Source organism: Condylostylus longicornis, unplaced genomic scaffold (genome assembly GCF_029603195.1).
Source record: "Condylostylus longicornis isolate FDR11 unplaced genomic scaffold, ASM2960319v2 ptg000100l, whole genome shotgun sequence".
Taxonomy (NCBI): Eukaryota; Metazoa; Arthropoda; class Insecta; order Diptera; family Dolichopodidae; genus Condylostylus; species Condylostylus longicornis.
Window position 1 is genome coordinate 1,583,253 of NW_026578068.1, and position 144,179 is coordinate 1,727,431.

At 24.5% G+C, this 144,179-nt stretch overlaps 3 protein-coding genes and 1 non-coding gene across 4 annotated transcripts; 2 read left to right on the top strand and 2 right to left on the bottom strand.

Annotated features, from left to right (window-relative positions):
- Window positions 1–4,865: 4,865 nt before the first annotated feature.
- On the bottom strand, window positions 4,866–7,823 carry LOC129614073 (E3 ubiquitin-protein ligase HRD1). Its single transcript, XM_055528461.1, has 9 exons — window positions 7,608–7,823; window positions 7,442–7,541; window positions 7,246–7,302; window positions 6,990–7,178; window positions 6,433–6,812; window positions 6,255–6,380; window positions 5,941–6,194; window positions 5,588–5,886; window positions 4,866–5,530 (listed from the first exon to the last, which is right to left on the bottom strand). Exons 1-9 carry the CDS (start codon window positions 7,634–7,636, stop codon window positions 5,057–5,059), a joined length of 1,908 nt encoding a protein of 635 aa, XP_055384436.1. The 5' UTR covers window positions 7,637–7,823; the 3' UTR covers window positions 4,866–5,056.
- An 11,687-nt stretch (window positions 7,824–19,510) lies between these two features.
- Window positions 19,511–115,008, bottom strand: LOC129614077 (bromodomain-containing protein DDB_G0270170). Its single transcript, XM_055528464.1, has 7 exons — window positions 114,689–115,008; window positions 62,660–62,988; window positions 60,187–60,303; window positions 53,282–53,641; window positions 52,685–53,015; window positions 38,397–38,926; window positions 19,511–19,587 (listed from the first exon to the last, which is right to left on the bottom strand). The coding sequence occupies exons 1-6, from the start codon at window positions 114,707–114,709 to the stop codon at window positions 38,402–38,404; spliced, it is 1,683 nt and encodes a 560-aa protein (XP_055384439.1). The 5' UTR covers window positions 114,710–115,008; the 3' UTR covers window positions 19,511–19,587; window positions 38,397–38,401.
- LOC129614104 (U6atac minor spliceosomal RNA) lies at window positions 59,076–59,195 on the top strand. Its single transcript, XR_008697357.1, has one exon. It is a non-coding gene; the product is annotated as a U6atac minor spliceosomal RNA (small nuclear RNA).
- Window positions 115,009–138,703: 23,695 nt separating the features above from the next.
- On the top strand, window positions 138,704–143,127 carry LOC129614058 (uncharacterized). Its single transcript, XM_055528444.1, has 4 exons — window positions 138,704–140,172; window positions 140,431–141,392; window positions 141,807–141,935; window positions 142,793–143,127. The coding sequence occupies exons 1-4, from the start codon at window positions 138,704–138,706 to the stop codon at window positions 143,125–143,127; spliced, it is 2,895 nt and encodes a 964-aa protein (XP_055384419.1).
- The last annotated feature ends 1,052 nt before the right edge of the window (window positions 143,128–144,179 follow it).

Genomic DNA, 144,179 nt, shown 5'->3' on the forward strand with positions numbered 1-144,179 from the left:
CAATCAGACTTATATACCTAGTTGTATAATAGAAAAACCCCTAAACTATAAAGTGAATAAAAACATTCTTCCATTGTCTAAGAAAAAAAAATCATAAATTCTTCTGCATTTAAATATTTTAAATATTTTTAAAATTATTCAATATTATTAAAATTAGTTGAAAATTTCCAATTTTAAAAGCCAAATAAAATTCAAATTTATGATATACATATACAATTAGTTTGTAACTGTTGCTTTTCAAGCTTAACCAGGCATAATGATTAAATAATATAAAACAACCACCAACTATAGCACATTATAATTTTTTAAATTCATCCGTTATTGCAACAATTGGAGAATAAAACTGAAAAAAAAGCACAATATGGTCCCTATAGGCTTATAAGAAAACAAAAACAAAAAAATTCGCTCTAATAAATATTTCATATTACAAAAAATTATAATGATCAATATTTCACTCGACAACGTCTATATATACACTATGTATATAAAACATAAAAGAACTGCACAAATATACATACATATTCAATAAACTTATAAACAAAAAACAATCAATTTTTAAACTTACATACTAAATACGTGCATGCATTATGCACATAAACAATACAGTAAATAACCAAAAAATTATCATTAATAATATCTCCTTATATATGTGTGTATAGAAATGAAAATTGGCCATATCTATTCATGGGTACTCTACATTACAAATATACATTCATATGTGTGTACATAATATTTTCCTTCATAACATACATATAAAAAAAATAATATCATAATTTAAAATTCTAATAATTTTATAACTATTAAATTTAAATTTTTAAGTACATATACTCAACTTAAAATTGTGCACTAATAAAATATTTACCATATACTTCTATGTACATAATATTGCATTTATATGACTATAATTAGATAGTGCTATAATTTAAAATATATAATTTCATTTTTACAATTTTATGGATTATAATTTGTTTTAAAATTTTACTATACTTGTCCATTCGAAGAATATTTTCAAATTGAACATAATAATTTACGTAACGTTTTGAATAGAATTAACAAATTTTTATTGCATCTTTTAGCCTAACATAATATGTATGCAGGGTGTTTCACAAAATGACAAATAATATCAGGGATGAATCTCTGATCGATTTTCAGTAAAAAATTGTAAGGGTTGGGGAAGAAATCATCCCCGAAATTATTTGCCACTTTATGCGAAACATTCTGTTTATAACATATACGTACAAAAGCTCGTTCTCAAAATTTTTTTAATAGGTTTCACATAAAATTTTTAAACACCCACAAAAATTAAATGTAGGACTTCATTTAAAAAATTAAAAAAATAATAATAATTTAACAAAAAATACTTTCACATTGTACAAAATCATGATATCATGCTTAATAACATTCAATCATAACTATTTATAGTATGGTGTTTACCACTTTTCTAAAATTACATTTATTAATGTTTCATAATACGTTCATATCTGCATATGTACGTAAGCGTGTGTTATGTGTTATTAGCAAATAATAATCTACATGACAGTGAATGCAAATATTTAGTTAGAGATTTATTCAATTTTTTAACTTCAAAACCTTTCAATTTAATTAGCATGACTCCAAAATCTATTTTCGCAAACTTTTACAATATTTAAAAAAAAAATAATAGAATGTTTATAGAATTTTACTTGCTTTGAGAGCACTTAAAGCTCTAATTGGTGTATTGGGGCATTATTTTGTGATACCAGTTTGCAGAATTTTCAAAGAGAAAATATACCATGATTCATCTCGAAATTGTATTAATGTCTTACAAAAAAAAAAAACAATTTTCTTACACATATTCGGTATAACTATAGTAAAATTATGATATATTAATGAAAAATCAAAACAATTTACTTAAAATGCCATTTTATATTTGCATTTTGTTAAATTTTTAATAAATGTATAATAACTCAATTGATTTATATTATAAAACTTTTCATAACTTTAAAATTGTTTAAATATCGCTTTTATTTATTTAATTTTAATACGAAGAAATCACGCGAACCTGTTGAAAACATAAATTACCCACCTACATATACAGAATAGTGCAAAACATGTATACTAATGTACATACTAATGTTGTAAATATGTACATACATAATAGGTCAATAAAAAAATTTTCATTTTTTAGTATACCATCTTAATAGAATACATACATAAATCAAAAATTTTATAGTATATTGCTGTTGGTGTTTTATATAAAAAATACAGTGAAGTATTAAATTTTTTTAAAGTTTTTTAATAGAATTTTATTGCATTTAAAATGATTTCGTGATTATTAGAACTTGGTCTCTCCCTCTAGAAAAAAATATACAGGTACATAGTTACATAAACACATTATTATAGTCACGAAAAATTTATGAATTTAAGGTTGGTTGTGTGTGTATGTTTACGATTATGTAGATGCACCTACATCTGTAGTATAAATGAAATGGTAGTATAATGGCAATACGTATAAGTTTATATTTTATAATAATGTTAAAAATAAAAGTAAATAATATGTAAATACGAGTATGCATATAATTTTATATAATTTTGTGTCTAAATTGATTTTTATGATAACTTATAAAGTAAGACACAAAAGCATTTACGCTTACATTTTTGTATTTTTCAAAATTATAGTAACTAATTGACTATAATTTAAAAATATGTAAATTTTCTGAGATATTTTCCAACTGGCCAAACACACTAAGTATAAGTTCTATACCGTTATTAATTTTTGTATTAGACCATGTAACAGTTTAGGTCGATTTATAACATATTTATTCGACGTTTTTTCACCTAACTGTTATTATTTGAATTTATTAAACCTAACTAATTACTTATACAGATTATGTTATATTCATTAATCAATAAATGATTAGATTGATTATAAGCATACAACATTAATCTAAAGCCGTTTTGCTAACATCATTTCTTTTTTATTTTAAGTTTAGTCTTGAATAATTTCAAATACTTTCAAAGGGAAAATAACAGAAATTTTGTTAACGTTATTTGCTTAACATAATCCTATCATTTTTTAAATTCATAATATCATTTTGTCCCTCTTAGATTATTCAACAGCTTTATTTGAATATACATAAGATTTATTAAAAAAATCTCTACGCTTCTCAAGTGTAATAAGTCTTTTTGGTTTTACATTAAAATTAATTAATGAATTACTAAAAGTTATTAATATATGGTACATATTTATATTAACTTAATTTAATATGATTTGTGCGTATACATACATATGTACATATTAGAAAAAATAAATAAATAAATGAAAAAAATGAAAAATATTTATACTAAACATACTTACATAGGGGATTTTCGATTATTCAGATCTGCACTTAAATTTCTAAATTAAATCTTAAAAATCTTTTTTTTTTTTGCATCATTGAAGATCCGCAGGAACTAATTAATTTACTTTTCCAGATTTTTAATATCTTACATTTTTTATGTGATTATTTGTAAATTTAAGTTTTCATAATTTTCGAGCGTGCCTCTTTTTTAGTAAAGATTTTATATCGAACATGCCACATTTTAATTTGAATTTACATTTTGGATTTGAAAAATGCTCGTAAATTTGAAGATAAACATCTACCAGCAAAAAAAATAACCTTTATTTATAAGTATTTGGGGCAATAATGATTTTAGCTAACTAATAAAAATAGTATTAAAACTTTTTCAATAAATATACATATTTAGATATTTTCGTTCTCTTCACTCTACAAGATAGAAATAGCTCGGATGCTATTGTTACTGCTATTTTCATATTAATTCTAACCTATAGCTTTAATAAGTTGAACACAAATTCATAATGTATTTCTGCATAAAATATAAACTTACAAAAAAAAAATGTACACGATTCAACTCACAACAAAATTATCGATAACACTTCTCTTTTATTTTCCAAGCTACATTTTACAGCTTTTTAATATGTATTTTGATTCCTAAACGTTTCCTTCGTCCGAATTTCGACCATATTCTGAAACTTACTAGTGTACTCTTGATCTCATAACATGGTGGGATATTTTACTTTCAGGATTTGTTTTTTTGGAGAAAAAACCTTTCATTGTCAGTTTTATACAATGGGTATGTATTTTAACTTTTAATTATGATTATAATATGTTAAAAGCAGCTTTCAGTTTTTGTTGAGTTTATCAGGGATATTAACCCTTGTAAATTTTCATTTCGTTTTTTTATCTGGTATAGTTTAATTTTATCTTCCAAAACTGATACCTTTATATATTTTTTTCAGTATGTTATTCCAAGACTCTTTGTCTTTTACAATTTTAGAATTCTTTCCACTTAAATTTAAAAGTAGGTAGACATAATATGAAAAATATTTTCATATAGGAGTATGCGAATTTACTAAATGAATAAAAAACTCAAAACAACGTACATACATATTATATTTATTTAAGATTTCTGCTGAATAACACATGCAGCGGAAAAATAAATTATCAAACTGCATTATCAATCAAATTTTTATACATGTACGTTCCTAAATTTAATTCAAATATTGAAAATCTTCCCTTTCACACTCTGTAGTTTAATTTTCTTAAAAAATTTAATTTTTTTCATATGATTCAGCGTTTAACTGGAAACGTTGATTGTTTAACTGGAAATTATTTTGCCAATTTGTTAATTTGACAAAAATAAAATATACTTTTGAAACAGTATAATTGATTTAGAATTTAATTTTTACAGCATAAATTAATTTTCTACAAAGAATGTAACTTAAAAGGTTACAAGGTCTTCATGAATATTTTTAATATTCTTGCTTTTTAAATTTTTGACTATTCTTGAAAAACTGTTTTCTTTTTTAAAAAAATGTAAATAATACAATCACTTATGTTTTTATTTCTCCAAATAAATAATGGTTTTTTAGCAATTATTGTAATAAAGTATTAGAAGTAAAACAATTAATTTTAATTTTTTTTTTGTTTTTTTTTTCAATCTGTAAATTTTAACTTATTTAATATGGTTTGAATTAATAAATTTAATTGTTTTTTTTATTGCAATTTATTAAATATTAGTTGTTATCATTTCTTTCCTCGTTTAAAAATTTTTGCAATCTTCGTCGACGTATTTCATTCAGTTCAGAATTTTCATTTTCATTTGATATACTCGTACCGTTTGTTTTACCTTTCGTTTCATTATTTACACTATTAAGTAAATTTACATCCTTACTTAAATCCTTACTTAAATCAATCTTTTCTTCACTTCCAATATCCTCAATCTTTACATCGCTAGATGATTTTGATGTTCCTGGTAAGTCTTTTTCATTAATTTGCGGAAAGTTAAAACCACTTGAATTCGCAGTTACAGTTTCACAATTCTCTTGCGTTGGCCCAGACGCATTAGAACTTGAACTGGCTTGACTTGTTGAGCTTGGAGCAGCTGTAGTGGGGGGAATAGGAATGGGTGCTAAATGAGCAGTCACGGCTGAATATTGGTTCATTAAAGCAACGGATGCATCCAATAACAATTGGATATTACGCAAAAGCTAAAATGATAATTCTTAATAAATATATTTTGGATACATTCAATTTAAATATTCTACTTTAATTCTTTCCTCCACATGTTTTCTTTCATTACCCTCTATAGCTCTTAATTCTTCATCAGTTAATGTATCCAAACCTGGTGGCATTGGTGGTGGAGGCATTGCAAAAGGCGCAATAAATGGAAAAGGCGGCAAAACAAATGGCGGAACAGTGCTGCCAGTTGCGCCAGTTGTTGTTGTAGTAGTTGCAGTATTGTTTGCTGAAATATTATTTGCGGAAGATGTTGGAGCAGCCCCAGCTGCAAAATTGTTAATGTTACCCAAATTTTGTGCAAAAATATGAGCAAAAGGATTCTGGTCTAAAATAATTTTTTATAAATAAAGTATATAAAAATTTAAACATGTTTACCTACTTTGCAAATTATTATTAAACCCAGGAACTTGATTTTGATTAGCTGCATTACCAATACCCGCCGCTTGAGCCTGTGGAGCAACATTTGCATTTCCGTCCTGTCTTGGCAATTGTGATGAATTTGTGTGATGCGTTCTTAAAATGTTGAGACGACAAGTTGGGCAAGTTTGCTGACGCTGAAACCAAGATCGCAAACAAGATGTATGAAATATGTGGCCACATGGTAGCTTCTTTGAATTATTAATCATATCCTCTCTGAGGAATAAATATATTTTTATAATACAAGTCCTTTATTTCTGGTTACGATAAATATACCTGCATATAATGCAAATGTTGTCTGATTGTTCCAATTCTTCAGGTGTAGCATCTGGATACAACGTATTCATATTACGAATAGCTCTTCTTGACATTATCACATCATTTAACGCTTTTTTGAAATTTCTAAAAACATAATGTGATAAAAAATTATCTAAACAAACTATGAAAATCTTACCTCATGGTATAAAACATTGGTCGGAATACAAACATTGGCAACGCATAAATTTTGGCCATAATTACAACAAAAAGTACATACAAAATAACTTTTATTAAACCAATAATTAATTCGGTGTAAAGTAAAAAAACAGCTTTATTCTCCCACGGGGCATCAGCACGCATTTCTGCTGCGTGCAAAACATACTTAATAGTTGTATTTGCGACCATTATTATTAAAATCGCATATTCGAAACCAAAAACCAACTGTACTGTTGGTCCTTTAGTTATTGTTGAGGTGTAAGCGTGCAAAATCATTAAATAATCTAAAAATCCTAAAATAGATAGCAAACTAGTAACTCTGATATGAAATAGCCAGCCGATCATAGGACTTCGTTCCATCTGTAATAAGGAGTACATGAATTTTAAAAATTTAGCACTTTTACCTTAAAATATAGTTTATGCACAAATTCAAAATTTTTCACTTTGAATTATTAATTAGGTCAAAACGTATAAGCCCACGCATACGTGTCCTTTTTAATTTAAAATAGTTACAGAAAAAAAAAAATGGAAACTTACATAGTCCACGCGCTCCTCAGCCAACCAATGGAATGATTTTAAAAATAATAACACTGTAAATAGTGCAACAAACCGTGGATTGAAATCATCCCGAAATACAGTAAATGCTAAACATGTTTCGGTTAAAGCATACCAAAATCTCTCCATATAATGCTCAAATTCAGCTGCTCTTAATGTTCCTAAAAAAATCTAACACAAAAACATGGAATGAATGATCAGTTTTTCTTCATTTTGGCTACAGTAAGGGTTTTCTTACTTTTCTTAAAAGCTTGCCTAGCATCAAAACAATAACAAAAAATTGAATGTATATTACCTAAAATCACAATGAAAATATTTAAATCATGCATTTTTTAAATATGTGTTTATATAATTGAAAGAAGTTATCTTTCATAAGTTCATTAACAAGCCTAATATTTTGTAATTCTGAAATAATTTTATATGTAAATACTCACAGCCATCGATGGATTCGATTTTGTAATATAAACCACAGAAGGATAAAATTGTTTTTTATGGTAATATGCGTTTCCTATAACTATGCCCGTAAGGACAAAGCTAAAATTGAAATTAAAATTTTTTTTAACTTTTTTAATAAAATTTTATGATATTTCAATTTATTACCTTAAAGCTGATAAGCCTAAAGATCTCATTTTAATAATATAGCCAGATATCTGGCTTATTGATTCAAAAAATATATTAATTTTTATAGAAAAAGTTTATTTACTCGATAAAAAAGCATTGAAAACTATTAAATGTTAACTAAAAACCACTTAATTTGTTATAAAAAGAAATACTTATTTGGAAAAATGACCAAACTATTCCCGTTGAAAATATGAAAATTACACGTATATTTCAAGTGTCTGATTTTGGCATTTTGTATTTTTATTCTTATGGTATGACGTTTATTTATGTACATATTATAATGTTGGAAATGCCAAATGATTTGGAAATTCTTTAAAAATATCTTTGCAAAAAGATTTTTTAAACAAATGACACTTCTGTACTATACTCTTTTCGTCGTTTTTTTCTTATATATGTCATGTTTTCTACCTACGTACACATTTGCATTTCGAGTTTTTTGTTGAGGAAATTGTCTAAAAGTTGGAAGTATTTTTACAAAATTAAAACCTAAAATTTTATAACATAAATGAAAAGAACATTGAATTCAGACATTGACATTGAAAAGAATTCAAACATTGAAAAGAATTCAAACATTGAATTGGAATTTCTATATTATTTCTTTAAATATATTTTTCAGTTTTGCGTACACATGTTTGAACAGCTCTTGTTATGCAGTAAAACTGAATTTATTGGTTCTTTCAATTTGCGACGAACTATTGTATTATATATGAAATTTAAGTTTTATTTAATTTTTTGCAGCCTTTTTTCTCTCTCAAAAACTTGATCAAATTAAATTTTAAGTTAAAAACAGAACAAGAACGCTTTTCTACAACGAAATATCAGAATTCGTATAAAATACACACATTTAAAGGGGAATGCCCAAAAACAGGCCAAATTACAGTCGCGAGTTTAAGCGTCTATTGTAAAATAGCCCTAGTTGCTATTTTTCCGCTGACGTTTTTTGATATTTTATGTTGGCATGTGTGTGCGGTTTTATATGCAAAATACTGATACAAGATTTTGCCGGTCTGCTGTTTTCCTGGGCTTACAACAGAAATCGCCCGTCGTTGTCGTTCACCGCTTTGGTTTAGACTTATATGGAATATTATGTGCATATGATGAGTTTTTTGCTCCAATAAAAATGCGCTTTTGTAAAGGTGCTAGAGGAAAACAATATGCAGAACTGCAAAAAGTTTGTAAAATTTTGGTTCATGTTCATTTCAAATTATTACTCATTGATTTGATTACTGCTGGTATATGGATTCAATATTATATATCTTGCAAGTCAACGACTTACGAGTATTACCCAGCGTTTACACGTACAAGTTACTTGCAAGAAAGTTGCAATACATACAAAAATTTTACTAACACATTGAAATATTTCTACTTGCTTGTTTACTTGCAGTTCAACTTGCAAGAAAATTTTGCTGCCAGTAATTTGAGCAAGTAATTTGACATATTGAGAAATTCACAAAAAAAAATTTGTTGTTTTGATTTTTTTTTTTTTTTAATTTAAAATTTTTGAATTTTGTTTTGAAAAAATTAAACTTAGCAAACTTATGGTTTCTAAAATTTATAAACAATTATATATATTGCTAGTTGTTTTCTTCTCAAAGACATTTTCAAAAATTTAACTTGCTAAACGCCTACGTCATAATAGCAAGTAATTTGACATTTCGAAAAACTAATTGACAATTAATATTATACAAACTTGCTTGCAAGTAACTTGTATGTGTAAATGCTGGGTTACCTAATTAAATTTATAATTTTCTTTCTTTCAGTAAATTAAATGTTTATGTGCAAAATATTTTAGCTCAGCAAATTTAGATGGCTTTACAGCTAGTAGAGCCTAAATACCGAGAAGTTTGCCTCTGGCGCCCTCAAACATTCTAGGATGTAAATATTAAATTATTAACCAGATTATTTTTTTGCGGTTAAAAATTTAGCTGTGTACACATTTCACCTGGCGGCATATGAATAAAGTTACTGCGACACTAGAGGAAATACACGATACTTGCGAATAGAAAGGCTTAAAATATTCGTTGTTTTTGATAAAAGCACAAACACTTTAAAAAAAAAAAATAAAATACCGGGAAGTACCCTTTGAAAATGAATTTTTTGTTTCAACTCTGTCTATATGATGTATCTAAAAAATGTCGAAAGTTGAAGGAATATTGCTCAAGAAAAAAATTATATTTTCTATCTTGAAGCTTATTCTATTCCTCAAAAGGTGGCACTGACCACGATAAAATTATATATTTTCCAGTAATCAAATAATGAATACCGCGACATGACCTTTTTGTGTTGAGTTTTGACATGATTATCTATATTACCATAAATCACACAAAATTTAAAAAAAAAGTATGATAAACTGGGAAATAAAAGAATATAAAAGTAAATATCACCCAAATAAAAGCACAGTGCATCTGGTAAATTACAACCCGACACAAGTTAACACAATAGATTCATTCTTTCTTCTGCTACTGCCGTCAGCCTTATAAATTTCAAAAGGTTTTTATATTGTTGTACCTTAAATTTTAACAAGTTAATACAAAAAATTTTTTGAGAGATTAATTGATTTTGTAGGTGCCACAATCATACAATACAACTACCTTTTTTATTTTCGTTCCTTCCTTTACTCCCTAGCGCCCCTTAAAAAAAAATAGTTCGTTAGGTAATTGCAAAAAAATTGTCTTCTGTGTAGCCCTGTAAACTACACAGAATGGTAATTTGCTGGTAATATATAATTATAAAATGTTTACTAATATAATGAGCTGTTATAGCAATTCTGAAATGAAATAAAATTTTTGCAGAAAGTGGAACTAAAGAAAGTTAATGGTGAATCAGTATAGTGTATATTGAAAAAGAAAAACAACATGTTAGTCTCTCTTTATTTTGCCGAGAAAAAAATAATTTTATTGTCAAGAATTTTTATTTATTCTTTAAATATACAAGAATTTGAATTATATTATATTTTTTTTTCATATGTTATTTTATATATAAGTATACATAATATGTTATATTATATTATATTGATATAATATTTTGATTACATTATATGTAAATTTCTTTGTGATTACAAGTTTAAAGTTGTCGTCTAGACATACATATTTTATTCAGTAATCAAATGTGAATTGCTGAATAAAAAAAGTCAGAAGACATTAATTTCGCTTATGATCACAGTGTCCATCTACCTTTATATATTTTATATTCATATCGTAAATATTATTATATAATAATATAAATTGTATAATATGTAATTGTATTTTAATATAGGTATACAATTATAGGAATTACATATATATAAATGTGTCTTTTTTTTTGAAATTATTTATATAATGTGAAATTTTCAACTTTTACTACATTATTTCTTTTATTTCTCATATTATTAATTAACATATTCAATTCTTCTACATTTTGCAGAATTTTTTATACTATTTTTTACTTTTAATATAAATTAATATTTGTATAATGTTATATACATATATACATGCATAAAAGTATAAATGTATACAATATATTAATATAAATATATATAATAAATTATGTGTAGTTCTTTATTCTTTTTTGGTTATTAATTTAAAAACCACTTTTTTATTTTTTTTTTTTTTATTTTCATTGGAGTTTTCACTGTTATTTTCCGTTTTTTAGTGTATTTTTTTCTTGTTATGATATTGTTCTTTTTTTTTTATTTAAATCAAATATCTTCTTAAATTTAATGTCTAAATATGATAGTTTTCTATATGAATATGTGTTGTGTTTTTGTATATCAATAAATATATCAGTGAGATTGTTCTTTACATTGTTTCTAGTTATTGTAATTCTTTCTAATTTTTTTTTAATTTCTTTTTTTTTATTAAACGTTTATTATAAATATTTTGAATTCTTTATGTATAATAATTTATGTTTATTTTTATGTATAAGTATAGTATTATTGTCATTTCATATAGTTGTTTAAAAAATAAAAAATTAAAATATTCGTATAAAAGAAAAATCTTATAAATGTATAATTTTATATATACTTATATGTATAATAAAATCTTTTGAATATATTTAATATAGGTACATACATAATAATATAAATATTTCTTTTTTAATTTTTTTGTTTAGTAATAATGCAAAACATGATTTTCTTTTTTATTTTAATAAAGTAGTTCATAATTGTTTTTTCAAAACTGTTATAATATTATAACTGTTATAATGTGAATGTTATAACTGTTATAAAATCATTCATAGTTCAATAGAATGAATATATTTCAATTGGAATTGATTAAAATTAATTATAATCTAATAAAAGTAAGAAGTTATAAAAAATAAATCAAATTCATAGCTCTAGCAAACTCATCAAGTAAACTAAGATGATATATACCGTAAAATATAAGAAATTATTGTCAAAAATAACTTGTATTTGATTCGTGTCTTATAAATTTTTTACGGTACATATCGATTTAGTTAATATTATTTTATGTACATACTTCTGATAATATCCTAATACTTCTTTCAATCACTCTGCTGAAAACGAATAATAATATTTTCTCTGAGAATTAATATCGTTTTCATTCCAATTTGTATACGAAACAACGTAAAATATTACAAACGCAAACCAATATAATTCAGGTTTATGTATATAATAATTTTTCCATTGTTTTTACGATATAAGTATGTCATTTTATTTAAATTAATTTTTCATATAATGCAGTGCTGCCAATATATATAAAGTAATAAAAACCAGTTATTTTCGTTCATATATATTAAATTTTTGTATTTAAAAACGAACTTAAGTTTTTGAAATTTTTATCTTTTTTGTTAAATATAACTATGTATGTATGTATGTATTTATTAAGAAAACACGAAATATGCGAATAATTCTATTTCATATTTTCTTAATTAAATTGGGCTCATAATATTTTTTTCGTGTTCGTTTTTTTTTTTTTTTTGGGTTTTTAATTAATATGAAAACAAAATAAATTGTAAGTTAATACGAAACTTAAAATTGATATTTATGTATTTATACGAGTATATACAATATATATTGCAGTATATATCCATACATCTTATCTATCGATATATTATATATGTATATATATATAATATATAATATTATATATATATAACATATTTATATATTATATATATAACGTATATTATATATATATATATATATATATATATATATATATTTAAAGGAAATACATATGTATTATTTACTTTTCTTTTATATCTGCTTGGTTTCCAATTATTTATTTCTTCTACCTTTTTTACTGTTGAATTCAAGAATTTGATTTAATTGCAGTACATTGTGCACATACATAATAATATGTAGATATACAATGTGTGATTTATATGCAAATGTATGTATATGAATATTATATACATAGATTTGAATCAGAAATTATGAAAAGATTTACTTCAGGAATGAATTTTTTGAAAACATAATTTTTGGAGTTCTTGTTATTCTTAAAAGTTTAAAATATAATTTGTAAAAATTAAAAATATTAAAATAAATTTCATTATTTAAACTGGCGTTGTGTTCGTCAATTTATTTTTAAAATTGAACAAACATATATGATTTTATAAAATGAAAAAAGTGAACTGCTTTTGAAAAAATCCTCATTTACCTACACTCTTTTGTCTTAATTGTTTTGCTCTATTTTACGATTGAGTTATTTTTTGATTTAAAAATTTTTTCTACTTTTGTTTAGCATTATTAAAATAGTAAAGAAATTTGTTAGCGTTAAGAATTGTTAAAATGAAAATGTGCTTTTTTGCAAACCATTAATTTCCAACAAAGAAGCACATTTCATTTTTTACATGTACATATATTTTTAATTTAGACCATTTTTTTTTTCATAAAAATAAATTAATTATAATATTAGAATAATTTTTGTAACTATATATTTTAGGTTTAATTATTTTTTTTCTTAAATTACTAGAAAATAGCTGCAGTAATTTCAAAGCAAGAGTTTCAATAATTGTGTGGGGTATTCGAAATTTCTTGCTTTTTCTTTTGTAATGACATGTAAGTTTATTTTTATTTAGTTATTTTTTTTATAAACTAATACATTATAAATATAAATATATATATATATATATATATATAATATATGTATATTTATATACATATATTATATAAATATATATATATATATATATATATATATATATATATATATATATATATATATATATATATATATATATAATTGTTATTTTATAACAATTTTCTCATTGTTTTTGTAAGTAATGTAAAATTATTTGTAAAATTATTTTGCAATAGTTTTTAAAATGTTTTTTAAGCATAATGAATTTGCATAAAGCATAAAAGAATTAGCATAATAAAACTAATAAAAAAAAGGGGGTCAAATTATTATAGGTTTATATGTTTCTCTCAATTTACCTATGCGATCCTGGTGGGCATTTAAAATAATGTGCTTGTTATATTTAATATAGCATTAAAAAAGTTTATAAACAATTTCTAAATTGCAATTGAATAAAAATGTTGAGTTTACACTTAAATCTCAAATATAATATTATAAATTCAAAATAATAACATCAGCAAGACTTCAACGATTACACTGATTTTAAAATGTATTATTTAAATTAAATTTCATATGTAGTGTATGAATTTAAAAATATAAATTTTGCAAATTTTTTAATTATTAGTTATAAATATAAATGCTATTTATCTTAAAATAGCATCTGAATACGCCATTTGAATACTTTGGTATCCAAAATCCATAGGTTTGCTATGGCATATTGGAAACTTAAGTATTAAATAAGGCGGTATATATAAATATTATATAAATACAAGATAGGTTTATATAATAAAATATTATACACATTTTATATATACATATATATATATATAAAACAAAATTTAAAACATAATTTATTGTTACATATTTTAATATTTGACATAGTTTTATTTTCTATCTTTTATACATTCCTCACTTAATATTAAACTGGTTATATTTTAATAATAATAATAAAATATAATATTGATGATATGCTATAAAATGTCTGCTGATAAATTTTAAAATATTTTTTCTTTTAATATTAAATTTCTATATAAATTTTCTCAAAATAATTTTTATATACATATACATATATATACATATATATTTTTTTTACATACTTTTACGTATTTCTTTTTAATTTTAAAATTTATTTATATTTTATTTTATTTGAAGAATTTAAATGTATTAAATATTATTATCATTTTCTTTTTTTTTATGTAATTTTAATATTATAATAATTAGAAATTTAATTTGATATATGTTTGTATATTATATAATATAGTTTTTTTTAATTAGCTGCCTGTTAAGTCTTATAATAAGTTCAATAATAAGTTAAATTTTTATATTAAATAGTTGATGTGTTTTTTTTTCTATTTAATATTCAACAAGAATTAAAATGTAATGTGACTTACATAAATGTACATTATAAATTAATATAATTACATAATATGTACCTATATATAGAAACACAAAAAAAATAATGAAATATTTTTAAATTTGAAAATTATTTAACTAAATTTTTTGGCAGACAAAATTTATTCAAATTGATTTTGTTCCATTCAAGAATAAAGAAATGGACAAATAGTACCACAGAACACCTTTTAAGGGAATATGAATAATAAAATATTGAAGAGGAGAAATTTATGCACTTATATATATAAATGATTTTAGCGTATAACACTTTTAGTATTATAAAACATGAAAATGGATATGAATAAATTGTCACAGAACATTTTAATTTAATAAAATAAAAATAGGAAAGAGTATTTTATATTAAGTGTTATATATTAAAAGAAAATATAAAAAAAATATATATATTTTTTTAACTATATAAAATACTTTTTCTTTTTTAATTTTTTTGGTTTGTCATTAGTAATTGTCTTTTCACAATTCTTTCATATTATATAAGTAAATTTTATTTATAAAAATTTGGAAAAAAAGGAAAATAATAATTGTACATGTGTATGTGTATGCATTTATATTTCATATACTAAAAGAGGTAAAATTTTTGTTCTGATAGTTTTTTTTCCAATTTTTCAATTAAATTTCAATATATAATTATTATATTGCAATTTGTATTTTATGTTAGAATAAATATAAATACATATATATGTATATATATTACACATATAATATACATGTATATATATTATATATACATATATATATATATTATATATATATATATATATGCATATATGTATATATATAAATATATATAAATATATATATATATATACGTACATTTATATACATATATGCATATGTATATATATGTATATATGTACATATAAGATATATGCATCTGTTTATTTTTTTATTTTAATTGAGTTCGTGTTGGTATAATAGTTTTTTAATAACTATAATTCTACAGTATATACATATATATACTAAATATATATTCATATATACGGATATATTATAAACGTTTAAAAACACATACAATATAATCATAATATTATTATATAATAATTATTATTCAAATAAAATAATTTTATTAGTTAAGTAAAGTATATATAGTTTAAATATATATATATTTTTTTAAATTTTTAATGTATGTATAAATTATTATTATTTTTTTTTCTTAAATACATTCATAAGTTTTGCATTTTGCATGCTAATTATCCTATTATACAATATTTATTTAAATAAATAAACTCTTATAATTATTTTTATATGTATGTACTTATTAAAAAATAATTATATAATGAGTATATAAGTATGTGTATATCTTCAACATATATAATCTGATATATTTATAAGCATTTATAATGATAATTACATGTATTTGTTGAAAATGTTTGTTTCTATACAAAGAAGTGATTTTTATAAATTCAAGTTTTATTATTGTAAATGATTTTTTTTAGTATTGTTTTTATTGTAAACGTATACAATTTACATAAATAAATAATTTGATTAAAGCAAAAAAGAAAGGAAAAATAAAGTTATACAAAAAAAAAATTTGTTTGTCAAGGACTGGTTTAAGCAATATTCGTCTGTTGAAAATATGCGCATACAACTTAAAATTGTATAATAAAGTATTTAATTAAATATATTACAGGAGTCAGGCAAGACGTAACCGTTTTTGCAATTTCTAAAATTATATATACAAAGCAATGAATTTATGATTACACTTTTCAATATATTCAAGAATATTTTAATTTTCATAATTTTAGCAACACGCCGTATTAACTTATTCAACAGACGCTATTTTAGAATAAATTTAAAGAAAACAAAAGTATAACATTTTTCAATAACATAAATAATTATCTACAAATCAATTCATTTAAATTTAGATATATACATATATATATATATTTATTTTTACATTTACTAATATTGAATAAGCGTTTTATAATTATGATTTCCTATTTATTGTGTCTTTTTGTATGTCAGTTTGTTGTCAGTTCTTAATATTTTTAATTATTTTGTAATAATAAGTATTATTGTCATATTACATGCTCATGACATGACATTTATGACCTATGGTACATGACATTGTATAATATGCGTATATATACATAAGTATATTATTTAAAATATTTTATGCAAATAAATTTATTTTATAATATAGTAGTATATATCTATGTAGAAATTGAAACAAAAATTTTTTGACAAATTTTATTTTAAATTCTTATATATAATTTATATTTTTGTTATATTTTTGAAAATTATGTTTTTGTATTATACATATTATATATTTTTGAATATATATATATAATATTATGTAAGTAATTTTATTGTCAATGGTCAAGTTTGCATTGTAAATATTACATACTACCTCTATATTTTTTATGCCATAAATACAATGTATTTAAGTATATTATGCATATATTATTCAAAATTAATTGAAATTAATGTACATATATTTAAAGAATTTAAAGTATATTAAAGAATGATTTTGGTCTAGAACATTTTAAGTAAATTTAAAACTTGAATTCTTTTTCTTAAAACAATAAAACTGTAATTTAAATTGGATATTGTTCATTGGTTTCATTGTAAAATTTAGGATTTACATAAAGTTTTAAATTAATTTTAAGAAAGTATGGACGTGCAATAATTGAAATGCTTATTTATGCAGATATTGCATAAGTAAGAGCGCTAACTTCATTAATATTAAAGAAACTCACAAATATTGTAACTAAATGAAATTTTATCTTCACGTTGTGTAGTGAAGATCAGGTTCAATTTTGAAATCAAGTAAAAGGATGTCTAGAAAAGCAAGTATAGTAGAGTAATATGACATATTGAGCATATTTATTTTTAATATTATGAAGGTCAATATATTGACACACAAAATATAATTTTTTAATATCGAATAAAATAAAATATCATTAAATGATCCTTTTTATTTAAATCTTTTTTTTTTGTATATTTATATTATTAATAATTAATAATAATTTTTGTAATTTTATTGTCTTTATTGTCATATTGAAAACTTACGATATACGAGCACTTACGAAATCTCTGTATATTGTAGTAGTATGTATATGCATTAGACTTTAATTGTGAACAAATTTCTCTCATCATATACCTTATAGGTTCATTTAAAATATAAATATTTTGGATTTTGTTCATTAAATTTGTTTTTTTTAATTTTAATTTTTTGTTCTTTTTTTTTAGGTAATGATATTAAAAACAAAATCACATTGAATTTTTATTTAAATTTGTAATTATATTTTGAGTAAATTTAATTTATTTCAATCTTATGTACATTTTATAATTTTAATTGTAAAATTCATATTGTCAGGAAATAATAAGAGTATTTCTTTTTTATTCTTTGTGTTACACTATAATATTTTATATTCATGAGTTTGTTATTATATAAATTCTAACTGGAAAATTTAATTACAAAAAAAAAAATTTGGTTTGATATTTAACCCATTTATGAATATGTATTCAAAATTAATCGAACTATGAGAAAAAAAATTTGCTTTGAAGATTACATAGGGAAATCGGCTTAGAAATTGGATTTATGTAGTTGTCAGGTTCATCATTAGTATATCAGAAATAAATAGATTAAAGTGTTTAAAACAATAACAATGAATAATAATTTACGCGAATTTTTAATATAGTACAGAATTGAAAAATTTCAGAAAACGTAGCTTAGTTTTGAGTTTGAAACGTAAATTAAATCATTTTCGATTACATTTCATGATTTTTAGATTTGACTAAGGCTAAGCTTTTATTATAACCAGTTCGGTTCAACTCATAATAATAAACATTTGCAAAATGATAACTAATGTCAAACATAGCTTATAATAGACATTATGAAAAAAACATAAAACGATGGCAGGTCTGTTACTTTTTTTTAACATAACAATAATTTATAATTTAGTTTATTCATATATTATCCCCGGGATTATCATTAATTTTGTATTCTTTTAAATTGGATATTAATGTACTTGAATATATGTACGTAATAATGTGCATTATGATTTCATATTGCAGAAATGCTATGGTTTACATAATATTTATGTATGCATGCATGTATGCACATATTATGTTGTTTAGTGTTTTTTATTTTGAAATTTCTATATTTAAAACTGGTTCAGCCAATTAATTAATTTAAGTGTGTTTACTTCTTTATTATATTTTTTATTTTTTTTTAATTTATATACTTTAAATTTAATTAGGTATTATTTTTTTAATTTAAAAATTTATTTATAACAGCTTTTGTTTTTGATTTTTTTTTTTGTGTTTTAATAATAGTTTTATATATGTATATTAGTTATTTAATAATAGTATATATAATTTATATATAATAATAAATATAATTAAATTTTTTTTTTCTTTTTTAATTTATTTTAATATCAAATTTTATAATTTTTCATTTTTCCATTTAATTTTCATTTTATTAATTTTTATTGACTTTTGATAATAATTGATTATTGGTAATTTGATTTCCAAATAAGTTTTTATATTTATAATTTTATGTATGTTGCATCTACTTAGTGTTGAATCTGAAAATAATAAAATATTAATTGTTATATATTTTATTATATCATAAGTTATATAATAATAATTATATGTAATTAGAAATATAAAATTTGGAAATATTTATTATAAAAATATAGCTGGTATTTTGTTAGAATTTTTTATCTTAAAATGTAAATTTTAAGACAAACTTTCGCGAATTGTTTTTCTAGGTACGGGATTTAAAATATTGTATTAATATAAAATTTTATATATAATGTAAAAATTGTGTGTGTGTGCTTATTTATCCTCATAGCGCTATTGCATTCCGAAATATAGTAATCGCTCAAAAATGAGAAATTTTTATATTTTAAGAAAAAGTGCTGTAATATTATTATTTACCAATATCTATGAATATGTCTGTATATCGGTTATATAAAACAGAAAGTTTACTTTGACTAAATCAGTTTTAAAACAGTTTCATCAAGTAAGGAGTTCTTATTCTAAAAACTGTTCTTATTCTAAATTCTATAAGTGAGCTACTTAATCACTCATCAAAATACGTACTGTCATATTTTATAAATATAGCGTTTGTTGTTAAATTAATATTCCCATTCGATATAAGAATTTAAAATCTTGCTTCACTTACTTATATGTATATCGTATACTTTTTAATGAAGCTTTTTCTATAATACAAGAATAGTTTTATTATATTCATCATTACTTATAGAAAACAACATATATATATGTATGTGCATCCATAATAATAAAAGTGATAAGATTATCCTCTTTATATGATGAAGTGGAATAATAAAGTGATTTTTTAAAGCTATCCAATGTATTATTTCTTTAATATTTCTACAATATAATATAAACATATTGTGGTGACAATATTGGAAAACATATGGTGAATCAATAGCATATTAAATTGAGATGAAAAAAAAAAGAATGTACTTTGAATTGACTTGGCAAATATTGGAAAACCCATAAAGAATTCTTCTTTATTCAATGAAAAAGTGTAGTTTCCATATATGTATATAGTTTTTAAAGTTTATATACAATATTTCAATATAAATCATACTTTTTTTGACACACAGATGTATAACTTCAGTTCCATATCACTTGAATGGAATTTGACTTGACTTTTATTTTCGTGTTATATAATATGTTCTATTTATTGCATTAGGCAATAAATTCATAAAATTTAAAGATTACATTTTATATTGCAATTATAATAATTACATATTATATTGCAAATTTTTATAATAATTATGTAACAGAAGGGTTCTTAATAAAGATAACTTTGAAATTTCATACTAGAAACAATTTAAAAAATAATCTTCTGCTAATTTTTACAATTTCGAAATTAAATTCTTATCACAAAAATATCTAAACTAAAATCTATTATGCCAGATTTGTCACTGAAAAATCATGTATCGCAACAGTTATCATGAGTTCTCGCCTATATCCTCCCACCTAGTTAACGCAATAACTAACGAAACTGAATTATGATTCTATTATAATGATATCATTCAAAAGTCCTTTACGGCATTTGGAGGTGAAAAGGAAAAAAGCAAAAATTACAGGTAGATTTTTTGTATCACCGAATTTCGGCACAAAAAACTTTGTTCATTTGAGAATAATCCCCACTATTTGTGTCCCTTTTCGTATTTTTGTGTACATAATATTATGTACACATATTATATAAATTTTTACATATATTTATATCGAATTTATATTGAGTATTTTAATTAATTAATTTTCTGCGTTAATTCTTTGTTAATTCAAAAAAAAAAAATACTTTTTGTAAAGCTTATTTACTTTTTCTTTCTTTATAAAAAGCAATATATTTATTCTTTTTCAGCCTACACAATAAATTTTTAAATGTCTATAAAATTGGCAAAGTATTTTATGGATTTTTGATTGAAAAAAGAAAAAGCCAAACACGAAGTAAAAAAAATGTTTAAGAGATTATTAAAATTAATTTCTGAACGTTTTATTTTTTTCATAAATACCATGTTGAGCATCTGCTGTTTCATTTCGCATATTTAAAATAAATCAGAATTTACGACAAAATATTTAACGTTACATAAGTATATAAAGGTATAAAATTCTTGTGTATTATGAAAATAAGATAATTATTAAAAAATTATATGAGAGGTTAAAGCGAACTCTTTAGTAGCTTTGAATGGTTTAAGGTAGGTAGTGAAATATATAGTTGAATTTATTTATTCTACGGACGGCGAACCGTTTATCAAATATCCATCTTGACAGTTACATTTCAATGTTTTGCATACATAAGCATAAAATCAATCGATTTTGGGATGAATATAGTAATGATAGAAAATCGATAACTTGCAACGTGACAACGTCATTTAAGATTATTGACTTTGATCCTTTGATCATCGATTCTTTTACTTTTCATGTTTTCATATTACATATAAGAATTGTACATGTGTATGTGAATTTTGTTTTTCTATATGTTTAACCCTAATCTGTTGCTCGGGTCACCCATTCACCTATTTTATAAAAGTAAATTTTTTGCTTCAACAAAATTCTTTCTATTTATTTACAAGGTGAGAAAATTTTAAAAAAATATTGCCAGTTGAAAGTTTGAAATAAAATTTATTGCTAATTCGAAAGATTACGTGGCGGGTATTCTCGTGCAATTATCGTTGAGATGCTTTTCAATTTGATTTTTCTAAAACTATTGGAAAAATGATTGTTAAAAAATCTAGCCTGGAGGTTCGTCTGATAAATGGAAGAATTTGGAAATAAATTCACGATATTACAATGCAAATGTGTACTGGACTCTTAATTTTATCATTCTTATTCATATAGCAATATCAATAGAGATGTTAAATTTATTAGCTTCCAGAACTAGACCGGACTTTTATAATTTGATGATAAAAATGACAGAAACGAGCGTAGAACATACGACAAGCTTGCCTTTTTTTAAGCCTTATAAGTATGTTCAGTTTTTGAAATGTATATGAAACATGTTTGTAGTAAGCATAAAATTGAAACACATTACTGCATTAATTGCGATTCGTAAATGTTATATATAATTTACTTAAACATTTAAATGAATACAATGAAAAATAAAAACACAAAGAAAGTGAAAAAAAAGTTGGTGATTTTTTACCCATGAATATTATGTGTGATTATTTTTGAATAGCGTATGAGGGTTAAAATTTTATTATAGTTGAATATTGTATATAATCTGCAATATGACCGTATATATTTTAATGTTATATATATTATTCAGTTATTATGATGTTATTATTATGAAATCAAATTGAACTTATATAGGTATACATATTTATACATCCACACAAAAACGCAATCCTACATGCGAGTAATATAAGTACCTTATTTATGAACGGGCATCAAAGAGAATAAAATAAAAGTTTTGTAAGATTTTTTGGTTGTAAACGTTGTTATTAGTTCTAATATTATATAATGTATGGATTATAATAATAACCATTTATAAAAGTGCATATACACATAATATATTCATAATATTATAATGGTTAAATATTTTTGTATGTATATTGACTTGTATATATTTATATATATATCCAAAATTATGTAGGTGAGGATCAAAATCAGATTAGAAATTATTATTTTAATATGAATATTGTGTACGTTGTAATTCCATACTAGAGTGCATACATACATAAATATATATATATACTCATATATTTTTTGGAAAATGAAATAAAATATAAAATTTTTGCTTTTACAATTATTTTTTTTTTCTTAGTACTATCCTATATTCACTAAAATGTTTTAAGGATTTTATTGTTTTGAATTGCTTTTGTGTATTATTATACATAATTAAATGTACGTATACTAATACTGGAGTACTTGGATTTATGTACGTAATATGTATATTGGGAAGTCATAGCATAACATGTCAAAATAGCTACTTCATAAAAATTGATTAAGGTATGTTGAGCGGATTATCAAATTAAATGAAAAATTATCCTAGCATCCAAGTACAAATGTATGTCCTTCTCATTTTCTTATAGATATGCAGTTCAATACAACTTGAACTTATTACGCAATACGTAACAGGAAAAATTTTTTATTCTGATATAAAATTATTTACCGGCAATAAAACACATTTTAACAATAAGTAAAAGTTTTACAATTGAATACAAAAAATTGCATATATTTAGGTGCATTTTGTAAAAAATTGTACAAATTGAAATAAATTGAATTTTTTTATATCGCATTATATGACATTAAATGTAAAGCATTTCAAAGTTTTAAAAAATTTCAAATAAAATTTTATTTTCATTTTCAAGTTCATTGCTCATTTTTTATTTGTACTGGAGGATTTAATTTTTATAATGTCTTAAAATATAATTTTCTAGTAGTTAAACCTGTATAACAATTATTGTTTGAACTGCTACTGGTATTATTAAGAATTTCTAATTAAAATAAAATTTATCGTCTTTCTTTTATGGGCAATGAATAAATACGACTTCAATTTTGTATGCTAGGACAGAGTTTAATTATTTTTAAATTTATTATCGGATTTGTAAAATTTATATAAAATTTTAAGATAGCGTCGTCAATGCCATTGTGTTTCATATATATGGTCATGTTTCATATATATATCAGTAAGGTGAATCAGTATAATTAATGCTCTTCGCAAAAACTTTTAAATTACAATGTTCGTAGAAATTATCAAAAATATTCTTTAAGAATAAAAAAAATATAAGATATTTAATAAAATCGTAGTTATTATTTTTAAATAAAATTTCCATGAAAATCTTATTAATGATTTTTTTTTGTTCTGCCGCCCTGCCCTGAATTTTTAAATCGAATCGATTCCATTTTCACTATGAATTTAATTTTTATTTTATAATAAGAGTCTGTAAAATTAATTGTATTTTTAAAATTAAATCTTTTTATATTCTACATTTATAATGTTTAAGTACATTTGAATGGGTGTCGGTACGAATAACAATAATATTGCTCTTGAAAAGTTATATAACAAAGAAATTGTTCAAAAATTTTTAAAAGGGTGCCTTAATGAAACTATTTATTTTAAAAATTTTGTAAAAATCCTTTTAGTTTTAACGGGCTTCCCTTGAATCTTTTATACTACACTCAAATCTCAAATGTTTATGTACCTGTTTTTTTTAGCACTTTTCCAAAAATTTTTTGAAAAAAAGTGCTTATTAGTTTCACTCTGTCCGTCCGTCCGTCCGTCCGTCCGTCCGTCCGTCCGTCTGTCCGTGTGTCTGTTTACAAAACTTCTACATTCTCAAAGATAGAAAGCTGAAATTTAATACGTACATAGATCTTTACCAGAAACTTATTTTCGTAAAACAAAATTTTTACCTATCTCCCCCCCTATAGAAGTTGTACCCCCCTAAAGCACTAAAAATGGCCTATTTTAACTATTTGTTGCAATGAAGCAAATATAAGCATTTTTGAAATTTCGCAAACTCAGAAAGGCAGTGGCTTGCTTCCCCTACCGCGGTATACTATAGCTAAACTTTAGAAAAACAAAATGGCCGTTCAAATTTACCGTTATCTGCAGTCCTTTTTTTCCAAATTTTTAATGTCGTTTTTCTTCTAGACCTCAGCCTGTAGAAGCTTGAAATTTTAAGGGCTTTTAGACATTAACAAGTAGTTCATTTCGTTAGAAGAAAATTTTTTTCCATCTCCACCCCCTCTCAAGTTATGGCCTCTTGAAATTTGTAAAATTTGCATTTTTGACACCTTATATTTCTGAAACCACAAGCTTTTTCAAATTTCTATAAACGCAAAAAGTTAACGGTAAATTCCATGACACTAAAAAATATAATTATTTTTCTTAACTCACACAATTAACCCTTAAAATCGAGCATTATGTTAACTCCTGTTTATATTAATTTTTGCTTTACTTCAAAGACTGCATAAATGGTTCATCCTAAATATATGCAATCCTAGAAATAGTTTCGTTTATAAATGAAAATAAATTTTAATAGTGTGGTGGATATAAATAGACTATTTTTAAAAGCAGTATTTTCACTTGTTGAAGGGAAAAGTGCTACAATAAAAACCATTGGTTTGACCCAACTTTATTTTTTTTGTTATGTGTTCTAACAGGTAAATGAATGGTCGAACCCACGTCTTTAATGCTACTCATAAATTATCGTTATGTATTTCTTTTGTAAGAGTTCTTATAGTTAATATTAGCAATGAAAAGATAACTACCTATATATAAATATGTACATATATACATAAAAGAGATACTCAATGTTGCTATGGGAATTATTGTTAAACAAGTTAAATGTTTATACATTTTTCAAAAATATACCAGACCATATAAAATAATGGCAGTTTAGTTTTGCATTTTCTTTAAACAACTCATCAAATAATAAATCAAATGTGACCTTTTGAAATCTTTCTCTCTTCTTATCACTGTAATACATATATAGTACTTGCTTCAAGCAGTTTAAGTTTAATTTTATTTTCTTAAAACGGAAATTATTTAAACCGGGCAGATAAAAGCTAAATTATGTACATATTATATTTAGACTGAAAAAATAATAAATAAGAGTTTTATTTTTATGGTATCTTATTTTGGGGTTTTTATGAATTCAACATTTTTCTTCAAGATATAATGTTGTTGAAAAGTTAGGAATTTCCTGTTATCAAATAATTTAAAAAGAAAATTGAATAAGTTTTAAGATTTCTTTATAAGAATTTATAATAAAAATAGTTTGGAAAAAAAGAAATGATATTATAAGGAGAAACGTCATTTACGACATTGTTTCTTAACATTTCTATATTTTGCGGACAATCTAATATTTCATCGTCTCGTTATTTACGTAAAATAAATTTTAAAATAAAACATGAATAGATATAGTTGGCCGTGTCAACTCTGTGATACCCATATGCTTTTTATGTCTAGTAGTATTTTATGTCTAGTACATATATGGTAGTTACCATATAAATCAAAAGAGTTTTACTGAAAATGATGGTCACATCACCAAATTTATTTGTTCAAAATGTCTGCTTTGCAGCTTCAAGAATTTCTGAACTATGAATAAACTGTTTATGAAGGTGTATGGCAGTGACGACTAGCAGAGTTCGAATACCCGAACCCGTTGTATGGCCAGTTGTATGACAGCTACCCGAACCAGTACCTCGATTATATTCAATTCATATAGAGTTCTGGTATTTAATATAATAAATCATTTATGAAAATTTAATGAACTTAGCTCAATTGTTTTATAAGTCATCGTAGGGATGAGCGTATGTACAGACGGACAGACTTGGATAAATCGACTCAGAATTCGACGCTGATTAAAAACATATTCTTGAGTCTATATCTCAGACAAATACATTAATATAGTTAAAGACAAATTTAATATACCCTTCGAACATACGTTCGTATAAATATAAAAAGCTAAAGGAATTAATATTACGATATTATGTGGGCATTTCTTAGATATTCTACGTATATTATTTAAGTTGTATAAGTACCTGCACAATGAAAAATTTTCGTTTTAAATTACAAAAATAATTCAAGGAACCTAAATACTTTCAGTAATAGCACAATTTAATTTAGAAATTGTATAATTTCGTTTATTTTGTATAAAATCATTTAGTATAACATAAATTATATTAAATTATTAATTAAGTAGTTCCTGAAATTTGATTAAGTTCCTGAATATATAATTTAATTTTAATATTTTATTTAATATTTTTAATAATTATTGTTAATTATGCGTAAATAAAATGTTTATTAAAAATTTCATTAATTATTATTATTAATTTTCCGTTGAAATATAAAATAATCTACTATATAGAATATATAAAATATTTTATTTTTCTCATATTTCACTTCTAATTAAATTATTTGATTAAAGAAATAAAATATTAAAGTGATTTTTTCTCTTTTAGTTTCAACAGGTTTTTAACCTATATTTTAATTAATTTCAACTTGTTAAAAAAGTTTTATTATTAATTAAAAATTATGAAAAATATTCACCTTTCAAATTAATTTTTTTTTTCATCAAAATGACGGTATGATGGAATTCCATTTTGTTTTTATTGTAATTTCACCTGCTACTCGTATTTTACTTTTGATAGAGCTTTCATATTTTGAACTTATGTTAACTTATGTCATGTGGCATATATGACAATGTAATAACCGCGATTATGATATATGAAAGAAAATTTAATAAAAATAATACTACAAAATTTAGTAAAAATAATACTACTAAAAATTTTGAAATAAAGTTAAATGAATGAAATGTTTTTTGACTTAAAGTAATTTTTGGTTTTGGAAAAATTTTAAATAAAAGTAAATTTAAAGTTTGTTTTAGTCAAATCGAACCATGAAGCATCAAGAAATTTTTGATTTAAAATATTTCATTAATTTTGTTGAAAAATTCTCGCATTGAACTCGAATCTTATGTTAAGAGTTTTTTAGGAACAGAATCTATCGCAATTAAAATATTTTAATTTGATTTTCTTACGAAAAATAGTTCCATGTCGTAATCGCTAATGCATTATTCCAAAAAGTCTATTTTCGTTGATTTTTCTCATATGTACCTGCAAATAGGGTTTTACATAATTTTATTTTCAAAAAATTGCATTTTTGTTTTTATTTAATATTTCTATAGAATTTAAATTCATGTATTTTATCCGATTTCCCGGGAATGGAATGAGAAAAACGGTGGAGATTATTTTTCCCTTTAAATTGCCATTGCAAGTCTATTTTCGTAATTCGAATCTTCTGACATTGGTATTATTTCTGGAGGTTTTGGTGTAGAGTATTTCTGGAGTTTTTATAATGAATGTATTTTTTATAAAAACTCAGCTATAAGTTGAACATTATAAAAACTTGAACATTATATGATTGAAGATGGCAGAAACACAGCCACTATATAATTGGTAAAAAGATATTATTTTTCTGTAAGCGCTTTAAAAAACTGGCATACAAAAAATTGCACATATTGGAAATTTTATAACTATACATTCACTGATATCAATACTTTGAATTAATAAATAATTATGGACATTATAGTAAGGGAAGCGAATTTCTCTTTTCTAATTCGCTGTTCTCTGGATTACTGTTCTCTAATTAGCCTAAATGAGAGAATATGAGTAATTAATAAGAGAAATGTCAAAACTAGATGAATAGAAATTGTATGTGATCAGAAGTTTTTAAAACTTTGTTGTTATTTTGAATCAATAGTTTATATTTTTTTAAGGCTTAATGGAGGCTATGGTGAAAAAGGAGTAATACTAAGAATAATGCTTATATAACCGTTAATAAATGATGTGAGAGAGTAACTGCAAATGGGATTGCATACAAACTTTTATATACATTATTTTCTATATTGCAACCAAAACAAAAAATAATATTTTCAATTTATAGGGGAATTTATGTATGGAATTATATCTTAGGGTTGGAAGCCGTTCTTGATTATGAAAAGAAGATTTTATTTTAGTCCTTTTTTTGGTTTTTTTTTGTTTTATTATTGATTAATTATTTTTGTTATAAATAATATTTTGAACTCAAACAAAACACCATTCTATAAAGGTCTATAATAGGATAAATTAGGATTTTTTTTTAAAGAAGTACAATAAAAAAATTTTAATAAAGACAAAAGAAATTGAATTCGCCCATTGTGTATAATAAAAATATTATTTAGTTTTCAAGTGAATTTTGCAGAAGTTAATATAGTTAGAAGTTTCTATAAATATAGAAAAAAGTTATTATGTTCGTTTGTTTTGTTATAAACTTACGAGTTAGTGTAAGTGACACTGTTATATATAGTTAGGCAGTTTAAATTGTTTAATATCTATTTATTTGAGAAACCCAGCACAGTTTTATATTAAAGATTCAGATTGATTAGAACCAAAACATGTATAAATACATAATACATATTGTGTCTATACATATTCTTATACCCCCTATGTACATATAAAAAACTATTTTCCATTAATTTTTCCATTATTCACAAATATCATTTACTTAGGTATATAATTATTCTATCATTAGATATTTTCATATATGAATAATAATTAATGTGCTATTATCATATTATTAAGAAATATGTGATTATGATAAATGATTCCCATATATTTACAACCATTAAAATGCCAGTAAATTTATTCATTATTTTTTTTTTTTTTGATTTTAATAAATTATTTTAATAGATTATTGTTAAAGCGGCGGAAAGCAATAACGATAATTGTAAACATATAAAGTAAATGTGAAAATTTTCAACGCCCATAATAAATATGGGTTTTTTGGTTTTAAACATTGGTAAATATTTTAATTAAGTTTTAATATCACAGTAATTTGTAATTTGATGAATTGTATACATTAACTTAGCATGTCTGGGTAATATGAAAAAAAAAATATTGTTTAGTTTTATATGAAGTAAAATTTATAACGATATAAAGTCTATATCCTGTGTTATTCGTGGTCTATGTTACTACGTAATTGGACACATTACTACGTAATGTGTTCAACAATATTTTTATTTATGAATTGTCTAATAACTTAATTCAACGTCCGTAAAATTGAGCTTTAATCTATCGAAAAAAACAGAAAGTAGTTGATAATTATACAATTCCATATAAAAGGATACAAAAATTTTATATGATTTTTAGGGCTTAATCAATATACAGAATAAAGAATGTTAAATCTAAAAATAAAAATAAATTAAAATATTTTTGTTTTGTTCCAAAATTTAATTTTATTTTTTTCATAAATATGTAATTAGAAATTAAAATTTGATACTGTTAAAAAATTTCCATTACAATTCATTATACTTAGTTCAAATAAATTATATTTGATTCCCTTGAAATTTTCTAAATAAATTATAGAATTAAAGCAAATAGTGTTATGGTAATAATATGAACTATACAAATATTCTGGAAAACCGAAATCAGAAAGTAAATTCTTTACTGTTAAAACAAATTTTTTATTTTTGAAAATATTTTGAAGGTATTTTTTGCAATGATTTTGCTATAATCTCATAGTTAGATAAATTTGAATTCATTTATAGTGGGATCTGTTATACGTTTAGCACATTAGAATCTTTATATTATGAAATTTTTGCGAAAACTGTGGGTAATTTAATAAAGGTTTCGAATGTAAACCTATATGTTGTCGAAGGTCGTGTAAAATTTTAAAAAATTTTTCTTTTTTGACAAGCTAGGGGTCGTCCAACATTTTGAATAATTTTTTTGCGGGTGTTTTTTGGCAAAGTAGGGGTTCGCAAAAGTTTTTAAAAATTGAAGGGGGTCGTGAAAAATTTTAAAAAACTTTCCAAAAAATTTTTCTTTTTTTGGCACTTTCAAGACTCTATGTTTACTTATTTTGAAGAAAAACTCAGAGTCCTCGAAATATTTTTCATTAATTTTATCCTAAAATCCTTTGATATTTGCGATAGTGAAGTAATGTTCTTATGTTGTGTAAGATTAGTTCGGTCGATATTAGAATAAAAAAAATCACACTGTATCACTTTAAAAATCAAATATAATTTACATTGTTAAACATTACAATTCAGAATTGTAAGTTTAACAATACATTGTTAAACTTACAATTCAGAACAGCATTGGTATTCTTTTTTAGTTTGAACCAAAAATCGTATATAATCTTTATAATGATCATATGGTCTTCATTTGAACGTAATACCAGAATTTATTTTTTTCATAAAAATTTTACTTATTATATGGTGTTATGGATTATATTGTTCATTATTATGTATTTTATCCGGATTTTGAGGACATATAACATGACATAAAATAAATTGTGTTATTAAAAGAAAACAAAACGAGAATTTTGTCACCATTTATTTAAAAAAAGAAAATAAAAAAAAATAAAACATAATATGACTATCATTTCTTTTAATTCTTTTCCGCTTAACGGACAATGAATACTATAAATCTCTAATAAATAAAACAAAAACATACAAAAATATACTATATATAGAAGAATATGTTTGCACATACGGTACCTATATGTACAAAATAATCAAATAATTTACCTCCTTTTATTCTATAAACATATGTATTTGATTTCTAGACTTAAATATTTTGTTTTCCTCTATTTGTTTCACAAAAAAAAAACATGAATGTTTTCATCTGTCAAGTTCACAATATAAATTATTTTATATTATTATAAGTATTAATGAATAAATCTTGTATGTGGAAAATATTGTGTATATATATGTACGAATATACGACATGTAAACAATGTGGTAGGTATCTACTAGATAAATTAAGTTATTATGTCATGCAATACAATAAAATTTATTGAATGAAATAAAAATTTCAAGTAGATATACATTATATGAAAATATAAGAGATATTAATAATATTATTTATTATTTTTATTTCGTATATTTCAGTATAAATGAATTTTTTTAGTATCCTAGTGAAATATTGTTACCTTTAGAAAAACAAAAGGCCTTATATATTTGGAATGGTTTGAAAAGTAGCACTTTTTCCTTAAACAAGTGAAAATACTATTCTAACAGTCTACTACATCATTAAAATTATTTTCATTTGTATACCAAAATTTTTCATTTTATTGCATACATTTAGGATGAAGGAAAAAAAAATTTCAAAGAATCGTTAAAATTCTGTTTTGAATTGAACGACGCCTTTTATTTTCCCCTCAAATTTTGAGAGGTTGTACCTGGAGAGATGATTAATTTGGAAAAAAATTTGTTGTATCAAAATAACAACTTTAATAGTTTATTTTCCATCAGCGTCTAGTACGCTTGTAATACAAATTTATTAAATTTTATATAAATTCTCTAAGATTATTTCTTTTCTAAAATTCCTTTTGAAACGTGACTGGAATATGATGCGGACATTTTTTGTTATATAATATACTTGTAGTTTAAATTTTTTAATTAAAGAAAGTTTAGGTATCTATTTCATTAAAAACTTGTTAAAACTTAAACAATTCTATTAATCTTTGATGTCATAATATTCTAAAAATAAAAATGTATAACCATATTATATGAATAGACATACTATTAACACTGAAACCCAACATTTTTTTTTTTTTAACGGAAACCCTATCCTGGGTATCTCATACCATCTTGTTTCTAATATTTTATTGCCTTAAAATTTTAATGACTCATTTTAATTTATTGTACTTTTGTTATAATAACATTCAATTTAATTTATATAGTCATTGATAATTACTTCTTGTTCGTGGCTAATCTCCACTCCAAATATATAACACCTTCAACTTCTTTAATTCTATTTTTCTTTTAAAATTTGCTAAATATGTGAATCTTTTAAATTCTCACTCGCCAATGACCTTATGTCTTAAATATTTTTTTTTGCACAACTGCACTCATTGGTAATATGTAAGCAAACTAAACACCAATACAATAATTTATGCGAAAATAACGTATGACTTCGAAAACCCAATATTTTGACAGTAAAGAAAACTAGGGGAATAAGAAAATTTTTACTGGTGTATGTCTTACCCATGTGTAGTGTTTACGTGTTAATAATATCAACAATATCAAACTATTAAGCTATTATGTAAAACTTTTTAGAAATTTAAAAACTTTCATTTTTTTAATTATTTTATGTTGTAATAAACAACTAGATAACTAACATAAAATTAAAAAAAAAAACTTTCGATATTAGTTTTAAAATAAAATTTTTGAAATTTGCATTCTATTTATAGAATGAATTTTGGTATGCAAATAAGTGAATATAGAACCGCTATGAGGATAAAGTTTTTGATATAAATAACTTTCAAATTGCATAATTACAATGTCATATATTACTTTATATATTTTTAAAAGCATTTTATATGTTATATAGATGAGGCTATTGTGTCACATCATGAAGTTGATTCAATTATGTTACAATTACGACAAACTAATTTAACATTACATGTACATAAATATATATAAAGTTAAAATTTCTCAAAAATTTTTAGAGAAGGGATATAGCTGAATTAATTATGTCATAACAATGTTATAAAAAATTCGAATGTCTATTGTGCCATAATGATAGCTTATGCTACATAACTACCTTTCAAGTTTATAATATAATATGCATATAGATAGAAATTATGATGTGTACAGAAATAGCTCGCTCAAAATTTTATTTCTGCGACCGAAAATTTGCGACTTTAAGTGAAGCTCATACCTACATTTTTATATAAGAAAAATTAACTCTCCAATATTTTGGAATATTTATAAAGTAAAATGGGTTTTCGCTGGGTTTAAATTTCGTCGGTTAAAAGGCAGAAAGCACTAAGTGCATTTTTTGAGAATTCGGATTTCATAGATGAATTAAATCAGAATACGAGTAATATAATCTTTGTTGTGGCAAAAAATCATGCAAATCCAGAATATAGTTTATAAATCCAGAAATTAAAGAGACCAATTCCATTATACTAATTGATTAGTTTTACAATTTTACGATTTTTTCAAATTGAATTTATTCAAAACTCAGTTTCCTGACTTAATGCTTTCTGCTTCTTAACCGACGATTTATTGAATATTAAATAAATGAAATTATATTAAAAATTTTAGGAGACTTATATTGAATTGCTTATATTTGTGTACCTTTATGCGAAGCAATACTATGGTATAATATAATATTTATTTATACACAAATTATATTAGTTTTAAAGCATATGTACATAATTTAAACAAATGCAACATTTTCTACAGCTGATTTTGCTAAATTTCGCGTGAAATTTATTCGTAGTGCGTTGTTTATAACATAGGTTTGTTTTTGGGAGAATAAAAATTTATACTATTAAATATAGTTAATGATTATGCTTGCTTATATAAACATTAAATATTTATTTTTATAATAAACTGCAAAACTGTTTTTATTAAAGAATTTAAATACAATTTCGTTACGATATAACAAAAATACTTTATGTATGCAATGAATTTTCTGCTTCATCATAAATTATTTTTTTTTGCTTCATAATATCGTAAAGATACTAAGTTAAAGGTAAATTTGAAAATTTTTATAATTTCTATAATCTGTATGCCATTTGAGTTGAAAAGAAAACGCAGTTATTAAATTTATCAATAATATTGCGGGGTAAAAAATTTTGCACAAATCTACAGTGATTTGAAAAAAAAAAAAAAATAATATACTTTTAATGACATTAAGAATTAAGTAAAATCAATTCTTAATATTTGAAATGTTGCCAAATATATTTATATATGAGTACATATGTATATAGAATAATATAAAATTCGAATAATAATGAAGTGCATGAATTTTCTCAATGATTTGACATTAATTTATGTAAAATGCTGATACATACATACATGATATAAAATAAAAAAAAAATACAGCAATATTTATAATTCACTATTATTACTTTTTAAAATAAAAAAAAAATACATGCTATATTATAGGGACCTAAGTTTTTTTTTTCTCTCTTAAATAATCATTATTATTGTTGTTTATATAAAAATCCCACACAAAAATGATTATTTTATGTGTTTCTTCAATGAAAAACAAAAATTTACAAAATTCTTATAATATAATCTGCAGATAATTGAGAATTTCATTCACGTCATAATATCACATGAAAAATATAAAAAAAACATAAATAAAATAAAACAAAACAAAAAAAAGGGATATTATATATATCTACCACAAAAGTGAAAATCTGAAATTTCACAAAATTGAAATTTTAATATGAGATAGAGAACAGAGAAACGAAAAAAAAAAGGAAACGAAAAAATACCAAACAAAAAATCAAAATCCAAAATCAGTAACACGTCTATTTTTTTTAAACCCGATGATTTGATTCTATTCTTTCTGTATGTAAATATGTATATATATATTTATTATGTATACAATCAAACATCTAGAATATTTCATTAATATATTATTTTATGGTATATATATAACTATTGTATTATAATATTAATATTATATACCTACTACTATGTATGTACATATATGTGGAAAATTGATCAGAAATTTATTTTTTCTAACCACAATTTTAATACATTCATCGAATATCCTTAAAAATCTTTTACTATCATAAAACCCAACCAAATAAAAAACGAAAACCCCAAAAAAAGAGCAAAAATTATAAAAATCAATACATTGAACGTGACATTATTAAATAAACTCGTTAGAGTTGCCGCCATAAAATCAAAATATATAAATATAAAAATAGAAAAAGGAAAACTATTACAATAGTATAGATAGAACATTTAATAAATGAACAAAAGAGAAACAATACCAAAAAACAAAAAAAAAGATTATTTTAGAAATAAAATTGAAAGATTTTTGTACCATTATTTACGACCAAATTTATAACATTGTATACCACAAATAATATCTAAACCTTTTTTGTTATAACATAAAAATTTTTTACAATTTGGGTTATACCAATAATTTTATATGTATATTTGGAAAGATTTTGTTTTGACCAAAATTTCGAAATTACTGTACCGATAAATTTTTATCTACATATGTAGGTAGTTAGATTTATGGGCACCTCATTAAAGAGTGTATCAAAAGAATTGTGTTTACAATGAAAAATTTTGCTCTAAGCGCTATGACACTGATTGTAAACCCTTTGATATCGTGCCTCTTATATGTGTTTTATATTCTTCAAACGAATTTTGTAAAATCATAAAAAAATAATTTTAATTTTCACCAATATTTTGACGAAAGTTTACCAGAACAATTAAATAAGTTATAAATACTGTTTAATTTTGGTGAAATTATTTTGTCACTTCCAAATAACTTCAACATAATAATATAAGAAAATATTCAATAGCTTCAGTATTGAATATTGTACTGACTAAAACATAGATCATTTTTATAGTAGAGCCAATTCTTAAAAAAAGAAGTTGAAATGACATGAAGCCATATGGCAGTCTACAAGTAACTCTTGGAAACTCTTGGAAACGTTCACTCTGGCAAAGAGTTAAAACTGATATACTGAAGCTTATATCTATAAAAATAAAAAAATACGTACTCGTAAATACGAGCAAGCTTTGAAAATTATGGTTTTTTTCAATTTTATTTTTTAGCAAGCAGAATTACCAATTAGGTAATTAAGTTTTAATTAATTTCATTAGGTTCAAAACAAAATTATGCCTTCTAACACGAATAACTGTTATACGGAAATAAATTTGAATGGTCGGTAAGAACAACTACATATAATTCTATATAAAATTTTCTTATTTTAATTTTATGCGAATGATTTTGTATATTCTCTATTTTGTTTTTTCTTTTTTTTTTTGCTTTCTGTTTCACCAATATAAATTTTTATGTAACAAATTGACTGTACCAGCTTGACTTGTCAGTTTTTCCCTTGATACCGCATATATATCATAATATACTAGAATTTTTTGATATAAAATGATGATGCCACATACTCTATATTGTTATTTTTATGAATTATTTTGATCCTTTTTAAAGAGGAACAAGCAAAAATAAAAGAACAGAAAAAAAATAAGCTAAAGTTTACACATTTTTATAAATATGCCGTCATTGATATACGAACGATAGATCCAGATTATATATACCAATGAGCGTATGGCGTAGTAGTTTATCTTTTATTTTAAGAATGATGATGAATGATGATTTTTTTTTTATAAATAAGAACATAATATGAGCGTTTCGTATATGAATGTGTTGATATAAAAAAAAAATTTTTTTTTTTCCAGTGTATGGATAATTTTTCAAATTTTACTAACTACATATTAATATTTAGCGACAAAATGTCCATGACATTTTCAACGTATTTTTTTTTTAACCTGACCTTCATATCTTTTTAATCGACTATTAATTGTAAATATTTATCTTGTATTTTTTATAAAGTGATTTAAAAATTTATTCACTGTTAAATTTTTATAAATATTTTGTTTTTGTCTTAAGGTTATAAGAATTTAAAAACTGTCAAAAAATTAAAAACATGATTATGTGGCCAAGCTTTTATTAAGAGGTATTAAGAAAATACTAAACCGGAATACTGACACTGGCATCTGGTAGACTCCAACAGAATTTAATTTATTGATATCTCTTTCAAAGTTATTGTAGACGATTCGAGAAGTGTATGTAAATTTTCGTTTTTATTATTAGTCAAACGGTAAGCATCTTTTTACGAAAATACTCAAAAAATAGTCTTAAAGTCGCTTTGGGCTCTGAAGATCCCAGTGTAAGGCACTTCGATTTTAGTGCTTTTTTTTATTGGGAACTTATAGAACATTAATATAGAAAGATAAATAATTTTTTTCTCTCAAATTTGCTTTTTGTCTCAGGAGAGGAGAGGAAAACTTCCTTCTAGTGCCATTTGAAATTTACACAGAGCATCTTTTGTTCTGATAAATGAATTGTGTTTCATTTTTGTTCTGATAAATTATGAATGACTTTGTATTCTTGTGATTATAAATGACTTCGAATAAGAAATAGGATTGATATTGCAGGCATGGTTATATGGTTATTTCATATTTATAAAAATTTTTACGATATTACAAATTGGAGCATGGTAGACTCCAGTATGAGTAAATTGTTTTACAAAGATAAGCATCGTAGACCTATAGTCGTAGGTCTGTTTGTTTTTTTGCACCCGGGTTTTATATAAAAAAGGTGTATTGCTCAACAATAATTAGAGGTCTTGTGTCAAATATCCGAATGTGAAAGTAGATTTAGATGGTGATTTATATGGTGATCTTCAAAAATTTTATATACAAGTAGCTGTTGTGTATAATATGAAAATAAAAATCATTAACGCATTTATATCATAACCACATATTTCGTATTATTCATTTTAAGTTCAACATTTTGTTCAAGTTTCTAAAACAGTTGAAATAAAATATTGAAGAATTTAAATAATATCACTTACCTTAATTAATTATTATTTTTAAAATTAGGTTTATTAATTTTACGATTGTTGTTATAAAATAAACGATTTAAAAATTCTTTTGATATTTCTTTTTTATGTTGTTGTAGTAACTCTGTTAAATCACGAATTTGTTGTAATTCATCCATTCTTAATGATGCTCCTGTTGCTGCTGCTGCTGCTGCTACTGCTGCTTCTATTTCTGATAATGATTTTTGATTAAACTGATTTCCCTGATATTCATTACCCAAAATACTTAAGTCATAAGAATAGTTTGAATCATCAACATTATTATTATTATTGTTATTTATATAATTATCATCAGTATTAATTTTATTATTATCATCATTATTACTGTTATCTTCATCATCATTTTCATCAAAATTTAAATTATATAAACTATTTCTAATGGGATTTAAATCATAATTATTTTTATGTAAATTAAAATTTTGTTGATATGTTAAAGGATATGCTGACTTTGTTAGGAGAGGTGATCTTAAATCACGTTGATAAAAATCTGTTGGTGTACCAGCCTGTAATATTTATTAAAAAATAAAAATCACGTTAAATTATTGATACTTTTTGCTACAAAAAATTTATAAACGCTTAAATTTAGACGTTTTATTGAAAGATTGAAAACATTATTATTTAATGCGCAAATATGATGTAATTTCTTATTGATAAAAATTCCACTTATAAAAATTGATAATTTATGTTCTTCACCCTGACTTCACAAAATTGGAATGTATATATTGTTAAAGATATGACTATAATCACATAATTCTTTATAATACTATTTAAAAAATTTAATACTACTTCAGATTTATGTACTTAAATAAGTGATGAAATAAGGAAGTGTGCCTCAAAATATAAGGCGCGTTTGAGTCAGACTTTTAAAACAGTATTAGCACAGAAAGACTGAAACAAATAAAAAATCTCGCAGTTCAGTGAATTCCTTGACAAAATATAGACACAAAAACAAGATTGAGCAGAACTTACTGCTAGTTAGTTTGACTAGTTTAAGAAAGTTATAACCACCCAGGTGCGTTTTTGATTGAGTTAAAATTTTCCATTAATTATAGATCGAATGACAATTCGAGTCCATCTATCTTTGTCTCTCGATGTATTTACAAGATTTCGAATTAGAGACAACTTGTTCAAAACCCTCGTAGAATCTTGTAAATCATTTTTGAAAGCCCCAAATAACTGGGCAACTGCCTATATCCTAATTTTTTACTTGGTTTAACATCACCAATAAACCAATGTAATATAAAGTTCTTTATTCGTGGTCCTACCCTGTATTGTTTTTTTTCATATTTGCGAACAAATGCGTGTGTTAATATTATTATATACAAATAGTGCTTATGTGAGATAAAACAAATTTAGAATTTCCAGAAAATTATATTTTTTTTATGATTTTAAAGTAGGTATAAAATTTATAAATATAAGATATTTATTAAAATATTTACTTTTCTTAAATCTATAAAAATAGGAAGTTAAAATAAACTAAAATAACTGGTGTCATAACGTAAAAAAGTTTGCAATATAAATTTACAAAAAAAAAATGTTTTCTTTTTTTAGTTGATCCTTACACAAGAATTAATGTCTAAAAATAGAATGTTTCAGAAAAAAAAAAACATAAATTAGATAGAAGAACAAGTAGACAAATTTATGTTTGATATATAGCCTAACGCGTGGGATCGTAGATTTTATTAAATTTATATACAATAGTCAAACAAATCTCGTCAAATATGTAAATGTAAAAGCTTATGAGTTTGCAAAATAATATAGGAAATAATTCACTCAAACTCTATAGTATTTTTTTGCTTTGATGAGTTGATAAAAAGTGAAAGTTAAAATTGAATTATTTTCTGTGAAAATTTCGGGTTTTTCTACAAAATTTATTTGATTTAAATTGGCTAATTTCGGTGTTACAAAACGGAGGTAATATAAAAAAAGAGACAATTTATTCCAAATATTGCTATAATCCTTCTAATTATATCCTTCTTCCTTCATATATGCAGATTAGAAATTAAATTTATTTGACTTTTATAAACTTTTAATTTTATAACATTCACAGTTTATAAAAGAAACCTGATATATCCCAAAAGTTAATCAAACCGTCTCATTTTCGATATATGTTAATTTTTTTATTCTAGATACTCATCTGCACAGACAAGCAGACATTTTCTCTGTAAAAAGAGTTTGGTTACGTTCTTTTTTGGAAATTCGGCGTGCAATATTTATGGCATCATATAATTTCACTTAGTGTATGCTATGCGGTTGGTAAGAACGAAAAATATTAATAATAAAATAAAACTCAAATAATTTTTTATGTATTTTGGTATTCAATTTAAATTGGAAAAAACCTACAAGTTAAACAAATTCGGAAGTTAGGTAACTATAGGCTGTTCTCGCACTAAAAAATTTACGTAATCGGCAAATTTATATCGCATGTCATTGACAAATTTTATATTCAAACAAAATGCGAAATCAATTTTATATTCAAACAAAATGCGAAATTTACCGTTATTTTACATTAAAATTTTTCGAATTATTTTAGATGGCAAATTATAAAAATCTTAAATTTTAACAGTTTATAGAGATTATAACAAATACTTTTTCCCCTCACATATTATAATCTATTCCCGTAACTTATTTAATCGTGATTTCCAGCTGTTCCATATTTCATTAAATTCAAAAAAGATGCTTCCTTACAAAAGCTGTAATGTCCATCTTAACTGACTTAATATAGTTTCCCTAATTATGTTAATGCTTCGTTTTCAGTACTTTTCCAAAAAATCCGTTCAACCGCCCGTCCGGCCGTGTACATGTTTACAAAACATTTGCACTTTCTTGAAGATAGAAAGTTGAAATTATTTAAATAACTTCATTAATTAATGTATCCTAGAAGTATGCAATAACCAAATACATGTACTAAATATGTTATTAAAAGAGTAGTGGAAGAAAATGTTAACAAAAATAACGAAATTCAACTACAATATCATCTTCGATTACTCACATTTTAAATCAAGATAAAAAAATATTTGAAACCATTTTAAAATTATATATGTAGGTGTACTGTTTTTACGACAGGTTCTAAGCTTTCTGATAAATTTCATTTAGATTATACTGAGATATTACATGTAACTCGAAATAAATTGATCTTATTTTTCAAATGATAATATAAAATCATATTGGTATATTCAAATAGCAACTTGAGAAATTAATATATTATACGATATCTAGATAATATTATAAGTAATCTATATTTATTATAGAAATAATATTGTATATTCTGAACCGTCTATAATATATATTATTTATTTTGTTTCTTATCAATAGCATTATAGAAAAAAAATTATATTAGAAATACGAAATCCTAAATATGTAGAATTATCGTATGCATAGAATCAAGAAGTATTTCGAAGAATAATAATATATAGGATTTCAGTATCCTATATTACAATAAATATTAAATAAAATAAACATAAGAAAATTTGAAAAAAAAAAAAATAAATAAAATAAAATAAGAAAAATACGAAGGATAAAATAAAAATTCCTATTTTGATTTGCTTAGTTTCTTTTTTTTTTTTGTTTAAGATCCGAAAAGTTTATCTTAAGAATATCGAAATCAAGGTGAATGTTAAATAAAGGTGAAATTGTTTTCTATAATTGAGATAAAGAAAAAACTATGTGCTTATTTATGTATTTTTCACAACACACGCAATATTAAAGAAATATAGGGTGTAACGTTAAAATTGTAAAAATTGATGAAATATTAAAATAAAATTTTATATGGAAATTTCGTGTAGAACAAGATCCCCTTCACCTAATCCTTATCAAACAAAGATCCATGAAAAGAAAATTCACCTTTCTCTCTAACTTTTGTCTCGAATTGTAAATTTATATATTTTAAAAATTACTCAAAGAATGCACTGGATCGGTTGCAAAGAATGAACTAGAGCATATACATGAAACTCCAACTGTTATACTTAATAGATCAGCCATTGTGTTATCAATAATATGTAAAGTAATACTAAAATCGTTATTACTTTTATTTTTACAAATATATACCAAGACTGAAACCGTATGTTTACTTGAAATTTAACCCATACATTAACCTTTAAACATAAAATATATTAAGACATTATACTACTAAAGGTTTGTTTTTATGTATACAGTGCATATAATATGTAATTTACATAATATATAATGCATATATTAATATAACGTAAAATATTTGTAAAATATATGTTAAATATAATATGTAAAAGGATAAATTTTAAGGACAAGAAAAGCAGATGGTATAAACTTTCTTTTATGTTTATACACTTTTCAAAAAAAAGAATTTTCTTTTTTGTATTTTTTCATTATTTCTCGTCTTTTTTATTTATTTTTTTTGTTTTTTATTTGCCAGTTAACCTTCAGGATATTATGTGAATATTTTATTATTTGAAAAGAAAAACAGGGAACTGCTTTTTGTTTTTCGTATATTTGAGCATAAATAATATGTATTTTTTAAAATGGGTGTGTGTGGAATGAACACATAGCTGATTGGTGTGTAGGTACTGAATGAATTTTCTAAGAAAGTGCACATATGATTTGCTTTGAGCATAAATTATATTTTATTTCTTTTATTTTACTTTTTATAATTAAATTTTAAGTTAATTTATAATAAAAAATTAAATATTATTATAAATTGAATTTTTCCAAAATTTGAAATTAATTAGCACAGTTGTTTGAGAATAAAGCAATTAATAAATTTTATTAATTAAAAATTATTTTATACTTCACATTTGAATATCTTTTTCCTTTTGTTTTGGATTCAAATTAAATAATAATTTAATTAATTTTTTAATTTATTTCTGTTAATCTAAAATCAGAAAATAATATGAAAAATATTTGGAAAAATTCAACCATTTGAAATTGCATTTTTAAATTTGAGCGAGCTATAAAGGTTATGCAGGTACATTTGAATTGTTCTTTTATATTGTTCTACTAATTTTTTTTAATATAGTATCTCTCATATTTTATAAATTAATTGGAGAGATGTAAAAAAAAAGAATGTTTTTAAGTAAGATAAAATTTTAATACCGAACAATACCGAGGAGAGGAACAAAGAACGAAAAATTCGACTGTTTTACAATATCGCTTCAATAACATCGCTTTAATGATATCGCCGAATATCAAAAATCCTGGCTTGTGAAATATTGTATTATATGTGATTGTTTTACTAAAACCTTATGTATACTGTTAATAGTGATATACACAAGACAATATTTGTAATTACACAATATTTGTAATTACAATTTTTCAATTTAAATTTGAAAGCAACGCTACTCAAAAAAAGTAGTTCTTACTAAGTAAAAACTATAAAGTATATAATATAATATAGAATACAAACTGACATACTTAGAGTACGTCATTTACCTATTTTAATAAGTAGTTTCAAATTTTTCAATTAAAATTATAAGTATCCCAATTTTTAATCAAAAACGCAATTAGAATTTTTACTTTTACTCTACCTACACCTTCATAAAGAGAATATTAACTTTGGTATGGAGTTTGCATCTACTTAAAGGAGTTGTCCGCGGAATGGACATTATGTATATTCTTGCTCAGTGCAAAATTCGACGTTTATTTGGACGTTTGTCTGTCCCGTCTGTATGATTGCACGAAAACCCAAAAGCGAATAACGAAATCGGCACCAAAATTTTACAAGTTATTCCTTTTCTGCCAACGACGGCAGTTATTGTAATTGGACCAAAACGAGCGACAGGTTCGGGTAACTGCCATACAACTCAAAGAGGTTGTTTTAAATATTTTAAAAACTAACAGAGATTTTAATATCATACTTTGTAAGGGTGTGCTCAATTATATTCCCGTGATATTATGAAAATTTTAATGGAGTGGCTGCACAAGTTCGGATAATTCTCATACAATTTCAAAACGAATTTTAAATATTTGTTAGAATAATAAAGTTAGATTTATGCAAGTTGGCAGTTTTTAGTTCTTATTCTTATCAATATTTACAATCATTTTTACTGTGCACATCTTATGTATAGGTATTTAGTTTATGAACCTACCAACGCAAAACCTTTGCTCTTTTCATATTAAAATAAATATAAAATAAAATTTTAATGAGCAATCTCTTATTATTAATAAGAATTTTTATGGAATTTTTTAAAAAAAAAATATTTTGAATTTTTTATTTCACTGGAATTTTTTTTGCGAAAAGTTAAAAAAAAAACCCAAAAACCAATTCAAAATTATTACCTATAGCTATATTTTACTTCAAAACAAAAATATGTTAAGAAAAGACAAAATATTTGTACCATGATGAAAAATAATTTCCTGCAAAATGTAAGATTTCTACCATAAAATTTAGAAAAAAAACAAAAAAATACGAAAATCATCACGTTATTATCATCAATTCATAGCCAAGTAGCATTCGAAGTGCTTACTTTCATTTTTTTTTTGGTAACATTTTTCACATTATTGTTTTTCTATGCCATTACCAAATTTTTCAATACACCAAAATTCTTAATATCAGTAATTTTTTTTTGTACACTAATTTTTTGTTTTCGTTTTTTTTTTTTTTTTTAAATTACATTTATTTTCTGCCAAATATCCTATTAAGTATTCAAAACAGCATTGAACAAACATAAATACAAATAATCGCACAAGCAACAGATGCAAATATTTCACATCAATATTTAGTGTTATATTTTATATAGCTAGGTGCTATATTAGAAGAGTAAGTGAATAAGATAGAGAGATACTAGAAATGAAAAACAAAAATAAAGAAACAAAAAATTACAGAATAAATTAAATATATATATTATATACTTTTACAAATTACGTATGTGTATGTTAATGTAATAAAAGTGTAAAAATAAAGAAAGGATAAAAGAAACGTTGTGGTACAATATAAAATTTATGCGCGTTTCAAGAGCAATAATATACATACTTTTCTTTTATATTCATTTATATATGTATACTCGTATATTTATTACAAAAGTAAGCTGTAGAATGTTATTTTTATAGTTTTTACTTTATATACCATATATGTAATCTATGTACATATATATTGAATGTATATATAATCACAGACAGGACATAAAATTTAAGTTGATTGAGTGTCTTCTTTGATAAAGTGGATTGTTGAGTTTAAAAGTAGTATGTAGTATGTATAGTAACGAGTTTAATACTTCCATGTGATTAGTTTTTTTTTATTTTTTGTTATTCTTCTTGCTATTGCAACAATTTTATGTCCTCTTTTTAAAGTATCGTTTACATTGATTACGATATTCGTGCACTATACAAAATTGTATTATTATGTACATACTAACTAGCACATTTTTATCAAATTTCTAACAATATTACGAAAAACAGTCTACTTATTAGTTTAGTCTGCCATTTTCTACCTGGTCTGATTGTGTGCTCGTCCATAAAATTCCCATAATTTTTCATTACAGTTATTTATCTTAACTGAGATAATTAATTGTCGATTCCGAAGGTTATGTCAATGCTTTTTTTTTGCTAATTTTTGTTTTAATCCTGAAGATATGCAAAAATTATGGCTTCTTTTTGCATTTCAATTTTTTAAAAATGAATTTTGTTTTTTTTGAGCAAAATGAGCTTTATTGGTTAGATTCCAATTTATTGTCGCTTAATATGACATTTTATTGTAAACTTAACTATATGTATTTGTATGTATATGCAACGTATAAATTTGTTTCCACTTAGAATATTGTAATCAATCAGTTTTCTTAGAAGTTAAGATTATAGATTTCGGAAATTTTATAATTAAATTAAATGTCATTGCATAAATTGAATGGATAATGAATAACTTTGAATAGCTATATGCTAGCCCAACAAACAATAATAATAATTTTGAATTATTAAATTTTATTGCATATCGTTAGGATAAACATTACATGAATATTTTTGGAGAATGTGTCACATTTCTTTTGTTAATGTTTTAAAATGTAAATAGTAGAAATTTTATAAAATCACATTTTTCGTTTATGTAATAAATAATATTCAATATTACACAAAAATGGGTCTATATGCTTATAGTTGTGTGATTCGATTATTTATTGTACGTAATACAGGAACATATATGAGTTTAACTGGTTTTAATTGGTCTACTCTTGTCAATATTGAAGAATTGAATTATTTAAATAGTAAAAATCAAAGGGTTTAAAATTCTAAGCATTGTCAATTAAAAGCCCAGGAGCACCAAAAAATTTTGAACTTTCTGTCATAAAATTGTTGGTTGGGAAAATTATGTACATATATTATGCATATCATTCAGTTACAAAACTACTATATTAGTTTAAATGAACTTTTAACTCTTAATTGAACATAAAATAGCCATTAACGTAAAACTTATTTTTACAATAGCATTAACAAACAAAGTGATGAAAATAATTTAATAATCATGTAATTTAAGCATACTTGAATGTTGGAGTATTATAATAAGAAAGAATATTATACACATACATATACATACATTTACATGCGATTTTTTAAAACCATGAGATTTCATATGAATAAGTAATGAGTGTTTTTAGAACAACAATTTTCAGTACTTTGAAGATTATAAAAATTTTAGGGATTATAATATAAATTAGTTACTTTTAAATTTTTAAAAGCTTTTTTTGGTTTTCAGAATAATTTTACTTTAAATATTATTATAAAATAATATGATTTGTGAACTATACTTGAATTCATAACTATACAAAAATGTTAAAGGTTAATGTCTATTAATATTCATTTTTAAATTTATAATCGACTTAAAATTTTGTTGAATTGCGGTTGAATTATGTTTGAGGTGAGTCATTGGAATAATAATTATGAATTCTTAGTGATTTTAAACTATAAAAATTTTTAATATAAATGATAATTTCAGGAATTTATGAAAAGTTTTGAATAACTTCAATTATTTAAAATTTATGAAGGTGGAGAGCGAAATATATGAGCTAATGTTTAAACTACAAAATATGGCACCAGATAGAATCAAATTTTTCTGGTACATTTTTAAAATATTTAATAGGAAACAAAGCCACATATTAAACTTGCTTAATTGTTTTGAAACTAGTCAATTTTGTTAATGGGATTATAAAATTAATAAAATGTTAAATAACTCACCTTTTTGCTAATTTTTACAATATTAAATCTTAATATACAAAAGTGATATACATTATTAAATGCATCTTGTATAAAGTAATAATTCCATTTCAATAAAAACATAGGTGTGTACAATGTATTGATCATTGTATGCATATTTACGATTAAAAAGATAACAATACAATAAAAGTCTCCATTTATCCAAACAATAATATCGAACATCCTTTCAATAATATCGAAATAGTATGTAAAACAAAAATTATTGAATTAAAATTATTAAAAGTTAAATGTAGCGGCAAAAAGCTATCTTTGGAAAATGTTTTTTTTTTTGTTAAGCATTTAATTTAAGTACAAGTTATGTTCTTGTGGTCAATAGATCGATTAAATATTTTATACACAAGAATACAAGTTTATACTAAAAACAATAATGAAAATTTGTACAGAATAAAGACTATATGGCTGCATATACACACATAAGTATAATAATATTATTGTGTACGTGTACAATGCGTATATTTTTATTGTTCATTATTTTCCAAGGTACTTAAAAAAGTTCACTTTTGCTAGTATAGACTTAAAATCTTTGGTTGTAAAGAATTTTAAGTAAACAATTTTAATAACAAAATTATTTTCTATTAACAATATACCTAACATTCATGATATTGTTGTAAAAGACAAAAAAAAGGAGACAAATTCTGTTTAAAACAATTTTACTTTGAAATTTTTCTATTGAATTTTACAATTCTAAATTTTATTTTTCATTTGGAACAGTTAACCATTAAAAAATTTATTGAAGATAATTAAAATGAAAATTTGAACAGAATGTGGAACATTATAGACTACGATAAGTTTTTCTCATAAACATATCAAAATATTTTTCGCCAAAAAAAATGCAATAATTATTGTACAAAAAATATTGCATACTTTTTGGGGAAGAATAAAATTCATAAGAATCTTTAATGTAATAGTTGAATTCGAAGGTTATTTAATGAGTTGAGATAGCTTTTTGCTTTAATAGAGATTTGGCAATAATTTACTGATTTTGAGAGGCGGCAACTTTAAAGTGCATCCGGGAAGTGGAAAAGAATTTGGTTCTTGCGGAAGGATTTGTATTTATCATTGTCTGGAAGCTAATTAAATTTCGGATCCTAATTTGTATAGAATGTTTGTGCTAGAAGATGCGAGTCGCCGAGGTGTAGAACTATTTTCCCGTAAAGATCTATTTTTATGTAAAGTTCCAGCTTTCTATTTTAAAAGATATAGAAGTTTTCTGAAGAGAAAGAATGAAACTAATAAAAGCTTCTTTTTTTCAATTTTGAATTCCACTCACTTTGAAAATTACAGCTTTAATTAAAGCCTCTAAAACAATCTCTTGTTTTGTAATCAAAGAGCTTATATTTTTGGAACAGCTTATGGAATTCATACAAACTTTTACGCTTCCGTAGAAGTAATTCCGTTCATCTTTTATAAAGCATAAGACAGGTGCACCTTAAAATTAAGTAAAATTTTTCATTTTCTCATGTAATTCTTAATCATTAATTTTCTTTCAAATATATTATGGTACGTACCTTAAAATTATGCGAAAATATACCATTCGACTTTTTTTTTCTTTTTTGAAAACTTTTAAAGAAGAGCATGAACTATAGGAGACAAGAATAGATTCTTTCAAATAAACTATATCTAAGTAAATTGAACCAGAAAAATGGAAATATCAGAAAAATAAAACAAATGAAAAAAAAAAGAATAAAAAAATAAAACAAACAATCTCAGAAAAAGGATTATTGTGGCCTTTGGCTTTTATAGAACAAAAAAAGCCGTAACACAAAACTGAAAACGAAAACAAAACAAAGAAAAAAAAAAGAGAGAAAAACGTTTAAAGGCATCATCAGCATCATTTCACAGTATTAAAAGAGAAATGACAGAAAGGGAAAGATCTGAAATAAATGAGCTGTTGGTTGTTAGCACTAAAAAAATGAATATATAAAATATACACTTATAATAAAAGATATAATGAGTAGGTATGAATGCATATAACACTTGTATTCTACTACAGTTACTTCATTATAAAGTGAATCAGCTTTTACGCATATATTTTTTGTATACGTGTGTATAAAGAATTCAACAAAGAAATTTAAGAAGAAAAAAAAAGGATACAGTAGACTTTTATCTGTTTATGATAGAATCTATTTCTGTATTAATAAAAGAATGGAATTAAATAAAAAAAAAAACGAAAATAAAAAAAAAAATGAAATCCTGAAATTAAATTTTCTTTTCTATTCTTTTCAAATAGATTTTTTGCTTTAAGTTTTTGCTGACTTAAACAAATTGTAAACTAAGTTACCACATTTTCTTTTTGTTTGTTTTCTTTTAACATTTTATTTTTGCTTTGTGTTTAACCAACTCTTTTTAAATTGTACAGAAAATCGAAAAATTGTTGCGGCATTAAAACTAATTATTAAAAATTTTTCGAATTCGAATTTATTTTCATTCTAAGAAGTCTTTTATAAAAGTGTCTAAATTTGCATTTTTTATTTTGTTTTTTGTAATAAAGTGAAAATAGAATTGATACAAAATGAATGCCTTGGAGCCTCTTTAAATTATTTGGGGTGTAGTATGAAAATTTAATGAAATTATTGTTAGAAAATGTTTGTACAAAAATTGTACTAATATTTAGAGAAAAATGTAAAGCTTGAGAATAGATAATTCAATTGTTTGTTTATTAGAGTACTTGTTTTCCGTGATTTGGAAATTAAATACTAGATAATTGATTTAGTATTCTATGGAAAAAATTTCAAAGAGTTTATAGCATTAAGGTAAAATTTGAAACATTATTTTAATAAATAAATATTTTATATAAGTTCAGTTCGATTGCAAAGTACTCTCCAGTCTGCATCAGACTCCAAACTTGAAATTGAATTTTCAGATTATCATAATGTAAGAACTGAGAATAATCACAAGTATTTCTATATGCTTATTTTTCGGTGTATATATGCCATTTCTATAGTGGTTCTATGAGATTTTAAAACAATGCATTACTCTGTTTTATCTAATTCTTCTACAAATGTTACTTACTTCAGAGAAGAGTACTTTATTCCACCTACAATTTATTATACGTCAGATTTTTCTATTGCCAATGTTTCTCTTTAAATTTTTTCATATAGCTACCTATTAATCTTAAAAAATTTCTATATAATGAACATTTCATTTCAATCGTAATTCATTTAATCACATGACTTCAGCCTGAGCTATTTTGTTTTTTTTTCTTTGTTTCTAATTGAAAGAGTACGTCATAAGATTATGCAAAATTGAAATATAATTGAAGAAAATCTAGATTTCACCGCAAATTTTTCTAATTATTTTTTAAAACTGTATTTTTGTCTTAATACACAAATCTTAAATTTAAAATGTTTTTTTGAACATCAAATTCCACTTAAATTCTTATGAATCTTGGTTATCTCTTGAATTGTACACGTATACACGGTATGTGTTGAAATATTTAAGGCCACACTTAAAATTACAACAATAAATATATATATAATTGAATATATTATTTAATAATGTGCATAATACTTGAATATATTTACTTATATAAAATATTTTACATTATATAAATAATAAATAGTCACTTAAAATTTTAACTGAAATGAAAATACAAACCAAAAACCAAAAATATAAAAAAGAAATTATTTGAATTGAACAGAAACTAACAGACAAGACCTTTTCTTCTAATATGATGGTTTTATCTTTTTTATAGCATAATAATGGCAAGAGGAGAGCAAAAAAAAAAACAACAAAAAGAAAAAGCATAAATGAAAAACAAAAGTAGAAGATGTGATTCTGGTTTTGGAGCTTTTTTAAATGAAGTTGTTAAAGTTTTCATCCTTATTTTGAAAGTATGTACATATACCAAGAATTTTTATATTATATAATGAACACGTACTTAATATGTATAACATAACATATACAAAAACAAACACACACACACACCAAATTCATTTTTTTAAAGAAAAAGGATTTTTTTCTTTGTTTTTTCAAATGTCTTTTTAGTTATCAAAAATGAACATAGTTAGGAGTCAGCATTCTTAAATGATAATGTGAATTTCAACACATCGTTTTCTTATAGGACACAAAAAAAAAAACAGCAATTTCTGTGTACTTTTTTAGAGCATTATTTTTTATTGTCCTTTTTTATGTTTCTCTTTTTTTGTTGTCTTATTTTTAAAGGTTGTTGTAAGGTCTTATTCTTTTCGTTCAATTCTCAGATTGTAAATTATATTCTTTATAATTCCGCGCGTCTTTTAATAGAAAATTTTTACACCTACATGAAATTGAGGAAAGGCATAGAAAAATGAGCAGAATTGGTATATAAATAGTATTGGTATATTGGAGGAAAAATGGCAAGGGATAATAAAAAGTGAAAAGAATTTCATTGTTTATTTTTTTCGCTTCTTTAATCTTATTTTCAGTTTTACTGTTGCTGTTTTTTTTTCCAAATTAATTTAGTTTATTTGTCCTTTTTCTTTTATTTTTTTTCGGTTCATTTATTGTGTTTAATTTTTTGAGATATAAGTAAATGGGGATGTCTATATTTACGATATATATAGTAGTATATAATGAACAGAAGTAAATACTATTTTCTTAAAGATAAAACAAGTAAAAGGAAATTAAATGCTGCTCTTTATGATAAATATATGGATATACTTGGTGTACTTTGGGTATGCTTGTGTATATATGTATGTATGTATACATTCTTGAAATATATATGTATTGTATTAATTTTATTAGATAGAATTAAAAATGTAACTAATTCAATTTATTTTCTTTATATTTTTAAGTTGTTTCCTTTTAATTTCAAACTCGAAAATTAATGAAAAAAAATGATCAATTCAAAATTTATACTAGTCTTTTTTGGGAGATTTTCCATAGAATATCCTGATTAACTAAATTGTAAGGGAAAAATTTTCAATTATTGCGGATTCGTAGAACTCAGTTAGGGCTTCGCTGAGCCCTTAACAGCCAAAATATTTAGTATACTAACTCACAATACTGTATTTTGTTAAAACAATTTTTTAGTTTAAATCTTTAATTTAATTTCAATCGCGTTAGATATCTATATAAAATTTTCTTTTTTGTTTTTTCTCATATAAACTTACTTGTCTGAAGAGAGCTCTATTCCTTTCTCTAAAATGTGATGGCCATTTAGATCTTCCTGGTTGTGAAATTATACCAGTTTCGGGTAGTTCACTTCCACTTGCAACAATACCACGACTATTTGCCATACTTGGTATTAATACTCCACCACTACGCCCAGAATTTGAAGCTGGATTACCAGAGAATATTGTACGTGGTGCAAAACCAGTTGCACCATTATTTCCTTTACTTGTGCTATCATTATGATCTTCATCATCCTCTTGATCCGGGCTACGATTTTCAGCTGAAAATGGTGAACTTACATGATATGATGGTCTTTGCATATTAATAAATCTATAAAAAAGAAAAAAAATTATAAAAGTAATTGTAATTGTAAATTATTTATATATAAACTTATAAGGCAGCGTTTACACGTTAACGAATATTCATGAATTCTGTTTGATTTGATGACTTGATAAAAGTTGGATGATAAAAATTTACAATTATGAGAATTTGGAAAGTTAAAGAAGGCCATTCAATCCTTATTAAATAAACTCTAAACACAACGTTTCATGTGCAAATATTTACTAAATAATATTTAACATGAAATGCTTATATACCTTTGTCCATTTGCAATTTCTTTTAGAACAGCAGCTCTTGCTGCCATTTCTTCGTTACGACGTTGCTGTGCTAATTCTTTTGCTCGTTCAGTTAAAACAAGTTCTTTTAATTCTCTAAATTTTCCATGATGTGTTGTTAAATAATTACTTCCAGGTCCAACAGATGGTCCACCACCAGATCTAAATTGTCCTCGTCTACCTTGTATAGAAAATTCTGCATTTCTTTGATCACCATATATATGAGGTCGACTACGAACTGCACCTGAACCAAAACGTGTCATTTGATTTGTTAATGGTTCATTAACGACACGTCCAAAAACTGGTAAATTTGGATCACGGTATTTTGGTACCATTCTGGGCCTGTATAAAACATTAAATATTTATTAAATATTATTTACTTAAAAAAAAATAGTTTTTTGCAAATATCTTATAGTTACTTTCTCAAAAAACAAAGAATCTCCAATGTTTATTAAATTTATAATAGTCCGTAAAAGTCCGCCCAACCATAAATTCTTTTAAGTGATTATAAAAATATTAATTTAATTTTAAGGGAAAATAAATTATTTAAAATTGGACGAGAAGAATTTAAAAAAAAGATTTCATCAAAAATATTAAGTTTTCACCAATTTTGCCTCAAATCCAACAAATATATACGAAAAATTTCTTATATTTTTGCATATATATTATATTTTATCAAAAATTATAATATATTATTCACGTAAAAGATTAATTGAGAGAATTTAATTTTAAATATCCCTTAAAAATAGATGTTGTTGTTGAGTATATTTTAATCATCAAGGATTTAGGTGGAATTTTATAAGTTTCAAATCTATTTTTGATTTGAATTCATTTGGAGTTAATTAAACAACGTGCTTCATTTATGACCAATTATATGGCAGATTAAATTGCATATATTTTGATTATAAATCTGACATTCTGAACATTTATGACAAAAGCGACCCATCTTAATTTTCGAACAATTATTTTTTTTATGATTCATTAAAATCTATGAAATTAAATTTTAATCTATACGTTTTTCCAACAGCTTGCGAGATGAAAATTTCAAAAATTACTTTATTTAATATCTAAAAGAAAATATTTGAATAATAACTTTTAATTTATTTAATTTTTTTTTAATTTAAAATTGAAAGGATTGAAAGGATTGTTTGACTTTTTTTTTTCTGTTTTTTTTTTGTGAAAGTCATACATAAAAATAGCGCTTATATTTTTAAATTTTTTCTTCGATTAAAAATTAATTTCCAAGCACAACAAAAAAAAAGGATAATTTATAAAGTCAAACCCGTACCGTTAAGATCAATTCTTATAAACACCTAAAAGTAGGCATATTGTAAAATCTAATAAAAGAAAATAATCATTTATTAGTTTTTTTTTTTTTTTTGATTATTTTTTCCTAATAAATATTGGGTAGGAAAATATCTTTTCGGTAAAAAATTTAATTATATGAAAAAGAAAAATAAATAAAGAAAAAGACCCTTACACACAATATATATAATAGATATAAGAAAAACAAGAAATATGTAAGAAAGAGAAGATAAGTGGTAAAAACCAAATTAAGAAATTTTTCCTAATATTCTTCGAAAAAGATTTTCTAAATAACTTTTTAAATTAATCCTTTTAGTTTTCATCAAATATGCGTACACTTTATTCTTTTTTGATTTTCTGTTTTTTTTTTTATTATACTTTATATTTACATACATACATATATAAGTACACACATTTTTCTCATAATAATAATAATAACAAGTAAGAAAAAATAAAGAGAGAAAAAGGTTTATTAAGTTTATGTTTCATTTCTTGTGCCAATATAATGTGCTATACATATTATAATGGAATATATACCTATTTGTATATATATATATATAATGTATATATAACTGCATTTAGAATAAAAATACTTAATATATTCATTTATAATATGTTACAAATTTCCCTTTTCTTTTTCTTTATTATTATATAAAAGGATATTCTGAAGTGCTAATACCGGCATAATAGCTGAACAAATTTAATAGAGCTTTTCATAAAATATTTTTTTGATCCCTTATTTTTTTTTTTGTTTTGGAAATTATTATTTTCTATGTTCAGTTTTGTTATTTCTTATCATTATTATTATTTTTATTATTATTATTATATGTAATATATTTATTTTTCTATATTGTTATATTAAAAAAATTTCTTACGTGTATAAACTAAAACTGTGTTTACATTTTACCGAACATAAATGTTGAAAAATTTTTTAGATCAAATTTATATAATTTGTAAAATGGCACATTTCTCTTTAACAATTTTAATTTTGAACTTGTACTATTTGATAGTGTCTTAGAGCTTAGGAATTAAAATGCAATCTTAGGAAATATATTTTATTATCATATAATTTTGCATAAATTTAGGGGAAACTTTAAAGTAATGCTATTGTTTTTCAAAAATTTTATTCTAATGCAAAGTTTGACTTAGACTAGTAATTAATTTAGTTAAGGCAAAAGGGTATTTAACGCACGGATAAGAGAACGGTCCAGCTTCATTTTTCTTTATTTTTACAGAATTTGCTAAATTTTATAGAGACGAAAGCACAAAGATTTAAAAGAAAATATCCCGGAAAGTTACAAAGAAGTTTTGGTAAAAGAAATAATATAACGATATCTAAACATTGTTTAAAAATTTGAGACAAATTCGAGTTGTCGCGTAGCGTAAAACAAAAAACGCTCTGAAAATGATCGAAGAATCGGTTTGAAATAATGGTTAATATATATCGTCTGATGCTTAATAATAGCGCTTGATTGGTTCCAATAATTTATATTTCGGCCAATTTGCAGAACAATAAGCTTGAAGGAGAGGGGGAATATGAAAAAACTTCTTTTCTAAAGAAATTCACTGAAATCTAACAAGCTTCATCTTTTTATCCCAAAGTTTTGTAAAGAGACGGACAGAGTGCAATTAATGGGAATATTTTTTAAATTTTTTATTGGAAATGGGCCAGAACAAGATAAAAGTTTTAGTTTTTTTTTATGATTCAACTAGTTAATAAAATTTCCACTTGAAGTTGGTTTTTGTCTTTTTTTTTTGGCAAAGAGAATGTACAGTATTTTTGTTTTCATTATAACAAAAACTTACTTACATATATAAAATAATTTAAATATTTGGTATATTTTTTCAGACAAAATTCAAAACCCAAATTAAATTTTAACCTTAAAATCGTTAAGATGTTCAGTTGTATATTAAGGTTGATTTGTTTTTTGTTTTTTTTTACAACTGTTGGGATTAGTATTAGGATGAGTATATTTTGTTGAATTGTAAGAAGTTATACTAAGAATAATTAAATTTTTCGTACGTTGTTTATGACAGCTCTTAAAAATAAATTGACCCAGTTCGGTTTGCTATTTGACTGAAGGAGATAAATACTAGAAAAACGGTTTTAAGTAATTAAACCATCAGTGACATAAAAATTTTATATTTTGACAGATCGCAATTGAAGTTTGTAAAGAAGTATGTATATCAAAACTGGGATGATAAAATTCATCATTTTAATGTTCTCGATTCATAAAGGGTTTTATTAAATATGTACCAATATTATTTTAATAGTTCTGGAACGGAGCTCATGTGTAAAATTAAGATACATTGACGCATTTAGACCGACAGAAGGGCAGATGTTTTGCTATAAATTTCTGAGAAACAATTTTATAACTGTTGTTTGCCGTTGTGAACTAATTTAAAACAAGTGTATAATGATATCTGAAGAAAATATTATAAAAAAAATATTTTGAAATATGCTTTTGTCAAACCTTAAATTTCTGATATTTAACACGCACAATACACATACATAAATGCTCATTCTATATGTATAAAATACAGAATATTATAATGATGTAATTTATTCATATGTATAATTATATAATGTAAGTGCACTATAAAAGTAATTGAGGTTTTTATTACAACATTTTAAGTATATACTTCTAACATAACATTGTTATATATGTGTATGTATTTACGTACATTTACTTACAAAAAAACAATGTTATATGCTTGTATATATACACAATTTTATACAATATAAAATGTATAGCAAAGTATGTATGTAAATGTATAAAATAATATTACATAGCTATATTGAATATTATTATGAAAGATTTTTTTCAATATAGTTGTTGAATATTACTTATTTCAAATTGGTTACACACATATGTGTACATGTAATTATATGGTATACCTATGTGACTATATGGTATACCTTTAAACTATATATATATGTATGTATATGATTGTGTGTCCATCTGTATTATAGAACGGTATTATTTGTTTGAAAGTGCGTTAGTAAATAGGAAATTTTCAATGGCATAGCATAGCGAGCCGAGTAAAATACGGATCGGTTATTATACCAGCCCACAAATCGAGACAAACAGTACCCTTTTGGTGAAACGATAGTCCTTTTTAAAATATTCAATTCTAATCGAACTAAATTCGATTATTTTGATTATTTTTCAAAGGCTCGGTTTCTGAATATAATTGTTTGTTAAAATGATAGATTTTATGTTCTTTCACTAAAAACTCAGTGCAGTGGCACGTCTGCCGGTTTCAATTGCTATACGTGCTTTGTATCATACAATTAAAGGCAAGTTTCTGACGTTAAATTAGCCACGTGGTGGAAAAATAGCCTCAATAGTTGCGACCAGTGTCTTTAATAAAAATTTTCTTTTGTGTACAAGATCTTTTAGCTTAGTAGGACTTTAATCTAGTATATATAACGTATCAGAGGCGTCTTCACGACTAAGAAGGCAAGCTAATTAAATGTAATTGTAGTTGTGTATAGTTTTTTAATATTAACCTGGAGTTTCTCATAATTAGAAAACTCAACTTATTTTAACTAGTTTATATTTTATTAATTTATTTGTTTTGGAAGCCTCAATGAATAGCAGAGATATTTAACAATTGTACTTGTATATTGCTGTTCTTACATTCCAAAGGAACTTTTTTTTTATTGTTTTATAATGGAATTTTGTTCTTTCTTGTTCTCATATACTACATAGTTATGACAAAATTAAATAAATTTTTTTTCTTGTCTTTTCTTCTCTTTTGTGTATTTCAATAGATACTAAAATTGAAAGGAATGGCACAAAAATTAATGTAAAGGAAAGATTAAGTTAATTAACGTACTATTAAATTAATCGTAGATTATTATTAAAACTCTTAAAACATTGAGTTTTCTTTTATATTATATTTTTCCTTTTATCTTATAGATGACATAAAAAGGACTATATTATATTCTTGTACAGGTAAGCATTTTATATTTTATTTTTAAGGATTCATCAACATCTTATGTTAAGAAGAGTAAAAAGAAAAATGAGTATTGTTTAATTTTTTTCTTAAATTAAAGTTTATGGGTGTATTTAAATGCATTTAATACATAATTAATTAGGAAAGTGAAATTATTTTTAATTTAATAACAAAAGGTAGGCTTAAAGTTTGTCAAATAAGTTGAATAATGATTACCATTTTTTATTTAAAATAAATGTACTCATTAAACTAGATTGTACAAGTACCGAGGGTTGAAAAAGCCGTAATATTTTAAACATAATTTATTATAATAGGCGTAATAGATGTAATAGTTTAAATATAGTTTGTTGAAAGAAAATATGTGGACTAAGTGCAAAAACTATGCAACTCCGATTCCGGTTTTTTCTTTTGTAAATTATAAATTTTCTTCCTAACTAGGATTTAACTCCACGGTTTGGTATGGAAAATTTTTTTTATTTCAATTGACTCTGAAAATTTATAAAATTTTGTGTCGTTTGAAAGGAGAGCAGTTTGGACCTCCCTTTGGCAAGGATGGACACGTAAATGATCAGATAAGGCACAAAATTATAAAATTTTAGAGCTATTGAAATTCTGTTAATTTTTCTTTACAGAACTTGCTCAATTTATCAAAATTTAGTGAGGTATATGCACCCATGTATCTCAATTTCAGCTGATTTGAATATGATGAAAATTTGCATATAAGTTTACTTTGGCTTTGTTACAGCTGATCAAATTTTAGGATTTGTCCGGTTTCAGAAATTTTCTGTAGGCCAATTTTACCTTTTTGAATTTTTTTTCCCTTTTTCACTGTTACGAGGAGTTTTAAACTAGGTAGGTGACTAGCCTGCCGTAATTTTTTCTTTATATCAAATAATAAAGGTTATTTATATTTATTGTTTATTTTTCCTAGTTTTTTAATATTGTACATTGAGCTATAATATTGAATATTATTTCTATAGTGACCTGACCGGGGTTTAAAATCGAGATATTTAGGTTAAAGGACCGGTGCTATTACTACTACACTATTGGTTTTAAGAAAATATAAAAGATATTATATTGATATTTTATATATAAGTTTCGTCTGACAATATAACAAGTCACCTAACTTTTTGAGTTAATTCCTTTTTCAGCAATTGGGGCGAATTTACATATATGATCACATCAGATTTTCTTTTTCACATAATATATAATATTTCAAATCTTACATTATACACCTGTTCAATTTCTCATTAATTCGAATCATAATATTATATTGACAACCGAAATCAAATTTATTTTTTATTAATTGTACTGTAATATAAATGATAATTGAATTGTTACAAAGTTTAATAATGAAATATGTATGTACATGTTTACATATGTCTCGAATATTTAATTTTATATAAAAATTTTTGCTTAATATCGTCATTATTTTCTTAATTATACTTACAACATAATTAATTTTAAATAACACAATAATTAATTTTATTGTACAAATGAAATCGTAAAAATATATAAATAATCACCTCAAGGATATTAATAATCTCCAAATAAAATTCATATTGATGATAATAAAAAAAAAATTTTATATTCACACATAAACATATACACATACTTACCCAGCTAAGCTTCTAGTCGTAGGATAATATGGTAACCAAACATTATAAGTAAATGGATCTCGATATGTTGGTATTTCATTTGTTATTTCAGATGCTCTTGATTGACGTTTTGAAAACCTGTAATAATGCGATGATGTTAAATAAAAAGTAATATAAAAAGGTATGTGTACATTGTGTACGTATGTACGTACATATGTTAATCATATTACATTTTTGAAAATATACTTTATTTAAAAACTATGTATTTGAACTAAAATCAAAATGACAGATGATTTCTAATTAAAGTTGAAAAAGTTTTTAATTAACATTAAAAACAATAAATTTTCCTTTAATCAAATTAGGTCATTTAAAGAAAAAGAGGAATATGTAGAGTTGACTGTGTCAGCTCTGTGATACTCGTACGAATGAATGATTTTAAGTGATATTTGTTGATCACCACTCTGTTCCATACTTCTGATTTTTTATTCGTTTATGGAAAATTTCAGCTCTTTAGGTTGAACAGTTTCTTAGTTATGATCAAGAAACTTTTGTAGTTGTTTGAAGAACATGTGAACAGACATGTCTGAATCGACTCATGTTGAAATCGACACTGATTAAAAATATACACTTATGTCTCAGACCATTATTTCTTAACGTTACAAACGGTAAGGTAAATTTAGTTGTGTACTTTAATCGAATTTAATAAGCTTTATAAATTATTATTAGATTTCTGAATAGTCATTTAGAAAATGTGTGCTCTCATATAGATTATATCAGTTATTTTTAGATTTTTTGGAGTTTAATTTTGTATTAGTTTTTATTCATAACCTATTGAACAAAAATTGACACATTCGTAAGTTTTTCAACATTAAGTGATTTTAATTAAATAGCAGTTATGTAGCGTACCCAAAAGCTTGAACAAGAATTTATTTAAAAAATTCCCCATAATGTTTACATTGTATTTATATATGCATTGTATTTCACGGGATTATGTTATGATATTAAAATGCTAGAATATTTAAAATTTTATAAAAAATTAAATAGCAGTTTCAATAGCATTTAATATTTTAAATATATATGTATATTTTGAAATAACAAAAGGAATGTTTCAAAAATGGAATAATTTGGAATAAGTTAAATAATTTTTACACTACAATGCTAAAAATAAAGTTGTTTTAGGAAAAGTTTGGGTATTTGAAATTTGTTGTTAGCAAATTTATTGATTTAAATTTATGCTCGTACTTTAACATTTCCAACAGTCAACAGTCATTAAAGTACATTTTATGTCGAAGCAAAAAAAAAGAAACATATTTTGTCGAAAAAAGGATGAAAAAATTATAATATTATTAAGAAATAAATTTAAACGGTCCACAAAATTTTATTTCAGTTCCTCGTTTTTAATCAAAATGTATAAAAAAAAACTTTATTTTATCCCACACAGAAATCTGATTAAAAATAATTTCTCTTTATATTACATAATGTTTTTGACCCAAAATTCTTTTTAAAATATTTAAACAAGAAATATATGTATAAATATATTTGTAGATATGTATTAATAATTTTATAACTGGATATTGTACACGCTACTTTATTAAAATTTTCATAATTTGAAAAAAACAAAAATTATTTTATTCAAAGGTAAATTTGCAGAGTTAAAAATAAAGAGAACAGAAAATTGACGATCATGTTTTTGAATTAATTTTATGACTTTATTATATACAGATTAAAATTTATTTTGAGTTAATTTACTAAAATATTGCTATACTTATCCGATTATGAAATGATAAAATATGAAAGAAGTGCACAATTATGAAGAAATAAAGTTTTCTTGGTAAAATTTTCATAAAAGTCTACTTTGATAACTGCTTACTTTGAAACTATTAAATAATTTTTAATAGTTTTCAAACATTTATATATTTAAATCGTTAACACGTCTAGACATCCTGAATTTCATCTAAAATTTTAGTTTTTTATTCTTGCTATTTCTTATATGCTGTATAATCTTCAAAATAGCAAATACGAGTATATTTGATTGTAATAAATTGTTATATTAATTCTGTTAAAAATTTATCTAATTTAATTTTGTATTGCACGGTGAATGGACTATAATATTAATATCGTATTGAATTAAATTAATAACAGAAAAGTTGTATTGCTCAGTACTTCAAACTATACGGTATCTGTTTTGAATAAATGCAATAGTATAAATGTGAGAGGAATTTAATGAAATAAAAGTAATATGGAATGACTAGTTTTAATTTTGTTTCAACATATTATAACAGTTTAAAATTATATTTTATTTTCCTAATAAGGTTCCATAAGATAGACAAAAAACGGTTCGAACACTTATGCAGAAATAAAATTCTTTGAAAGAATTTTATTTTTATTGCTTTGTGTTGTTCTTATTTTTAACGTTCTATTTTTAAATAATATAAAATTATGTTATATAATTAGTCTTATTAATTAAAAAAAAAATAAATAATGAAATATTTACCTCCACATTGCTCTTAATTCTTCACATGTCGGTTCACCTATTAATGGTAAAGATCTAGGATTCATAACTTCACCACTTCCAGGACTATTACTACTACTGCTTCCACTTCCACCATTACTACTAGTTGATCCACCAGTTGAACCACCATTTGTAACAACACTGTTACCTTGTGCACCACCGCCACCACCACTACTACCACTACTACCATAACTTTGCATTTTACCAAGTGAAGAAAATTGACCATTTACTAAAATTTCACCATTATTTAATATGGTAGAAATTGTTAAAAATTTTATTATTAGATTGGTAGTGGTAATAAATTTCTTAAGCTGAAATATGAGAAAACAAGAAGAAAAAAAAATTCATTAAAATACTATTATACAAAAATAAGGAAGTAACTGTGTTTTTAATTTTTTACGATTGTATAATAGAAAAAGAAAATGTAACAAAAAAAACAATTTTTTCGTATTATTTACTTGTTATCCCTCGGAAGGTATTAATTTCTGTGATGGAAACGTATTATGAATTTTAATAACAAAATAAAAAAGAAAAACAAAATAAATAAAAGGGAAATTATTTTGTTAAAGGTGCCTGCCTGCCTGCCTTTTTTTATTTTGTCATTTTCCCTTTACGAGCGATATTATTCTCTTAGACCTTTTATTTTATTAAATAGCTTTAAGCTTTTACATAGTTATTTATTCAAATCATCTCTTTGAAAATTATTTTTCTTTTATAATAGAGTAAATTATGAGATTCCGCCATTTAAAATATGCTAAGGTTATTCCTTTTTGTTTATTCGTTTTTAGCACATCCTCAAGAAAACTGGAGAAAATGTGCTTATAAAATTGCAGAGTTTGTTGCAGTATTTTTGTAAAACATTTTAATAATTTTTTAGTTTAAAGAAATAGCCAATTAGAGTAATTATAACAAAATAGAATAGGAAATGAAGTAGAATAGAGTAGCTCAATCCGAATTTCTGGCCCCCCCTCCGTAAATCTAATCCGCCTGCCACTATTTTCAAGTTCAATTTTCGACTTCTCGTTTTTTTCAAAATCGTTAAAAAAATAATCAGCCGTCGAAGTCAACTGCTATGTTAACTCTTCTTTTAAGTTTTGATCTCATCCAAAAAGTATGCAATAATTATAAAATGGTATAATATTACAACAATTTTTATATAGAAATAGGAATAATTTAAGCAGATTGTGTTCTTTAAATTTTCCACGGTAAATGGAAAATTTAAAGAACACAATCTGCTACTTTTCAGATCATTGCTTTGATCCAAATATATTTGCGATTGCTTTCCTCTTTCATTTTAGATACTTATTTGCTATTTTGTTTTGTGATTTTTGCCTGTCTTTAATATTAGTCTGTTTTATATCTATATATATTAATTTTAATATAATTCAAGAACAAAGGCAGAACATACAAGCTCTGTTTTTGTTTTATTTACGTGTATAAATATAATATTAACATTAGCAAATGCCTAGCAATTAAGGACTAAATAACTATATTTTATTAGTTCTTAAATAAATACCATGTCAATACACAATTAATATCCGGTTTTAAAATTTTGAATGATGTGATTAAAGGATTAGTAGATAAATAGAAAAATAAAGTAGCAATTTGTAAATTTTATTTAATTAGATATTGAAATTATACTGTTAAAATGCCATACAGAATTGGTTTGATATTGAAAAGAATTAAGTGAATCTACTTCAAATGAATTCAAATTTTTTATGATTCTTTTAAGAGATTCAACCAAAACTTCTAATAAGAACAAAATAAAGTTGAGGGTTGTTCTTAAAGAACTTGTGTATAAATTATGTAAATCAAAATTAAATTAATACCCTTGACTTTATTGAAAAAAATTTTTATTTTTTTTTTTCTCTTCTTAGTGTTACGATACAAAAAATATGTTCGAGCAGAAATTATGGATTTTACCTAATAGAGAAATGCAAATGACCAGATTTAAATTATTTCCTACTCAACACATATAGAGCTTTTACATATAGAGCCATCTTCGGCTCCCACATTATGATTATCAAAATTTTTGTTTCCCAAATTTACTAAAATTCTTCCTATACTTTATACAATCATACCTGGAAGTCATACCGTGCTTAGATCTATATAAGTTTTAAATTTTATTTGACCCGTTTTTCTGGAGCTATAGACCACAGATTCAACTAAGTTGTAAAACAAATTTTATAGCACTCCAACTGTACTGAATCCAGAGTTATTCGAGCTCAAATTTTTCGGCGGTATATCACAAATAATTAATTATACAAGTTACTATTAAAAAAGCAAAAACTCATATCCTTGAAAATAGTAAATTGTAGTAAAAAAAAAATTCTTCGATTTGAAAATCAATCTATTTTTAATTTTCTTAAAAGCTCCAGCAAGGACTTTGTATTACATTTGGTCATCCATTAATTATTATTAAAAATATTATTTTATACATTCTATCACTTGGCAATAGTTCATCTACTATAATTTTGTTGCTTAGCTTTACTATAACTATACATCACTTTTAATCATCGCTTTGAAAAAAAAAAAGTAATAGTTTTGAAATTCTAATCACACTCAGTAGAAAATAATTACGAAAAAAAAATATAATAAAAATAGTAAAATATCAAAAGTAATTGAGGAAACTGTGAAACATTTAACAAGTCCTTAAGGACATAATATTATTTTTATTTTCTTGTTTTTATTTCTCAATAAAAAAGAAATTAAAAATAAAAAGTAAGAAATATAAAATTTATTTCCTCAATTAATTGAATAAAATAGAAATTGTTTTGAGGGTTTCTTTTCATTAATTTTGAAAGAAAGTGATAAAATTAAAATGTAGATTCACGTTATTTTTTACAATTGATAGAACTTTTCGTAATTATAAATTTTTATTATACTAAAATAATTAAATTTAAAAACTTAAATTTAATTATAATTTATAATTCTTCAAATGGTTTAATCTACTTTGGAATCAGTCAGAGTTTCTATGGTAACAAGATAAAATTTTAATATTTTTTTAAATTCTACTTTAGGTTTGGAGAATTTGTACTACCACTATCTCACTGAGTTTGGCAATTTCTTAAATTTCTATATATGATTCTAAATATTTGTAATACCATGCTCTTTTAAATAATATAAAATTATTAAAAAATTTATTCTTTGAATATAATTATTTACATTTAAAATTCTTAGAGATTAAAATTTTTATTTTCTCTTTATTCCAGAACTTGTAAACATCATACGTGTTTCTTTGTACATAATAATACAGACCCCAAGGACATCTTTAAGAGATTTGTGTCATTTCTTTGTCCATGAATTTTTTTTTTATGTCATATGTATTACCAAGTCAGAAGGGTCGTCATATTATTTAAATTATTAACAAAGGAAATATACATACATATGTATATATAATATGTATATTTTTTATTTTATAAATTTGTATATACATACGATTATTTTGATGTAAATAATTTATTTTTTTTTGTATAAGTCGTCACCTTAATAATTGAATGTCGTATAAATTTTTTGGCATTTTTTCACTTAATATCATGATTTTTACTAAAAATTCACAATCTATGGAATGCTTTTGTCAGAATAATCATTTTGTCCTTGTATTCAACGGCATAAGTTACAAGTTTATCTTATATGCAAAAATTAAAGTATATAATATATTATATTTGTCGTATATGTTATAAAAAACTGTTCTATTTCATTAGAGACAAATTCGTAAATGATGTCAGATGAAGTTACTTAATTGTTTTGTATATATCACATTTAATGTAAATATTTTATAGTATACCACAAACAACTTTCGGTTCAGTGCTTGTTTGTCGTATCCCATAATATGTTTTACTTTGCAACCTATATAAAAATAGAAATTATTTTCAAGCAGATATTGTAATTGGCCATAGTTTAATGTGGAACATTGAGCTAGAATTTTAATAATGATATAGAATTAGGTCTAGAGATTTTTTAAAATCAAATTCAGATTTTAAACTTTAAACTTGAATTTCCAAAAATGTAAGATACGCATGTACGACATTCAAGTACTAGGGTAACGATGCGGTAAACACGTTGGTTATATGTGTACATATGTATGTGTTTAGTTTATCTATAAATAGATATGGTCAAAAGAAGCAGGAAATTATCTTCCGGGAATTCATTTCCATAATAAGTTTTCTGTTTTTTTTTTATTGTTTTTTCATGATTTTTTTTTTTGTGTTATTTAATGCTTTTGTTATAAATTTTTTTTCTAACATTGTTAAAATATTTATAAATGCAAGTTACTCATGCCTTTTTTGGTGTAATTACTTAATTTCTATACAACCAAAGATCCAAGATGGGACCAAATCTGTCATCTTTGGATTTTGCTATAAAGTTTTTTTTGGAAAAGTTGGTGTCAGCTTTCATTTTTTGTTTGTTTGTGATTAAATATAAAAATGTCCTATTTTTTTATTATTTTTAATTAGATCAATTTTAATATAGTTAAATTTTTCGTTCTCTTCATTCAGTATTCAAAAAAAATTTGAAATAAAATTCACCTCAATGTTATTTTAGAGAAATAAAATTGTGAATTCCGATGACAATTTTACAATTAATAATTAAAATAATTTCTGTTTCGGAATTCAAATAATTATTTTTAAATAAAATTTAATTTAAAATATATTTTAATGGTTATTGTATAATAAATGACGTATACAGCAATATTGTATACAAAATTTTTCCTTGTATAATTTAAAATTTTATCTATAATTTTTTTTTACTGATTTTTGTATGATTTTCCAAAATAACCAAGGCCAAATAAAGAAACCAAGAAAAGAATGAGTTTCGAAAGAAAATAAAACTTGATAAAAAAAATTGATTAAATTTTTCCTTATTTTTTTCAGATTTGATTGAAATATTTTACATTGAATCCAATGGAGCAATTCAATGGAAATGCATCAATAACATTAGGCCAATCTTTATACATTTTCAATATACGTGATTATAATATACAAATTATTGGTATAAATTCTTGATTATTCAAATACCTTTGATAAAATTTTTAAAAATAGAATTTTTTTTAATATAGCATATTAATTTTTTTTTTGAAAGCTGGTAACTTTGCTATTATTGTAATAACAACGAAGGAAGAAAAAATTTTATTTCTTTTCTGAATTCCTGTTTTTTTTTTTGACACAAATATAAGAGGCGTTTTAAAGGGAATAAAAATTATTGTACTCATCCTTTGCAATATACACGTTATATTTTTTTTTTCTTTTTTAAGTATTGTCCTTTAAAATATTTTATTATTCAAACTTTTGTTATCATCATTTTGGGTAAAATAAAAAATTACGTTATAAATATTGTGTTATTATATATTTGATAGGAACATTTATAGAGGCAAAAATATAATAATATAAATTATTCATGTATATATAATATTTAACGTGCACCTATAAAATAATACTGCCGCAACTCGATTTATAATAAAAATAAGATAAGTAGTAACAGAAAATGTGCACTTACGTTTGATTTATTTTGAGTTGGTCTTTAATTTAATTTATGGAAATAACCTTCTACTGTAGTATATAGACTGTATGATCTATGAGCCAATAACTTTAGTGTTATGTTGTAAGGTGTTGAAATGGTCGATTTCTTGTGAGAATATTCATAAACACTGTCTTCAAGCCCAGGCTTTATGGGAGTCTTTTTAGGCACTAATTAACACGAGAAAATGTTTTTTTTTTATTTTATGCGAAAAGACTCTGATCGAGTTCTGATATAGTTGTTCAGTTTTTCCCAATTTTTCTTATGAAATTTTCTGATTCCTGTAATTAGTACCTTAAGCTACTTGTTTCTGACATTGAATTGTTAATTTTAAACTTTAAATAATTTCATAAGTTAATACTAAACCATAACCTTTCTCTTTGATATTCATAAGTAATTGCGATTAAATTACAGCAAGTGAGAACCGAGTCTCTTTGTTTGTATTTCAAAAGTTATTAGTTTAAACAATTTCATATTTTTTATCATAACGGATTTTTTCTAAATGATAATGTTATTCTAGAGGTGTGACATATTTATAAATTTATGTATGTTGTTTTTTTTTTGTATAATATATTGAACGTTTTCCTTTTGTAAAACATTTTTCTTTTGAATGTGTACGGGAGCAAAAAAAAAAAGAAATTTGAATAATAATTTTAATGTGGTTTTTTTTGAAGATGACGAAAAAAAGAAAAGAAAAACTTGTTAGCTGCTATTAAATACAATTGTAATGTCAGCACTTTTTTATACTTATCTCTGGACCAAAATTTTATAGGAGTAAATTCATATCAGCCTACAACATTACATTATATTTAGCGACCGCATTGAATACAATAAGAGAGGTTATTTAATGGCACCAAATTTCGCATACCGAATTTTCGGCGGGAATGTGTTTCTTGATGTTAGGAAAACGTAAAAAAAACTATTTTAAGAGAGATGTCTGTTGGTCAGTCTGTCTGTAAAAATCTGTACCTCAAGTCCGACTGAACAGAATTTGAGGAAAACTTATATTTGAATATACTTTGAGAACGTGTTGATTTGATCCACTTTTGGGATACACCAGGTTCCTGAAACTGAACCATAATTACGGATTGATTTTAATTTTTTTGACTATTTTTTAGAAAATAATCAGTATAGTTTCCTATACTGATTTATAGGAATTTCATATACAAGAAGCATCTAACAATACAACAAGTTATCTAACTTTTTGAGGAAATCATTTTTTTGAAATTAAATGTTTGCAATTAATAAATAAAATATAAAAAAATTAATTAGCAAATTTTTCGGCAATATTCGGGTTCGAACTTTCACTGAGGACCGATTTTACATGTTTGATCATTTTTCAATTGTTTATTGACGGAATATTTTGAAATTTAATATTTAAGTTTTGGTTATTAACGAAATTGACTTTGAAGCTTTGCAAGGAAATCAGGTCACGGAAACTGTACCTCTAATAATAACCAAATTTACATTATGTTGGGTACATAAATTAAAGCCTACTTTCATAAAATTTGAAATAAATAAAGAAATTTTCATTGACTCTTTCAGCACTTTTAAAATGCGGTCGATTATGTGCTGACCACATTTGATTTTTTTTATATTACAAATAGAAAAACATAAAATTATTTTTATAGGATATTTGACAAAAAAAAAATAAATATTAAAATAGGTAATTTAATTTATATAAGAAGACCGCTATATTATAATTTAAAAGAAAAAATAGAAAAACAACATATTTTCTTTTGAAATTTTCACAATCATGATACCATTCTATATAGTGAATTAAATTAAAACATTTGAATAGGTGATCTTAATGACAAATAATATTTATATTATTGTATATAATAATTTCTATATTATTTTCTAGAATATACGAAGGAAATATTTTTGATATAATAATTTATTTGGTTTTTTTCTTATGAGTTGTGGGTGTATGCAAATTTTTGGGCTTGTTTAGGGCGTCGTTTCAGTTATATAATGCGACTGTATCGGGAGAATATTAAAGTAATACGTAGAATATTTAGTAAAGTATACGTAAAATTTTTGTTATATTACGAATCATTCATATATTCGTAATATAACAATAATTCCACAATATATGAATGATGCACAAGCTGGCAATGAAGTTGAATAGTTTTAACAAAAAAAATTTAAATTTGATATATGAAATGCAAGGACATATTTGTATTGCATATTAGTAAATATTGATAATCTATTATTCCTTGAATTAGTTTTTTATTTATAAATTACAAAATTTAACATTTTCATTTATTTTATTTTATATACCTACAAATTTGTCACATGTCAACCTTTGGTGTCAGTCACAGAAGCATACAGTTACCACGAAAGACAAAGAAGAATATAAATGAGCGAAATATGTTTGGAAAAATTCACATACTTTATCAGAATCATTACTAGATATACCATTGAAATTAAGAAGAGTGAGAAGAGTGTAACTCTCGCACTTACTTTTAGAATTTATGAAATTCCAAAAAACCTTGGGATTTCAAGCGATATCTTCCGATATTCGAGAAATATACAAATCATATTACAATTTTATACTTCTCTTTATTGGAGCGACGACTTGCTGAAATACAGAATAGTCCATGGAATACTGGAAAGCCACGTATTTACGTCACAGTTTGTTCTTTTTATTGCGTAGAGTTCTGACTTCCCGGGTAAACCGGGTAATGGGAATTAAAAAGATTGAAGGCAAAAAAATAACTATAGCTACATTATCATTTATATAATGTACTTTCTGTTCTAATATTTTTTAAAATTTTGAATTTTATTAAACACTATTCCAAATACTAATTAATATCAAAATTTAGCTTTATCGACGCTCACATTTTTCGAAATATTTCAGATCAAATTCAAATTGTTGTTAACAAAAAAAATTAAAAATTCTTTAGAAATATATAAATTGTTTTTTTTTAGATATTTTACGAAGAAAATTTTAAATTTAAGATCTTGAATTTGCATACATACATACATCAATATAATCCATATAAATATTTCAATTTACACACCAACATTTTTCTCGTATTGTTACCGACCGTATTGTGTAAACAATAGGTAGGTTATGTGATGGCAAAAAATTTTGCATATCGAGTTTTCGGTGGGAACGTACTTCTCCATAGTAGGGAAGTGTAAATAAACTATTTTTAGCAACCTGTCGGTCTGTCGGTCTGTCGTGCTGTCGGTCTGTGTGTGCGCGCGTGTATCTCAAGTTCGGCTGAACCGATTTTGATGAAATTTTATATGTAAGTTTGTTTCCACCATGGCAAGGATCGATCAACTTTTGGTATATATCAGGTCGCGGGAACTGCACTTTTTAGGGGCCTGTTTTACATTTTTGAACATTTTGAAGAAAATATTCAACCGATTTACTTGAAATTTTATATATAAGCTCAGCTCGACCGTCCGCAAAAATTCGTATGTTTTGGAAGAAATCAGGCATCGGCAACTAGACGTTTACTACGGGCCAAATATACATTTTTGTGTATATAAAGAGAAATGATCAACCGATTTCATTGAAATTTAATATATGAACTCCTCGTATTAAAACAATGAACATATAAATTTTTTGGAAAGATCAGGGCTCGAAAACGGATTTGCGGGCCGATTTTACATTTTTCACCATTTTGAAGAAAGTATTCAACCGATTTACTTGAAATTTCATATATAAGCTTTGCTCGATCATACGCAAAAATTCCTAACTTTTGGAAGAAATCAGGCATCAGCAACTGGACGTTTACTACGGGCCAAATATACATTTTTGTGTATATAAAGAGAAATAATCAACCGATTTCATTGAAATTTAATATATGAATTCCTCATATTAAAGCAATGAACATATAACTTTTTTGGAAAGATCAGGGCTCGAGAACTGATTTGCGGGCCGATTTTACATTTTTCACCATATCCACAGAATTAATTGATTGAATTTCTTGAAATTTGATATTTGAGTTCTGGCTGTTACCGAAACTAACTGGCGAGCATTTCAGGGAAATCGGGTAGCACAAAGCGAAACTCTACTAAGAGCCAAATTTACATTTTTCTAAGTATGTTAAGTATAAGCTTACTACAGTCGTAAAAATTGGAAAGAAGTACATATTTAACAGACATTTTTATAATATTCTGTAACACTTTCATTTAACTAGACAATACACAATGCTGTCGGTTATGTGCTGACCACATCAGATTTTTTTTTATTTATTATTCTTAAAATCCGAAATTAGAAAGTGTGGAAAACGAAAAATAATATTAATATATGTATGTGAGGACCGTTTTTTCAAAACTTTATATCTCCATTTTTGACCAAAATCGAGATATACATACTTTCCGGCTAATTTTTTACTCTTATTTCGATTGGAATTAAAATAAAACTGCTAAACTAAATACTTTCGACGTTATAAGCATTTAAAAAATGAAAGTTTTTGCAAATCTCAATAAAATACTGATCTTATTGAGTTTTGAAAAACCAAATCAAGTATTACAATTTCTTTCCTTCATAAAAAAAAAATTCTTTTCGTTATCAAGTATGTGTCAATATATTATTGCATATACACTTACATACATATGTATATATTATTCTGTAAGAATATGCAAAAACATGTCACATGGCTTCATGTGTGATTCATTTTCTGCAAAATTTAGAAAAAACATTATATAAAACTAAAAAAAAATACGTTTTGCACTTGTTCTCTGATTCTTGCACTAGCCAAAATAAAAATACCATTTTACTTGCTGCTTTATTAATGTTTTTAAAAACAAGTAAATGTATAACATCGATTAAACACTTTTTTCCAATTCGAGGACACAGTTTTTTGCCTGCCGATCGAGTATTTGGAAGAGTTGAGCAGGAGTATAGGAAAAAGGAAGAAATTTTATCTCCAAGTGAATATAAAAACATACTAAATAAAACTGGAAAAGTTTTGTCAGCATATAAAGATTTTGTTTTTTATAACTTTCAAGAAACTGCAAGAAAAATATTAAAAACGAAAATGCCATTTAAAATTTCTACTTGTCGTATTATACTTTATGAAAAACAACGAAAAAATGTGTCTATTTCAGTCGGAACTACGTTTGAAGGAGAGTTAGAGGCTTATGACATATTGAAAAAAGGATGTTTAGTGGACTCAATGTCCAGTAATTTAAAAATTTTAAAAAACAAAACCGAGTATCTATTGAAAAAAGTGCAGATGTTAAGAAACTATTGCAATTTTTTGAAATCCCTGCAGATGCCAAAGAATTTTACGAAGAAATAATAAATACGAGTTTCAATCAAAAAGAAAAAGAAGAGAACGATCCATTAAATGTAACCTATGAAGAAGAAGACGATAGTGTTTGAAAATGGTGCATTACGAGCAAATTTCTTATATTCCTATAAGCCGTAAAACTTGACGTTAATATTAAAGAATTTTTATTTACATGTATATAAATATTTTGAAAAATTTTTTTTTTTATGTATTGTTAAAACAACTTTAAAAGAAAGAATTCTTATTTATTTTTTATCTTATACAGTTTTGCAAAAATTTTTGGTATAATGTAGTTTTGCAAAAATTTAAAAAGTGGCGCTTAACAAGTTTTGAAAAAACTGTTGTTTTTTATATGTATTTTTTTCGGGGTACATGAATTCGAATAATATGAATTTTGTTAGCCATTTATAGAAACCTTTGAAAGGATTCAAAAAAACTCAATCTTATGTTTTTCTAGCTAGTAATAAGAATTTAAATAATAAAAATGTGTTTTCCCAAAAACTTAATTTTTCATTTTATGTAGTTTTGAAAAAATGCTCCTCGTATGTATTATGCAAATAAATTACACAAATGGATTAGTATTTGAAATATAAAAGAATTCTTTCCTTTATACGATTTAAAAATATTCGAATTCTTAGCATATTAAAATTCAGTATTAAGAAATTTTCCGAAACAGAAAGAGAAAACAAAAAAAAAACAATTTGTCATTGAAAAGGTGTGTAGGTTAAAAACAAAAATATGTGTTTGTTTTGATATCAAAAGAAATAAAAACTGTCATATTAAAGAAAAACTCCACATGTCATGTGGGGTTTGAAAATTAATATTTATATACCTACATTAAATATAGATATATGTACAAAAATATTATTACAAACGAAGAATTTTAATAAGCAATAAAATCAATCAGAAATATAATCTTGAACTACTAGCTGGTAGCTATATTCGTATATTTTGTTTCGTTTCGATCCGAATATCAAATAATTAAAAGAAAAATTGCATACTTGTAGGCGAATAATTAAATTTGAGTATGTAGCTATTAAAATTTCTTAACATTATGCAACATGAAGTTGATAAAGGTTTTTTAAGAATTTTGAAAAATTTTATTTCCTTTAGTGTTAAAAAAAATAGTTTTGAATATTTTTGTATTAATTGGGAAATGGAATATGAATTTATTACTTAAGTTTCAAATATTAGCTCATTGTTGCTGTGCAGTCTTGAAGTCATAAAAAATTGGAACAATCCATGAGTTGGAGTTAAAATTTTTTATTTTTTGTAAAAGAAGACGAGTTTTTTAAAGAAATTGTATAAGGAAAATCTTTAAAAAGTAAAAATACTGAAAGTAATTTTGATGAATAAAAATATACAAGTACACCCTTTGAATTTTTCTCAAATTGTGAGAACTCTATTTATGCATATGCTTCTAAATGCTTCCTAATTCTTTTGCATATTTGCATAGTTTAACAGTGTAATTAATTTTATTTAATTTTGTAAGGAAGAATTTTTTATATAGTGTAATATTTTCATTCTCGAGTAGTTTTGAATTCATTATAAATATTAAATTGTGACGAATTTTATATTTTTCACGATTCTTCAATACAATTTTAAATTCAGATATTTAGCTTCAATAAAGAAAAAATTTTAAAACATATACAATATAAATATTGAGGACATCATTTTAAATCTTAGCCGAATTTAGGATTGCAACTATATTTGAAACTGTAAATGTAATTTTACTCATGGTTCTTTAAATAAATTATAAAACATATGCCATATTACTGAATTTATGAGCATATATTTGAATACCCGTATTACTAAATTGTAGTTAAATAAATAAATATATATGTACAAATGAAATTAAGTCATCAAAAATAACATTATACCTGTGGTTTTAATATTTGAATTATAAAAACATTTGAAACTAAACAACATTTTTAAGTTCATTTTTCATGTCTTCAATATATTGAATCGCTCTGCCTACACAAATTTCATATTATAATAATATTAAATGTACATTTTGAAATAATAAAAAAAAATATAGTAATTTATTACTAAAATAAAGGTCATCAGTTGACCTTTAAATGAAACCAAAATACAAATGGTTTTGGATATTTTTCTAACATTCTTTTACTCTAATATTTCGTTTTTTTTTTGTTTTTATTTTTGTTTTGTATTTGAAATGAAAGTTCTTCCCACTTTCATTGTTTTACAAATGAAATACTTTTAAATTGTCCTTTTTTTTGTAAGAAAGGATTGGTTTAATTTTTCATTTATGTCCTTTAATATTATATTTTGTTTTGTTTTGCCCTCAGAGAATTAGAGTTAACATTTTCTTTAGGCTCTTTTATTTTTCAAAAATTTTCTTAAAAAGACTCATTTGTGAATAGCATTTAAAACTTTTAGTAATATATTTTATTATTATTTATACATTATTGTTTAATTTAGAATAATTTTTAAATTAAATTGTGATATTCCAGTTTACGACCGAATATTATCTCGGAAAAGTGGAAATTTGAAGACCAACACATAATCTTTCAAATTATGAAAAAAAATATAATTGAATATTTGATAATTATGGAAACTGTAGCCATTTAAGTTGATTCATCTTTTTTTCGAAACCAAAAATTTTTCAACAAATTTTAACTGAAGTTTTGGTGATTAAATATCAATTTGCGTCCTACCTCCGTGCCCCAGGACCGATTTTTTTAATAAAATTGTTCCACGTTTTTACTCTCGAGAGATTATACCACGTTAGGTTCACCCTGTATAAATAATGAGTATTACTTGAAAAATTATTAAATCTTAAATAATGTTCAGTAATTTATTTAAAGTCCGATGTACAAAGTGATGATATCATAACTGTTAAAAATTACAAAGTAAGTGTATTACGTACAAAGTAACGGTATATGTTTATGTACATAATATTATACATTCTTAAATTTCAATTTGTCAACTCATTTTTTATTAACTTGTTTTTTCCAATCCTTTCATATAATATTTTCTGAAAAAAAAAAACAAAAAAACACAAAGATGAAAAGATAAAAATGAATTTAAAGGTCACATACATGAAGTTTTTATATTGAGGTTGTTTGTTTTTATAATATACTTTGTATAGTTGAGTTGGTATACTGCGTGATTCGAATATTTAAAAAATTTTTTTTTTTTAATTATAACTTGTTAACACAAGAAAAGGTTTTCTTCACGAACGTGTTATACATTTATTACTTCAAAAATTTTACATTTTAGGTCAAGTATAATTGCTTTCTTTTTAAGGATAATGATTTCATTACTTTGAAGTCAATATTTTTTACACATATTTATGTAGATTTGTGAGTATTTGCTAATATAAATATGTTTTTCTTTATGATTCTAATCCAACATTCTATTGATACTTGGTTTTTAATTAGTTTTGAAATATTTAAAACAGAAATTAATGAACTGTCAAGCAAACTATAATAAACTTAGTTATACAGTTTATGGTACCGCATGCATAATGTTAAAAAATTAATTTTTCCCTTTCAAAATTGCATACATTTAGGAGAGAAAGAGACTTAAATGGAATGGTAAAAAGAGAGTTAAATGGGATGGTATATTAATGGATTCATTGTTGTAACTGAGTAAAATTAAAAAAAAATATAATATTTTTAATAATGTCCATATTGGATGTAGTTATAAAAAAGTGACAATTTATAGTACAACAAAGTGAATAAATTGAAACATGTGAAGAAGAATAAATCCTTAGTTAATACAATATGAACCGACAGTGTAATTGAAAGAACCTGAAGTGTACAAGACGTACGTTCCCCAAGATTTATGTTTCACAAAAATTAGAGGATGCATATTTTTTGTAAAAAAATAATATTTAAATACCATAAAAATTACATTAAAACTAAAAGAATATTTATAACATCACCAACTCTAATATCTATTGCATATAAGGTGTACTTTAAATTATTCACCCATCTTCGTGATCTGAACAAAAATTCAAACATTCGTTTTATTCTTTATTTATAAGTAAAACATTAATATGAAACGCACATGCCCTTAAAGAAAAAAGTAAAAGAAACTGGTATCGCGTGAAATAAAGGAAACTGAATATATTCAACACATTTGTTTAATTTTTAATAAAAAATATAAAGTGTTTTTAAAGAACGAAGGCATATAAAGAATTTTATAATCAATTATTGCTCACACTTTAATCATATACACATTATATGATAATGCCTAGCTATATTGATGTGATTAAAATATGTATATACATCTATGTACATACATATGTGCAGTATTTATAGTAGGTATATGTTATTACATATAAACCTACGTTTATGTGTTCACGATTACAATTCTCATTTTTTTTATTTTTTATAAAGACTAAAAGGAAAAAGAAAAAGAAAACCCTTCTGCTTTCATATATGTGATGCTGTCTAGAACATTAAAAACATTAATTTCCTTTATATATTTAAAAATCCTTCGTTATAATAATTTTCCTTCATTACTTATTGTAACATTCTTTTCCAACGTTCTTCTTATCTTTTCAATTTCGTTATAATAATATACGTTTTTCTTATATACTCGTTTATACATACATATATATACATATATAAATGTTATTTGAATAAATATTATGTTCAATGCTTTATGAATTATAAAAAGCCTTTATTCATAAAATTACAATGCCACACAGGTTTCTTATAAATACATAAATATTTATGTAAATAATATATTATTATGTATTATTATTGTATATACGCAATTATTGGTGTATATAAAATATATTTTTATAATCAGTTTTAGTACTTTTCAATAAAAAAAAATGGAATCGGGGAAAAAATGTTTATTCAGGCTTCACTCTGCCTGACATTCTACTTAAATTTTATATACAAATTTTTATTTATTTCTAACTTATCTCCCCCCACTTTCTCTGTTAGGGCCTTTCTCTTGTAAATTTTCTTGTGTCGAAACCATAAAATTTTTTTGAATTCTGTAAAAGCAGAACACTGGTGACTGTCTCCTTCTGCTATAGAAAAGTACTGTCAAATTCTAGCATGAAAATTTTAATTCATTTTTTACAAAGTGTTAAATGTATTTTTATATGGAAGTAAGCTGTTACACTGTTAAACTGTTTAAAAAAATAAATTAGAAAAGTTCGAGGAAAAGTGCTACTTTATAAAGTTTATTTATTTGATCTAAATTTATTATATAATATTTTATTGAACACACCATACTTACCTTATCCAATATTATACATGTTGATATTTTTATATAAAAATACGTTGTTTGGTAAATATATTCTTATAAGACAACACACACATTCATGTATAAGTATATATATTAGAGAAATACGTGCATTTATAATAATATGTGGTACTACTTTTGTCCGTCTATAAAGTCTGGGTAAATTTATTCGAAACAATAATATGTCTAATTCGATTTTTACTTTCAAATTTATTTAAAATTTTGGAACTTGAATTCTCACGAAATTTAATAAATACTTTCTATTTAGTAGTTCTAGAGTTAGAGAAAATGTATGAAGATCAACAACGTTTTCGAATTTCTGTTCTTTATAGTCAACATTCAGTAAATTAATTGTGAATTTCATAACAAACATAGATGTAAAAAATTTTATTAATTTAATTTAATTCAAATGGAATATTTGATCTAGCAAACTTTCGAAGAACAGATTTTTGAATTCACTAGGTATATAATGTTATTTGTAACTTGAAGCTCTATACTTATCGTATTCGATATGTTTCAAGTACTCTCACTTCGTTCTGCAAATATCCTTTATTTCAATTCATAATAATTTTTAAATTTGCTTGTTTTGCATTACTATTCTATTATAAGTTCACAATATTTTCTAAATATTTTAGATAGCTTATATTGATAATAAAAGAAAGTTCAATTTCATAGTTAATAATATATTTTATATATATATAGTCTTCTTTTTGAATTTTTTTTTGATTTTATTCATAAAAATGAAATTGTGTATTGATTCAAATTATATTAAGAATTTTGAATGGATCTGTTTTTAAAATTTAAATCTATTTAATTTCCAATTCTCTTAAATTCCATACTTTAATTTAAAAACGTATAGAAATTGAGATGAAAATAAGAAGATTAACTGAAGAAAAAAATTTTAAAATTTATGAATTTCGGTTTTCTAATATTTATTTAAAATTATAAATGAACAAATAAATCGGGATTATTATTAGTGTTAATTTCACAAAGACGAAATAAAAGAAAAACCATACACGCTCCCTTTTAATTCTCCAAAGAACTGCACCTGAACACAAATATAAAATAATATAAATAGGCAAAAAAAAAAAAAAAAAAATGAGAAATTTATTTTTCATCACGTTCTTCTTTTCGTACTTACATAATGTACTTGTATAAATGTACATACATACATGATATAACACAGTATATAACATTGTTATAGGTATGGAATAAAAAACGCAAAATAAAAATATTTTGTTTTTTTTTTTTTTTTTTGAGACCACAAGAGAAATTAAAATTTCCTTTAATTCATTTTTTTTATTTTTTTTTTTATTTTTTCATTATTATTTTCGCCTACTTTTATGTAATTTCATCACTTACTTTTACAAATACACATGTCTTGCATAAATTATTTTAATAGCTACCTATTAATAGCAGGACATAAATAAAATTTTTTTTTCATTAAATATGTATATACATTCATATGTATATGTGTTATTGATACAGAGCTTTGAAAATTATATTTAAAGATCGTAATTCACGAATCACAAGGATCATCTAAATATTTGTGTTATTAAAGATTTCAATGTTAAATGTTTGCATATCCATAATGAGGTTTATTTTTGGATTACTTTAAATTTTTGTATTATACACACTTTTTCAATTCTTAACGCTTTTTGTTTACGTTACACACATTTGTATCCCTATAAATGCATACATATATATTTTTTACCAAATTTATGTTGGGAGCATATTTGTAAAGTAAATATACATACCATACGTTTTCTGTATTACATGTTAGACTAAACAAATGGGATACGAAAACTTTTAAACTTTTATACTCATACACACATAAACAGTAGTTGATGTTACTTTGATTTTTTTTTTCAAATGAATTTTTCATTTAAAAATTTTTTTTTTATTTAAATTTCTATGACTTTTGAAATTTACTGAATATTTTAATAACTGTAATATTTAATAAGGTATAAAATGAAGAAATTTTTAATTAGTTCACTTGCCGTTTAATTTACAGCCTTTAAATCAAATGTTTTAATCTATTTTTTAATATCCAAGAAAACCTCGTAAACCTCAGCTGTAAACAAAAAGTAATATCAACAAAAAAATTGTTCTAATAGTTTATTTTAATCAGCGACAGACAATGATATATGACTAAACAGTGACTGCTTCATTTTAGACCGAATTTTTCATATTACTTTTGAATTTTTTTTTCCTACTTTACTTCCCTTAGAAGCATAGGGTTCCCACAATTCTCGCCATATATTCTTCGGTCGTCTTCCGTTCCTTCTTCCTTGCGGGTTCCATTCCAATACCGCCCTTGCAATTGTTTCTGATGGCCATCGCAATGTTTGGCCTACCAGTAGCTAATTTTTCTTTTTTATTACTCTTGCGATAGGTCCTTCGTGTGTTTAAGCAGAGGTTTGTGTTAGTTACTCTTCTGGACCAGAATATTCGGCAGGTGACTTTTAGGCTTCAATTTGTTTTAGTTTTCTATTCATTTTTTGCTAGCCATATGTCGGAGTCATACAACAGCACTGATTTTACACATGTATTGAATATTCTTAACTTTGTATTTCTGAATAAGTGTGAATATTTCCAGATGGGTTATAATCAGCCAAATGCCGCTTTAGTCAGCTTCAAAATGGTTGAAAATAGTAATAACTTATTCACATTTTTTTTTTTTTTCCTTCTTCACTCCTAGGAGGAGTATAGGGTTAGTGCATGATATCTATCATGCCCTAGTTTCTATAATCATAGAGAGTTAGCTAGGTAGGTGACTAGCCTATCGTAGTTTTTATTTATATTAAATATTTCAGTTTATTAATATTTACTGTTTATTTTTCTTAGTCTTTAGTATCGAATATTATGAATATTTGAAAATTACTTGTATAATATTTATTAGTATTGCATATTAAGTTACATAATATTGAATATAATTTTTATAGTGACCTGACCGGGGTTTGAACCCGAGACCCTTCGTTTAAAGGGCCGGTGCCATAACCACTGCACCAATGGTCAGATACTTATTCACATAGTAGGTGAAAATTAAAATTTCTTAGAGACGGGAAAGTACCTAAATTTTCCAAATGTGAAATTCGATGATGAATTAATACCGCCATTATTGAACGCATGCATTGCGTTAGTAATAATTGACCACGCTCTTAAGCCGTAGGCGAAATTGGCAAATTTCGTGAATAAATTTCTAACATCCAGGTAGAACGATATATGTATACAAAAAAAAATTATGACAATTGTAGCTTGTGAATATTTATTGAATCTTATAAGGACTTTTGAAAAAGTTAATGCAATCGAGTTCACTAGTTATTGAACTAATAAATTTGTTCGATTTATATGTACAAATGTACCATTTATAAATTTGAAAATTTTAAAGCTTACGCAATTAAAATATTATGAAATAGAGTAAGCTGAGAATAACAATTACTAAATTTAACATAAAAAAATTCCTTTATAGAAATCCTCTACGCAAACGAATATCTTAAATTGTTTTGTATTGCATCATGGAAGATGATGGTGCAAAAGATTTTATAGTATTGTGTAATCCGAAAAATATTGATATGAGCCACATGTTTTTTTTAAAAATATATACAAAATGTATATATTCACAAGCACATGTAAAAAATATTATGAAAAGAAAAATTATGTAAGAAATATAAATTGATTTTATAAGAACATTAACGAAAATAGTTGGATTTGACCGTGTCAACTCTGAGACACCTAATAACAATTGTCCTAGCAGTATTTAGCTCATAGAAAATAACAATTTGGTAGCTTTAGTTGCTTTTAGGATATGACTAAATAACCTTTGAAATTTATGACAGATACTAAAACAGTTGTCTCATTAGCATCGAATTTAAATTCTTATCGATGACATCGAATTGCTTCCGATATTTACTAATTAATTAATTTAACTGAATTTGGTTTAGAGTTTTCGCTGGGACGTATGGAAATACGGTTGGGCATGGCTAAATCGACTCAGTACGATTCATATAAGTGGAACGGCAAATTTATAATGCTCTTCCTACATAAGTTCGTGTGGGTATAATAAAAATGCAAACTAAACGTGTTTTTGTACTGTCACGTGCTGAAATTTTTTTTCTCATCTATGTAGAAAAAAAAACAAACCATCGTTTCTTATTTTTGTACACCATCATAAACATTTATTAAATAGATTATGTCATCAATGATGTAATGGAGTACATTGATTCGCTTTTTAAATTTTTGTACGTATTTTTTTAAATTCAGGAATATTCGCGCTTGCAATTTATTTTACTTAAATTTAAAATATATTTGTATATTGTTTGAGTAAAAACTGTTGCTTACGTTTGTAATTGTCTATTCGAAATAAAAATTGCAATATAGAATTTGAAAATATTTTGAAAATTTTTTTGGTTTTTCACTTTGACGAACTGTATTTAGATAAAACAAAATTTTGAAGAAATCCGTTGATTTTTTTATTATATACAGGAACAATCGGTTCGTGACAAAGTTTCTTTCAGAATTAGAACTTGACATACCATAAATCTGTTACATCACACAAAAATAATATATTTGCGTTTTTACTCGTATATACCCGAAAAGCAGTCGCTCAATATGTGATCTTATTAACTATCGTCAAATCAACAGGACCGTAAAATGTAAATGGTGTGATGAGATGCAAAACATAATATGTGCGAAATATAAAAAGTGTTACCGTAAATCATGTAAAATTACAGCAGAAATATGAAATTAACGACAGATTTTACCAAAAAGTGAATTTCAAGTTGAGGTGGGTTTAGGTGGGAAGTCGGTGAAAAGAATAACAGGAAATCCGTAAAAGTATACGAATGTATACTGATTTGAAAGTTTATAGATTTTTTTTAAACTTTTCTCAGAAGATTTTCTTACAGATTTCTTTTTTCTATTGGGGACCGATGCTCTTCGATCTTTCTCACGTCGACCCACATGATCTTTTCTGAATTTCATCCCATCAATGTTACCACTGCACCTAGGATCTTGACAAATTGCGGTATGGCAGTCACCTGAAGTCGCAAAATTTCCATCGGGGTCACAAAGCCCCTTCCAAAGCATCTCAGTCAGAGGCGAGCCATCGCCTCAAATTGACACAACAAACGCTATACTTCTCTTCAACTTTCAGGCAGAGATGGGAAACCTCGCACTCCACCTTGCCCAACCCTTCCAAGTGGATCATTGAGAGGCAATGTCCAGTAACTAACCCTACGAATAACCTTAAATTTGAACGACCAAATGGGGTCAGTTTCCGTCCCCCTGCTTGATATCAATAGCGATTAAAATTTTTATCCACGTCATACGAAATGAACTTTTAAAAAGAAAAATGTGGATATGGATAAAAATCGCACTAGAGTTTGTCCATTTAACTTCGTATTACTTTCGAACTCTGTGTCGAAGTTTAACGAAACCTAGTATTAAAACTATAATTAAACTTAAAAAAAAAAACTTTAAAATCTTATCGCTTAGTTTTAAAATTAGATGCTCCTAAGCTTCAGACGCTATTTCTTCGATTCAAAAAATATTTTTTATGCATCAAAGCTGCACTCAGTCGACCGGATTATGCGTATATAAAATCATATAAGAACTGTTTTGCTTGATTTTCTTTGAAAATTCTTTGTTTCTTCTGGTATATCTATTCTATACAACAATAAAATCATATTATTTTACAAAAACTTACTTAAAATCCTGTTAAATAAGTTTTTAAATAAAAACATTTTTGACATTTTTTCTTCGCAGCCGAAACTCAAAAATTTCTTTTTCAATGTAATCTCTTTATATATTCTGTACATTATATAAAATTGTACTCATACAGTTTGTTTATGACTATCAATCAAAAAATTTGATGTCTTACGACAAAATAGAGAAGAAATTTTTTTTTAAAAGATTACAAAACATCCTTGGATTAAAATTTGTATTATATATGTGACATTAATCGAATATGACAGTGAGCTTAAGGTGTTACGGTTGGCGATGATTGGGATTACTTAAACGTGCCTTGAATTATAAAAAAATAAAGTAAAATGCTGTCTTTTATTATTGGAAGAAATTTTAATGGTTTTAATTATTTCTTTCTTTTTATTATATAACCTTTAAAAATAATTTTCTCTTAATGTTAAACATATTTCTTTTTTTTTGAAATTTTGAAATATTATTTTGAAATTTTTAATGTTAATCGTCTTATAAGATTTATTACGAATTTTCCTTAAGGAAGGAAAAACATGAATTTTGTTAGAGTGCTATTAATTAAAATGAATTCATGTTCAGTCCATTTAACACCAAACCAATAAAATTATATGTGTGGGTAATATTTTATAATTCTTATTTTCACAATTTTTAAGAACATGCTCAAAAAATTTAAAAAGGCTGCTGTACTTCTTAATGAAAACCCCGTCTCAATTTTGAGGCGCGATAATTTTGCATAAGTTTAAAAATTCACCTTGGGTAGCATTGTTTTTGCAGACAAAATTTTAAGTAATGTTTAAAAATAATTATTTAATGAGCCACAAGAAAATCATATAATTTTAAATTCAGAATTAGGATGTTGTGGCAAATCTTCAAGAAGAGATTTACATTTCAACAACTTAATGCAACTTAATTGTTTAAATTCAGATTAAAAATTAAATCTCGATTTGCGCAACATGTTGAACAAATAAGTTAATTTTCGTTAGGGTTTTAACAGGTTGGCTTTCAATTAAAGTCAGTCTACCGGTAGTAATAAAGATAATTACCATATGATGAATAATTAAATTTTGAAATTATATTTAGTTATCATCAGAATATAATTATAACATACCGTTGAATCAAAAACAATTGAAGATCAATTAAAATATAGCTTTTGTTAAATTTTTTGAAACCCGAATTTACTTTTGAGCAATTTGTGTAACCACATTCGCTTATATACTTAGGTCATTATGTGGAGTATAAGAATGATTTTTAATACGCACAGAACAAAACATTCGATAATCGAATAACGTTGTAGCTGAACATTGTGCTTAATTCTTAAAATTTCATCATATATTAATCTTAAGTGTTTCTTAATTTTAAGGCATCAAAGAAATAATATCAAAAATATAATACGAACTTCTTGGAATTTTTACTTTTGCGATGTTATTTTGATTAAAATTTAATAACCTCTCATTCATACTACAAAATATATGTGGAATGAATGTTTACTTTCAAAAAAAAAGAAAAAAATGAAAAATAAAAATACTTTTTCCACTAGAATAACTAGTAAGTCATAAACAATTTCGCCATAAGTTCAATATTTGTATTTGATTTAAAGAAAAGCACAAATATAATTGATTACATAACAACATGAGTCGAAATGTAATTTTGCAAAAAAAAAAGTTTTCATTTCACCGGAATTTTGTTATTTTCTCATACCACATAGAATCATCTGAGCGTAATTAAATCCAACATGTAAAGTGTTGATGAAATATAGAAGCTGTAAACATAAAAATGATGATATCTTTAAAATATTTCTATAAAGTAGATTAGTCAGGTCAATAAAAGAGAAACATAAAGTTTTTAAAATTTCAAGATATTTAACGGTTAAATGATTTAACGTGGAAAATTATAAATAATAACAAAAAAATGACCGATAGCAATCAACATTAACGTGTAATCAAGAAATGATGGATTTGTTGAATTTGGTAATTGAAGTGGGTTGAATATAATATGTATGTAGGTATTTTAGGGGAAAAAAAATAGAATGACGTAAATAGAATTACATTATATATAATTATGTAAGTGTAAAATGCAGGTATACGAATACCAATATTACTGTGAAATGAAAAGAATTAAAATCAGTTTAATACTGAAATCAAAGAAATTCATTAGTAAAAAGACTGTAAGAATCTTTTTGATTTATTTTTGTATTTTAAAATTAATTCGTAATCCAAACCTACATCATTTTTACAAAATAAGTTTTGAGAAGTATAGAAAAGATTACACAATATTAATTTTCAATATTTCTATTAAGCGTTTATTGGCTTATTAGTTTTACTTTGTCCGTTCATGCGTCTACACCTTTTAAGATAACTCTTATACACAAACGAATATTTGGGAGAAATTGTTATTTGATTTTCACCTACGCGTTTCTTCAAAGAATCCTAAAAAAACTTAGATAAATCTAAGTTAGAAAAAAGTTTCGGACCGTTATTTTTAACTAAACTAAGCTGTTACACATTGTTATAAAACCAATTAAGGAAATGATTATTAATTAATGTTTTTCAATCAAAAATACAAAATTATTTGCCGTAACAGAATATTTATTAAAAGTGTATTCCCATATTATGTTAATTTTTCTTTTAATATGTATTCAAATCCTAAATGTATGCAATAATGGAAATGACATTGAGGTATATTGATGAAAATATTATAAGCAGAAGAAATTTTTTTTTCAAAAAAATTTTTTTTATTTCAGTAAGGAAAATTAACTATTACACACAAAACGTTGAAAAACTTCCATAACTAGACAGTTTTGGATTAAACGAAATTTAAACGGTATCTAGTATATCTAAGAAAAAAAAGATCGGATGTGGTTGCACATAACCAATCACGATCTGTATTTCCACTAGTAAAATTCTATATGGTATAAATAACAAATATATAAACTTCATCTCAGGTGAAAATTGATTGAACCTCGTCTTAGGTAATAAAATTTCAAGTTAATCTGTGCGGAATAATTTTCTTATAAAAGATCAAAAACGTAAAATCAGCTCGTAAAAACATCCAATTTTCGAAGCTTGACTTTATCAATCCAAAACATGGCTAAAGTGAAATCATACATTAAATATATAAATTTTCGTTAAAATCATTTAGCAGAACTTGAGGTTTAGCAGAACGTTCGTACACAGACAAAAGCACTCTAACATGATGATACGCTTTTTAACCGAATACTCAACTCCCCTCATTATTTTAAGAATTAAAGTCTTAAACAAGTTTAATAACAGTTATCACAGAATTGACCTGTCAACTCGTTTTTTATTAGCTTTATGCATATTTTAATTTTGCCCTTGATATTTGAGTTTGCTTCTTATTTCTATATAAATTATGCATATCAAATACCGTACATAAATTTTTCAATCTAATTTTTCTGCTTTTAATATTCGATTCCAGAATTCCTATTTTTCATTTTGTTGGTTTCTAAAGTTGTAATTTCTTTAGGATTTTCATTGAACAAGCATTTACCGATGTAAACTAAAAAAAAACTTGTATTTGCATTTTTGTTTTTCTTTTTTTGTTTCTGTGTGGGATGGAAACTAATACTTCAAAAAGGGCACTTGTTTCGATCAATAACCATTTAACAACAACTTTTATTTGTACAATGTGGCAGCTATTCTTAAATATATTGACGCAATTGAGCATTTTATATATTCCTCAATAATATATGTAGTAATTTTCTGTAGGAATAGAACTCTTCAGTAGAAAGAGTTCAGACATATATGAATTTAACTGTTTAATTGATCTTAAATGTTGATTTCTATGCCATAACATAATGAATATAGTAGTAAAATTTGAAAGTTTGAGTACATTATGATTAAAAATTGAAAAGTTGAAGGTTGAAGATTGAAAAAAAATTTATTAAAACAAAATTAAACACAAATTTGTTTAATAAGTATCAAAATATCATGAATATTTTGCTAAAATAATTAACTAGGCATACTGCATGTTAACATTTTATGATGTACATGTATATAAAACCAATAAGTCTCACAAATGCTTGCAGCTAATGCTTGAAAACATATTTTAAATTTTGCTTAGTAAAATTTATTTAGTTAGTTATTTGGATTTTGTTGTTCATTTTATTGTTAATTGAAAAAACAGATCTATAAAATAGTAATAATTTTTTAGTGCTCCATAAATGTCACTTGATTTTAGCACTTTTCCTAAAGTTTTTGTAAAAACTTCTTATTAGCTTCGTTCTGCCTATCCGTCAGTGGACCCGTTTACAAAAATTGTACACCCTTTATGAATGATAGCTGAAATTTAACATATAAATAGTTCTTTATGAGATCTAATAGAACTTATCTCTCCTTCCCACTCTTAGAGTTCTAAAAATGGCAATTTTTGACAAAATTGGTTTTTTCAAATTTCTGATATCGTTTTTGTTCTAGACCGTAAGCTGATCTGGAAATTTGGCAGCAATTAGATATTAATAAATGGCTCATTATGTTAATCTCTCAAGTTGCAGCCATTCGAATTTTGTCTTAAAGTGTTGAATAGAAAATTAATTACCCTGAAAGTATGCAATTTTTAATATATTTCGGTAAATTTCTTTTTTAATTTACGAGTAGCTATGTGTTTCTTCATTTATTTTTGTTAACAGTACTTGTTCTAAGCATTAAATCACAGTTGAGATTCAAAGTTTAATTTTTTTAAATGGTGAAATAAAATTTTTTATATTATTTTATAAATTCACTTAGATTATTTTGAGGAAAACGGAGAGAAGGAAATTCTCTTTTGAAGTTTTGGTATATGATTTAAAGCAATTTAGAATGTAATAGATTTTTTTTAAGAAGAGCGTTTTCACTTTTTGTAGGAAAAAGTGCTACTTTGCAAAGCGTTGGTTTGATCATTCTTAAATTTATTCTTAAATGAACATTAAGCTAAATATATTTTCAAAAAAAAAAAACTATATGGCTACTGTATAATTTGTTATTGATTCTCGAAAGCGATAATTTCGTGCAGAAATGAAATATAATATCAAGCTGAGAGAAATGGAATTTTTTTTTATATTTTGCTCAATTAATTGCAGACTTGCTTTTATGGAATTTATTGTAAAAGTGTTATCGAAATAATACTGTAAATCCTTAATGTATTAACTGCGTTATTGTAGTTATATAAAGTAGATTTTGTACTTCTGTCTGACATTTAATTTGTTCCATTTTTATTATTTTGCAAATCAATAATTTTTTATTTCTTATATAGCTTTTATGAAGCTTCTATACGTTTTTCATTTTCCAATAAGTACAAATTTACCCAAAGATTTTGTCACTGTTTGTGAAGTAGAAAACAAGCAAAAAAGAAAAATATTAATAATAACAAGTCAAAATTATTTTAAGTATATGAGATAAGCACATTTTGTTTCTATGTTTTTTATTAGTATTTAAAAAAGGACTTACTTTGCTACTAAGTTTTTCAATTACTAAAATTTAAATTTTCTAATGTAGATTTTATTATGGAAAATAATGATCACAGAAAGAAAAAAAAATTATAACATGTGATCTGGTTTGATTAATTGAAGATAAGCTTAAAATTCAACCGTTTTGTCTTAAATTACAATTATTCAATCATTTATTTAATTGACTTGTTCTCAAACTATTCGAAATGTTCTGCAACTTTGATTCTTTACCATACTTTTGCCTTTTTTAATTTTTTTTTTTTGTATATTTTCAGTTAAGCTTATTTATAAGTTAAGTTCTAATTTAAAATTTGCTTCGAATCAGTCTGAAAACAGAAGCAATATTCAAAATATTATTTTCAACTTTTTTATCAATTTTCATTCAAAAGTATCCGAAAAGTATGGTGAAAATTATTTGAAAACTATAATCAGTTTAACATTTTTTTCTGTGTAAGAAAAAAAAATAAACCTAAAATATGCTAAAATATAATATGAAGAAGGCACAGAAAGCATGTTTCTTTAAGGATATTACATTTTCAGCTAAATGCAAACAAAGTCCGCAACTTATATTAAGATGAGAAAGAAACAAAAAACGAAATGAAGAAATAAAAATAAAATTATTATTATAATTGAATTTGAGGAAAATGGAAACTGAAATTTACTATATATTTAATCGAAAAAAAAGGAGGAAATAAAACGAAAAAGGAAAAGAGAAGTAACTGAAATGGAAATTAAATTAAAATTGAAACACTGTTTTATATAGCTTCTTGCCGTGTAACAAATAAACAGTTATAAAACATTTCTCATCCGAAAATAAAAAAGAAACCCACACTTTGTTACATTTTTGTTTTCGTCCGATAAATTATTTTCTTTCAAAATATTGCATTAAACACACACATATTTCAGTTAAAACGAATTAGATTTTTTCGATATATTGTTAAAGGTAATACAAAATTTAAGGTTTCTCTTAGAGCGGTTCCATAGAGAAAAATTATTACTTCGGTATAAATAATTTTTTATTAGAATGATCATGACATTTAAGTTTAATTTTTCCTTTTTTATATATATTTCTAATATTAAAAAAAATATATCGATGTTTTATTATTATAGTTGATTCAACTTGGAGTATATGTGTGAAGAAAGATGTCCAAAAGCTCGGTCGATATACAAGTATAATAATGAAACAAAAATTAGATAAAGTTAATTGTTTGAATTCTGTGGTTCCAGTCAAATTTACCGAATATTGGATATGAAGTTTTTAAGGTAAAGTTTTATATGAGCTATCATAAGTATATTAAAATATTGTTAATATTATTCACCTTTCGACAATTCATTCACACCGGTATAATATAACACTCTCAAAAATATATGCACTAGAACAAAACTATATCTCTACTATATAATCTGTTCGTTTTGTGATTATTTATTACCTATCCTGATTTTTTAATCCTCATTATGAAATACAAAACTTGAAAACTTTGTTTATTCGAATTCGGACATTGCCCGAAATGCCCGAATCCGATTAAATTGTAAATTCTTTTTAATTCACTAAAAAATTTTATAAAATCTATCATTATATAAAATGAATTCAGAGAAAAATGTATGTTAAAAGAAAAAATTAAATTTCCATGTAAATTCAATTAAATTCCGGTCTTATTAATTTTTTCTGAATTATTAATAAGACCGGATTACATTATGGATTTAAACCATTCAAATTTACGTTATTTGCAATCACTTTTTACCGACCGTATTGTGTAAACAATAGGTAGGTTATGTGATGGCAACAAATTTTGCATATCGAGTTTTCGGTGGGAACGTACTTCTCCATAGTAGGGAAGTGTAAATAAACTATTTTTAGCAACCTGTCGGTCTGTCGGTCTGTCGGTCTGTGTGTGCACGCGTGTATCTCAAGTTCGGCTGAACCGATTTTGATGAAATTTTATATGTAAGTTTGTGTCCATCATGGCACGGATCGATCAACTTTTGGTATATATCAGGCCTCGGGAACTGCACTTTTTAGCGGGCCTGTTTTACATTTTTGAACATTTTAAAGAAAATATTCAACCGATTTACTTGAAATTTTATATATAAGCTCAGCTCGACCGTCCGCAAAAATTCGTATGTTTTGGAAGAAATCAGGCATCGGCAACTAGACGTTTACTACGGGCCAAATATACATTTTTGTGTATATAAAGAGAAATAATCAACCGCTTTCATTGAAATTTAATATATGAACTCCTCGTATTAAATCAATGAACATATAAATTTTTTGGAAAGATCAGGGCTCGAAAACGGATTTGCGGGCCGATTTTACATTTTTCACCATTTTGAAGAAAGTATTCAACCGATTTACTTGAAATTTCATATATAAGCTTTGCTCGATCATACGCAAAAATTCCTAACTTTTGGAAGAAATCAGGCATCATCAACTGGGCGTTTACTACGGGCCAAATATACATTTTTGTGTATATAAAGAGAAATAATCAACCGATTTCATTGAAATTTAATATATAAATTCCCTGTATTAAAACAATGAACATGTAAATTTTTTGGAAAGATCAGGCATCGGCAACTAGACGTTTACTACGGGCCAAACATACACTTTTGTGTATATAAAGAGAAATAATCAACCGATTTCATTGAAATTTCATATATGAATTCCTCATATTAAAGCAATGAACATATAACTTTTTTGGAAAGATCAGGGCTTGAGAACTCATCTGCGGACCGATATTACATTTTTCACCATATCCACAGAACAAATTGATGGAATTTCTTGAAATTTGATATTTGAGTTCTGGTTGTTACCGAAACTAACTGGCGAGCATTTCAGGGAATTCGGGTAGCACAAAGCGAAACTTTACTAAGAGCCAAATTTACATTTTTCTAAGTATGTTAACTATAAGCTTACAAATGTCCTAAAAATTGGAAAGAAGTATTTAACATACATTTTTATAATATTTTGTAACACTTTCATTTAACTAGGCAATACACCATGCGGTCGATATGTGCTGACCATATCAGATTTTTTTTTTTGCTATAGTAAGTTATTTTATAAAGTTAATTAAAAATTTTATTTTTTAATCACAGAAAAGAGATATTTTGCTTGTTTTTCATGTACAAAAATATTGTTGCAGATAATATGGATTACATGGAAAATACAATAGTAAAACATTCATTATGATATTATTTATAGCACTTGCCCATATAAATAAATTCCAATTGCAATAATGGCTTTGTGGGTATTTAAAATATGTTTTTCTGCACAAAAATAATATTTTAAATCTGTGAAAATATTTTTAAATTTTTTATTTAAATTAATCGCTTTTAAAAGGTATTAAATTCTTTTACTGGCAGGAAAAGTAAAAAATTGTTTACTAAGCAATGTGCGAGAATTAATTTCATCAAATAGATATATTATTTACCAATATATAAGTATGTGACGTTGAGGTGGAAGAAACATTTAAAAATTATAAGTAACATCATAACACATACCAGCGTAGATATACATGACAGCATCCAGACGAAAGACAGAAAATTTCTGAATATTCTTTGGGCATCAACCAAATAAGAAAAGCCATAAGAAAATTTAAATAGGGCACGTAGTGATAGCATAACAAACAGTGTCACCGCCTCAGGAGTACAACAGGACTGCTTACTACCACCGTTGCTCTTCAGATCGTGCTATATTCGCTTGCTCGCAGAGGAAGGGAATAATCTGGAATTTCACAAAACAACTAGTGGAACTGTATTATGTAGACGATATCTGCCTTGTCTTTCATAAAGTCAGCAATAAGGCGATGGGATCAAAATATAATGCCAGCACGACGAGTCTGGAGCTCAACGGTCAGCAAAAAGAGTTTGTTAATAACTGCTGCTACTGGGACAGTATCATTCTTGATTCCACAAGAATCAAGAAAGTCCGGTCGCTCCATGAATACTTAGCACAGATATGTAAGAGCGAAGTAAGAAAGTGCATTTTTAATAAGTTAAGGAAGTAACCAACATTAGAATCAGATGAAAATTTTAGCTATAAGTCGTTTAAAGCGTTTTGAAAGTTTTTTCAAGTAATTTGAACATTAAAGCGCCTAATTCAACTGAGCATTCCAAAAGAATGTTTGTTGTTTGAAGTGTAAAGATTGCACTAACTTAAAATGAGGCAGTATTGTTTCGCATAAGTTCAAGTTTTCGTTTGAATATACTCGTAGTAAATTTCATATGAAAACTAATTTAGATTACATAGAATTTCGTACTTAATTTGATTTCGTTTGAATTTTTGTTATTTTCCTCATATTTTGTGACAACGTTTGTAGGTGTGACTCCATATATATATTCACATACAACATTTTAATCAACCTACTTAAATTCTTACGTTCTTGTTTCGTATTAAATAAAGATATTTATTTGAATTTCAAAATTTCTTTTGCTAAATTCCTCTCTTATTTTTTTTTTGGTAATACATGCGTGTATAATCAAGGTATAAATTACTGAAAATATCTATTAATCACACATACGTATATAAAAATGTAATATTCTTTTATAAAAAATATAATAAGAAAATGTTATAACATAATAAAAAATCGTAAACGTAAAATATGTAATTCATGTGAGAATGTCAACAACAACAACAAAATATAAGGTCTTTTTTTTTCCTTACAGAACATTAAATTTAAAATTTGTCTATCATTAATACCTACATATTGATATACATAATTTTATTATATTATTATGTGTGTTTATTGTATGTAGATAAACATTATAGATTATTTTATAAATTTAATATTTATTGGTTCTATATTATAGATTTCAATAAAAAAAATTTTATTGCAATTGGATGATAAATAATCAATTTCCATTCACAATTTTAAATTTATTTTGGTATAATAAATAAAAAAGTAATTTCTAAAAATAGAATTTAAAAAAAAAAATTATATATAATGAAGTTCATTTATATTTGCAATTTGTAATTTAATTGTTTATTAAAAATATTTATTTTGGAGCCCCTATTATGTTATACGAATTATGTTTATAAATAAAATGAAAACGTTTCATGTATACAGTCAAATATCTATACCTTATACATTCGAACTTTATTTCGACATTAGGAGAGTTCGCAACTTAAAAGTTCTACAGTAGTTATTTTTGTTGTATATAGGTGCATATCATGAGCTCAGGAAAAATATTATAATATATTGTCGTATATCATACATATTGGATGATACATGACATAAATAACGTACTTCTATATAATTTTGAGTTGTATGAAATATATAAGTGAGACAAAATTACGATTTCGATTAAAATAAATTAAAACAAATTTCTAAAATTAAAATGTATTAAAACAAATTTCTTTTAAGATTTTTTAAAAATTTATAAAAGTAGAAATAGATTTATGGATTCTAAAATTAATTTCAAATTCTGATTGTATTTACAATTTCAATATATTTATACCTAATATTTGGGTATTTATAAATAACTACTAAAATAACTTAATAATATTTCCTCTTCATTAAATTTAATTTAAAAAAAAAATTGAGAAGTAAATGGGGGGAAAGAAAATAAGAATTACTCTTTTAAAAATCATTTAATTTTATTGTAATTTTGAAAAAAAAAAAAATTAAGTATTCACCAACACTTTAATTTTTCACTTCATCTAACTTAATTTTGGTTTTACTATACAAACACTTGTATAATTTAAGCACAGTAAATAAAAAAAAAAAAACATAGAGAGAAAAAAAAAGTGAACCAACCACAGAATAAATTTTCTTTCTTATTTTTGTTTATTATTTGTATATTTTTTATGTGTTCTTTTTTTAAATATACTATGAATAATAAAAAATTACATCTCTCTTGTAAAGCTTCTTATCGTTACAGTACAATATACAATTTAAAAACCAAGAATCAAATTCATACTGAAGCAGGAATATAAATATGCAAATGTGTATAGTTATACCTAGTTATTATTAAAAGTTTTAGAATTTTGTGTTCAAATATACAGTCATTTCCAAAATTACTAAGACATAACAGAAAATGTATTTATTTTTTTTTGCCGACGGCATTGCATATAATAAAAAAAGTGATTGTACAAAATTTCGCATGTTGAATTTTTGACATAAATTAATTTCTTGTGACAGGGAAACATAAATACACTTTTATTTTGAGAAACATGTCTGCCTGTTTATCTGCGCTCATATCTCACCTAATACCCTGATACCCTCACATGATACCTTCGCCATGCCAAATTGCAACATGCAACATGTTAAGCCAATTTTACGTGTTTGTCAACATACGACAAAATATTAAACGGATTTCCATAGCATTTTACATTGCGACACTGATTGTGTAATGACCAATTTTCAATTTTTGGCCATATCTAAGCAAATATTCAACTGATGTGTCTAAGTATCAATAATTTAGAATACAAATTTGGTTTGATAACGGCGCTTACTAAAATATTTTTTAGAAAAACTTTACTCCACTAAGAACTAAATTTACATTTTTGATTTACGGCTTCAGTAGTTGTCATATAACTCGCACAACAATTTCATCACATACCTTAGAAACATTAGGTAGCAGGGGCAAAAATTTTATAATATTTTTTTTTTGTTCTGATTAGACAACTTCTTATAAGTAGCAGCAAAATAATTTATTTGGGCAAAATTCGGAAACTATAAAAAGTAAAATATTCAAGAGGTGATAAAAGAAGGATAAAGAGGATGAAGGAGTTTATTAAAGCTACCGTATATAAATTTTGTATAAACAAGTTTGAAGATAGGGCTACTATTGCAACAAATTGTGTATTTTTGTAAATTGTACTATAAGCAAATTTGTTACCTATGCGTTTATTATATAAAAAAAATATTTCGGTAAAAAAAAATTAATTTTTTATAACTTATCTTTAACTTTTCTTTAACTTTAAATTCTCTATATGGTACTATTGCTTTCCCTATAATAGTTATTGTTATCACACATTGATTTCTATGATACAGTAAAAAAAGTTAAAATTCTCTCACATTCACACATTATTCAACATAAATATATTAAATAAATAAATTCACAGTGAATAGAAGGATGTCGTTAAATATTTGATATTGCTGGTCCTATTTCTTCTCATTTTATGTTTCTTTTACTTTGGTTTTTTTTTTGTTTTGTTAATATTGAAGATAAAAATAACTTTTTCTCATTCTATTAAAAATAGAAAAGAAAAAGCAATAAAGAAAAATTTTCTGAGAATTTTCATATTACTTTTTTTTTCTTTCTTTATATCGTTCTCTACGTCTTTCTTTAATTTCATTTTGCTTTTGAATTTGGACAGGAAAACCACTTTAAATACCGCGTTTTGCATATTATATGTGAGGCCCGACAACATTGATATATTTCAAAAAGTTTGTGTTGGGAAAATAACAGCAAAAACTAAAATAACATAGTGTAGAATCATTATTAATAGATATAATAAGCCTACATATATCTACATGTATATATGTATTTAGAATAATTTCATATAAAGTATGTATATTATGTTGTATTAATATACATGTATTCCCATTTAATATGTATTATATAAGAACAACACCCACGTCGTAAATAAAATATTATGTAAAGATATTATTATCATGATTTTTTCTTAAATAATGTACTACAAGAAAATATAATATGAAAATATTATTTTCTGTTGATAGTAAAAAATGTGCTTGAAACTTTTATTGAGAATCGAGTAATACAAAATAATATAATTATAATATTGTATATAATATGCAATTTATAGTAACTGGATAAAATAGAACTCAATATAATGTATTTTACGTCACAAAATCTAAGTACTATTATAATAATGTATATAGGTATAAATATTATAGATATTTGAATTGCGATACAAATAACATTTTATAAATTAATATACTTATTTTTTTTTTGTAAAACTTTATCTGTATAAATTGCGTACAGATAATTAAAAAAGCAATAAAGTAAATTTTCAATTTAATTAAGTGGTTAAAATAGCATAATAAATGATAATATTATTATCGTAAAATATTTTTGCCTTCGTAAATTTTGTTAGAGGTTTTTTTATTTTATCCTCCTTATATTACCTATATAATGATGTTGGAACAAACCAGTGATTTGTAAAGTAGCATTTTTTCCTTGAACAATTAAAAAAATCTGCTGTTTTTAAAAGCAATCTGCTACATTGATTTCATTCATAATTTATAACAAAATATATCAACGATTGCATACATTTAGGATAAGCAAAAAAAAAGGAAGCAGCATTAATGTTACGGTTGATAAAATGATTTACCGTTACCGTTATCTTTAAAAATTACATTTTACGTTATTACCGTTATCTTTAAAAATTACATTTTACGAATTTCGAAAAGCAATAACTGGGGAAAGGTAGAGTGGAAAAATACTTTTTTCTATAATACATTTAAAATTTTAGAAACAAATTTTTATTTGCATATTAAATTTCGGCTATCTATCTTAATAGGTCTGGAAGTTCTGTAATCAGAATCGCAGGAAGATGGACGGTATGAAACCTATAAGTACTTTTTTTCAATTTTCTTAGGAAAGTACTAAAAAAACAAGGCGGATGCAATTTTATGTGGTAAATTTTGTAAGTTTTTGAAATTTATTCTAACATTACTACGTACAGGAAAATATTCATTAAAAATGTTATGAAAAATCTCTTTTTTTTTAAATTTTTTAAATTTAATTTTCATTTTCAGTGTAAAATAAACGAGTTTCAGAAAAATACTTAAATAGTATTCTAGTTAGCTGTTTTAGTCGAATAAAATTATGTCCATTTTATATTTAGCTTTTGGTCAGAGATATTACAGAACCTTTCATTACAACTGTATAGGTATGTGATGCATTTGAAATAATTGATTTGTAATTTAATCTTATGCTTTATGTAAGAAAACTTTCTGGAATTGCGGGTTCTTGTAATATAATGAATTAAATATTTAAATTTAACTTTTCCCGGAAAACTTTCGCCATAACACACTTCTGTCATTAAATTAGAAATATTTTATATGATTTTCAAAATCTCCAGTTAAGTTTTACAAAAACGATTTAGGGTTAGAGTCTTCAAAGTTTCCCGTTTTCCAAAGGAGTCTTTAAATTTGATTTACTCCAATTTATTATTTTTGAATTGCGTTTATTGAGATTTAAATGGTTTTGCATAGATTTGTTTTGTTGGTATGCATTTGTTGGTATACATAAATTTGATTAGAAATTTCTTGATTTTATAAATTTAGAAACTTCTTCATATAAAAATTAAATCAAAGCATCGAGGTAGGTGTTGCATGTTTTATAAACTCTAAAGAGAAATATGTAAACCTTAATTTATTGTGGTATATAAGTAAACCATAAGGCAAATTTATTAAATTCCTGTGCACAGACATACATATATATAAGAATATTGTATAAAGATATTTCGAAAGAAGAAAGATTTAAATATAGGAGGAATAAAAATATTTTAATTAATTATAATCGACTTACTTTTTATTTTATAAAATTTTTATATACTATATTATTTATTATATATATTAATATATGTATACTTTTACTCTCCTTCAATATAGATACTAAAATAATCTGTTTCCTTATAATGTTCATTAAATTTTTAATTTGGATTTAATTGATTTATAAAATCCAATAAGCGTAATTAGTTTTTGAAATTGTGTAATTAATATTACAGCAAAAAATTTGCATATTATATCTACTACATATATATTATGTATATACGTATGCATGTATACTGAATGATTTTACAATATTGTAAAATAATTTTATTAATAACCATGGGGAAGCATCTACTTCTTTCATCTTTTAAAAAATAAAAACTTTTTACAATTTATTACAAATAATCCCTAAAAGTATGCAAATAAAAATTATTTGTTTTGAATAGTCACTTATTATTTTCTCTATGAAAACGGAATTTATTTGAAATTCAAAAAATTACAAAAAAAAATTAAATCACATTATTGCTCATGAGTTTAAGAGTTACCCATAAAATGGTATGTAGTAAGAGTTTTTATTGTGAAAAATTGTTTCAAGAAGAATTTTTAAAATAAATTGCTGTTAAATTTTACTTCGTCCAATTTGAATAAGAATGCAGGAAAGAACATATTTTATACATTTTTTATTGTTTTCAAATGAGATAGAATTACATTTTTTAGTTTAATTTTCATTATGTAATATATTTATATATATTAAGTGCAGTATTTAGCAGCACATACATGCAGATATATTATGCATACGTAAATGGAATGTGTATATTACAAATTTCACTATTTTCAGTAGAATATTGTTATACAATGCAGCAGTATAAAAAAAATTGTATGCAAATATTTAAAATATTTAAATTTTACATTTCTTTTTTCAAAATTTTTATATTTTGTGTATAATAAAAATGAATCGCAAATTGCATTATGAAAATTGCTTTGTAACAAAATTTGTGAACAACATAACAGTATCATTAACATTAAAATTCTTTGTTTAACGACAATTCATTGTAGAAAATATTGGTGAATTTTCGAAAATTTTTTAAGAATATTCAAGTTAGATTGCTTAAAAGACCAAATTAATTTCAATATAAGAATTACAAATTTTTATGTTTAGCTGGGTTTAAATTCTTCGATAGGAATAATAAAATTAATAAATGATTTAAGATTAAAGATTAAGCATTTAATAGAAACTGCTAGCTAGTATGGTGACAATTTCTAATGAAATGAATGACCACATGAATTTTCACAATGAATTTTGTGAAACCATGAGTCTCAACAAAAGTAACACACCCGAAATTTTTAAATACTGCGTTTCCTTAAATTAGCAATTCATTAGCACTTTTCCAAAAAAAACTTGAAAAAAAGTGCTTGTTAGTTTCACTCTGTCCGTCCCTCCGTCCGTCTGTCCGTGTGTCTGTTTATAAAACTTCTAAACCCTTCAAGATAGAAACCTGAAATTTTATATGTACATAGATCTTTACAAGAACTAAATTAACCCTTAAAATCGAGCATTATGTTAACCCTTCTTTAAATTAATTTTTGCTTTATTTCAAAGACTGAAATAATTACATACGTAGATTGTTTTTAAAAACAGTATTTGCTTTTGTTGAAGGGAAAAGTGCTACAATACAAACCATTGGTTTCACCCAACTTTATTTTGTGTTTTAAATAATTTTCATCAGAACCAAATTCTAATAATGTATTCGTATTCTTTAATATTTTTTGTAAAACTTTTGAAATCTAAAAAAAAAATCAAAGACAAAATGAAAAAGAAACCCAGCAATTTCAATTTCATTTTAAAATATAACGTAAAACTAATTTTAAAAGTTTTTTTTTGTTCCCCAAACATCGACGGCATTTATACGATAAGACATGATAAAAAAAATGCAAAAAAAAAAATTAAAAAAATGTGGGAAAATCCATTTAATCGCTGCCATCCTCCATCCAAATTATTATTTTTTTTGTCCTTCATATTTTTTTTTTGGAATTTACGACTGAATTAAGTTGTTGCGGTGTTTGATATCTAAGTAAGTAGAAAAAAAAATACAAATTTTAGATTTATATTCAGTGGTATCAAAAATGCCATTAAAAGGACTTCATGTCATAGAAACACAAAAATATATGAGAAAATAAAAGTTATACAAAATAAATGACATCTGATTGTAAAATTCAAATTAAGTGTCATTACTTTTATGACAACGAATCATAATTCAGTTAAAGATTTCTTTTGTACTGGAAATGTTTCATTGGATTTGTTAAGTGGATCACAAGTTAAAGTAAGGAAGGTAATGTATGAAGTTTAAGTAAGCAAATCAGCAATTTTGATTTAATGTGGAGAGTTGTCTTTTAATTAATAATATTTTTCTCCAATATTAAAATTTCTTCTCAAATTGTACCAAAATCAGAAACAAGCTGATTTATTTAAATTTGATGCGCTCTACCATATTTATGCAAACACCATGACCAACCGATGTGTAACGAAACCATATGGCATAAATTTTCTACATTAATAACCGCAATAGAATAATATTTCAATAATAAATGCATCAATTACGCGAACCAAATTGTGCTGTTATTGGCTGCTCTCTATTGTTGACAGGAACCACAGCAAAAAAAAAAATATTTTCTTCCAGTTTTTTTTTTCAATTTTTTTTTGTTTCATATTCCGTTTATGAAAAAAAATTTTTTTTTTCAATTTTATTATTCTTCTTCTTGAGCAGAGTAATAACTATTAACAAACCAAGAAAGAATATTGTGCAAAAGAAATCAGAACCAATAGCATTTGAAAATATCAAGGAAAGTTTTTCAATTTTCCAGTTTATTGTTTTTTATATTTTTTTTTGCGAAAAGAAAAAGCAAAGTTTAGATTTTTTTTTCGTAGGTTTTCTAAAGTGATTTTTGCTTTAGCAAAACTACAAAGTGGGTAGGCTGAGGTTTTTTTTTTCTTTTCGTAATTTTTTCACTAAATGAATCATGATTCATGAATAAAATGTTGCGAAACGGAATTTTTTACATTTTTTAATGTTCTTAAAAAACAAAATTTTCTTGTGTTTTTTTTTCGTTTTTCCAATTTTCATTTTCGATTGAATTTTGTTACAATTTCTATTATAAAAATTTCTCAAAAGAACCAATATTTTTTTTTTGTAGATTGATGTAAGAGAAAATAATAAATTTTTGTTATTAATTTTTGTTGTAATAAAATAATTTATGGAATATAGAATAAATTTATTTTTGAAAATGATTTAGAAAGAAAAATTGAAAACAGCTTGGTTGCATTTGTATTAAAAACTTGAGAGAATTTTATATGAATTTTTTATTTTCATTTATAATGAGAAATTCCGTTTCAGAAATTAAATTCTAAATTCTAATGATTTAAAAAAAAATTGTTTAAGTCAAATAAAAAAAATCGCAGAATAAGAAAAAATATTATCCAATATTTATTGCTTGATTTAGTAGCAAATAATGCTGGTCAACTCACCTTCACACAATAAGCTTGTTTTGACCGCAGCACCGGTCAACGTAAAAATACAAAATGGAAAAAATTAGAATTTCAATTCTAAAGTTCGAATTCTTGTGTTTCCGAAAATACAAAAAATACAAAAAAAAAAATAAACCAAAATATCGTAACTTTAAGTTCTTTACTAGTCTTTTTAAAAGTTGTTTGTTTGAAATTTCTAACTCTTGCGGAACGGAAATTATAAGCAGAAAAGCATAAATTAGTAGAAATATCGTGAAAATTCGTTCGAAAATTATTTCGAAAATCCTTGAGGTACAGCAATTACTTCGGAACAAAAGTTATAAACATTTCTGATCCTCTAACCAATGATATATATTTTTGTATACCTATCTGAAACATCCTGTATATTAAAACAAGTTCATAATTCACAAAAATTTTTTTTTGTTAAAACCATAATGAAAAAACTACTTTCCAGATGATTTTGTCAGAATTATTTTTTTAGAAAAGCATGAAAATGATTTCAGTCATTTTTATTTTACCAATACTAGCCATAAATTAATTACTGAAAATTCGTAATTTTTACTTAGGCAGTTACCTGTTATTATTGACGTAGGTTATTTCAATTATGTACAAGCTGACACATTGAATAAACCTGATGCTGCGATTCATGTAATAAACTTTGTAATTAATTATTTGCGCTAATTACAAATAAAAACTGGTCAATTCGAATTAAGGTACTCTTCTACTTTGTGCTAAATTTGAATTTGAATTAAGTTTCTGTTTGGACTAAGTGAAGAACTCTTAGAAGTCATGATTTTCAATTGTTATTTCATTTTATCTAGATATTGGAACAGAAAGTTTACTGAAACTGTAATAAACAACAGTCTTTGAAAAGAACCAATTTTGTATTCATGTATGCATATATGCAGGCCCGGTTCTGACGTGTTCGAAGCTCCCTGCACCCTCCCTCCTCTCACTCCTCCCGCTAATAAATCACTTTCTTTCATTTTATCATGTTGAATGCATGATTAGTCATACAATCAAAGCCTGGAATTAAACTCTTAGATTTTTATTTTGCATTTTTTCGATGACGTAATGATATTTGAAAAAATTTTTATTTTTTAAAATTAATTTTTTTTTGGGTTCAGTGGCGCCCTTGCTTGCTAGCCCTCATTACAAATGCTTATTTTGCATATGTAGTAGATTCAGCGCTGCATGTATGTGTGTATGTAAATAATAAAATTCTAAAAGAGTCAAAAAAAGAAAATGTTTAGTTTATGGAGAAAATTTTAAATAAAATTTATTCTATTTAAAAAATTTCGAAATACTTTAAACTGAAAAGAAAAAATACAACAAAGCTACATAAAAAAAAATAAAAATATAACAGAAATAAAAAGTTTTTCTCCCTAAAATTTAATTATTACAAATTTATGTTTAAATTTGTTAAATAATTTGTTAACTCTTTGAATAATTTACGAAAATAATTTTGTAAAAATAAAAGTTTTCATTTTTATTGCTAAAAAAAAAGAAAATTCTTTTCTTATATTTTGAAAAAAAAAAAATTTATACGTTAAAGGTATTTGAAAAATGTAATAAAATATTTTTCAACACACCAGTTAACATTAACCCACCTGGTTAGTCGGTTGGAAAGATTTTTATTGAATAATTTATGTTACAATTCGAATAATTTTTGGATAAAAGTATGGGTATTAAAAATTACATTTTACATCAATTATATTATATTTTAAACGCAATATAGAAGAGTACATCATTTTCCTGTGGGAATGAAAGATTGTAATTGCAAAGGGAAGAAAAGGTTGAATTATATTCTCTAGAGCAGCCGGCCGCAAATCTGGCCTATCACACTGGTTGCAAGAAAAAGAAATATTCCATTACAACTATGAAAATTTTTTTTCAAAAAATTTTTAAAAAAATTAAGAAATAGTAAAAAAAAAAATTTTTCCACATCTTTTGAAAAAAAAATTTTTCGAAAAAAATTTTCAAGATCTCACTCATAGATATAGACATAAGTGCATAAAATTCCATACAAATTTATTATTATTTGTCAAAACGAAACAACCAATAAAGTCAGTTGAAAATGTCATTTCGTTTTGTAAGTAGGTGATATAAGAAATTGGAGTGGCCGATACTCATACTCAAATAGTACATTTTATTTGCCCATAACTCACAAAAGTTTGCCGACGGTTATTCCAGCGAAAGCTGAATTTTAAATGTAAATCTTGTGATATGTGTTCTTGGTTGTGGTTCAACGAAAAAAATTATCTAGAATAGAATTTGCATATCACAATAAAAATTATACAATTAAAAAATTGTTCCAATTTTATAAACACAAGCAATATACGAGTATGACAACACTTTTTACATTAATTTTTCAACAATAATATGAAATTCGGACCCCTTATAGATGACCAGCAAAAAAAAAAAAGAGAGACAATTTTTTTTTTAAGTTCTTAATTACTGTATTTTGTTTTCACATCTTAAATTCTTGTAAAATTATTTAAGGTTCTTTATTTTTTTTTACGTATAAAAAAACTAAGCATCTTTTACTCTAATTTATATTAATGGTACTTTAGAATTGTTACTTTTGTTATAATCATCAATTTAATAAAAAACAAACTTGAGTAAAAAACAAAAAAGCTGTAGGGTAAAAAATAACTTTTTAAACAGACCGAAAACATGATAAAGTTTAAATCAAAAAATAAAGGGTTAGTTTTGTTAACAAAAAAACAGGATAAAATTATTTGTTTTTTATGTTTTTTTTTGGTCCTTGGAACTTTTTAATGTTTCTTTTGTGTGCGCATCTAGGAATATAAGAGTATGAAGATGAAATAAACAAAACGAAAATATTTATTGTAGTTTTGCTTAAGGGGAAAACAATTTTAAAATTTTTTTTTGTACAAATTTGAAAATTTCCAAAATTTTTATTGGATATTGGTATTTTGGTATGTTATAATTCAAATACTGCTGAAGGCTTTAACAGTTTCTTACATATTTTTATAAATGTTCGAATAAAACTATATCATAAAATGAAATAATTTTTCTATATTTCGAGAAAGCTTTCCTATAAATTTATTTATGACGCACTAGTTGCAAATGAATTTAATATTAAATGCATTGCAATTTGTGCTTTCGAATCAAGTCTTCAAATACATAAGTATTTTATTGTTACGTGTGCTAAATTATTTTCTTTTCCCTGAAGAATATTATACCAAAACTATAGAGTTCTTCCACTATTATAAAATTGTTATTTTACACTTTCTAAAATAACAACTATTAAAATTTTGAAAAAATAACATACATTTTGTGGTCCGTAACTCAAAACATAGATAAAAGCATATTCATTGTTTGGCACACACGTAACACAATATGATTCTGTGAGTAAATCTTGTCTTTTTATAAACTAGGATAACTAATAGTGCTCTATATTAAATTAAATGCATTTTATTATCAAAATAATCCATAATTATTGAAAATAGGATAACCAAAACGATGTTTTTTCCAATAATTATCAAAAAGTTTTCATAAAGCAATTTTTAAATTCATATATTATAAAAGTGTGGGTTGTCAAAATTTTTTTAAAATTTAATAATTTTCTCTATTAAAAATTCATTAAGATATTAGATCTACAGCTGTGAGGTTTTACATGCTTAGCTCAAATATATTGCAATAATATGAAATCAATTTACAATATACTTAATTGCTCCAAATGAAATCCAAGATTACAGATATTCCAAAATTACAAAATTTGTAGATATTATTAATTAAATTTGGTATATGGAAATGAATAAGTTAACTGTGAGCAAACTAGAATTTATCGTTTTCTTTGTGAGTATTCAATCGGGTGTATTCTTGAGCTTGTGACACAGATTCAACATTATACTGACGGCGGGTTCTTATTTCCCGTAGCTATTCTTAAGAAGTGGAACTACAAAATACAAGACCAAACCAAAGAATTAACGGATTAAACATTAGAATAACAGGAGACATCAAATCAGATTTCACAAGTTAAAAAAATATCGACCCCGCGACATGATTCCTTTTATTTAAAGTGAGTAAGTCTATCAATTTGAGCTTGTTTCCATAAGGAGGAAGAAAACTAGCATTATCTCGAGGAAAGTCATGAAACGCAAATCTTGAAATATTTTTTTGGATTGACTCAATCCTATTTATATGAATATTTTAAAGGGACGACCAAACCTGTGAGACATATTCTAGATGGGGATGCATCAGAAGCACAAATAGGGACTTCTTTTGCTTAATCAACTTACGTTTATTAATTCAAAATACCATTCATTGCTTTTTACTGCAAGAAAGTTTAAAAACTTAATGGAATTGCAAAGGTTAATCACAAAACCATGTTGAAATAGGTTCCAAATTATAAAAATAATAAATATGCCTCGGCAAATATTTTGAGAATTTTATGAAATCTATGTCTTCCAAATTATATTCAAAATCATTAATTTTCAGGATTTTGTCATTGAAAATATTAAACCAGCATTAAAAAATTATTGCAAAAAATAATTTAAATTACTTTTAAAGTAATTTCTTACTTTCTTTGTACAACTTTTAAATTTTCATTTATATCATTTTATATCTCATCTTACTGACTTTTTGACAATTTTCAAGTCATTTTTGTATACAATAAATTCTACAGGGTATAAAGACAGTTGATAGTTCGTTTTTTTTTATCTCATACAACATATTTAAGTATAATGTTTAACTGGACTAAATGTGATGAATTGAGAAAAAAAATATTAAGCATGTGTTTTATGTTTTGACACATTCAATAAGATTTTAACACTATCATGATTGTAATAAAGAAGGATTTTTTCTCTATACAATTTATATAATATATTTTTTCATCTTACTTTTATAATAAATCAATACTTAATATTTCAAAATGCAGTAAGGATAATATTAATATAAAACCTCACACTTGAATTTATATAAAAGGAATTAAAGTATATAAAAGAATATTGAGATTTACTATAATCCATCATTGCATCTATAAGTTGTGTACAATATACGTGCTATGTATTATTATGTATTTACTTTATATATGTATATGTTGCTACATTTATAACAGTGATTACCGGCTTAAGTATATTTTTTAAGTGAAATTTTACCGACCTTATTGCACATATTATAAAATGGTAGGTGTTGTCATAACGTCAATAAAATTTTTATTATGGTAAACTAAACAGTGCCAGAAGGTTTATTTGACATTGTTGAATCATGTAGATTGTAGATTTGTAAAACCGTAGTAATAGTGCTCCACAATCACGTATAAGGATCTATTGTGCCCTCCGCCGAGAGTGTGCGGCATGGCCCTAGAAAACCAGCTCGAGAATCACCGTCCTGATATACTAGAGCGACTTTTGAGACATGGAGGACCGCAACTCCACCACTATCAGAGTAAAGTCCCCCAGTATTTCCCTTTTCCTGCGAGCGAGAAAAGAGTGTACCCAGAAGCTGTAATGAAGCCTCCCTATCTTCCTCACAAAACCTGCAAGTGCTTTCATTTTCCAGGGCCACTCTGCTGAGGCGCCCCTCAAAATTTTCTATCTAATTAATGGTATTTTATTGATATTTCATATTTGAATTCTCTGTCTATATATGAAACTGGCTAAGAAAGATATTTGGATGGAATGATTTGGCAAAATGAAGTCATATTACTAAATTACAAATTTTAAGTAAACAAGAGACATTTTCAAAACTTCATGTAACCAACCCAATGATATTAACTATTCAGGATAATTTTATTTTAATTTAAAAATATTACCAGCTACGTATGAGTATATAACTCAAGCGCCATCCATTTTAAGGGCCAGTTGCTTTGGCAAGTGAGTTATTATACACTTTCTAACACATTACGACTTCCATATCCACTGTCCTACTGTTTTAAGCGAGTAACGTCTTTAATGGTATCGGCATGAATTGCTAATTAAGCCATTATAACATTAGGTTTGGTTCATCCCACAGCGCCGTATTCGTATTAAAGTGTTCGGTTATATGATAACCAAGTCTAATTTTTAAAGTAAAATCTATTGCTAGACATTATATAAGTTCATATAAGTTATGTAAGTTCACTAAGTACACTGAAATGAAGTGATCGGAAAATTTTTAAGTGTAAAAACAATTTTCTAAAGTGCTTACGTATAATAACATAAACAATTTTTATTTTTTTCTATTTTGTTTGAATGGGTTTTAAATGGAGAGATTTTTGTTTTAGTAAAAAAAGGCAAATGGTTAAAAATATAAAAAACAAGTATTAAAAATAAACTTTTTAATTTTTTTTGTTTTTGCTTTGGAAATCTAGCGTTGAATGGAGTAATAATCGTATGATTTATTCCATTTATTTTTAAAATAAAGGTTAATAGTTTCATTTTAAATCCATTTCATAAAAAATCCTTAACAATTAAATAAAATATTATTTATATAGGAAGAAGTATAAAGGGTCCTAGATTTGTAGTTGCATGTACCATGTTCAGATTTAGTTAACTTTAATGTATCAAATCGGAATAGCGAAGAATTTTCATTCTTTTCCCTATTTTAAAAATATTTTTATTACTTTTAAGAAATCAGCCGATCTTAATTCAAGTGCTAAGCGGTATGTAGGTGGAACTTCAAAATCTTTATGTAAATTTACATTTTGAAAACTTCTGTATCATCTTTTTTCTTTTCCATCTTCCTAAAATTTAAATTTAAATACAAATTATCAGAGCTGAGTAATTTATTTTAAAATGGAAAACTGTTATACAAATTATTTAAAAACTATATGTATATCAGATCGAAATTTTAATTATACTAATGCAAATGAAGTTGAGGACTCTTATTTGTAATGTGCAATTCAAATCAATTTATTATATAAGAAAAAACAATTTAATATCAATTTATTTGTAATTTAACCCTCGTTATATAATAAATTTTTTTTTATTCTTTCTTAAACAAAAAAGAAATATTTAAATTTCCCCTATGATCTGCATAGACCTATATTAAAATTCTAAATCATTTAACCTTTTTCTTTTATTATTATTTAAGGGTGACATTAACTTGAAACAGGTGTTTTACTCTTTAATCATGAGATTATTTAAAATTTGCTTATTATTTAAGAAATTACAATACAAAAGGAGAAAAAAAGGAACCGAAAAAAAACAGAAACGAAAATTTTCTTTTCAGAACAAGAAAATATTGTTTTTTTTTTCTTGTTCTTTAAATTTATTATTAAAAAAGTTTAAAGCTTAAATATCTGAATTATCAAAGAGGACAAATTAAGGGCTTTATATATGAAGGACAAAAATAAAAATATTATGTATATATATATATAAAATATAATATATAATTTATTACAATGAGAATAAGTGGATTGCAAAAAGGATATAGATGTATTTTCTTTTTTTTTGTCTTCCGAATCTTTTCTTCTTCTCCTTAAATATTATTAAAATAAAAGTTCTTAAGGAAAAGAGGCAAAAATAATATACGTAATACAAAAGCTGTCCATCCTTAATCAAAAAAGAAAATAGAAGAAAAACCCTATATAACAGAAACACAAAATTAACTTTAAGGAAATGCTAAACTGACAGACTATAAATCTTCTATAAAATTGCAAGTAAAAGAAAAAAAAAAACAACAAGTGAAAAATTTAAGAAGAATATTGTACGCTACAAATTTAAGAATAATGAAAAATTTTGTAAAATATTCTAAATTTTTTATCATCCCTCCATATTTGAAAATTTTCTAAAGATTTTTAATATTATTTCTTTGAAAATTTATTTAGAAAAAATAATATTATTAATTTTCTTATTTACATACACATTTATTTACACTATATATATATATATATTGCATACATATAATTTTTAGAGGTTTCATATTAAAGAAAATATTGAGTTTATTGTATTAGTTGTGTTACATGTTAGCATACTATTTCTGAGCTACGATTATAAAAGATTAAGCCTTCGTTCAGCTGGAATTCAAATGAGAATTTCATAATAGTATATCATACATTCAAATATATTGTATCATGATTTATCATCAAATGAAAATGTAGTATACGGTGTTAATAGGCCAAAGTCCTGTTGAGAATTTATAGATTTTGTAAAGTCTTCAAAACATACACTGGAAGTTTTGCTAAAGCACGTTAATTTAGAAAAAATCGAATGGTCTACATTTGTGGTCGGTTTAGAATCAGCGATATTGAGAAGTAATGTTTTCTATGCTACTAAATTTTACAAGATTTTTGTTTTTTTGCCAAGGTGCAAAATTTTAAAAAATTTTCAAAAAAATTTAGTTTTTTTGTCAAGGTAGGGGGTCTAGTAAAATTTTAAAAAATTTTTTGTTTTTTTTTTTCCAAAGTAAGGGGTGGAGCAAAATTTTAGAAAATTTTTGCTCTTTTTCCAAGGTAGGGGGTCGTGAAAAATTAAAAAAAATTTTTGTATTTTGGTCGCGCAAAATTTTAAAAAATGTTTGGTTTTTTGCCAAGGTAGGGGATCGTGAAAAATTTTAAGAAATTTTTGTTTTTTTTGCTAGTAGGGTGTTGTACAAAATTTTAAAGAGTTTTTTAAGAGTAAGGGTGCTACTCTAGGATTTTATTATATTAGCTGGCAACTTGTCTATGCTTCTATAGCTCAGTTTGTTGAGCGTCCGCTTAGAAAGCGGTATGGCCATTGGTTTGAGTTCAATTCGAGGGGAAAAAATTTTTTAATAAATTTTTCTGCCTTAACTCATTCCTTTGATTGCGTCATCAACTTATTTTGCAGTTGCATGAACGAATTTGCGTTAGTTATTCTTGTAAGAATTAATAATGAATATAAACAACTACAGCTTATATTGGGAATTAGTAATATAATAGTTGATATTATTTTGATTAAAGAGTTGTAAGAAGTATTAAAAATGTTTTAAAAAAAACTTGTTTTTAATGTTCAGATTAGTTTTATGTAATTTAAGGTTATTTTAAATATAAATAATTTGGTCTTTTGTAGAAGCGTAAATAATATACTGCTTGTAAAGTTCTTATCTCCATATTATAATATTACATTTGTTTACGTAAATTTTACTAGATTAAATCATGAATTAGAAATTGACATAATTTAAAAATTTAAAATCTAAATTAAATATTACTTGCCACTTACATTTTTATTCAAAGATATTATTCCTTCCCTTATTCCAACATAATCACAAATCTTTTTCTGCTCTTAAACTATATTTTTCAATTGGTTGTACATATATATTGCAAATACTTACTGGCCATATAGTTTTTAGTGTTTGAAATTGCTTAGATTATTTCTAATTAAACTTCGAATTTCCGTAAATTCTTATTTTATTTCAATGAGATTTATATTTTGCATTCTCATGATATTTTAATTCTAAACCATTGTCATTTTTTGAACAATTAGTTGCATATTAAAATAAACAAAGAAAAGCGATGTCTAGGATCGGATGAGTATGTATGTATAGATAAATATACATACATTAATATTCATATAATATGTAAACATGGAATAAAAGAGACTATAGAGAAATCGGAAATTCTAATGAAAGCGGATTGTATAAATTATTATTCATTTTCTTTCTATTTTCTAGCATATTTTGAGAGAATTTCAAATTAAAATATGAAGTGCTCATTACTTCGAAATTGTCTAACTCTATTTTTGTCCTTTAAAATACATATAAATCCTAATAAATACATATATGCATATGGATTTTTTCTTATATATTATTTTAATTGGTATAGGAACTTATTGTTGGTATCAGGAATCAATTTTCCTTTTTCAAGAAATATAAATAAACCTACCTGAATGAAACTATTTACCGTAGTATACAAAATAAATTCAAAATCAAATTCCTATAAAAAATCCTTATAACAATATTGTTCAATATTCAACTGGCTGTGTAATTTTCAAGTGTTCATATGAGGGAAGTGATAAATATAAATACAATGTGTAAACATTTATGAAAAAATGTGGAAATCTAATATTTGTGTTGGTAAGCAAATAAAAGTTTTGAAAAATATGAAATAATTATTGAAAGGCAAAATCAAATTTTGCAAAAAAAATATTTGACCAAAAATGTGAAATTGCATAGCGTACAAAAAGTCGTAGGTAGACAGATTAGTTTGCAGTAAGATCACCATTGGGCTTATTTTAAAAATTCTCGAAGTTGCTAAATAGTTTTTGAAAAGGAATTTTATAAAGTCAATCATTTCATCCATATTCAAAATCCTTACCAATTGATTTTGTGTATGTGATTCAAATATTTGTTCTCAAATAAAATTATGTAATAATTTTTTACATAGCTACATAATTTAAATTTTAAATCCGTAATTTGTATTTAATAATTAAATAAATTTATTAAAAAACAATAATAAAATATTCTAGATCAATTTTTCAATACCTAAAAAAAATAATAGAAGTATTTAAATTTTGCCCCTTAATGTATGCAAAATTCACCGTTTCCAAAAAAAAAAATATTCTATTTTCCAAATGAAATACGCTGCTTTAACAACTATTACTCTTTATTAAACTTGTTATAATATTCTAAGTGCATGAATTCATTAAAAAACCGGGAAGCAAACAAAGCATTCATTGATTTGTTCTCCTAGTATAATGTGTATTGTTTTCACTAGAACCTGTTTCTTATTACAGATATGCATATAGGTAAAATTGTAATTTTTCCCTGTTTTTCTCTGTTTGATTTTAGAAGAGCACTACAAAATTAATCTGTGAAATTGTGTAAAAAAAAAAAACCGAGAAGATAAAATGATGTTTTGAGTAAAGAAGAAAAATTTAGTTGCTTGTTGAAGCATTTTTGTTTTGCTTAAAGCATGAAACATTTACATTTATATGTAAATGTGTACAGTAAATCATGTTTATGTGCACGTACATATTTAAAAGTAAAAAAGTTTCTGTTTTTCTTTTTTCCATTGTAATTTATTTTTCATTAACGTAAAAAATGAAAAAGAAAAAAAAAAAGATGAAAAATTTAATTTCCAGGTAAAAGAGTAGCAGGTGTTCTATCTACGTCTTAAATATAATTTTAGTTCAGTATTCAAAATTTCCAGAATTTAAAATCCGTTTTATTTAATTACATTTGAAATTATTTGAAGTTAAATTTAAAGTTATTTTTCAAAGTAATTCAAATGTCTCTGAGAAAAATTTTTCAATAATAGCCTGTGTTCGATTTTCGGAAAAATGTTAATTTGCCTAAAATTTTTTTGCTTAATTTTCGTAATTTTTAGATTTTTGTGAAATTTGTTTTTTGAATCTCTTTTAATTTGAAGTGGAAATAACGCAGAAATAAGAGTTTTCAATTCATTTCAAAAATTTACGACAAATTCTCAATTTTTAATAATTTTTTTGGAACATATTCAAAATTCTAATTTCTAAAACAATGAGCTAATTTTATTAGGATGCAAAATTTAATTAAATTAGGTATATACTTTGTGAATTATAGATTATAGCAGAGATCTTTTTTTTAGTTTTCCATTACGTATTAATTTTTTAAAATCGATTAAGGATTATGGAAGCTAGCAAAAATTTTCAACTAGGAATTTGAGTGTTAAAAATTTATTTGTGATCCACCCTTCTCCATAAACGTTGTTTTTTGTCCCATCTTTCTGACCCTGAAAAATCACATATTTACCCTTCTCTATTTGTTGTCTATATCTCAGAATATTCCCATCGAACATCGGTTTGTACCGGTATAATGAGTAGGAATATCAATAAAATTTTATTAGAAAAAAAAAATTTAAAATAATCAAATAAAATTTTTATTCTTTATCAAATTTATATTGATAGAAAATATAGAATGTATATATATATATATAATATGCACATAAGCGATTTATAACTCATGCGAAATGAAAATTACCTTATTTGTTTTAGTATTCATCTTTAAAGATTTTATAGTTTTCTGCTTCTGATTATAAATATCTTAACTATTGATATGCAGGATACTTTTGATATATTCTGGTTGATTTTATGTAGAAATTTTTGAGACTCCTTTAATTTTGTTTTTTGTTTTATTTCAGATTTTAAACAATGTAAATGCAAATTTTTTTCCGAATTTTTTGTAAGAATTTTATAGTATATTTTTGATTATGAGGTTTCCGACAATAAAGTTTTGATTTTTTTCTGAATTTTCTTAAATTTACACTTTAAAACGAATGTATTTTGCAGATTGTATCAGATTTTTAGTTTTGTATTTTATGATATGGATAAATTACAATTTTTAAAAGGAATAAAAACCATTTTTTTTTGTATTGATTTTTTTTTTTAATTATTATGTAAAAAATTTTATTAAATTTTATTAAAACATTTGAAGCACAAAAAATTTATTTTTAGTATATAAAAAAAAATATTTTTATTATTAAATTGAAATTATTGAATTTTTGGATATACGTGATTTATTAAAAAAGTTATAGGGTGAAGTACAAAAAAACAAGACAAAAATACGTGAAAATTAAAAATTGCGTGTGTAGAAAGGAAAACAATTTTTACTTTTTTTTGCAATATTTTTTAATTATTTTTTTATTTTTTTTTATTTCAGTGCTATATGTGCTCTTTTATATTTATTAAATAATTTTTTTTCTGCAGTGCAAATGTGTGTTTTAATGCAAAAAGTTCATTTAAATATTAAAAATAAAATGTGCAATTGAAATTTTGAGTACAGTTTTTTTTTTTGTATTTTTTTTTTGTTTATAAAATAAAATCTGGTGACAAGTTAAATTTATAAAAAGTGCACTAAATTTTTAAAATAAAATATTTTTATGAGTTTATTTTTTTTATTTTTTTTTTGTTTTTTTGGTTTGCTGTGCAATTAAATGTCATTGATTGTGCTATTCTCAAAAACTAAAAAACAAAAAAAAAAACAGAGAAATAAGTTAAATGAAAAGAAAAACTTTTATATTAATTTTATTTTGAAATATTTACAATATTGTTATAGAAAACTAATGAAAAATTGATTTACGTATATTTAAAAGAAAATAGGAAATTCGAAAAGAGCAGAAAAAAAAATGGTAGGAGTATAGCTAAATGAGTTGCAATAAAATTGAAAATTATAAAACTAAATTTAAAATCATAATTGCATTTAGGGGTTTTTGATATTTTAAAAGCAAAACCAACAATAATTTTTAAACAAAAGCTATTCGTTTGCGGTATGCTAAACACTGAACATTTATTTAAAGCAAGAATCTTTAAAAGAGTAGCAAATTTTTGTGAGCATTGTAAGCCCAGTTACAAATATAAAAGAATTTAAAATTGAAAATTTTTAATAATAAGCTTTTATGAGAAAAATGTGACAATGAGATGTGCAAATTCTCTGTGGTGATTATATTTGAAAGTAACATGTTTAGCATGTTTCCAAAAAAAGATTGAAAAAAAAAAATGTGTATTAGTTTCACTCTGTCTGTACATCTGTCCTTCCATCCGTGTGTTTGTTTGCAAAACTTCTACACTATTGTAGCTAAAAATCTGTAATTTTGTATATGAATTGGTCTTTACAGAAATTTTTTTCCGTAGAAAAATTTTTTTAAGTATTTTCACCCTTCCAATAGTTGTAGCCTCTCAAAATTCTAAAAATGCCATTTTTTTTTTGACTATTTGTTGTAACGAAACCACAAACATTTTTTAAATTTTGCAAACGGAGGAAAATAATAATGAACGTTATTAATACCATCTTCCTTTTGAGATGAGCTGATTCTTCTAAACGTTGCAGTCTGAAATTTCAACAGCTTTTAGATATTACTAGGAAGTTTATTTTGTTAGAGGAAATTTTTTTTCTAATTCGATTATTTAAATCATTCTCAAGCTTTTGTCACTCATTATTCAAATCCCGCTGAAATTTTCGCCAACCGAAATTTGTAAAATTTGAATTTTCGGCGCCTTATAATGTTAAATATAATGCTAACCAAAAATTAATTTATTTTTCTAAACTCATTTGCTTAACCATCTAATGCAACCATATATTAATATGCTAATGCTTCTTTAACTTTTTTTTTGCGCATCCTGAATGTATGCAATAGTTTTATTTAAATTTAGTATATTAATTAAACTAATTTAAAAAATGTAGTAGATACTTTTTGCAAGCAGTATTTTCAGTTTTTGAATGAAAAAATGCCTCACTACAAACTCTTGGTCGGATCCAACTTTATTTTTTATTCATTGTTGTTGAGCTGTACAAAAAAATTTACCGAAACTTTCACATGTATATTAATTGAAATTTTTGCAGGGACCATAATATTTTTAAATAGATAGAGAAATTGAGTCTAAATTTTTATATTAGAGAAGTGAGAATGAAATGAAGTATGTACAAAGGTTTCAACACGTTTAATATCGCAAAAAGCCTTACGCGAACTATTATTTTTTAAACAGAAAATACAGTAAATATAAAATTCCTTCATATCTCAAAAATTCCAAGTACTAGACATTTTTTTTTTGTTTTAATATACAATAGAAGAAGAAAAAACAAATTATACTTCTGTAAACAACATGAACTAATATTTTTCCATAGAGATGTATACGTGCATTATATTCTCCAAACAATTGAATTCATGACTCTGTCTCATTTCTGTCGCTGATACAAAAAATAATACCAAATTTCTCGATAACAGTCTGTTCATATATTGGTATCGTAATTATTACTGTATAAAAAAAGATTAATATTAATGTACAATTTTATAGTTATATGAGATAGAAACGTAAGCATTGTTATACATAAATGTACTTTATTCTCTATTTTGTATTGAATATTTGAAATTTTAATATAATTTAAATTTATATTCTAACAAATATTAATTATTAAGAGAAAAATATTAAAATTCAGAAATTTTTTTCTCTTAGTTTTACCTCAAAATTTTGTAATTTTATCAGCTGATTTAAATATTAGAGACAACCAAAAATATCATGGTTGTTAAGAAGGAGAGAGTCTCCATACACTTCCATTCAGCAGGAAAATCGCAATAATCAATTCATTGTAAAGGATAACAAATTATTGTGATTCTTATCGAATAAGATTTCTATTCTCTTATATTTTAAAATAAAGTTTTTGTAATATTAAAATATCATTTTTCTTATATGCTTATTTTAACCTTTGATTTTATTATTTGAAATAAATATTATAAATATTTTGAAAAGATTCGTACATTTGATATTTTAGTAGATATAAAGTGTCTCATTCTAAATTTTCATTTTCTGCGAAAAATCAAAGAACAAAGAAACAAAAGAATTTAATTTTTTTTACTTTTAACATTGTTTTTTTGTTTTTTTTTTTTAAATATTTTTTTAATGGTATGAATTGATAAATAATTTTGCTCAAAGCATTTTGTACGGAAATATTTTAGATTTTATCCTTGTAAATTGATATTTTATATTAAAAGAAATATTTTTGTATTTAGTAAGGAAATTTTGAAAATATTTTATTAAAAAATTTTCGTGGTAAATAAAAATTGTTTTGTAATTAAAACTTTAATTTTTAAATTATTGCGAAGGTTTCAATTTATAATTTTTCGACGAATTAGAACTAAAATTCTATGAAAATATTTCTGAAACTTTATTAAAAAATATGTCAGATAATTACCATTATTTTTCACGGAAAATTCACTTTATTTCTCTTGTTTTTTGTGGTTGTATACCTAAAATTGACTAATTTTAATTTTAAAGTTTAATTAGTTATTTTTGATCTTTAATTATTAAAATATATCCAAGAACAGCAATAATAGGTACTTTGCGATATCACTTTTTAATATTTTTTAATATTTTCCCTAAAAGTATGCAATATATTTTTGAATTTTCGGTAGACCTGTAGTGTTTAATGAAAATCTTAAAAAAAAGTTTCCAATCTTATTAACAGTTTGTAGTTTATGAAAAAGCTACAGTGTAAAAATTTATGTAAAAGGTTTTTATTATAAACGGAATAATTTTTATTGTGGAATTTTCACAGGAGCAGTGACATTTTTATCTATTATATCTAAAGCAAGCGATTCTCTGTTAGCAAGCATGTTAAAGGCATATTTCTTGTTTTGCATAGAAAATTTATAATATGTGTAACTTTTAACTCACATTGATTTTTTTACAATACTCTATTATTTAATAAAGTGAATTTCGAATAGTTCAAATATTTTTTGTAATGATAAATGGAAATTTTTTATACATTATATAAACATTTCCCATTTATATTTAAATTAACTATGTAGGCTTACTCATAATAATAATAATTAAACTGTTCAATTACTAATTAACTTGGAAATTTATTGTACAATATTGTATAACAGTAATATTATATTTATATAATACAATATTAATATTAATATTATTGTTTTTACAAATATTACACTCATTATTTTATATTTAATATGTTTTTGGGAATTATAGTATAAGTGAAACTCACTAAGATATATTGTTATTTTAATTTTCCAATTAAATTAACTAATTCCATTCATTTTATATGAAAACAGAATATTATGTTATATAAAAATCTGGAAATATCAAGTACATGTTTTATGTCTTATATAGTTTTTATAGACTCAATTTTAATGAGAACTCCTACTACTTATACTGATTTTTACATCATTGAATATTTATTTATGTATTTTAAAAATAGAAATTAATTGCTGTTTGTTTACATTAGGAGATGCCTCTATGGTAAATGTTTTATGTACAATTATACTTAAATTACTGTAAAAAAAATCTATTCAATAAAAAATTAAAGTAAAAAACGTTTATGTTTGTGACAAAAATAGGAAATAAATTTTGTTGAATTAAAATTTGCTTTTAAAAGAAATCTTTTACTTTGACCTTTTTTTTTAACAAAATTGCAAAATTTTCATGGACCAAGACAAAATATTTTTTGGAGAAAATCTTGTTCTTTATTACGTCCCAATTCGAAGTATAATTATTCTGTTTTGTTTACTATTTTTTGCGCTTAACTTAATAAATTTAGCAATGGAATAACTTATAACATTAGCGTAATTTGGGGTTCAATTAATAATAAATAAATCTACTTATTTTGGAATTTCTTTCAATTCTATTTTATATCCGAGAATTAATTAACGGATAACAAATAATGGATAATAAATATCGGAGGCCACCCTGTGTATTATCTTACTAGATTTGACTTAGACAAATACAGAGTTTGTCAAATTCTATTTGAGTACGGTTAAACTTCAATCGTAAAGGACAAGCGAGAGCTTACAATATGAAAAGTATGATTAAACATGCATACTTATGTTAATTAATATCCTATCAAGTGTTGTTATTTTAATATTTTAATTATAATTCTGAGAACTCCGAACTAATTAAACATTTAACCTAAAATAACATGTAACATAACAATAATACGTAAAATGATATTATTGATATATTGTATTAATTAAGTGCAAATGATTAATAAATTTTCAATATTATAAGAATATTAATTTCACATGCATATACTACATATTTATATATTATAATAATTCAAATAATAAAAAGAATTTTTTTTTAAGTATTTAATTATAAAATCGTAAAAAATAAATCCCAATTGTTAATGATTTGTAAATAAAATGTAATTATTATACAAAATGCTACAAACGTATGTAATATTTTTGTGATTTTAAATAAAAGCATATAAATTCACTTTAAGACTATAATTGGACCTATGAAATTTGCTTTCATTCACTGTTAAATTCTTATTATATTTTTGCGCGCAGGAATATTTATGCTGAAATTCCTATAACAATATAACAGTAGTATACGAGATATTTTTAACAATATTATTTTTAAATATGTAGAATTCATTATGTAAAAAATTTACAATATCCGAAGAGTTTTTGGTTTTTTCCTTTATATCTAAAAATAGGTTTTTTAGCGCCAACTAAATATAAAATTAGGAATAAAGCTGCTGAATCCTCCATCTTATTAACTAGAATAGTACCTATGATTTTTATTCAGAATAAAAAAAAAACAAATTTCTTAATAAAAGGTGAATAAAAATTACATTTAAGATTAATTTACGTTGTGGATAGAATTACAAACAAGCATATTTGTAAAATTTTAATACAGAAATTCAATATTAAAATTTAATATTATTCAAGCATGAATTTGGTACTTCCATTTCATATGCTTGTAGAGTAGGCTTTTAATTCTATTGGTACTGAATTGAAAGCCTATATCAAAAGCAAATACAAGTAGTAAATGAAAATAATATTTTGAAAATTCATATTATTATAACTAGAAATTGAAAAATTCACATAAAAAGTAGTCATATGTAGGTGACGTTACCTACGCTAAAAATATTTTATTATCATTCTTAATATATTTGACCTTTACGATAAAATCATTATAAATTAGAAAATAATAATATAAGTATGGTTTATTGTACATGCAAATACTTGGTATTCTTATCACTCTGATTTGTTTTTTTTTCAAATACGCTATTATATATGATAAAATTATGATAAGTCACAATATACCTGAATAAAAGTTTTGTTATACATTATATAAGTAAAAATTTTCCATAAAATTTCAAAATTAAAAATTCTATTTAATAAATTTCTATTCAATTTATAGATAATAAATAATCTATATAATTATGAATTGCAGAGGCTTTAAAATACATTTTTAAAATGAATTTAAAAATTATAATATTATTAAGGTATTACGGACTTAAGGTATTATTTATGGAATTATAATTTCCAAAATTATTTACTAAAACTATTTTAGTAAATAATTTATATTACATATTATGTATACAATATATATTATACTGAGAAAAATTTTATCTAAATTAAATATTTCTTTTAAAGAGAACTATATCCCAAATCACGACAACCATACTTTATACCTAATTTTTACACAAATTTTTATTTTGAATATAATTCAAAAGAGTTTTAGAAATATACTGTTTTCAAATTAGTTCTCATTTTGAGCCGTTTCGAGCCATTTGGAGCCGTTTTGAGCCGTGTGCTACAATAATCTTGTATATATTTTTTAGTCAAATTCAAATTTTTTTTTTGAGGGAATTAGAATTTATTAGTAACATTACTATTAAATTCTTTCCCATTTGGTGATATTTTTATTTGAATACCAATTTGTGTCCAGCAAAATATTTTTATTTTAATTTGAATAAACACAAAAGAGCTATTGCTAAAAGGACTACATTATTTATATACCATAATTAGATTGTCTTCGAAATTACTATACGTTATATCCTATTCAGTTTTATTTTATCCACATAATTGAAATAATATAAGCGTGCTTTACTGTAGAAGATAAAAATAATTTCTACTTTGAGTAAAAATTTAACGAATTATTTACAAACCAAAAATATGATCTTTGAAATGGTTTATGACCATACTTTAGATATACGATTTTTTTTCTCAGTGTAATAATAATAATTGCTTTAGCGATAATTGGACCGAAATGAATTCCTCTAAGTTGATTATTTTATGCTTGGAATATTGTTCAAATTTATTGTGATATTCTTAATTACATGCATAGTTACAAAAATAATATAATAATAAATAAATGTTAAATATCAATAATTTTTATTATTTAATTTAAAACCCACAATGAATACCATATGAAATAATAATGGAAATACTGACAAATAAGCAAATTACAAAATTAGTACAAAATATTGAAAAACAAAAAATATAAAAGAAAAACATTTGGTTTTTTTAAAAGTTTGAGAAAAAAATAAAATATTACATTAAAATATTTCTCATTTTCAATAAAAACTGTTGATTATCATTGCGGCACTCTTTGTGAAACATGATGAAATAAATTTTCTAATATTTGAAATTTTTAAATATTTTTTATTAAATACTGCTTTTGTTATTATATTAGAAAAATGTACATATAATATTGTATATGTGGTATATATATATATATATATATATATATTTTGCTAAATATATGCGGGGACAGAAGTTCACAAAACACAAGTTTCAAGAAAAAAAAAATTATTTTATTTTTTTTTTTAAATTTTATTAAAGTTGTAAAGTTTTTGTTTTTATATTAAAAAATTTTTGATTTTTATATTTTTTGTTTTAAGATCAAAATTGTAGGTTTTTTCTGGTGTACCTATAGATTTTTTTTTTTGAGTATTGTGATATTTAAATAAATTTTAATTTAACACATAACACCCTTAATATTTCGCGCATAATTCAACATTTGCTGTCTTCAATATTATTGTTTTTTTTCCTTTTTAAATATTTTAATTTAAAAAAAATAATTTATTTTAATATTTCATACATTCATGTAGGAGTTTGAATTAAATTTTATGAATTAAATTTTGTCCTCCCTATTTCCAGTAATTTTTTCCCAAATTAATTAACTAACCAGTTTAATTTTTTTCTTCTATAATAAAAAAAATTACAGATTTATTTTTTCAGTAAAATTTTTTGGTTTTGAATATTTAAAATTATTTAATATTAATGTATATAATTTACTATGTAGTTGAATTGTGTATAAATTTTTGTAAAAAGAAATAAAAATATTTGTGATATTTGTGATATTTGTGATATTTTCCTTAATTATTATATTAATATTAGAAAACAAAAATTATTCTGGAGATTATTCTTTTGTTAAGACTGTTTGTTTTCTTTTTTTTTTTTGATTTTTCAGTAAAATATACCGAAAATTTATTTTTTATATTTTTATTTTTCAAATTTATATATATATATATATATTTTATATTTTCATTATTTTAAAACAAGTATGTTTTTTTTTTGTTTAATTTCATGAATTATTTGATATGCGCACAAAATTCACTTTTTAAGTATTTTATTATAAGAACTTTTGGTTAGAAAGACTTGTTAGATATAGAAATTTATCTATATAAATATTTAATTTTTTATTTTTTTTTTCTTTTTTGTTTTAAAATCAAACAAAAAAAAAACAACACAATTCACAAAAACATGAATTTTTAATTTTTAAGGTTATCCGATTCACCAGCAGCCTGGAGCCTAAGGTACATCAATAAGTATATAACAGAAAAAAAGAAACGAACATTTTTTTAAGCTGTTTTATTTTTTTTCTTCTTTCTATGTATTTTAAGGATATATGAATGTAAGTATATAATATTATTATTATGTTTTCTCTGCGAGATAATAAAGAAATTCCAAAAAAAAAGTTTTCGCTTATTTTCTTTTTCAATATTTATTTATTTATATATACATTTGTGTGTGGGTATGTGTGAATGTATTCATTTGTATATGGTTTTTCCTTAGACACAAATTTTATTCATTTTACAATTAAATTTATTTTAGTATAAGCTTGTTTGTATTTATAATACTATTATTTTTATTTTTAAATAATTTTTATATATATTTTTATAAATATGCCAGTACATAAGATATATATATATAAATTTTATAGATATGACGGGAAAATATTAAAAGAAAGTATTAAAAATCATAACAATATAGGTTTTTTTGCTTTAATTTATTGTTCTATATTATTATTATTCGGCTTTTAATAATTAAAAAGAAAAACCGAATAGGGAATATTTATTTTTTAATTGTACATATGTGTATGCAATAAATGTTATATATTCTGATTCTTGTTATTTGATATTATGATTTTTCTTTTATAATATTGTTGTTATACCACAAATAATACTCTCGTTAGCCGTTCAAAACTTAACTGAATGAAATTCATTCATGATTGGAGTTTATAAGGATAACAGAAAATATTTTTTTTTTCTTTTGTTTTTACTGATTTTTCAATGCATGCGTGTATGTGTAAAATTTTAATAGTGTATATATATACATATATATGAATCAATAATAATTATAACAAATACATTGAAAATATTTTCTTCTATATGATAAAAAATATGTAGATACCGAATTATTATGTAAAAAGGAAAATAGGAGAAATCCTGAAAAAACAAAATGTTTTGAGTATTTTTTATTATTAATCTTTTTTTTAGGTATATATAAAGTATATATAAGTATATACATAGGTATAGAAAATAATTTTTGTATATGTTTGCAATCATAATATAGTATAGTAAGCTTTAAAGAATGGTAACATTCAACAATATAATTTTTGTTTTTGTTTTTTACAAATTCGGGATAAAATAAAAATAAATAACAAAATATAGAGAGAAGAAAAGAAAATAAGAAACAATATTCTTAAGAGAATTGAGGAGGAATATTTAATCATACCGCTATTTTTTTTCCGAATATGTTGTGTGAAAATAACTTCGTATGTAATTAACTAGGTACCCAAAATTCTTTGTATATGTATATAAAAATTAATTCTTCTTTTTTATAAATATATATTGGAGTATTTAAATGGAAATTTCATGGAATAATGGAAATTTTTCACACTAATTTTTTTTTTAATTTTTATGTTATTTGCAATATATGCGAATATACGCGTTTCCAGTATCAATATTGTAATAATATTATATTGGTGGAATAAACAAAAAATTTGTATCTAAGTATATAAAAGGAAAATATAAAAATTTACAAAAAAAAAAAAAAGGAATCGTTCCAATAAACGCAACAGCCGTTTGTTGGAATAATTTCTCAGCAACGTTTATTTTAAATAATTTATGTATGTGTGTATATTGTATATATTGCCTAATTGCCTCTCGTAAATTTGATTAAATTTTCTTTTTTGAAAAAATTGTAGAATTTGTACTACTAAAATTTTTTATTTCTATGTTATATAGAAATTTAAGTTATTACGATAATCTCCTTTGTGGAAATAGCGACGAAGTGTATGGGAGTTCGCTGTTCCATTTCTGCAAAAAGATCATTTGAAAAAAAAAACATACACCTAAAATTATTTGACACCACATTTTGAGTTAGTTTTACTAAATTTATAAAAATTTTTTTTTTATTGAATTTGACATTATATTGATTGTGGTGGAATGATGGTGGAATGGGAAGGAAAATATAAAGTATGGCCACAATTTTTAAAGGATATAGTTAAGATGATGTTACATTGGTCAAATGAGCTATTATATTATAGATTTATATCATTTCAATCGGATTTATTATTGATGAAGAAACGAGTCCCATAACTAAGGAGGCAATGATGAGTCAAGAATTTCATTACGGAATGATACGGCAGCATTTGGTCTAGATAGTATTTGTTTTTAATACCGAAGCTGAAAATCATCTACTACTAAAGATAGGAGGAAAGTTCTGTGTTTAATTGCACAGTCTCTTATTTTACCACTTATTTTGGGGATATCTAAATCTATATGAGTGTCACTATTACGTACATATCACATCATACGCGTTTGGAAAAATACCATAGTTGGATACATCCAGAGTCCATTCCAAATATTTTACAGTATTTTACATTGATACTTTAGCACCATTCAACTTAATTTGTGAAGGGTCAAAATTTTTGTTGACGTATAGTCCACAAATGTATTTATTGACGTACAGTCAATAAAATGTAGGCCTAGTAACATATTCTGATTCTGCCAAATCATTTATATGCATTAGGTATAATACAAGATCTATAATACTGCCCTGAGGCACGCCTGCTCTAATTTATTTAAACTAATTTTAAATTTTCTGCACTGTTTTGCCATTTTTATTGAAATTTCCTTTTGGTGTGCATAATATGAAAAAAAATCTGATGCGGTCAGCACATGACCGATCGCAATGTATATTGCCTAGTTTAGTGAAAGTGTTACAAATGCGTTTTAAACGCTTCTTGAAAATTTCAAGGACACAACTTAGGTTTCAATGAACCTCCTCCGAAATAAATTTGACTTTTAATATAGTTTCATGTTACCGAATGGAACCACCAGAACTCAAATATTAAATTTCAAAAAAATTCCATCAATTACTTTCCATTCATATGGTAAAAAATAAAAAATCGACCACTAGTTCCGAGACCTGAACTTTCCAAAAAAAATTTATTCATTGTTTTAACACCTGGAAGTTAATAATATTAAATTTCAAGGAAATCGTTTGATTATTTCTCTTTATATGCGCGAGAAGATACAACTCCCGTTACCTAAATATCCCTGAAAAGGCCGAGATAAACTCATACGTATAAAATTTCATCAAAATGGCTCAGTCGAAGTTGAGAGACACGTGTGCACACACAGACTGTTAGACAAAAAGTGGAGAAGAGTGCTCCCACCGAAAATAAAATTTAGTGCCATCACATAACCTTCCTTATTGTTTTCAATGCATTCGGTAAAAAATATAATTGTATAGGTATATACGTACATAGTAAACATAGAAAATATATAAATTATAATGTATATAAATTAATGTAATACTGTTACATAGTTGTATACATTTTAGGTATGTATTGTATTAAATGAGAAAACAAAAGGAAAATAAGAGCTTTTAGCCATCGTATTTCCTTGCTGCATGAACAACATAGAATTTATTCAACCGTATTCAGTGGATAGCATTATGGATGCCTTCGTTTTCTTGTTTACGTCGGTAATATACAAAATACAATATAAAATTATGTTCAGTTCAAGGTAGGATGTTCCGTTTACATGCCGTCATGTTACTTTTTATATTATTGTTGAATTGTTTTTCTTATTTCTCTTTTTTTACTATACAATTTTTTTTTTGTATACCAATATGCATGGAAAAATTATTATATTTTTTTTTGGGTGAAGTAGTTGTTGCTCTAAAAAAATTATTGTTATTTCTGTTGATTCTTTGTTATTGCTAACAACAATTTTTCATTTTTATATTGTTTAAATATTATTTACAAACTTACACAATATTGTTAATATATATGTGTACTATTTGTATATCATCATTAAGTTATTGTTATAAATAATGGAAAAATGATACTGGAAATGGTAAAATCTCATAATTAAAGTTTTTTTTCTTATTTTAATTGAAGTTGTTATAAATTTATAACATATTTAATATTGTACAAAAATATTCATATATAAATTTTATGAAAGCGAGTTTTTGTATATAAGAAATGTATAAAAAGTTTTAAAAATATAAAACTTCGATTCTGAATGTAAATGTCTCAATTAAATTGAGTATATTAATTTCACTTAATTGTCTTAAGGCCAGTAAATAAATAATAAGTAAGTTTCCATTATTACCAAAAAGTGTTAAAAAATTGGTGTAAAAAAATTGTTGACATTAATAGGTACTCCGCAGATATATGCGTATACATATTTTTGTATGTAGATAGATAAGGATATTTAAACACAATTACATATAAAATAAGGTATATGCAGACGATTGCGAGTTGCATTTTAAGAAAAAACAATAAATGTCAAAGGTTTTACTTAATTTGTTTTTGACTCCTGGTGCAATAGAAATTAAACAATTTTTAATTAATTGACTAGAAAAATATCATATTCACCTAGGTGGTGCAATAGAGCCCCGGTGTTGTATTAAAACATAAATAATTTAGTTATGACTGAAATTGATCTGAAAACTAATTTATTCAAAATATGTATGAAAAATAGTATGAAAAATAATATATTCAAATCAATAACACACTCTACAAACTGCTTCCTTTTTCATTAAACAATATAAACAAACAGTAGACTTACTGAATAGAAATGTAGTACATAGGATTTCTTCACATAATTATTTGTACGATGAGGATAAAAACGTTAATAGAATGAGCACACAATAGAAAAAGGAAGATGCAAGAACTTTATGCCATAGAGCCTAAAACAAAAAATTATTTGAAAAATTAATGAATTTCATAAAAAAAATTACAATTTGTTCACGAGTTCCAAATTAAAAATTAATTTGGAACTCGTGAACAAATTGTAATTTTTTTTTAATAGCTGGCGTTTATCGTATCTTTTTCTTTTTTATAAAAATTTCAAGAAGCTTACAGTTTTCAAGTATGTTAATACAAAATTTGTGTCTAAAATAAAAAAATGTAGCAACTTTTGTATACACGGTTTACGAGACACAAGAATTTTCGGTATGTTTCCCTTCTTTCTGTATTCTTCCTAAATTTTGAACTTCCAAAGTTGTTTCTAGATATAGACTTATCAAGTTAGTGGAGTAGTTAGTTTCAATTTTCAATCAATTATATTAATTTTAGGTGTGGCAATTCGCTATTAGTTATTTCAATTCGTTTTTGGTATATTGAACTACGACATCCATTTTTTTAGTAAACGTCAGTTTTGAGTATTTTACAGTATTTGGACCCCCTTGGTGATCAATTGATTCCATTTGAAAAGTAGATGGCGAAAAGTATTTGGTATAGTATTGTAGATTTTTTTTTAAATTATTTCTGAGTAGTAAATCATTTGCGTTTGAGATGTCTAGTAAAACTACATACTAAATAGTATATAAGATGTTCTTCGATATTGTAATGAAAATAATGAAAAAATAGGAAGTTAATGTATCGGGAAATATTTGCCCTAACATATAATTTATGTATTTATCAAGATTTAGAATAAAGTTTGAAGTTTTATTTTTTCAACTCCTAAAAGTATGCAATTTTTTTCAAAATTCAACTTTTTTTATATATTTTTACTTTGATAAAAGCAGTCTTGTTACTTTTTTCCGAATAAATAATAGTTAGCAAAACAAAACCTCATCAAAATCTCGACAGCTTTGTGGTATTTTTATATATAGGCAGCTTTGTGGTATTATTATATTTACAAAGAAAAAACATCTTCAAATTAAAGATAAGACAAGTAGATTTATAATAACTTTATAATGGAAACTTTTGGTAAATCGAGGAAGTAAAAAAATTTATATTGAATATCCAATTTATTGTATGTATAATTTATTTGAAAGAGTTATTACCGAAAATTCACCCTCAATTACCGACGATATTTTCGAAATTCATAAAAAATATTTTGTAAATTTAAATAACTAGATTTTATTTTCCACATATTTAAAAAAATGTGTAATTATTATTGCAAAATCGAAAATTTTTAAATTAATATCGAAATCAATTCCCAATCTTCATTTATTTTACATTAAATAAATATATTTTAAAGGGTTGCTGTTATTAATTCTGCCTTTTATTTTAATATACATATATCTAATGTGTTTCTAACTCTAAAAATCCTGAAATATTTCAATTAATTTTAAATACTTACATATATATCATCACCTGTTTCATATTACATATAAGCTTAAATCCCGTAAGAGTTTTCTCTAAATAAGAAATCCTTCAGAAAAAAAAATAATAGGTATATGAGAAAATAATAAAAGTTGCACATGTATGTGTTTGCACTTGTTATCCTTTATATTGGTTATTTTTATATTCTTATATAATATAATATATATATTATATATATATATATATATATATATATATATATATATATATATATACAATTTATGTTGCTACTATTCATAACATACTATTGTAGTCTATATTATATGTATATACATTAATATAGAAAAATATATTCCCAGGATAAAATTTACTACTACTACTATCTTAAATTTATTTATTTTTATTTTTATTTTGTGAATATCCTTCAGTAGATAGTAAATATTTTAATTTTATAGTATAGAAAATTAAGAAAAAGCAAAATAAAAAAGAGAAAATAAAAATATGAAATGTGTAAAGAAATAAGAGAAATTCATTCAAAGTATGCCAAGCGTGTATCTACATTAAAGAAACAAAATTCGAAAATCCTTACACAGAATTTTATCAATGATTTTGACGTAAACACACATTTACAAAATTAAGAGCTTTTAAAGTTGTTTTTTTTTTATTCTTTTCTCTTATGTTTTTCTTTTCATAATACATAGACAATTTTATATAATATTGAATTCAAGCACGTTATTACAATATGTAATTATGTACGTATTTTGAATTAAAAAGGGGAAATTCGCTCACTAGATTTTTTATATAATATTTATGCCCACATAATAAATGAAAATTGCGAAGGAGATGATGAAAATTTAAAAAAGTAAACAAAAAAAAAAACAAAAATTGTGTTGTACATAACAGTCATTATTATCATTATCAATTCGACATCATCGCACACCTCCTCCACTATGAGTGGGCGAATAAACAAAAATAACAACAATAAATAAAGTATATGAAAAATCAAACAATAATAATAACGAAAGCAAAAGAGAATAACAAAAAAAAAGAGGAAAATAATTTTTGTTTTTATATTTCTTGTTTTTTTATTTTTTTAAAGCTCATAGCTTTTCTTCTCTAATGTTATAAGTAAAATAGGTTATTAAAATGTATAAGAGATGTTGTTGCATATAAAGAGAGAAAATCAGTTTTAAGCAAGACAACACTGAACACAACATTTCCTCCTCTATAGATAAGATATTTTTTGTTGATTGAAAATGAAATTTGAACCTTTCCTCCTTTTTTTCTTCTATACAGATGTATAACTAGTCATTAATGTACGTGAAGTTGTACTGGTACGAGATTATGACCAGCAATTTGTAAAACTAAAATTGAAATTACCCCAAAAAATAAAAAACAAAAACAAAGAAAAACCAGAAAAGAAATAAAATAAACAGTTTGTGTTATACGACTGTAGGCAGAGCATTTAATTTTTTTTTTATGAATTAAATGTGTTTATTAAATGCTCAAGTATTGATAATATAGAAAGATAGGAGGAAAAAAACTGTAAATATTGAACTAAATTATAATAATTGTCATCCTGCTTGACGTAATAACTTTTTTGCTTAAAATTATCAAATGTGAAAAATAAAATAATGAAATTTTCAAATTTTAGAGTTGATGACAATTCATATGGCTTATGGCCATAAATTGTTACATGTGGACCATAATAGAATAAAATACCATATATTATGCAAAACAATGTGATTTTTACATTAACATTATTTTTGTTCAAGAATGTATAATGTTAGAGAGTTTTTTACTCAACTTTTTACTTTACACCTTTAACAGAAGTTCTGATGATCCGTTATCTGATTGGCGAATATCCGTTATCTGATTGGGCCGCTTCGCAAATGATCTATGTAGAAGCTGTTGCGGCTAGGGGTGAAAGAAAACGGCCAACCACCTCCAATGCTCATGTGTTGCGCTACCGATCTTTGGTTGCGCTGCGTTTTTAACAAATGTAAATGTTAGAGATCTTAGCCGATTTGTGAAAGGAGACATCCGGCGTTACCACAACGGGTCTAGATGGCTTATGTGTACCCTTATGGGGGCCACACTACTCTGATCTAATCTGCTTTATACGTGCATAAATTAATATATTAAGTGATTTTAGTAAATCCTATGTATTTATTATGGGTAAATTTAATATTGGAGGATTAACGCGAGAATTTAATAATAAACTTGTTGTATTTTATAACAAAACTAAAAAATATTGCTTAATTGACTTCAAAATAAATCACCATTTAAAAAAACTATAACAACTGCAACATAAAAAAAAAATTATATTTTCTTTTTTCACCTTCCTCCACTCGTTCCACTTTCAAAATATTTTTTTATTGAAAATGCTGACTAAACATCTGTTGCCATGAAGAATCTAAAAAATTATACAAATAAAAAAACCAAAACTAAGAAATAATTTTTTAAACAAAAATTTTCCGTTCTATAAATCAATTCTAGCAATAAGTCTTCATGTCTCTTTAATTTTCTTTTCAAATTTTGTTCTTTTTGTTTTTATTGTTCCTTCTGTGTTATTAATGAAAATAGTTCCTTGTTCGTATCTGTGTTGAAACTATCATTCATTCATGTTCATATTTCAACGGTTTATCAGTGAAGCAGAAACAAATACATAAACCTTTTTTAAATTCTTTGCTTTTTATTTTTGGAACTTTTCTAAAAAAGCATAAATAAGATTCCAATAACAAACTAGGCAAAAGATAAAAGAAAGAGAAAAATATATTCACTTTTTTCTAAAAAAGAAACTTTCTTTGTTCCTTTTTCTTTTTTGTTTTTTTTTTTTTGATTTTTTTTCTGTAGAATGATGAAAAGAATTAGAAGAGGGCAATAAAATAAAGGCAAAAACTTTTAATAGTACCTAAGTTGTTCGATCAGCAGAAAATTTTTTTTTGATTGTGTACTTTATTGGTATAAAGCTTTTTCTTTTATTTTTTTTGTAAAAATTTTAGCAATTGAGATTATAATTATAGAGCAGTGAGGTAAATCTGGAAAATTAGGATAATGAAAATATTATTAGGTGGAGTCATAAAAAATAATTTCAGATTTATTTAGAAGAATTTTAGGAAAAAATATTGAGTAATCTTGCAATTCTGTTAATTGTGAAAATTTTAAATTATTACAAGAAGAAAATACTAAATTTTATTATTTTAAAATTTCTTAATATAAATTTTTAAGCATTTTTCTGATATATTTAAGCATTTCAATTTTTAAGATTTCCCATCTCTAGTTAATTAATATTAAACAATCCGTAAATTAATAAAATGGGGGTTTCTTTCGACTCTAAATTTCGTTGCCTATCAGCCTACTCTAAATTTCTTTGCACTATTAAAAAAACTTGCGAACATTCTCAACTGCTTTTACTCATACTAAAGATCATTGTTTCTTTGGGTTACAATGTCTTAAAAAATTCTTTCACTGGCCGAAATCATACTATGACTTTTTTTCGTATATCTTTTTTCAGTATTCTAGTTTTTAGTTCTTTGCCGGTCGTGTTTGAGTTAATTTCACAGATAATTTGCTTTGAACGATTTTCGTGGTCATGAATCAGAGTAGGAAATAATCTACTGTTTTATACTTATTTTTTTTCTTTATTCCACTTGTGAGCATTAGAATTTTCCATTTGAGTTAGAGATTTTCCATTTCATTTATTTCGATTGATATTTTAGAGTTAACCTTCTAAATTTCATAAGCCATTGAGATAATTAAGTAGATGATTAGCTTGCTTTCCTTTTGTTTATATAATTTTATTGTCATTAAAATTTCATTTCATAATACTGTATATTAAGCCACACAAAATTAATTGTATGCAATTTTTTATAATATCAATGGTGATTTGACTATGGTGATGAACCTGAAATACTACGGTTAAAGGACCGGTTCCATAACCACTGTAACATTGAGTGGATTTTTACACTTGGTGCATAATTATATAAAAACACTACACGAATTATTTTTATTTATGGTAATTTTATAAATCCTCCTCCCAAAAATATCTTGTATACTACATTACCTTGCCATGGAAATTGAAAAATCCACGCTAGATTGTAATTTTTCCCACATATTTTATAGATTTTGAATTGAAAATTTGAAAAATATTTTATGAATGGTTGAAATTTGTTGCGCAAAGTATAACCGATTATTCTCTTCCCTTTTTTTGTTCTCATTTTTGTGTGTCACAAAAAAAGTTTCATTCAGTAAAATTTAAACTGACAAGAAGAAAAAAGAAATAAAAAAAATGGACGTCGTCCTGTTCTAAAAAAAAATTTCTATTTTTTTTTATTCATTTTCCAATGCCTTTTTTTCAATGCGTTTTTTTTTTTAATTTTTTTTTGGGATAAGCTCAAAAGGAAATTCAATTATTAATTGAAAGTTTTTGGCATTTGGCAGCGTTTTTTTTTTGCAATTTATTTTTAGAAGAAAATTTTTGAATTTTCCTTTTTTTTGTATACGTTTTGGGTATGTGATTTCTCGTATACCAAAGTTTAAAAGAAGAATCTTTTATAAATACTCGTACTTACAACTACATACATACACACATATTATGTATATATAGCAATAAAGCATAAAATCATGGTACAGTCAAACAATATTTATGTATCGTGTAAGTATTTATGTAAAAAAGAAAAAAAAAATAGAAAAAAAATTGGAATTAAAAATATAATTGCTTGCCAATCAATGAAATATTGCATAATCAATATGTTTCCAATCGATTTTTTTTGTTTTGGATTTTGTAAGGAGGATTGACTTTTATTTTTTGTTACTTTCTCTTCTTGTTATACTAATAGGGCGAATAAATTTGATTGCATTATCTAGTTTTCGGGTAACACTTCTATCCCCGTTTACTTATTTTTCTATTTATAGAATTACTTTCTATGTAATGTGCTAAAGTAGCAGTTGAAATACTCATAAAAATTTTTTTTTAACCTGTCTATATGTATTTATATTTATGAATATATAAATATGTATAAAGTTTTTCTTAATTTTGTCCCAAATAAATTAGGAATTTTCACCAATTTCTTTGGCAATAACAAAAATGCATTATCATGGAGCAAATAAAAAGCTTAACAATATTTTACCCAGTTAGTATATGGGTAGTATTTGAAATGAAACAAAAAATTGAAAACTACGTATATGGAAAATAGCAAGAAAATTTATTAATAAATATTAGAAAAAAAATACAAGTAGAAAATAGGTGAAAATTTTGAAATGAAATATAAAATAAAATCGACCTTATATTAATATATATTATAACTCTTAATGATTTGAAAACGATTAGATCAATGAGCTGAGTAGCTACCATGTAGCTTCACAAAAGATTTCATTAAATTTTTCTATAACCTAAAGCGGATTGATATTGAAAGCCCCTTTCACCTTAAAACTATAGAAATACTCATAAGTCGAAAAATCCAAAAGTTGCGTGTGGAACACCTATAAGACTCTTTCAAAGAAGTGTTTATCAATTAGCTATTTTGATTAAAATCTTATTGTTTATATAGTTGGTAATGCTTCAAACTAAAATTATTTTTCAATTCCTTTAGCATTACTGAAATTGCTTTTGTTCAACAATCTTTTATCTTGACAATCTTATATAACTGAAAAATATTACCACATTTAATCATTGCAGTCTCTTAACAAGATTTCTTTTAAAAAAACAAAAAAAAGAAAACTTGAATTTTGGCATTAAATTTTGATTATTCAATTAAGAATTTGTTTTTTTTTTTTTTGCAATAAAGGTTTGTCTGTTTACATTTTTGGTTTTCAAAATAATTGTATTTTTGAACTTGACCTTTAATATTGAAATTGAAAATCTAAATTAAATTTGAATTGTGTTGATATTTTTGGTTTTATCGATTTAGTTAACAATAAAATTAATTAAATCTAAAAATAGAATCAATGAAAAATATAAAATAGTTTTCTGCTTCAATAATTTAAAACATAGAATGAAAAAATATTGAAATTAATATTTTTTTTTCAATTATGATTTTTCAAAGTGATAAAAAATCTTGAGTTTCTAAACAGAAGCGTTTGTTTTTCAAAAGGATAAATTTTGAAGAAAAAAAATATTTGATGTTATCCTTTCTAATTTTGAAAAATAAAAGAAAAAATTTCAATTTATTTTTGAAATGGTGGTTAAATTTTGTCATTCATTTTGGAACTGACTTTGAATAAACACGTGCAAATAAAGAAAGAAAAGAATTTTATTATTTTCAATTGATTAAAATCAAATAAAGTTTTTTTTGTAGATCTAATTTAATCGTTGTCGCGAATCGCTGAGAAAATCGGTGTGGAACCAGTTATCTACTTCTTTGGTAAAACCCTGAACCAACTCTAAATTTAATATGAATCCTTTTACAGTGTTGGCGTTACTATGGTTCATATTCAAAAGTTTTAATAACAGTTCTATTGCCTAACGCAAAAATTAACAGTCCTATTATCAGTACAAAAATTGTAATTTTCAACATAATTTTTTGGAAATTTTTTAAATGAACAAATAAATGAACTATTTTGCTAAAGATTGGGGGAACACACCCAAATTTTTTAATTTTATTTGTGTCGAATATGAAGAAGAAAATTTGTCTTTCATTTAGATACCATAAATTCCTACCATTACTTTTAACACTCCTTATAATGCAATTTAACTTTAAAATGCATGGAATAAAATTTCAAATTTAATAAAAGAAATTCAGGTGTAAATGAAAACCAAATTTTTTTTTATATTAAATTACAGTTATAGTATGAGCAAAAAATTTTTACTTTCCATACTTTTTATACCGCAACACATAAAAATCTGTACATACTTGTATACGACGAACAATTAATACACATGTATGTAAAATGGTTTTCTATTTACTTTTTATTCCGGGGAAAACATAACTAAATAATTTTAAACTTTTATTATAACGATAACGATATAAAGTTAAATACATATTCTACCCTATGTATATATTTATAGGGTTATTCTGGAATTTTTACATTAATCCTGAGAAGCTTAATTTGTAGTAAGAAGTTTAAAAAAAGAAATATTTCTTAAAAATGTTCAATATAATCACAATTCGAAAAAAGGCTGATATGGCAGCACTGTTCATATTTTTCTATGGTATTGTTCAGTTTAGTGAAAATGATGCACAATAACTACTTAAAATGGCTTTTAAACAGTTATTTCAAAGTATTTCCCTGCAAAAGTTGCCGCCATTTTCATTAACTAGAACTCAAAATAGTAAATTTCAAGAAATTTCGTTAATAAATTCATTACATATGTTAAAAAATGTAAAGTCACTAGTGATTAGTGACAGTTTTGTTTCTGAACCGTAAAATTCTCCAAAAATGTTATTTCTTTTAACACTCTAAATCCAAATATTTAATTTCAACATCCGGAAATCTGTGCACACGCAAAAATGTCAAGTAGGCTCGTAGTTGTATTTAGGGATTTTGTATGTAAATTTGCCAATTGCTAACACCTGACTACCTTTACAAGTTACTGTTATACAAATTCATATAAGGAATTTCGAATTAATTTGATGAATATTTTCGCTAAAACCAGTTTATTTAGGCCTCTCTATCACGAAAAATTGAAGAAAAATTAGAATTTTTCTTAATTTTATAGCGAAAGTACACAAATAAGAAAGCAAAGTAGTGAGTTGATTTTAAGAACTTTTTGGTCTTATCAGAAATTTCTCGCTTGAAACTCATAACAGTTTTACAACGGATCAACTCTGTCAAGCAAAATTTTTGGTCAAATATGCTTAAAATCACTGGATCTCGGAAACTATCGCTTATAATATATAATTTGCAAAATATAATACTCAATACTGAATCACCTTGTATACACATATGCAATAATGCTATATTGAAACATAAACTTTCATAGAAATTTATCTTGCTAAAAATAGAATTATAAATGATCATAAAATAAAATTATCCTTGAAAGTTATAATTATTTCTTTTGCAAAAAAAAAATACAGGAAAAAGAAAAACAAAACAAAAAAAAGCTTTAAAAATTTTACAAGAGTGAAAATTATTTTATAAATAGTTACAGACACTTTATATGTGTTATAATATAACATTAATATTATATATATAAAATATATTTATATACATGTTATATGTGTGTAAATTTATAAATAGATCTATGTAATTTGTTATTTAAAAAATTAAGTAATTCAAAGATATGACCATCATTCACCATTCATTAAAATTCACCACTATTTTAATATACATACTCGTAATATCTATAGGAATATCTATACCATAAGAACAATTTTCTACAATACTTTAGTAAAGTATTGTGGAATATATAAAATTGTTCTTAATTACATTAGAAGATTTTAATTTCACTGAAATAAGCAAAAATTGAATTTATATTTTATTGCAGTATACAAGATATAATTTTATTTTTATATTATATAGATATCTACGGGGTTGGAAACGGGGTAGTATGCGAATAAAGATGATGGGAAGCTGTCACATCAACCTAGCCTCTACTACTCAACACCAAATCTCACCTTCACGAGGTCCACCCTGTTAGGTCGAGCAACCCTTACGGAAGATTTGGTAACCAATCCAAGTGGAGTAGTTTGGGTCGACAACAAACGAGATTGGTGGGTTAAATATCGGAAAACAAAGAAGATATTTAATTTAGTAGCGTCTGTCCAGCAACTGGCGGCTACAAGCGGGTGACTGTCTTGGAGCAAGCGGCTCGCTATATAAATGTGTTAGCTGGCGGGGCAACCTCTTGTCCCTGAGTTATTTTTTAATTCTAAAGGCGGATGAACAATTGAATTGTCAACGGCATGGGCTTCAGAAGGCAACGGGAAACCACTGAAGTAACATTCCCAAGAAAATCTTTATGAATAATCAAGAGAATCAATGGCCCTCAGTCTCCGGCGCAACGAGGGTGCTAAGAATCCCCGGAGGTAAAACGAAAAACAAATTAAACATTGGTACATGGAACGTTCAAAGTTTATATGAGGCAGGAAAACTTGATAATACCATATTAGAAATGACAAGATTAAACATCAATATTCTCGGTATAAGTGAAATGCGGTGGCCAGATGCCGGCGAGCTTAAAAAAGATGACGCTACGGTTTTCTATTCTGGTAATCAAAATAGGAAGCACAGCAACGGAGTGGGCATGATTATCAAGGGCCATGCTGCGAAATGTGTCTCAACATTTATTCCGCATTCCGATAGAACAATGCTGGTCAAACTAAGTGCAAAGCCTGTTAACATCAACTTGATACAAGTTTACGCACCAACAGCAGATAAAAGTGATGAAGCTATTGAAGAGTTTTACCATGACATCGACGAATTAATGAAGCTCACTAAACCACAAGAATTGAATATCGTATTAGGTGACTTCAATGCCAAAGTGGGCTCCACTCAAGTGGAAGGAGTAACCGGTCATTTTGGTTTAGGAGACAGAAATGAAAGAGGTGACAGATTAATTCAGTTTTGTCAAGAAAACAAAATGAAAATTACCAACACATGGTTTAGTTTACCGCCAAGAAGGTTATATACGTGGAAATCGCCACAAGATAACGATCTACGCACTGTCAGGAATCAAATTGATTTCATACTAGTTAATAGGAGATTCGGTTCATTTGTTTCGAGGGTCAGTACTTATCCAGGTGCTGACGTTAGGACAGACCATAATCTCTTACTAGCCAACATCAAAATCAAGCTTGCAGTTATTCAAAGAACACCACAAAGAACAAAACTGAATGTAGCTAAATTGAAAGATATTTCAACAAAAAACATAGTTACTGCAGAAATAAATCAAAAGCTGAGCGAAATCAATTTAGAAACAAACAACACAAACGATATCTGGACAGAAACGAAAGTAGTTTTAAATCAAGTTGCTAAAGCCAAATTGGGTAACCAACAACATATCACAAATAATAAATGGATGACTGAAGAAATAATAGAACTCATGAACGAAAGGCGCAAATATAGAAATATAAATCCGGTAAAGTACAAACAATTAAACGGAACCATCCAAAGAAAAATTAGGTGGGCAAAAACAGAGTGGCTTAATCAACAGTGTCAGGAAATAGAAAGATTACAACAAGTCCATGACGATTTTAACCTTCATAAGAAATTAAAAGAAGCATCCGGTATTTATAGAAAAAAGACTTCATCCATTTTGGTAAATAAAGAAGACAAAGTTGTTTTCGATATAGAAGAAAAGAAGCAGGTCTGGGAAGAATACATAAAAGATCTTTTCTCGGATAGTAATAGATCGATTTTGACTGAGTCAGCAACACCACATCTAACTGGTCAACCAATCACGAAAGGGGAAATTGTACAAGCTATCGAGTCAGCCAAAGAAAACAAGGCAACAGGTCCTGACGAAATCCCAGCAGAAATAATAAAATTGATAAACGAAGACAATTTACAAATATTTGTAAAATTATTTAATCAAATATATGATACTGGAGAATACCCTAGGGATTGGTTAAAATCGACTTTTGTTACTTTACCAAAGAAAATAAATGCAAAACGGTGTAAAGAATACAGGCTAATCAGCTTAATGAGTCACATATTAAAAATATTTCTAAAAATAATCCAAAACAGGATATATAAAAAATGTGAAGCAGCAATGGGGCAGTCACAATTTGGTTTCAAAGCAGGTATGGGTACAAGAGAAGCTTTATTTTGTACAAAAGTTCTGGTTGAAAACTGTAAAGATGTGCAAAAAGATGTTTTTATTTGCTTCATAGACTACGAAAAAGCCTTCGACCGAGTCCAACACGATAAACTAATCGAAATTTTGCAAAATATGGACATCGACCAGAAAGAAATAAACTGCATTCAAAGATTATATTGGAAACAAACAGCGGAAATCAAAATTGAAGCGGAAACAACAAGAGAAATCGAGATTCTTAGAGGTGTAAGGCAAGGTTGTATTCTCTCACCTCTACTTTTCAACGTCTACTCAGAGAACATATTTAAAGAAGCAACCAGTGATGTAGAAGAGGGTATCAAAGTTAACGGCATCAACATTAATAACATCAGATATGCAGATGATACCACTTTAATAGCTGGTAGTATCGAAGATCTACAAACTTTATTGAACAAAGTTAACCACTATAGTAAACAGTTCGGTCTTCATATTAACATCGATAAAACTAAATATATGGTTGTAAGCAGGAAAAACAACATCAACAATACGAGGCTTTTTACAGATAATAAAACAGTAGAAAGAGTAACTAAGTTCAAATACCTCGGATGCTGGCTTAATGAAAGTTGGGACTCTTCAGATGAGATAAGATGTAGAATTGAAGTTGCCAGGGCGATGTTCTTCAGATACAAAAAAGTTCTTACCAATCATGGTATCAACATCGCACTAAAAGTCAGATTCGTTAAATGTTACGTGTGGTCAGTATTGTTGTATGGAATGGAAACGTGGACTCTGAAAGTAGCAGAAATGAATAAAATCGAAGCTTTTGAAATGTGGCTGTACCGGAGAATTTTGAAAATTCCTTGGATAGACAGGGTGTCCAATGCCGAAGTGCTGAGAAGAATAAACAAAGAACGTGAGTTACTTACCACCATTAAACGCCGAAAAGCAGCATACTTCGGACATGTTATGAGAAACTCAAAATACCATCTATTACAACTCATAATACAGGGCAAAATACAAGGAAAAAGAGGCATCGGAAGGAAACAAATTTCATGGTTGAGAAACATTAGAAACTGGACCGGTTTGAGGGACTTGTCAGCCTTAATGGAGTTTTCTAGAGACAGAGAGAGATATAAAGAAATTGTCAATAACATCAACTAATATGGATATAAAGATCGCCAACATTCGAAAACGAAGGGGCAGAAGAAGAAGAAGAAGATAGATATCTACATGTGCGTATGTATGTGTTATATGCTACGACAATAATTCCAGTTTTTAAATTTATAAAATACAATATAATGAACTTTAAAATATTTATACTTTTCAGAAATATGGTGGAAAAGTGGTCGTCTCCAAGATTTCAATGATGTCACGTATTCCTGCGCAACTACAATCGACATAAATAATGTATGTCAAATAAAACTTATTTCAATGTTATTTGACAAGTCTAGTCCTCGTAACGAACTTGTTGTCAAATTTTTATTTCAAAATTGTCTTTTTTACTGAGGCAAATAATAACATCAGTACCGAATAAAATTTAGTGTATAAAAATTAATTTGCATAATAAATGCAGAGAATTAATGCCTAAACAAAACAAAAAATCGTAACATCGCGATTGTTAGGTAAGCAAAGTCAGTGCAACTCAGGTTGAGATAAGAGATTTAATTAGTATAAAAGTGCCGTTTATTTATTAGCAATATAAACAGCCATCTTATATAGGCAATAATTTAATGCGCTGCCACAGGTAACAACTTTTGAATTAAAAAGGTTAAGAATGTTACTTTTATAAAAAATGAAAAAACTTTAATACACAAGATTCATACAAGATGTTACCAGTAAGAAAAGATAAATATAAACTGTTATATAAATTATAAAACTGTATTAAATTTCACTATTTTTAAAATGTTGGTGCAAGCAGAATGATTTTAAATTTCAAAGAAAATATTTACAAATCTATTTCCAGAATAGAAAGAGAAAGAGAAAAAGAAAGAGAGAGAGGGAGCGGGAAAGAAAGGAGGGGAAATAAAAAAAAATTTATTTATTTTGGTTTTTATCATCTTTTTTTTTGGTAAAAATTTTCTTTAAGATTTTTTAGTGTGTAGGTATTAAATTTTCAACATCCTTGTTATATACATAATTATTGTAACATTCCCGATTACTATAAGGTATATGTTATAATTATTTTTGGAATTTTTTACGAAAGTGTTGGAATTAACCCAAATTTAAATAAACAGAAGTATTATTAGCCTATAATTAAAAAAATGCATAAGCAAAGCCTGCTGTAATGAATTTTAACCTTAGTTGTATTTTCAGATTTCACTCAAATAATCAAATGTAGCGTAACACCAACAGTGAAAGTATTAAAAACTTTAACCCAAGATCTGATAGAATTCGATACAAATGTGATTGCTATTTATGCTAAAAGAGTCGTTCTACCAGGAAAAGTTTCGGAAAACGCTAGAACTCTCTTTGTAGATAGCGTTTACTTGAAATTGCAGATGCATATTGCAGATGCTGGTATAGATATTAATCTGACTTCCATATATTTTCTTAAAGAACATCCATGGTTTTTGGTTGTACGAAATGAGTATGCCGATTTGGGTTACACCGCAAAAATTAAATTATCGAAAAGTTGCTCTTTTAAATGAACACGTTTTTGTTGAAGGAAACTGGCAATAATGTGTGATCTGTATACAGAAATACCAATTGCAATATTTTAAATGCTGAGCATTTTAAATGTTTTCTCAAACCTTTTAAAGAAATTGTGTAAATGACAAAAGTCTGAATGTAAATGCCATGCCATAAAAAAATTCATTTATTTACCTCAACTCGCGTCAACTCTTCTCTTAATTATTTTTTTTTCATCCTGAATATATGCAATAGTTTGAAATATGTCGTTACTTTAATAAAACTAATTTAAACAGTTAGTAGACTGTTTTTTGTAAAGTTTAGAATAACTTTATTAAATATGTGTATTGCTTTGCATGTGCAACCAAAATAGAAAATTTGAAGACCTTTTAAAATTTTTTTATGACGAATAGAAAACTGCATAATTTTATTTTGAAAAGTTTTTTTTTTTATTTTAAATTTATATTGACTTACCTACTCATTTCTATTATAAAATTGTTGAAAGAGATTTCAAATTTTGGGAAATTAAATGTGGTACAATTTTATCAAAGGACTTCTTTATAGAAATTTTTAATAAAAGTTTAAAATATAATTGCACAAGGAAAAGTTGTGACTTTCTTTTTCAGTTTTTTCTTGATATATTTCTCTTTTAAAGATTTTTATTGAAATATTTTTGGAATGTTTTTTTTTATTTTCTTTCTTTCTGTATTTGTTTATTAAAAACAATATTTTTGTAGTATATTTGTTTCAGAAAAATAATAGAAATCAAATGAGATTTTCTATTCAATGAAGCTCTATTTATATAAGATTAAATGTAAGACCACTAAATTTAAAATTACATAAAAAAATTGCAGAGAAAATTTTTGTGTAAATTTGTACAATAATGTATTTGAAAAAGAGTGATTTTGGTTGTTGCGTCATAACTTATCTGCGGACTGTTGCGGAAGCAGTAAATTATAATGTGTAAACGATTTGGTTCTTTGAAAATCTACATAATAAGGTAGAATTGCCATATAAATAACTATATATTTTCAAATAAGGTAAGAATTTTAATTAATAACGTATAATATAG

What these genes read in the sequence shown, in the direction of transcription:
- LOC129614073 (XM_055528461.1), bottom strand. Translation starts at nt 7,636, where the DNA reads ATGAGATCTTTAGGCTTATCAGCTTTAAG. An exon ending in GTTTAATAATAATTTGCAAA is followed by an intron (nt 5,887 to 5,940) that starts GTAGGTAAACAT and finishes AAATTATTTTAG; the next exon opens with ACCAGAATCCTTTTGCTCAT. An exon ending in ATGTGGAGGAAAGAATTAAA is followed by an intron (nt 5,531 to 5,587) that starts GTAGAATATTTA and finishes TTATCATTTTAG; the next exon opens with CTTTTGCGTAATATCCAATT.
- LOC129614077 (XM_055528464.1), bottom strand. Translation starts at nt 114,709, where the DNA reads ATGAATACTAAAACAAATAAG. An exon ending in ACGACTAGAAGCTTAGCTGG is followed by an intron (nt 53,642 to 60,186) that starts GTAAGTATGTGT and finishes TGTTTTATACAG; the next exon opens with GCCCAGAATGGTACCAAAAT. An exon ending in GAAATTGCAAATGGACAAAG is followed by an intron (nt 53,016 to 53,281) that starts GTATATAAGCAT and finishes TCTTTTTTATAG; the next exon opens with ATTTATTAATATGCAAAGAC.
- LOC129614058 (XM_055528444.1), top strand. Translation starts at nt 138,704, where the DNA reads ATGAATAATCAAGAGAATCAATGGCCCTCAGTCTCCGGCGCAACGAGG. An exon ending in GAAATTGTACAAGCTATCGA is followed by an intron (nt 140,173 to 140,430) that starts GTCAGCCAAAGA and finishes AATCCAAAACAG; the next exon opens with GATATATAAAAAATGTGAAG. An exon ending in ATTTGACAAGTCTAGTCCTC is followed by an intron (nt 141,936 to 142,792) that starts GTAACGAACTTG and finishes TTGTATTTTCAG; the next exon opens with ATTTCACTCAAATAATCAAA.